General features: G+C 44.0%; 16 protein-coding genes and 1 pseudogene across 21 annotated transcripts; 7 read left to right on the top strand and 10 right to left on the bottom strand.

Annotated features, from left to right (window-relative positions):
• Positions 244–1,744, bottom strand: LOC8078834. Its single transcript, XM_002465489.2, has 2 exons — positions 1,151–1,744; positions 244–1,039 (listed from the first exon to the last, which is right to left on the bottom strand). Exons 1-2 carry the CDS (start codon positions 1,507–1,509, stop codon positions 754–756), a joined length of 645 nt encoding a protein of 214 aa, XP_002465534.1. The 5' UTR covers positions 1,510–1,744; the 3' UTR covers positions 244–753.
• On the bottom strand, positions 7,638–13,584 carry LOC8054317 (imidazole glycerol phosphate synthase hisHF, chloroplastic). Its single transcript, XM_002465488.2, has 17 exons — positions 13,237–13,584; positions 12,873–13,154; positions 12,598–12,767; positions 12,395–12,509; positions 11,986–12,041; positions 11,863–11,901; positions 11,686–11,784; positions 11,404–11,466; positions 11,253–11,315; positions 11,085–11,167; positions 10,604–10,712; positions 10,482–10,535; positions 9,668–9,755; positions 9,556–9,593; positions 9,309–9,414; positions 8,461–8,627; positions 7,638–7,908 (listed from the first exon to the last, which is right to left on the bottom strand). The coding sequence occupies exons 1-17, from the start codon at positions 13,394–13,396 to the stop codon at positions 7,849–7,851; spliced, it is 1,752 nt and encodes a 583-aa protein (XP_002465533.1). The 5' UTR covers positions 13,397–13,584; the 3' UTR covers positions 7,638–7,848.
• LOC8054316 (rho GTPase-activating protein REN1) lies at positions 13,879–32,428 on the bottom strand. Of its 2 annotated transcripts, none has more exons than XM_021445798.1 (24): positions 32,311–32,428; positions 31,243–31,361; positions 30,730–30,809; positions 30,069–30,200; positions 28,980–29,016; positions 27,075–27,151; positions 26,129–26,199; positions 25,967–26,045; positions 25,509–25,653; positions 24,464–24,568; positions 24,212–24,289; positions 23,908–23,963; positions 23,747–23,816; positions 23,488–23,572; positions 23,036–23,279; positions 22,727–22,936; positions 20,805–20,969; positions 20,670–20,722; positions 19,985–20,045; positions 19,824–19,907; positions 15,187–15,303; positions 14,934–15,103; positions 14,586–14,829; positions 13,879–14,449 (listed from the first exon to the last, which is right to left on the bottom strand). In XM_021445798.1, the coding sequence occupies exons 3-24, from the start codon at positions 30,763–30,765 to the stop codon at positions 14,279–14,281; spliced, it is 2,490 nt and encodes an 829-aa protein (XP_021301473.1). In that variant the 5' UTR covers positions 30,766–30,809; positions 31,243–31,361; positions 32,311–32,428; the 3' UTR covers positions 13,879–14,278. The 2 variants fall into 2 exon arrangements, with proteins under 2 accessions (XP_021301473.1, XP_021301476.1); XM_021445801.1 differs by having other exon boundaries at positions 24,464–24,565.
• Positions 33,305–37,010, bottom strand: LOC110431736. Of its 5 annotated transcripts, none has more exons than XM_021451197.1 (6): positions 36,737–37,010; positions 36,318–36,633; positions 35,641–35,714; positions 35,097–35,176; positions 33,864–34,015; positions 33,305–33,601 (listed from the first exon to the last, which is right to left on the bottom strand). In XM_021451197.1, exons 2-6 carry the CDS (start codon positions 36,598–36,600, stop codon positions 33,531–33,533), a joined length of 660 nt encoding a protein of 219 aa, XP_021306872.1. In that variant the 5' UTR covers positions 36,601–36,633; positions 36,737–37,010; the 3' UTR covers positions 33,305–33,530. The 5 variants fall into 5 exon arrangements, with proteins under 5 accessions (XP_021306872.1, XP_021306875.1, XP_021306871.1 ...); XM_021451200.1 differs by having other exon boundaries at positions 36,833–37,010; XM_021451196.1 differs by having other exon boundaries at positions 36,318–36,695; positions 36,833–37,002.
• On the top strand, positions 37,177–37,726 carry LOC8054315 (LYR motif-containing protein 4). Its single transcript, XM_002468115.2, has one exon. The coding sequence runs from the start codon at positions 37,281–37,283 to the stop codon at positions 37,563–37,565; it is 285 nt and encodes a 94-aa protein (XP_002468160.1). The 5' UTR covers positions 37,177–37,280; the 3' UTR covers positions 37,566–37,726.
• On the bottom strand, positions 39,019–40,661 carry LOC8054314. The gene is made up of 4 exons (XM_002465485.2): positions 40,397–40,661; positions 40,188–40,291; positions 39,904–40,069; positions 39,019–39,793 (listed from the first exon to the last, which is right to left on the bottom strand). The coding sequence occupies exons 1-4, from the start codon at positions 40,568–40,570 to the stop codon at positions 39,677–39,679; spliced, it is 561 nt and encodes a 186-aa protein (XP_002465530.1). The 5' UTR covers positions 40,571–40,661; the 3' UTR covers positions 39,019–39,676.
• LOC8078832 lies at positions 44,036–46,476 on the bottom strand. The gene is made up of 5 exons (XM_002465484.2): positions 46,134–46,476; positions 45,923–46,026; positions 45,629–45,797; positions 45,289–45,522; positions 44,036–45,199 (listed from the first exon to the last, which is right to left on the bottom strand). The coding sequence occupies exons 1-5, from the start codon at positions 46,308–46,310 to the stop codon at positions 44,273–44,275; spliced, it is 1,611 nt and encodes a 536-aa protein (XP_002465529.1). The 5' UTR covers positions 46,311–46,476; the 3' UTR covers positions 44,036–44,272.
• Positions 52,912–56,259, top strand: LOC8054313 (uncharacterized protein DDB_G0275933). The gene is made up of 3 exons (XM_002468114.2): positions 52,912–53,121; positions 54,417–54,564; positions 55,932–56,259. Exons 1-3 carry the CDS (start codon positions 53,067–53,069, stop codon positions 56,005–56,007), a joined length of 279 nt encoding a protein of 92 aa, XP_002468159.1. The 5' UTR covers positions 52,912–53,066; the 3' UTR covers positions 56,008–56,259.
• Positions 56,468–58,657, bottom strand: LOC8054312 (L-type lectin-domain containing receptor kinase IV.2). Its single transcript, XM_021451857.1, has one exon. The coding sequence runs from the start codon at positions 58,475–58,477 to the stop codon at positions 56,468–56,470; it is 2,010 nt and encodes a 669-aa protein (XP_021307532.1). The 5' UTR covers positions 58,478–58,657.
• LOC8078831 (L-type lectin-domain containing receptor kinase IV.1) lies at positions 58,669–61,656 on the bottom strand. The gene has a single exon (XM_002465482.2). The coding sequence runs from the start codon at positions 61,238–61,240 to the stop codon at positions 59,231–59,233; it is 2,010 nt and encodes a 669-aa protein (XP_002465527.2). The 5' UTR covers positions 61,241–61,656; the 3' UTR covers positions 58,669–59,230.
• LOC8078830 (probable carboxylesterase 6) lies at positions 70,797–72,371 on the top strand. The gene has a single exon (XM_002468113.2). The coding sequence runs from the start codon at positions 70,923–70,925 to the stop codon at positions 72,039–72,041; it is 1,119 nt and encodes a 372-aa protein (XP_002468158.1). The 5' UTR covers positions 70,797–70,922; the 3' UTR covers positions 72,042–72,371.
• LOC8078829 lies at positions 80,264–82,912 on the bottom strand (annotated as a pseudogene).
• LOC8078826 (aldehyde oxidase GLOX) lies at positions 89,567–91,589 on the top strand. The gene has a single exon (XM_002468109.2). The coding sequence runs from the start codon at positions 89,674–89,676 to the stop codon at positions 91,429–91,431; it is 1,758 nt and encodes a 585-aa protein (XP_002468154.1). The 5' UTR covers positions 89,567–89,673; the 3' UTR covers positions 91,432–91,589.
• On the top strand, positions 97,621–98,566 carry LOC8078825 (basic blue protein). The gene is made up of 2 exons (XM_002468108.2): positions 97,621–97,896; positions 98,071–98,566. The coding sequence occupies exons 1-2, from the start codon at positions 97,731–97,733 to the stop codon at positions 98,262–98,264; spliced, it is 360 nt and encodes a 119-aa protein (XP_002468153.1). The 5' UTR covers positions 97,621–97,730; the 3' UTR covers positions 98,265–98,566.
• LOC8054310 (ERAD-associated E3 ubiquitin-protein ligase component HRD3) lies at positions 100,337–109,474 on the top strand. The gene is made up of 7 exons (XM_002468107.2): positions 100,337–100,988; positions 101,777–102,268; positions 103,663–103,878; positions 105,965–106,288; positions 106,796–107,038; positions 108,754–108,987; positions 109,087–109,474. Exons 1-6 carry the CDS (start codon positions 100,413–100,415, stop codon positions 108,946–108,948), a joined length of 2,046 nt encoding a protein of 681 aa, XP_002468152.1. The 5' UTR covers positions 100,337–100,412; the 3' UTR covers positions 108,949–108,987; positions 109,087–109,474.
• LOC110430536 (ubiquitin-like) lies at positions 110,947–113,296 on the top strand. Its single transcript, XM_021448295.1, has 4 exons — positions 110,947–111,322; positions 111,479–111,683; positions 112,321–112,387; positions 112,854–113,296. The coding sequence occupies exons 1-4, from the start codon at positions 111,217–111,219 to the stop codon at positions 112,905–112,907; spliced, it is 432 nt and encodes a 143-aa protein (XP_021303970.1). The 5' UTR covers positions 110,947–111,216; the 3' UTR covers positions 112,908–113,296.
• Positions 115,627–119,874, bottom strand: LOC8078824 (protein DENND6B). The gene is made up of 3 exons (XM_002465480.2): positions 118,096–119,874; positions 117,801–117,993; positions 115,627–115,925 (listed from the first exon to the last, which is right to left on the bottom strand). Exons 1-3 carry the CDS (start codon positions 119,601–119,603, stop codon positions 115,734–115,736), a joined length of 1,893 nt encoding a protein of 630 aa, XP_002465525.1. The 5' UTR covers positions 119,604–119,874; the 3' UTR covers positions 115,627–115,733.

The following is a 121,896-nucleotide window of genomic DNA, read 5'->3' as shown; positions in this document are numbered from 1 at the left end:
TAACTAATTGCACAGTTTACCTGTAATTTGCATGACGAATCATTTGAGCCTAATTAGTCTATGATTGGATAATAATTATCAAATAAAATCGAAAGTGCTACTGTAGCGAAATTCAAAAAATTTCGCGTACTAAACAAGGCCTTAGCTACTTGATCAAACTTCAGGAATCCTGTTGCCGATTTACTTGAAACTTCAGGAATCTTTCAGAAATACTTTTATTCGTCAGAATCAGCCAACCAGACGTATACCAAAAATAACTGCTACAACTTGAATAACAAGGATAATCATTTTACACTCAACAGAATCGTTTTACCAGCGAATGTCCATTGCCTTTTTCCTTTTCTTTACACGTTGACATGGAAACATCTAGTATAGTTTTCAAAGTGCAGGTGGTGCCGAAAAGCTTACGCTAATGTCCATTGTCTATCTATCATTCTATCTAGATACTACGTGCTATAGCGCTCAACTGCTCAAGCAAGGTCATAAACTCATAATAGGCTCTGGCTGTGGCTATCTTCTGCAGCTTACACGACAGTTTCACCACCAGATACCCTTGCAACCATCTCATGGTTAATCTGCAACAGGATTTGTTACATCTTGGTTGACTAGCTGATAAAAGACAGCAAATTATCCCAATCACCAGAATAAGCAACAATTAATCAGTTCACGAGCCATCAAGTTGGGAAAAAAACAAGAGAAGAAGCCCAGAGTAGTTCTCCTCGTGAACACAACTCGATCATTCGTTTGCTTGCTTCAGGCTTCGCGGGCACCGCAGCAGAGCACCTGGATGGCGCGCGCGCGGCGGTCCGGGTGGAGGCTGACGATGATCCAGAGGAAGACGAGGACGGCGGCCCAGATGTCCAGCGACAGGTGCGTCCTGGGCTGCGACACCACGAAGGTGAGCACCAGGCTGGAGTAGGCCACCACGAAGGACCACCGCACGTGGCGCGAATCCACGGGCATCCGCACCAGCAGGCTCAGCGTCATCACCATGGAGCTCGCGAACCCCACCCAGCTCGCGCCCATGAACACCCAGTACCTGCACCGTGTGCCAACCCGACGACGACGTACGTCTCAGGTCCTCAGCTCGCACAGATCGAAGGCAGCCGTGGCGGAAATTAAACGAACGAACCGTACAGCACGTACGTACCTTGGCCGGTGCAGGTCGCGCATGATGGGGTCGCCGGCGAGGTACGTCACCTGCCGCTTGCCGTCCCTCGACGCCGCCGTCGTGTCCTGCTGCCAGTAGCCGCCGGGGATGCTGGTGCCGAGCTGGTAGGTGAGCGTCGTGATCAGCGTGGCCACCACCAGCAGCGTGTTGGCGTCGTTGCCCACCCAAGTGTTGGGGCCGCCGCCGCAGCCGCCGAGGCCGACGCCGAGCTGCTGCTGGTTCACGGACTGGCTGTGAACTGGAAGCGGCGGGTACACGCCGCCGTGGGCGTGGTCGCCCATCTCCAGGTTACCCGCCGCCGGCGCCGCGTTCGGGTGCACACGAGGCTGATGAGACATGGGAACGGGACGCAGCACACACGGGCTAACAAGCGAAGCGAGGGATTATTAGACAGATGTTGATCGGCAGATGGAAGAATTGATTGATGGAAGCTGATGATGAGCTTGGTGTGGGAAATTTGGAACAATGGTGGATGAGATTATATGAGAGGGAGTGAAGACTGAAGAGAAATTCAAGAGGCTCCGCCTCTCCCACAGTGCTCCATGCTCCAAGTCAAGTCAACGCATTTTGTCCTGTCCATTTAACTTTAACGCGTTTGCCACTATATCTTCTACAAATCCAAGAAGTCTCCTACTGGTCCATCTGGTAGTACACTGCGATGCATTTGAGTTGAAACGCGTTTAGCGTATGTATTACCTCAGGTAATGCCACACCCACGTAGGACACCAAGAATAATAATAGTTGTCCTTTTAAAATGTCCCTAAAATAAAATAAAACCCTTAACTGTCTGAAATCTTGTAGATATAGATATGCAGGAACTTGACGCAATGTTAAACTAAAATGTTTGCCAAAGAAATATCAGAGCTAGGCTTCACATGATTTCCAATTGAAAATTGAGAAATAAATGTCATTTTGACGCCAGTATAGATAACTTGATACCTGAGGACACTGAGTTTTTTTCTCTCTCGAGATGCTTGTGAGGACATGAGAGTTTTCTTTTTTTCAATATGCTTGTGAGGAAACGAGACTGAGAATTTGGACCTAGTAAGGCAAAGCTCCTGTTATTTTTGTGTTTTAAAAAAAAAGTAAGGGAGCTTCTGACATAGCATTCGGAAAAAAAGGACTGAGTATACAGCATGATAAGAGCAGGTATAGTAATCGTCTTTCAGCCGGTGAAGAGAATCCAAGTTATAAAAAAAAAAAAACAGCCCGTAAAGAGAGAGAATTTGGAGCGGGTGGTAAACTCCTCGCCAACTGCAACGCAATGTACGAGGAGAAAACATCTTCTAGAGTTTCTTTTCAGCTTCACAGTACTCGCGGTCGCGGGGCTATGGCCTGTAGCCTGCCGGCGCCGCCAAAGGAGGAGCCGTAGAGGCCGGACGGGACGGGGCGACTCGCCGTCGCGGGGCTGCGCCGCTCGAGTCATGGACCTGGGGGCTGGGGACGGCACGCGCAGGCAGCCCGAGGGAGCTGAAGTGCTGAACCGTGCGTCTGCATACTAGGGGCTGAGGACGGAGGCGGGACTGCCGCACTGGACACCGGACGCGAAGGGCGGATGCCGGGCGGCGCGCCGCGGTGGTCGCGAGTGGAGGACACGGACGCGGCTCGCGAGTCGTGGGTGTGGTGCGGGCACGGCCGCGGCTGCTCCGTCCTGGGCAAGGCTGGGGCTGGCGGTTGATGTGGATTCTTGGGATGCTGGGCTGAGGACTTGCCCCCTTGGAATTCGGTCCACGACCTGGGCTGCAGGCCCGGGAGCGGGAGCCCCCTCGTGGATCCGCCCCTGTGTCCTGATAGACATGGACATTGATCTTGGTTGTAGATAGTATATAGGTTTGTTGACAAAAAGAATATATTCCCCCTCAAAAAAAGATATTCTAGGAATATAAAAACAAACTTTTCGCGTCCCCGGCCACTGCTTCCTTTAAAAGGAAAACATATTTGGTAAAAACAAAAAACAGATCCAACGTGTCGCCGCAGCCGAGCAGCGCAGGCGGAGCCGGAGGCGCCATCAACGCGAGACGCGGAGGCGCCGACCTAGCTAGCTAGCTAGTAGCTAGTAGCTACGAGCCCCAACATGGCTGAGGTGAAGCAAGACCAGGTCCCTCAAACCGTGGGCTTTCTGGAGGTCATCCTCACCGGGCCGAGGATGAGCGGCTTCGCTGGTCCGGCGTGGCCACGGACCTGCACCATCTACGTTGCCATCGCCGACGAGGTAGTCGCCTGGCAGACGCTTCCGTTCGAGTCTGACAGCGATGACTTCAAGAAGTGGAGGCTGGGGATCAGGGTCCCCGTCGCGTCGAACTGGCCGGACCTGTCTCTAGACATCTTCGTGGAGCGTGCCGACTTCCTCTTCCGAAGGAGGACGAACATGGTGGTGGTGACCCGCGAGGGGCCGCACACCTCGGGCCACACCGCCGTCATCAGCAGGGCACGGTTGCGGCTGCTCGACGCGCTGGTGCTCGGGGACATGGACGATGAGGAGGAGGAGAAGACGATGAAGAGGCGCCGCAGCGAGGTGATGGAGGGGAACCCAAGGCTGCTGGAAGGGACGGTGCCGTTCGGCAAGGCGGTGAAGCTGCAAGACTGGGAGTTGCCGGCACCGGGGGATGAGCACGGGAGCCCACGGGCCGTGGTGCGCGGCAGGGTGGATGTGCGTATGAACCTGAGGCCGGCGGCGTTCTTTGGTTGATCATTGGATTTGGACATTTGGTTCCAATAATCTATCTTTTCTGGTCACGTTGTTCACTGTCTGCTCTGATGATTTCCCTATTTTAGTGATGATGAAAGCGAAACTGGTGGAAGATATCGGTTACCGAGTTTTATCTGGTTTTTTACTAAAAATAAAACAAAAAAGTTATAATAACTGTAAGATATCGGTAACCAAAAAATTTTCAAGATTCTCTGTCACATCAAATCTTGCGGTATATACATTAAATATTAAATATAAATGAAAACAAAAACTAATTGCACAGTTTGCTTGTAAATCACGAGATGAATATCTTTTAAGCCTAGTTACTCCATGATTGGATAATGTTTATCAAATAAAAATAAAAATGCTATAGTGTCAAAATCTAAATTTTTTTTATCTAAACAAGGCCTAAGTCTACATAAGCATGTTACCATATCCAGCAGTAAAATACCGTCCTTTTTCTATCCCTGGAGAAAAAAAGAGGCCGAGCTCCTACTTTGGGAGCCTAGATCTAGTATCCCAGCAACATAAATGCAACATAGCTACCGACTACTATCAACTAAGGGCCTGTTTAGATTGGGAACGAAAATTTTTTGGGTGTCACATCGGATGTCGGAAGGATGTCGGGAGGGGTTTTAGAAACTAATAAAAAAACAAATTACATAGCTCGTCAGAAAACTGCAAGACAAATTTATTAAGCATAATTAATCTGTCATTAGCATATGTGGGTTACTGTAGCACTTAAGGCTAATCATGGAGTAACTAGGCTTAAAAGATTCGTCTCGCGATTCTTAACTAAACTGTGTAATTAGTTTATTTTTTTATCTACATTTAATGTTCCATGCATGTGTCCAAAGATTCGATGGGATGGATGAAAAAATTTTGGGTAGGGAACTAAACAGGGCCTAAGAGCAAGCTCAATAACAGAGCAAAGTTATTTGACTATAAGCTAAGTTATACAAGAATTATCTCCTATTTGTCTGACACGGATAATTCGCGAGCGCTCATCAATCTATAAATAAGCGAATATTTTTCCGACAAGGTGTACCTTCACTTTTTAGAATGAATAATTTCCATATGGCACCATAACTGGATAGTGTTCTCTTTTTTCGCTGAGCAAACTGTTTATGCATCTACTCAAATTCAACAACCAGCACTGGTAGCTATAGTTTTTGCCATTTATTACTTCCTTTTTGTGGATAAACACTATGATGCTCCCATGTTGATCACTAGCAGCCAACTCAGAAAACCCAGGATCTGACGTTTAGGTGCGTGGCGAGGATCCAAAAGATGCTCCCTGGCCTCCCCAACGGCAAGGGTTTGTCAAGAAATGACAAGTTTGCTATTTCACTTGGTATACTACAAAATTTGGCAAAAGTTGTAGAAAATGTTCTCTAACAATTTGCTATTCACATTTGACAAAACCCTTCGCTTGCCAAAACTTCCCTCCGCGCGTCCAGGTTTCCGCGCGGCGGACTCGTTCGCGAAATCAACGCGCGGCCTCGTGAGAAGGAATGTCGTCGTGCATAATGAATGAAGTCGAGAGGCCTCGTCTGCACAGCACAGCCTGTGCTTAGCTGTGATATAATCATGCAGTGCATGTGCGGACGACAACTCCAGCCAGCGCTGCCTCGCCTCGCCTCGCCTCGCCTCCCCGGCCCCCGCGCGCTGCCATCGAATCGAGCACCAGTACCAGTACGTGCTGGGCGGCCGGCCGGGCTGGTTTCGTTTTCGGGGAATCTGGATTCTGGAGGAGCGTACAGCGTACGTGAGCCGCCCAGGCCCAGGGCTCGGACCACACACGTAATGTGCGAGGGAGTTGATCGTTCACGCAGCCTTGATCTCACGAGGAGTTGATCGTTCACCTCGGCGGCGGCGGCAAGGAGTACAGTCGCCGGTGCACCGGCTGCGCAGAAAACAATCGGTCGAGAGCCCTGCCTGTTATTTCCGTTGGTCCAAAAGCCTGTTTGTGGGCCTCATTTTTTAGTTTAGCAAGCCCAAATGACAGACTCTTGGAGAAACAACAAATTTTGACTTGGCAAATATTTTATCAAGTTGCTAAAATAGAAGATTTGACAAGTGGAATTTAGAGAACTCTTGGAGATGCTCCAAGCTAAGGACTAAGGCTTGACATGGGCTCAAACGCAGGATGAGCCGGTACGCGTATTGGGCCGCCTGTGTGCCGACTAGGGGATATAACCGACCCAAACCTGTAATGAACTTGCCATTTCCCTGACCCAAACCTGGATTCATCTTCTTCTTGCTCTAGCTACCCTGTCTAGTTCTTGCTTAGTCTCCATTCGTACCTCTGATTCTTAGGCCCTCTTTAGTTCCTCACCCAAAATTTTTTCATCCATCCCATCGAATCTTTGAACACATGCATGAAACATTAAATGTAGATAAAAAATAAACTAATTACATAGTTTGGTTGAAAATCGCGAGACGAATCTTTTAAACCTAGTTACTCTATGATTAGCCTTAAGTGCTACAGTAACCCACATGTACTAATGATAGATTAATTATGCTTAATAGATTTGTCTTGCAGTTTCCTGACGAACTATGTAATTTGTTTTTTTACTAGTTTCTAAAAACCCTTCCCGACATCCTTCCGACATATCCAATGTGACACCTAAAAAATTTTCATCATCAATCTAAGCAGGGCCTTAATTCTATCAATACAATCGGCGTGGTTCCTGAGGAATCTTGCGGGTACATAACAGGGTTCTTGAATCGGATCGCGCAAAACGCCATCTGCTTCATAATTGAGCTAGCACCGCTCGATCTCAGCGCCCCTAGCACCTTCCATTGTCCATGGCCACGACTCCTATCCTATGCTGACATCTTGACTCAGAATTAGCATCGCTTCCTGAATGTTTGTTGCTTGTACCGGCATTCGTCAAAGACAAGTACCTCATGGTTGACTACAAGAACTCACCCAGAACTACGAGAAGGGTTGTGTCTAGTCTAGTTCTGATGGTAATTGGCATGTGCAAGTACAAGTTCTACAAAGTACCAGCCCCCAAATCAAAATGTATCTCTCCAGATTCCAATTGCCTCGGTCTCTCGGCAATTTTTGCATTCGGCTGCCTTGTACTTGCGCGTGGTCGCCGAATCATCCGCCGCTGGCCCGTGCCTATCGTTGTCCATGTACGCTGTCGATGGCATTGCATTGCTGCGGTGAGCCAGTGAGAGCTGCACGATACGACTGCGCGAGCACGGCCAAGCCCGTGGCTCAGCTGTAAGCGTGTGTGGGTAGCCCTGAATTTGGCTCTGATCGAGAAATCCCTCTATGTGGGCCTGTTTGGATACGGGAAAATATTTTCCCGCTCCTGTGTTTTTCCTGTGAAATTCCTGCACGATTCCTGCTGAAAGTTTGTAAACCTGCAGCCGGCGGCGTGGCTCATTGCACCCGCTCACGCTCTCCACCGCGATCCTCTGCCTCGTCGAGGCCTTGTTTACTTACCCGTCACATCGAATCTTTAGACGTATGTATAAAGTATTAAATATAGACGAAAATAAAAACTAATTACACAGTTTGGTCGGAATTGACGAGACGAATCTTTTAAGGCTAGTTAGTCTATGATTGGACAATATTTGTCAAATACAAATGAAATTGATACTATTCACATTTTGCAAAATATTTTGGAACTAAACAAGGCCCAAGTCGCTCTCGCTGGTGGCGTGTCTTTCTATGGTATTGGTACAATTAGTGATGAGCAATGTGGCCTCAAACATTACAATGCAACAAAGGTGACGATTATGACGCGAAACAGGTCAGAGGCGGGAAAATTAAAACACAAGCAAAAGAAACTGATGCTTAATCTGTTATTAAACATCACATTATTAACTTATTACCAAATTGCAGTTCCCGTCATGGGCCTATGCACTGCCAACATGCTCCATAAACAGAACTGATAGCAGTTAAGACATCAGACAAGAATCTTTCAACAAACCGAAGGAATGCTACACCCTGACCTGGATCTCCCTGCTACACCCTGACCTCCACACCAGCATTGACCAGATGCTCTTTCACTGCTAGTATGGGAACCTGTGACGAATAAAGCTCGGACGTCAATTCAATATATCGGGCCCAAGGACATATCCTATCTCTATCATACTGCATACGGAATGCATGCAGTGAGTTGATCTATTGAGAATAACAACGGACTAAACAAAACATTACTCTAGGGGGAATCTAACACTGTAGCAACAAAGTTGTGCAGGTTATATGAACGAAAACAAAACAATAATAATAACCAAGTTCTAGTAATAATAATACTACTAAAAGAAATTCGACTTCTAGATCAATGGTTCCCTTAAAAGTCTAGCATCGTAGCAGTGATTATTGAGTAATCATATAATTTTAATATGCTGTAAACAAGAGTTGCTAACTTTTGCATCCATGCTACCAAACACGGCTGAATTATTGAGTAATCACATAATTTTAGCCGAAGAGAATTCCAAAAGCTATGCAAGAGATTTTAAATCCAGTCTGATAAGAGATAAGATACATGTAAGTTGCTAGACAAAAAAATAGTCTCAGGAAATAGTTTATGGCATAGAATTGAGATAGAAGAGGAAGTAGGATAAACATCAAAACCTCTTTCCGGTGGAAAATGCCAGCAGCAAGGGCAGCAGAAGCATTTGTTTTCTCAAAGACTTCAGAAAAATGTTGAACAGCACCAGCACCACTGCTCGCAATGACAGGGATTGTCACAGCATCAGAAACCATTTTAACCAAATCTATGTCAAATCCACAGCCTTGGCCTGCAGGATAAGTTTATTACAATCATGACTATATATCCTCTATGCAAAGAGTAACAAATTTACATGAAAACTCAAGTGAACATGCAACCTCAACGCTAACCACAAATTTTCAAACACTAGATGTAGCTTATTAAATGTTTAAGTGAACTAAATGCTCAAGGTCTATTTAGTTCAACCTATATTAACAAAGGAAAAAACAGATTCCAAGGCTATAGAGCACTTGCTTAACTTAGTCAAACATTATGCACTTTTGCAATAGACAATAAGATTATATGTGAATAGGGGTCTGACTGTGTGGTGTTCTATGGGTGCAAAACCCTTTTATTACTAATATATTGATACACAGCTCTCCTGTGTATTTTTTGAGGAAAAAAAGTGCTAAGGCACAGTCACGAAAAAAAGATTATATATGAATAGGGCGTTTAACCGGTTGTTTCAACATAGTCCATCCCTAGCCAAGATAAATGGAGAGGGTTGTGGCAGGCTTGGAGAGCCAACTTAAACCCTGCCATTCTTGTGTAGATGAATGAATAGGGTGAAATATAATTCTAGACTGGAAAAGCGCATGTCACAAAACTTGTATGAAATGGATTACAAAACCATAGTGCAACAAAGCTGAAACATTGTAACTATGCCATAGCTGCATGCAAAACATAAATCATTCAGCAACTGTGAATATACCATCACAATCAATGCAGTTAAGAAGTATTTCTCCTGCGCCCAATTCTTCAACAGCTTTCGCTAGTTCATATGCTCCTATAGGTCGGCTATCACGTCCACCATTCACCTGAAACAGAAATAAATCAGCAATCATGCCACTGTAAGTCATAGTTGCCAGTACTAACCTAAAATTCAGCGTAACAAGAGTACAAAGGCAGCACAAAGTTTAAACAGCCTATGTGGTTAAAGCCAGATAAGAATGACTTACTGTACACTGGTACCATGCATATTCTTCTCCTGATGGACCTGGAAATACATGAGACATGACAACGTAAAACACAACTGCTAGTTTACAACATAGACAAGGAATAAGAATATACCTTTAGTGGACACCTTTACAGTTTTAAATGGCACATCTTCTTGACTTTTGACATATACCCGCCGAGGATCAATACTGACAACTACAGCCTAAATAATGGAAATAATTATAATGAGCGATTTATAGGTTATATAACAATAGTGATAAAATAGAAATAACAATTTATATGTAGATGGTTAAGTTGAATGCTAAACAGCAAAGCATATTGTGGATACTGTTAAATATTTCTAGCAAAATGAGGCACATATATAAGTACAGTTTTACTGGATTGATTGATCAGTGTATGAACAGCACAGCTGAAAAGACTGGCAGGAACCAAATGGTTGCCATTGGCCTTTGCTCAAATTGGTCATCAATGGCAAATATGATATCATCTCGTTTTAACTTCAGTTTCCAACTAAGTCAATTCATTTTTTTTAATGATTTTAAGTGATAAGGAACTTCTGCTTATTGAACCTTGATAGGCTGCCATGAGTCATCATGTTAATAGATGGTGACATCTAGAAGAGCTTTAATAGTTTCATAGGATATGTGACCACAAATCAGAGTTTCAGCAAAAAGAAAAAGAATAAAAGATAAACATAGAAAGGACCTCTGAAATTTGGTGGCATATGGATGGCAGAACAAAGACTTGAATATGATATTTTCTGATGTTACTTCTTTCAGAAAAATAAAATGTAACAAAAGGAAACATCTTTCATATATCACGAAAACTAGCTAGTAACAATAAACCAGATACGACCTTTTAACTTATGTTTGGCAGCAAACCAATAGAAAACAAAATTGTAATTATCTAGAAATGAATAAAGAAAAACCTGATTGCCATATACTCTAGAGATTTGCTCCAAGCTGCTTTTCCCCGTCTTTACCTGATACGCAGAAAAAACTGTATAGTGGGGAAATAACTGAACATTGTAGGGAAAAATATAATACATACACCAGTTTGTAAAAAGGCTTCAGCAGCATAAACAGCATCACTTCCAATTGAAATTTTGTCAGCACCAGACCTGAAATATTCTGATGCCACTTCCAAGCTTGAGTAGTATCTGAGAAGAAATATACATGATTACATGGAAATATTTTTCCCGTCTCAGTATTAACTAAAGCAACAAATGCTACCTATTGATAATTTAGTTGGAGGTGGAGCCAAAAGTTTCCATAAAAAAAAAGTTCGAATCAGAAGACAGTAAACATGCAGAGTTGCTAAGGAATCAAGAAACAAGATGACAAGATGAAAACTGTCTCACACCTAAAACTTTGGGAAAATAAGGAAATTGGGATCAACTTCAATAAATCCCTTTAATGAAGTTAACACAATATTTAATAAAACTATCTTAGCAAGTCAACAGGAAAACTAGGTTGCTAAGCAGATAGTTTCTGGACTCCCTATTGCTCAAGAACATAACAGGAGAAATAACCTTCCATTTGCATCTGTGAAGTCTCGTATGCCCCCACCAACTGTAAGTGGCACAAAAACATTTTCAGAGGCACACCGCAGTACCTATTGAAGATCCCATGTCACCACACCAGACAAAGGGGTTTAAAGAGTAAAGACAACAATTGGAGGTTACAGATCTTAAACTAACCTCTAGCATTGGCAAATCACCCAATGGAAAGTCACGGAAACCAGTTATATTCAAGAAGCTGACCTAAGGGGAATGATATTCATGATATCAAATAATTAAGTTTACATAAAGAAAATTATAACATGAAAAAAAATCTTATGCAGAAAAGTACCTCATCAGCACCATCTATGTAGTACTGACTTGCTAAATCGACTGGCTTGCCAAGGTTTCTTACCTATGAGCATGTCATGTAAATATGAACAATTGATGAGAAAGCTGTGTATCAGCCAAAATATAAAAAATTTGTCTTAGATTTATTGTCATTTTAATATATCCTTGACAAATGAACTAAGCCTAAAGTATCACCTACAACTAGGCGAGGTGCCATCTGGAGCTAATCCTGATGTCTAATAAGTTTTAACCACACTTAGCACTAATGAATAAAGATGTGTACCTCTTTGCTGCTCGTATGATCTCTTACATCATACTGATCACCTTTTGTTACCACAAGATCTCCTTTATCATTTGACCGAACATCAAGGCATGCTATCACCTGGACGGTTTAAGAGAATAAGAAGGATGGCAATCTAAACTGTGGTACACACTGAAACATTGACAATACAAAACTTACTCTCTTTGCAAGTTTTGATGCTTTCCTACGTGCAGGGACCTACATTGCAAATATAAGTATGAACTTAACATTTAGTATACATCAAACAAAAAGAATGCATACTAGAAACAATTTTACTATTACCTTGGTCCCAGAAGAGTTAGGACTGAGAAAATTTTTTAGAATAGAAAGCCCGGTAGCTGCACAACGGAAAAGAATCTTTATACGATTATTAAGTTTAAACTTAGGAAATCCAAGTGTCAACTGCTACCTCTGATCACAAATACAAGTCCATTCATTAATCAGGATTGTTGTAGGAAACTCTTTTTAGCTTTGACTATCAATATCTAAAAAGTCATAAAGATGGACAACACAATATTAATGTTAACATATCAAACAAGAAAAAAAAAATCCTTCCATAGACCATAATATAAAACTCTTTCTATTTGGAATAGTATATGTCCCTAGATATCGCGAGTCAAGTTGACGTATTGGAGACTGTTCTGCTGTCCTAATTGACTTGTATTTACAATCAGATGGAGTATACATTTACCTCCGCTCTTTTCTGGGTGAAATTGAACAGCCTGAACGTTGCCCATCGAGATGGAGGATATAAAGCTGTCACCATAATTGCATATCGAGGAAATCCAGTCTCTATTAGCATCTGACTAAGCATGTAGAAAGAAAAGAACAAGTCACACCTCATGAGTACACCAAAGCACGGGAATCTAAATGGCATTTTTACCTGTTACTTACAGGCAGTATGTGGTAGGAGTGAACAAAGTACACATGTTGGCCATCAGCTCCCTGCAGCAGTGGCGTGTCCTTGGTGATCTGGAGAGCGTTCCAGCCAATATGTGGAACTATGAGGCCATTTGAGGAGTTGAATCGCCTGACCACGCCCGGTATCACACCAAGGCCGCTCACTGTGACGGTAAATGCAAAATCAACCACAATACCGTTTATCCATACTCCACAGCTTAGTAAGCAAGTCGCAGACGAAGTGGGGTTAGAAAGTGAGAAGAGCATACCCGGGCCGTTCTCCTCGCTGGAGTCGAAGAGCAGCTGGAGACCGAGGCAGATGCCTAGGAAGGGGCGATCCCTTTGGATGTACTCACGGAGTGCGTCGGCCATGCCCGTGCTGTTGAGGACGTCCATGGCGGAGCCGAAGGCGCCGACACCGGGAAAGACGAGCCGTTCCGCTGCGAGGATGTCCTCCGGGCTCTGCACGTCGCGGATGCCGAAGCCGAGGTGGCGGATGGCGTTGCGCACGCTGCGCACGTTCCCCGCGCCGTAGTCCAGCAGCGTCACCGCTGCGGGGAGGCAATTTTAAGCGAAACGCAGAAGTCAAGCCATGGCTCGAGCCCCAGAAGGGAAAGGGAACGCAGCGCTTACTGTTTGCATCGGAGGACGCACGGACGGAGAGGGAACCGGAGCTGGAGCCGCATCCGCGGCGCTGGCTGCTCTGCTTCGGGCGGCGGCCCGCGGAGCAGGGGACGGTGAGGATGGCGGCGACTTTAGCCATTGCTCCCTGCGCCTGCGGCGGCGGCTGCATTCGTCCCCTTTCTCGCCAATCAATCGACGCTAATGCCACGCGCTCAGGTACGATGGAGCAGGCGACGAAGGAGGAGCCAAGAGGTGACTGGCGACGCCGGAAGGGTGACGTACGGCGGCGCCGGGGAGGTCGTCCTCAGAGACACGTTCACACGGTCACTCGCTCAATGTCTCGGCGCCCTAGCGGGCCTTTTTTTTTTTGCGGGCCTCCGCTGCCGCCCCGCTGGCCCGGCAGTAGGCCACTTTTAGATAGACGTTGGGCCTCAATGGCCTAGCCAGAGTAATGTTTTTCAACAAAATCTATATTTTTTTTTCCTCAAAGAAAAAACAGAATCTATTTTTGAGAAAAAATAAGCATGAAATAATAGAGTAATGATGAATATTCTTGAGAAAATGGCAGACATGAAACAACAGAATCTATTATGATTTTCAAAAAAAGTGCAAATGGACGAAACAAAACGGAGCACAATGTTCACGCAGGTATACTAGTTGCTCTCTTTAGCACTGGGACTGTATTTTTACTGAACTTGATCATAAATGAAGTTGATGTACATACCAGAGTACCCAGACAGACACGATAAAGTTATTTGCAAGCGCACTTTGGCTTTATCCCAGAGTATTGTGTATTTGGAGATAATAATACAAACCGGGTGTCGCTACAAAACTTGACATATGAATCATCATGGTGAAGACACGATATACCTGTGCAATTTACAAATCAAGTTTACTCTAGCTAGGTAGTCTGTCCATTGTCCAATCAAAGGTTTCTGTCACTGCCTTGCAGTCCTACATCAGCATCGATCGTGGCAGCTGGACTTGTCCCACTTCGATGGCACAATGCTTTTGTGGGCTTGTGGCCTAACAAAGATGCAGTAACACGATTCTACTTCTCAGTTGGAGTCTCATTTTTCAGAGGAGCTGTCTGCTTCTGGGCCTGGGAGCGACCCAGATCTAAGTTTTGCATCTCACTGGCAAGCATGGCCCTTCTTTCTTTCAGAAAGTTGAGTCGAGTAGTCAGCTTGGCTAATGCAAAGGATGGTGCGGCCCCAGACTCCTGATAATAGAGTGGCATTAGTAACTTCAAGTCAAAGTGGCGTCGTTAACATAATCTTATCAAGACACAGAAAAAGGTGATTATGGGGACCCAGGGTAGTAAAATCAGTGTTTATTACGGAGCAGAATGTGATCACCTCGGTTTTAGTACTTGAATAGGCATCTGAACCTTGAACCCTGCTCGTAACTGGACTATTTGAGTGCGGTCTCTGTGCAAAGTTCCATCTTGATGTTAGTGATCCGTCTTGGCCGTCCTTCCCAATCTCACCTTTCGAATACAACATCTTCTGAACCATTTGGTTTGTAGCCCAGAACATGTCAGGTACAGAATTAGAGCCTACAATTGGTTGTGCTTCGACTAGGCCGGCATTTTGTTCACCTCTGCAGAAAGGGAGGCCAATTATGTCTCAACCAAGGATTCTAAAAGGAGGCAAATTTATGAACAGTGAGAAAGTAATATTGAATGCTCAGCAGTAAAACCTTACTCGACAAACTTGTCTGCATTTATGGATCGCTTGCTGTTGCATGATTCACATAACGAGGTGGAACTCAATGGGACTTGGTTGTTGAGTTGTCCCCGAAGATCAGAAACCTTTTGCTTCAAGTTCATAATATCAGCTTCAGCAGCAGCAACTTCCTCAAGATCAGCCTTAGTCTATTATCAACACAAAGAAAAGAAAAAAGCTTCAAATGGCGAAAAACATTATCTTCCTCAATAGCCAGATTCAGAAAGGGTACCTTGGTGTCTATCGTTGACGGAAGGGACACTTGTCCTCTCCGCATATTCATTAGCCCAGATTCCAATGAAGCCCTCAGATTTCTCTCCTTCTGCAGCTGATCTCGTAAATTTTCCACCTGTTGAATGTGCAAAGTATTCTTGTTGAGCAGAGGAAAAAGCAGAACATTGCAAGCACAACAAACAATTTCCAGAAGCATGTAAATGCAGCATAGTTTCGAGTGCACCGACATTCTGTAACTATCAAGTTTCAGGAGGTTGGGGAGCAACCATGGTGGTTCTCTGGAATTTATGGTCCCCACGAAGATGCAAACAAACCGGCCTTCCCTGATGAATTACGAGAAGTAAGGAGTTTCTGTGCTGGGCCTTGGATGCTAACAGGGGACTTCAACATGATCTATTCTTCCGGAGATAAAAGCAATGACAATGTGAATAGGGTGCTAATGGGACGGTTCCATCGTTTTGTCAATGAGATGGAACTAAAAAGAGATACCTCTATTGGGTCGTCGTTATACTTGGCCGAATGAGAGAAATTCCCCCACCCTTGTCAAGTTGGATAGAGCCTTGTGTACTGTGGACTGGGAAGATATATATCCTCATTGTGTTTTGCAGAGCCACGTGACAGAGATGTCTGATCATTGTCCGTTGGTGCTTGGTCTCAAAGATGGGGTGAAGGGAAAGAGATGTTTCCACTTTGAAAGCTTCTGGACATGCCTTCCTGGCTTCCTTGACACAGTGAAGAGTTCCTGGGATCAGCCAAGTCAAACATCATGCCCTCTTGAGAACATCTCCTTCAAACTGAAGCGGCTGACCCGCGATCTGCAGTCTTGGAGCACGAAAGGAGTGGGTCATCTAAAAACTCAGTTATCCTTGGCACGTGAAGTGTTGCACAGGTTAGAAATCGCTCAAGGTTGGAGATCACTGTCACCGGAAGAGGACTGGCTGAGAAGAGAATTGAAGCGTCTTTGTTTGAAGTTAGCTTCACTTGAAAGAACTATTGCCAGACTACGCTCCCGAGTAAGGTACCTAAAGGATGGAGATGCAAATACATCCTTCTTTCACAAGCAGGCTACGTTCAGAAAAAGGAAAAATTATATACCCAAACTCATGGATGGTGATCGGATAGTAACTTCTCAAGATGATCAACACAAGATTTTGTTTGATTTGTATGAGAATCTGATAGGCACAGCCCCAAACCGATCTGCAACCTTGGATCTAGATTTCTTCCATAGGGCCAGTATGGATTCATCAATCCTTGATAGCCTGATCACAGAGGATGAAGTTTGGGAGACAATCAGATCACTGCCGGCAGATAGAGCCCCAGGTCCAGATGGGTATACAGGCAGATTTTTCAAGGCGTGTTGGCAGGTGATTAAAGCAGATCTCATGGCATGGCAGCAACCATTTCTTTACAGCAAGGAGATGCAAGGGGGCTTGGACTGCTAAATGCAGCCTACATCACTCTGATTCCGAAGAAGGTTGATGCAATGACGGCAAAAGATTATCACCCCATCAGCTTAGTGCATAGCTTCGCTAAACTAATAACCAAGATTCTGGCAAATCTATTGGCACCCTTCTTGGACTCCTTGGTATCTATGAATCAGAGTGCATTTATATGTGGAAGATGCATACATGACAATTTTATCCTAGTGCAGCAAACAGTTAAAGTGCTACATTGACAGAAGGTGCCTAGCCTCTTTCTCAAGCTTGATATCTCAAAAGCGTTTGACTCGGTGTCGTGGTCATTTCTCCTAGAAGTGCTGCAGCATTTGGGCTTTGGCTTGCCATGGTGCAACTTGGTCTCTAATCTGCTATCAACTTCTTCAACCTGTATTTTAGTGAATAGTGAGCCGGGAGAAATCTTGCAGAATCAGCGAGGGCTGCGGCAAGGGGATATCCCCCATGCTCTTTATTTTGGTGATGGATGTGCTTAATAGCTTGTTTGCAAAGGCAGGGAATGAGGGGCTGCTGCAACCTTTATCTCAACGCATGGCTGGACAAAGAGTGTCTTTATATGCTGATAATGTTGCTTTTATAAAAACCAAAGCTGCAGATCACTAGACACATTCTCAGGGTGTTTGGTGAGGCTTCAGGGCTGCAAACCAATATTCAGAAAAGCAATATTATACCCATCAACTGTGCAGAGGATTCTTTAACAACAATTCAAGATATTCTACCTTTGTTCAATCTCGGAGTTTCCGTGTAAATATTTGGGCCTGCCTTTGTCAAATAAGAAGCTCCAGAAGAGGGACCTTATGCCATGGATTGAGAAAATCGCTGACAAGCTCCCATGCTGGAAGGCAGCTCTCATGAACAGGGCAGGTCGTGCCACCTTAGTTCATGCTGTTCTCTCAGCAATGCCGGTTCACTTGTTAATTGCCATCAACGTTCCAAAGTGGTTCATCAAGGCGGTGGACAAAATTAGAAGAGGTGGAAAAAGCTAATGGAGGTTGTTGTCTAGTGGCTTGGGAGAAGGTTATGCAACCGTTGGATCTTGGAGGCTTAGGCATCCCAATCTGGAGGTAATGGCCTGGGCACTACAAATCAGATGGCAATGGCTTAAGAAGACCAGAGCTGATCGTCCATGGACTGACCTTGAGCTTCCCTCGCATACCAACTCAATAGCCCTTTGATCGTTGGCTGCACGGTTGCTCAATTGAAAGTCTTGTGCCAACAGTCTTTGCATGTGTCCCTCCAAGAACACACAAGACCCGGATGGTGGCTGAAGCTCTCAACAATGGGGAATGGCCCAGGGACATCCAAGGAGGCTTGTCTTGGGTTGATATTAGAGAATTCTTACAGTTATGGGACTGCCTCATAGAAATTGCTTTGACTCTCTCAAAAAAATTGCTTTGACTGATCAAGAGGATCGTCACATTTGGAGGCTTGATGCTAGCAGATGTTACTCCTCCAAATCTGCCTATAAAGCCTATTTCTTTGGTGCTGTGACCTTCGAGCCTTGGCGTCGATTATGGAAGACCTGGGCCCCAGCTAAATGCAAAATGTTTCTGTGCCTGGCAATCTGAAACAGATGTTGGACAGTGGATAGGCTTGCTATGAGGGGCCTCCCTCATCCGGATAGATGCCATCTATGTGATCAAGAGGATGAGACGATACAACACTTATTAACAATGTGCGTGGTGGCAAGACAAGTGTGGTTCAAATTGTTCCATCCGTTGGAGCTAACAGATTTAGTCCCCTGTCAAAATGAAAGGAGCTCTGCAGATTGGTGACGCAAGACGATGGGAAGAGTAAAAAAGGAGCAGAAAAGAGGAGTGAACACTAATTATTCTCGGCGCCTGGACTATTTGGAAGCATAGAAATGCTTGTGTGTTTGAGGGGGTTTCTCCTTCAGTTAACACAATTTTGTGTGAACTGAAGGATGAGCACGGCTTATGATGCATGGCTGGTGCGAAGAAACTGCTGGGGTTAGGACTTACTTTTGCAACCTAGGGCAGTTAATTGAGTTGTGTGTGTTAGCTATGTGGAAAAGTTTTGAGCCTGTGTAATTGCCTCACCCATATTTGGTCCCTGTATGAGTGAGGATCATGTTGGGGACCACCCTTTAATACTATGAAATGCAGCTCTCCTGTGTTTTCAAAAAAAAAAGTATACAGAAGCAGACTATATGGTCCAGTGCCGGATGGATACATGGCTATGAGCCTATGACAAAGTGACATTTTAACATTTTATTAATTGTTTATTAAATGGCATTGCCCTCACCCCTGCCTCTGTACCCAAACATTACCATGCTAGAAGCTATTTTTATCTGAAGGAAGAAATAAACTAATGCTTCACTGCGGCACCATGTTCAAATCCTTTGCTGACCATGGTGATAACCCAAGTCAAGTAAAGAACCATACGCTTTTGATAAAATGTGCAGTAAAAAAAGTTTGCTACAAAGGAAAACCTAGACCTACATAAAAGGGTGCACCACCAGCAACCTCCTTACTGGTTGTTTCTCTTAGTGCGGAGTTTCACTGTTTGTGTGCTCTCACATGCTGAGGCATGCATCCAGTGTCTTTTGGGCTTTTGCCCCTCCCTGTACATATAACTCTCTTCTTCTTAATTGAAAGGCAGAGCTCCTGCCACTTACGTTCAAAAAAAAGTTGGCTGCGTAATGACATTAGAACATCCAATAGAACTTCATTCAGTTTGTTATCAGGGAGATATTCCTACAACAATGATTGCATTGGATAAGTTTGAGCGGCAAGAAGATGTTTGTTTTGAATGTATTCATGCTTTAGAAAGGAAAAAAAAAGAAGAAGAAGAATCACGTTAAGATATTGCATATCAGTTGTCCTGGGCATCCAAAATGACAAAGAACAAACAGCTATCTGACCGAGTACCATGACCATGCCTCGAGCAAAAGGCAGGGAGTCCATTTGTTGACTCTTAAAACATGAGTCTCAAACTTATTAGGCTATCGCTTGGGTTTGGATGTTTGGATAGTACTTGCAGCATAACTGCTAGTAGAACAATCTCACCTTCAACATAATGCATGATATCTTATGTCTTTCTTAATAATTTAAGTTCAAACCCTGCCTGGTAGGAGCATTCTCTTTCCAGAACAGCAGCAGCACCACCACCACCACCAACAATAATAATAATAAGCCAGGCCTTAAGTTTGAACTCTTACTTCTTTTTCAAGTGCTACACGACGCTCATGTAGTGCTTCTTTTCGCCTTTCTAAATTTGCATGGAGGACTGTATTTTCTTTTACCTGAAAAATAGAATCATCTTACATGGAAGAATGTTATGTTACATGATTTTCGTGTGATCCTAGGGAAAAGGTTGTACCTCCTCTGTAAGTTTAGATTGGAGATGGGTCTTCTTGTTTTCAAGCTTCGCAATATGAGCCCTAGTTCAGAAGCTTAATTAGAAAAGAAAAGGCAGCTCAAAATAATAACAGATGTAAATTCTAAATCTGACTTGTATTTTTATCTTTATAAGTTTCCATCTGTCCTTTTTAATATATTTTTATTCAGAATGAAAGGCAACAGGAAACTGTTAATAGTTAGCCAAGTTCATAAAGCCTACAAATTTTGGAGAATCAAAGGGCAAATGAACCTATATGCAGTGAAAGAAAAAAAAACTTTCTGTATGAATTGAAAAGCAAGTTTGTATTTTATATGCACTAATCATCCTACAAGTGGGAGTTGAGAGAAGAATGGAAAAAGGAATATAACCTTTTTTAGCTAAAAGTGGTTTGGTCCATAGCAGACAACCATCACATTCTTTTTAATCACACCAACTAATAGAACTGCGCAACCATGTAAGAGCAGAAATAGTTTATTCCCATTACTAAATCCTAACAGTGGGCTCTTCCAGTTAGTCTCTTTGGGACATCATGTGATGAGTTCTTGGTTGCTGAGGAGAACTAGCCAAATAACAAACGAAAAAGAATTTGCTGCTTTTAGGAGATGTCTATAACTCTTCCGATACATAGCACATACCCAGTTGCATTGCATAGAAGGCTACTTACTCGTCGGTATCACTGCAACAGCCAGCCTCCTCTGTTGACAAGCCTTTTCTTGCCTGTAAATAAAGTGTTCCATCCAGATTGTAGGATAATACTAACTCTAATACATAGAATTATGTGAGTAACAATTAAACTTACTGAAGTACGCCCCCATGAGTTCCTTTTGCTTACTGACGAATGAGCATTTTGTTTTTGTATATGATCTGCGGATGAACTGTTGCTCTGCATTTTAGATGTATCATCCATGGCCCTTGCAGGAGGTTGAACAACTTTATCATTGTCGCTCAAGATATTGTTATTAACCTATGGGTAATGAGAAATTGTAAGGGCAACAAACAGGTTGCAAGGGCATTTAATGAGAAAGGAAAGTTTATATGTTTTAAAAATTAAAAATGTAACGTAGTAATTTCAGACTTCATGCAGTGTTATGCATAGAATCTTAGTCTTATCAATATAGTTTCCAAGAATATTGAGTTACTGCAACCAAGGTTTTTCTCATCTTAGAATGAAATTAGATGGCTTAAGAAGATGCCTAGAGTAATCCCTTTTCAGTCAAGAAAAGAAAGGCCTTTTTTGACTTTTCAGAGTAAAAAGAATGTTATTAACCACTAATTTTTCAAGAGTGTGATCTAGAAAAAGTATTTTACAAAAAATAATAAAAAAAATCACCCACATCATTTCAGATGTCACGAGTGATTTTCTCATGGCTGCATGCATCCTATACAGTTGCTGTCTGAATGAAATACATAGTAGCAGTCTATAAAGATGTATCTTATTAGCATTACAATTATATGCTACCTTCAAATACTGAATGAATTGCTGAGTGCTGACATGTGTCACCAGAACACAATTAATGGGATTTTGGGCTATCGGTTGAATATGAAAGCATAAAATCTTAAGTCAGTTCAGATACAACAAATAACTAGTTGAGTTCTTCTTAAGATAAGTTCAAAAAAAAAAAAGAGTTCTTCTTAAGAGACAGTTTATTGAGTCTCCCTGAGATATACTCGCAGGTGGAGGTAGTTGCTACTCAGCCAACCAGGTTCAATTTGCACCATCCAAGTTTTAAGTTATGTACAATGGAGAAGTTTTTATAGCCCATAGTGAGGATATTTGCAAAGGCTTTTGTTTAACCAATCAATTAGCATAACTTTGTTCGTATAAGGATTACTTGTTATTGACATATTCTGCTAAAAATGATCCTACAAAAACACACGGTCAAGTAAGAATTCAATCATTGAGGCCCTTTTGATCACATTAAATTTACTTTAGATAAGGACTAGAATAAGGACTTATGTCCAGAACAGTAATTTCTGTTCCATAACAAAATTACTGCTTCTTTTGAAAAATTTAACAAGCCCAATCAGATAGCAACATATCAACTAGATAGAGGTCACAAAGCTGTTGCAATATGAACTATTGGTACAAGTCGGATTTTTTTAAAGTTCTGCCTTGAGGTGTTTGTTAGGTGACGTATTTTTTTCCTAGTTTCTTTTAGCAATTTTCTGTTAGTTTCTGGAGGGAGGGCCAGAGACCACCACAGAGTTAGTTCATAAAGCATCTTCTCCTTTTATTCTCCTTCGGATACTGTCTGAGGTGGATGAAAAACGCTATGGAACAGAGTACAATATGAGAAAAGCTAATTCATTCTAGGGAAAGTTAGTACAAATTTTTGTTGATTCAAAGTGATTTTTATCATATAATAAGTTAATGACCAGTGGAGGAACTTTTGACAGAAAACCAGAATCCATAATCATCATTTCAAGTAGATAATTTAGAATTTATTTTTAACAAAATATTGCTGGTGAAAATGTTTCTTCTTAATATAATGATATGCAGATCTCCTGCGTGTTCAAGAAAAAAAAGTTGGTGAAACGGAAAATGTTTTACCAGGTCTGTGAACACTGAATGGTTACGTTTAGGAAGATAAGCTCTGAATGCTAAAAGCAAGACAATGAATAGCATGATAAAAACAAGATATCGATCATAAAGATTTACAGGAAAAGAGATATCCTCCTTTGGATAATATTAGAAAAGGACCCAGTGATTAGATGAAGTACCTTAGCATCTGCATTATCAATCCTAATGTTACTATCACATTCAACCCTCATGCCTGAAGAGTCTTCAGTATCATCATTTAAATCTTCTTCAACATCTTCACCAGAACCATAGGAACCATCGTCTTCAGGGATGTCATTGTCTGTTGAATATTCCTTGTCAATGTCAGACTCGGTATAAGCATCTGAAGAGTACGAACCATCTTCAATATCCTAAACAGGTATTTGTTGGATTAAAATCCATAACAATGCAGTACGGATTCAAATGGAACGAGCTTGCAAAGAAAAGTATGTGCAGGGAAAAGCAGGTACATCAAATATCTGATCATATTCCTCAAGCATAATAATAACAATAGCTTGAGCATGGTTGGCAGCAGCAGCAGCTTGAAGCAACTGGAATGAACCATCCCCAGCCATACTGAATTCACTATCAATTTCACATTCACCAAGAAGAAGAGGACGAAGAAGAAGCGGTGCCATGCAAGCTGCCAAAGCAGATGGAGACATCCTATTTACAGCTTTGTGTGATCCAACAATCTGCATCATTTTGAGAATCCTAAAAGAAAAGCAATGAGTCTCATGGATTTCTGCGATTATCAGTTTACCATACAGTCTAAAGGAAACTATTAAATATGAAAAAAAATCATGTACATATTCTTCAAGAATGAACATAGACAGTAGGGATCATGACACCATGAACATTACTTGTGCAGTCTACAATTTGGTTGATGACACATTGGAAACAAACCATTATAGGTACATACCTCTGCAACAATTGACGATTTGGTTCTGGGAATACTTCATATATCACTTTATTCATAGCATCAAGTCTTTTCGTCTTGTCAGTTCCTGTACAACCATTTGTTTTGATCAGTTTATAATTTTTAGCATAACACAATTGTTAGTAGATAAGGGATTAAGCTGGTATTTTGGTATGTACTCCATGAAAGGTAGTTGGGCACTGAAAATCAAGATGGGGCAGATTTCTGAAAAAAAAACAAGTAAGTTTCAAGTCAGTCTTACGGTAAGCTCTAACCAGGGCAGTGCAACATGGTGCCGGAATTGGAAAAGATGGCATCTCTCGAAGAATGCACTGCAGTGAATGAGAATCAACAAACATTACTAAAAGAATAGAACCGTTTATTCCTATTGTAGATCATAGTAAATGCTTGTCAAGTACATACCTTAATACAGTCACCGATAACATGTGCATCCTCTTCTGGGGAGAACTCGTTCTTTCCTACAAATTCATATTGAAAGATGTGATTTTAAACACATAGCAAGCAAATAAGCCAGAGCAAATACAACTCGTGGGCTATCCAAACTTACATCCTCCCAAACTAGTTTCATGAAAATATGTATGGATATAATAAAAAGAAAAATAACTTACTAGAACTACATACAATAAGCTCTTGGTAAGACACTGAGAAGTGTCAAACCTAGTTATCTTTACTTAAAAGGTAAAATGGTCAAAGTACAAGAAATCACCCTTTTCATAATCCTGAACCCTGCGTTTGACTTCTTCAACATCAGCAGACTGACGGAGAATTCCTTCAACCTTGACACCTAGAAAGAGGGAGGGACCCACTTGTTATTGAACATCAACTTGGTAAATATATATAGACCTGTACTTGGATGCTATTTGATGTTCACCAGGATATTTATTTCACAAATTCGTAACTACAGGAAATTCCAGGCAAATTTGTGTATTGAATTATTAAAACATGAAAAAAGATTTACCATAATCTTCAATGAATTTTAAGGCCTTCTCCAGAAATGCTGTATTGCCATCAGCATCGACAAGTGCAAATTCTGCTGGTCTGCCGATTACAGACTTATCATCTGCTGCAATGGATCGAATTTGCTTATTTGTATTCCAACTCCATGATAAGATTCAGTCCCTCCCCACTGAATCACAGTAAGAATGAAATTGACGAAAAAAACTATTCCAAATATTGTAGTCTCAAGCTCCATTGTGAGAAGTCTCTGATGTTAATATACTGCATTATCTAACATTTGATGCAAATTTTCATTTTTTCTATGCCACCTGTATTATATGTATCCATGGTAGCTTGGTGTGTGTATCTGTCTTGGTTCATGAGGCCCAAAATCTATTTATATTTATATATACTCATGGATAATGGATGACTGGTGCAACTGTAGATATCCTCCATTCTCTTTTCAACTCTTGAGATGACTAGATGCAGTGATTTTGATGAAATATGTAAGGTACTTCATGTATATTGACTAACAAATGGTTGGCCAAGCCCTTGTAGGGAGCATGCAACTTGATTAAGTTAGTGTCCTAGAAAACTCTGGTTTCTAGGTACAAGCACAAACAAACAGAATCAAACAAAGAATTAGAATGTTTATCTGCAACAGAGTCATTTTCGCAGCATAAGTCATTTTCATCCAGGCGTTACAGAACTTCTAAATCAACAACACATTAAGGACATGTAAAACGAAGGTAGCTGAACACAAATTGGAACAGTATCACCACACTTTTACAGGCAAAGCTATCAGATGAAAAAGACAGGAGTCAATAGCTATTTTGTCGAACAATCAGGAGAGCTGTGTGTCATTTCATTAAGAAAGGAGATAAAAAGTACAAAGGGAGGAGCCAAGAGCTATCAATTTCTGTTAGGAATTGATATATCCATTGAAATTTTGAGTAGCCTATTGTTTACCCAAAAAAGTCGAATTTCTTTTGGTCTAGAAATTATGACTTATTAGTAAGTAAAAAAGAGTCATACATGCAACTTATGATAAAGTAAACATAGCTTACATTGTTCAACAGCAGCCTCAACAGGTTCTATTATGTCAGTACTGACTATCGGATGTTGTCCCGCTGTATTTGCAACACTGGGTGCCTGAGCCAGAGCATTCTCCAATGCACTTCTCCACTCATTTAGGTCTTCTGTAGTTTCTGCCTGCTTGATGAAAAATCACACCATTAAATCCCTGTCATTGATACCATGAGCCTTATTAATTATTGTTGGACACCCACATTGCAACCCCAAACCCACTGACGCACCTGTTGCCCCACTAGTCACTGCAGCAGTAACATCGTTACACACTCTTTTTTTCTCGAAAATGCAGGAGAGCTGCGCCTCATTATATTAAGAAGAGAGTACAGGGCAAGAGCCCAAACAACACCACACACACACGCGCGCGCACTCACACACTCCCAAATGCCAACCCTCCTATAGTAACTAAGAAACTGAACCGTGGTACACAACCAACCTTAAGGGTGAAAGTGCGCCCATCACGGCCATCAGGAAAGACGACCGTTATAACTTTCCTTTCTTCTTTGACTATCATACTGAAACATGCACAAGATATAAGCTTATAAGAAATTATTGAAGGAGATTTATACTTCAACAAATATCAGCATTAAATTCATACCTTGCAGTGTTATTCAAGTCAATTCCACCAAGTGTAACAATTGGTTCACTTCCTTTGGGAGGGGGAACACTCTGCAGGTAAATCAGAAATTGGGGATATTTGCAATGAGTGCATAACCTAACATTTCACCAGTTTTACATGTAACTGCAATCATGTTTAGCTCTTGAAAATGGTTACATACACAGCCATTAGTAGAATTATCATTTTGTTTTTTGCACAGAATCAAACTATAGGACCACTTCACTTATAGTTATAGGTTCATTCAGCTTTCCTGTTACACTATGTAGGTATAGTGAATAATGATACAATGACCTAGATCAAATCAGGATGCTAGTTTGTAGTTCATCTGCTAGGGTGCTAAGTGCTAACAGTGGGTATAACTTGCTTTACTTGATTACAGCTCAGGTAAATCTAAGCAAGCAGATGGGGATAGTGAGCAACACAAACTTCTTGTTAAAAATATTCTGTAGAGTTTAGGTAAAGATGCTAAGAGTTGGATTCATATACTTATTCTTCCTCAAAACAAATTTGTTGAATTTATATACTAAGTTTCATAAGGCTAACAAAACATCAGAACAGAAAAGATCAAACGAGATCTGATCAGGGTGCGAGGGCCCATTGGGTATAGACGAGGTACAGTTTGTAGCTTCCCCAGCCGGCATCCTACCCTTAGTTGAACTGTTGGACATATAGTATAGGTATCAAGGGGTCTAACCCCACTGGATAAAGGTATCTACCTAATGTCTTCTTTCAGAATACACTTCACCTTGGAGTGTGCTTTATTACAACAAATTTTATTCTAGTCCAAACAGCAATTTAAATTATTCAGAGCATTGTAACTGAAGCAAAGAGACACAACAGAGTACATTTTCTACAAAATGGTATTAGACTAATTAGTTAAAGAAAAGGGAAACAGTATAGAAGGAATGATAACAATTCATCTTACAGGATCGCTCCTGAAGAACACTAATGATGTCCTTGTAAGAATAAACCAACGCTTTTTCCATACTGTCCAGCCAATCCCTGTAATCTATCCAATTAATGAAATGGGAAGCGTAGAGTAGACAGAAATATGTAAAACTTCATGTTGAAACAGAAGTGATCAGGTGTAAAGATGACAGAATGAAGCAACCAAGCTTCTATAAAAGGTCCACATTAGAAAGGAACATGTGAAAGCAGAAATATCCTGACCCACCTAATTAAACTGCAAAGAAACCTCCCATGCTAAATGTAGTTAAAATATGGGAAATTCTTATTGTTATATGTTGGGCTAAGTATAGGTGTAAGCAACATGGACAACTATCCTATAGACACTCCACCACTTTTCTCGAATACGCAAGAGGGTTGTGCTTGTGTATCATTTCATTAAGAAGAAGAGTACAGGGGTTTCAGCTCTCCTGATGTTGATGCATCAGGGTAAATATAATTTTGCTACTAAAGATCCTAAGATTTACCACATATCTCTATAAAACATATATACACTTTTAGTGATACACCAGGGTGGATTTGCTGCTAGCTTCACCCCTGGAAGAGTATAGTACAAAAATACAAAGACAACACACACACATACACCCCAACGCCAACAGCTGAGACTTGACCAAAGCTTGTTCGACCTTGCGCCAAAATTTTTAAGCATATGATTTTATAAGAATTATAAACAGATATCGTATGTTTCTTGGCCATGCTGTTTAGAGCAAGTAGATTATAACATGGTCTACTCTAACTCAGAAGATGCCACTCAAAATGATGAGTAAAATTCATGGGCGATCCTCAAACTTGGCAGGGGGGCTGTCACCTGGTCCCTATACTCTCAAAATGCTACTTTTGGGTCCTTAGACTTGCTTCCGGGTCTCATCCGCGACCAAACAGGGCCTAACCCGCTCTCTATGCTGTGTGTCCACATGTCATGTCCACAATTCCTCTCATGTGGGACCCATCCATCAGTGGAATATATTTCTATTTTAATTTTTCTCTTCTCTCCTTTTCTCTCCCACGTCCAGCCGACCAGCCCTGACCTGACATGTGGGCCCTCGGCCGCATGGGAGCCTCGCTCAGTGGCAGCATGGACCCATTCTCAGTCATTGCAGCGCCAGCCAGCCGGAGGCCCAGCTTGCCTCGGCGTGGCGCCCACGGTCAGCCTCGCCCTATCCGCAGCGTCCACAATGGATCCACCAGCGGCGCCCGCGGCCATCCTCGCCTCGCCCCCACCAGTGGCACTTCGTCTGTGGTGGCCCCAATTGCAGCGCAGGCAGCATCCCCGCTCACAACGCCTGCAGTGGCCTTGCCAATGGCACTCGCGGTAGACACGCTTGAAGATACAGAAGGAGAGAGAAAATGGAAGAAAAAGAATAAACACATGGAGTGGGTTGAGCCACTTTTGGACCCAGATGAGATCCGAAACCAAGTTTAGGGAGACAATATAATATTTTCGGAGTACAGAGACCCGGATGAAACCACTTGCCGAGTTCAAGGACCAGCCATGAATTTTACTCGTGTTATCTACCTTTCATATATAATCCACTCTGCTGGCTGATATCATATCATCTAAAAATCATGCATATATAAGTACACATCCATCACAATACAGTTTGCCATGGTTCCAAAATCTGTATTCTGATACACATAAGATATTGAGATTACTGCTATGACTTCACAAGATGTACGTTTTTCTGTCTTCTGTACTTGAAAGCTCGACCATTGGTAAATTCAGAAGTTAGAAGGTTATGTTGGTCTAATTTTAGACCATCAGAAGGATAATCATTCTATGTCATATACATATGAAAATGTTACCACAAGTTAATGTAGCCATGTGAAAACAGAATTTATGCATAGTATCAGCAGGAAATAATACCTTTAGATGAGAGCAGTAAATTTCCACTCTTAAGAACCTGCAGTAAAAGAATATGTGGATTCTGAATTAATAGTGTTTATGCAGTTGTAGTTTTATCCAATATGACTAAATGCTGGTTGAAGTGCAACTGAGACTTAGGAACAGTAAATCTGAAGTAAGTGATATATTATAAAGCTAATCTGCACTCCAAAAAAAACTCAGGGATAAGACAACCCTGGGCATTGCATTAAGAAGAAGACCTTCTCACACAGGTCGAGAAAACCCTCGAACCCCTGCCCCACCCATACACCGCGGCATTGTAGCCCATGTGAGAACAACCACGACCGGGCCTTAGACCTGTGCTTTGGCATGACGAGGGGATTTTTTTAAACCCAACCTGAAATTTGCTCCCAAGGGAGTCGAACCCAGGACCTAAGGAGTGCTGCTCGGTTCCTCTAACCAACTGGACTACAGGCCCTTTGGAGCTGCAAGTCTATCTCAACATGCAAACCATCCACGGGAAGAGATCCAGTGGAGACGGGGTGGGCCTGTAGCTCAGAGGATTACAAAAAAAACTCGGGGGTAAGACAACCCTAGGCATTGCATTAAGAAGAAGACCTTCTCACACAGATCGAGAAAACCCCCGAACCCCTGCCCCACCCATACACCGCGGCATTGTAGCCCATGTGAGAACGACCACGACCGGGCCTCGACCTGTGCTTTGGCATGACGAGGGGATTTTTTAAACCCAGCCTGAAATTTGCTCCCAAGGGGAGTCGAACCCAGCACCTAAGGAGTGCCGCTGGGTTCCTCTAACCAACTGGACTAGATAGAGGCCCTTTGGCACTGCAAGTCTATCTCAACATGCAAACCATCCACATCATCCTCCACTAACTATCCACATCATCTCCCACTAATAGCCATGTCATCCAATTAATTTCCAGCCTCTTAATTGCAAGATATCCACATCAGGAACAGCGCGGGGTATCTTCTAGTAATAGAACATTGAAAGGCCATTGGGAGAATGCCCTTTGCATCTTTGTTTTTATGTACAACCAAGCACAGCTTTGTGAAAACACATTTTTTTAACTGCAAGAAAATCCAACAGACCTGACAGTTTGGACATGTCGGTGAATTTTCACCAGCGTCAGATTTATTAGTGATCTGAAAGTTAGAGTCTCCCGACCCACATCGGCAGACCTTGAGTTGACCGACATTCTCAGGGGACTGTGAAGATGATACCTGTCAAGAATATGAAACAAAGCGGTTTTAATAAAATTCACAGTGGGGGCCTCCCCAGCTGTATATTTCACTCAAAAAAGAATGAAACAAAGCAGGTTAAACTAATACTCAGAAAAATGCAACAATCCAAAGATGCAAGACCTTTTGAAACTTCAGTTTAATTAGAAAGAGGAAAAGTGAAACCTTTTTACATGAGCAATTATGTGTATATACTGTTAGCAAAAACAATCTCGAGAGCAAATCAGACTGAACAATGGTACCATTTCAGTAGAACAATGAACTATATGAACAACATAACAACCATTTTACCCGTTGATCAACCAAACTGAGCTCTATCAACTCGCTTTGTGTTGCAACATTACATTAATCCGGTATCTCTTAAGTGAAACTAAGAATCAACTGAACTTCACTAAAGTGACATGGTAAAGTCCAATAAAAACTACTAATAAAATCACTAACAGGATCAGGACATGGAAAAGATATGCGAATTAAGAATGTAAGTGAAACATCAAACATATGCCCCCCTTACTTGCTGGTGAGAAGTCCTGAATTCCGGAGCTGACATTTTCTGCTCTAGGTTGCTGACTTATGAAGACCTCAGGATGATTTCTGTCCCACCGATAAGTACAGTGTTACTAATGATGATTTCATTAGAGTTAATCTATGCAGGAATAATAGAAAAGAAAGAAACTACCAGGTTCCAACAGGTAATCATGTTTCAGTGGTTTTCTGTTGAAAACTGGTAATATGGATGGATGTTTTAAAATTTGAACTAGTTTTATAAGTTCTTCGAGTAATAATCCTCATGCATAAACTCCAATTCCTCATATTCACAATGAGAATTTTTTTTTAACAACAACATTAGCTAAGCCATGATCATGGACAGTGACTGAAAATATGTGCATGAAGTACCAGTTAGCCCAACTGCTGACCTACCAATCCTATCGACTTGTAGTATCATATAAATTATAGCTAAGCAAGAGCGGCTGTGATGTGATCTTCTGAATTCCAATCTAGATTTTCACAGGAATAGGGAGGTTACCAGAAGGCACTGAAGCATAAAGCTTATTTTAGTTCTTCATGGGTCAGCTTCGGATTCACTGGGTTGAATTCAGCATCCACCATAAGTGTCAGCTTAAGTTTTTAATCCATTATTTGAACCTGGAGTATCATATAGCACAACATAGTCACAGAGAGAGAGAGAGAGAGAGAGAGAGAGAGAAAATTTAATAAAACTATGGAAACTCTCATGGTCTTGCTCATGTAACAGTATATATAATATACTCGTTAGAGAACAAAAACTATACTAGAAATCATAGACTGATAAGAGTAGAGCTCCAACATCATGAATCCCGCAAATAATTGAACTTGGCTTCATGGTAGAATTTTGGATGCCAAAATATTAACTTTCTAAATGATTCTTAACACAGTAGTAACTGCATAATTGTCTATATCCGCTTTTTCTTATAGAATTAAAACCGCAGTATTTTGAAGCAGCATTCCACTCATAAGCTTTGCTATGCCTCGCCTCACTCAACAGGCTGACTGCAATTCAGGCAAGATATCATGCTTCTGAGGAGAGAGTTCAAGCTGCACGGTATCAGAGCATCTTTCTTAAATGACGCAACCTCTAATTAACAATCTTCAATGGGTGGGGAACACGACATCACCAAGAAATCATGCACTAAAATATAGACGAGAGAACAAGTCTACACTGCACATGACACGGACACAGAATTGTTTTGAAAATCTTGTCATTTCTGACAGATAACAAAAATCTCATGGATCAAAAGTCACACCCACAACGATCTGCATGCACTGCGCCCTACATCAATTGATCTAATTCGTCAATGAAGCACGCATTGGGCCACCGCCACCCCCTCCCGCATGGCCGCATGCAACAGCAACACAGCTCTTCTGACGCGCAAGCGGGTGTTCCCCCAAAAACCAAACCAATGCAGCCTGCACAGCGTCCTGAAGCCAGACGAGCACCCGGCAACCCCATTGCCTCATACGCGCCTCGATCCCATCCTACGAAGGATTCCGCACACCACCCCCTCAAATGCACGACGCGCACCGATCAAAGAGCGGCGGCGGCAATGCGGCTCACCTGCGGGCACGGGCGGCCCGGAATCTCACGTCGGCGCGCGCGGAACCGACCCTGCCACCTTCCTCTTCCTCTCTTCTGTTCGCGCGCGTCCCTCTCGATCCCCTCCCTCCCTCCCTCCCTCCTGGCCGCCTCCTCCGCTCCGGTCTCCCCGCTCTATTTTCTCTCGCCGCTCAGGCTCGTCCCTCACGCCCGCACTTTCTCCGGGAAATTCCGTGGCAAATACATAGCCTAACGACCCCGCCTCACTGCATCCTGGGACCGCGGCCTCCGGGCCCGACGTGTCAGAGCAACGGTACGATTTCACCTCGCGTTCTCCACGTTCGTTCCGCCACGAGCTAGAGCGGGCGTGCGGACCGGGTCAAGCGACTGGGTCCGTAGGATCTCGATGGTAGGCACGTGGCGGCAGATCAGAGGCTTACCCGGGGTGACAATTTCGTGCGGTGCGGGCAGAGTGGGAAGCACGTTCTGACGAAGTGACGAAAGAGCAGGGCCGGACGGGCATGCAACCATGCACTACTTGCTCTCGAGCGTGGACCCCGATGCCACGCTTTTTCCCCACCTGCTGCTCACCTTCCGTTGTTCGTACACTGTAGAAGTACTATCTCGCATGATTTCATCACAAATGTGCGTGCAACTCCCCCTGTCATGGGCATGATGAATGCATGACCAAAAAGAACCCACTGCATCGTCCATGCCGCTGGTCCATCAAAACGATTCGAGGCCTTGACTGATCTGAAAACCACTGGAACTTCAACCGGAGAACCGAGAGTCCGAGATCGACCATGGCAGTGCACATCGGGGCTGCAGTCCAGTGGCAAAGCCGCAAAAGGACGGCACCTGCTGTGCCGTGCAGCATGCACAGCCATGTGCGTCACGGATGGACCCGGGGCCCTCTTCATGGCCGCAACAGAACAAACGAACCACAGCACCACTCTCATAAACAGACAAGCAATGTTAGACATACGTACAAAGCGTGACAAACAGTACCGCCAGGGACAAGAAATGCACCCATCATGTTAGCAACCAACCCATGGCATTCGTGCCAGAAGCGGCGTGGTAACTTGAAAGTTGAAACGTCCGATTCACATTCACAGCCACAGAATTTTAAGTACAGGCATTGGAAGTGAGAAATTTATCAGATTGCTATATTCATTGCAGTCTAAGCGTCTGATGGTGAACAATGACCACTGTTCACACGCTCTAGCAAAGCGCATCTGCTCTCAGTTGTCCCCTCTTGGTTCGTCGTCCTCATCGAGATTGATGCCTGAGATGCTCATTTTCCCTACATTTACTGCAAATCAAGGAAGAATGAATGAAATACTACAACACGGTTGTATTGTAGCCACAGCTGCTGGAAAATCTAGCTGTTGAATGAAAATCCTGTGCTACTGATAAGGAGTTGCACACTGTGTAGTACTTTGTATGACTTAATGGTTATCCATGCTATCTAATGCTGTTCATCCGAGCAGATTTCGCGCATACATTATTTATGCTAAATTACTGGTATTCATGTTGAACATTTCTCATAATTTATGCAGAGTCTTAGTGCTTACCAACTGCATCCAGTCCACATAGATTTGGCATATACTTGGTAATATGATCTTCCGCGTCTTTATCAGCCTTCAGCGTCTCACATTCAAAAGAGAGCAAGACTTTCTCATTTCCATGCTCCTTCTCAACCAAGCCAACAATGTCATCTTCCCACCTGCATAGTAGTTTATTTGTCTTAGGGAAACCAAAATCATTATAGGACTCAATAACAGATATAAATAAATCTAGATTGCAGTGAGGATTCATCCACAGCATGGGGACCATCAGTCCTAGAGAATTTAGCATGGGATTACTTACAGAACAGAAGCATCAGTGTTGGCACATTAATTTTATTCAAGGCACCACCATACAACTGTTTACTGTTGTCCAAATAATCACCATTATCTTGTATTAGAAGATGACATGTTTGAAGAAATTTTTGTACCAAAAAACTCATAGATTGCCAAGTTGGACTTCAGAAACCAAAAATAAGAATAAAAAAGGGAATAGTGGTTTGAGTTCATCAATATTCAATTGTATTAACTCCAAAAAGAACTTAAGCATCAGTCCATATGCAGCTAAGGCTTGCTCTAATGTTTGACTGATGTGGCACTGTGTCGAAAGGACCTTGTTGGGTGGGTGAGTCACCTGGGCTGTCATGGTTAAGTTTTTCACTGGTTTTCCTTTACATATCTAAAGTTGCAGAATAATGAACTTATCAGTGTGGTGTTGGCATCCAAGATTAAGAGATGATAGCAACTTGGTAAATATACATCGATGCTAACAGACCAGATGCACCACCAAAATGTGTAGAGTGTGCAGTAAATCTGTTACACGATTTAAACACTGGAGGTCAAGCGTGTGTCAGAAAACTTAGCGGTACTCCAAGCCACTATCATTTCTAGATTAGATAACTCTAAATGTCTGGCAAAACATGCCCTTGATAAGTTTAGCTCAAAAACACTACAAAAGAACTTTGCCGAAAATACAATGTGATACAATATGGTACTTTACACAAAATTGTTATGTTCCAGAAGTGCCCAAAATAATAAGACAAGAACTCCTAGCATAACATGTTAACTGAAAATGGGACACAAGAAGCCATATAGATTCTCCATTCATGTACACCGACAGAAATCTATGCAAATCCTCACGTCTGACGGTCTGAGCAACAAAAACACCACTTGATATTGTTTGACAAAAGGTGAATTCAGTAGCACCAAACTGAGCTATGAAATCTAGTGATAGAAATTTACCCATGCAAATGGTCAATGTTTTGTAATCGAGCAGCATCATGACCCCTGCATTCCACCACAAGCACCTTCTCTCTCTTGCTCTGTCACATCAGCATCACAGATTGATCAGAAAAACTAACATCAGCCCAGAAACATCATACATTCTGGAGAAAGTTATTCTCCGTTGCACAAATTGCACAGTTTAATGAGAAAAATTAGCCTCTATCACAGAAGCCACATAGTTCCATGACAAAAGATTATCTATTTTGGCTCTGTTGCACAGACTTCACAGTTTCATGAGGGCACACACTAAGCCTACTGCTTGAGCCTAGAGCACAAAATGATTTCAGGTGAGGTATGGGTTCAAGTTCTCCATTCCCCTCTAAAAAAAGATCATGTCATTTTATCCTTTCATGATAAATATAATAACTAGGTGTAGGTGTATGATCTTTTTAAATACGATGGACCAAAAATAACCAAGATAGTTTTTTAGTTAAAAACAGGATTATTGATTAGTACAAGATATGGTTGATGGAGCAAAGCAAATACATAAGACATGCCTCACCTTAAAATCAATGATGGTGAGCTTTATAAGGCGGTAGTCCTCTCCTCGGCTACATTCCCTCTCGCAAGATATTGCTTACAAAATGGAAATGGAAGAAAATAACAAAATAAGCTAATATCTTCTTCTGACAATATAATTTCAAACTTATCTCCTGTTCTACATAGCAAAAAGTAAAGACGCAGATGGTGAACTAGTGCAAAGAACAAAGTATTCCCAACCAACCATCTCAAATCCACTAAAATAATTAAGAACATGTTATCTCACTGAAGCTATCCACCAAAGCTACCAAGAAGATCAAAGTGACTAATCTAGCCCCCTTTTACTGAATCTAAAAAAATCAGTAACATAAAAGGAAAGCTCCTAGTTCAAGATGTTATAGAATTTTATACAAAGTTTTTTATTGCCAAAAGGTGCTGGGTGTAAGAGAATAAATGTTGGTCTGGTGACTGGTATTGCTCGGGATGGTGGCACCAAAAAGAGGTAACCTAATACCAACAGATGAGAAACCCTCTTATGATATATAACAGTATAACACTATAATTCATGTTGTGCATTAAAAAAAATGTTTTTTTTGTGATTTTTGTTAGAAATGAGAACAGCATAACAATATTTTTATCAAGCGTGAAACTTGGAACAAATCAGCAACAGCTGCAAGGGGAATGGGGAGAGATGAATACGGGTGCCTTGTAGCCCATAGCAGATGGAGCCCGGGAGCCGAATAAAATGGCCGGAGATGGCACCGGTAGGCAGCAAGGCGATGGAAGCGACGCCTTCCATAGTCACGCCGGCATCGCCCTCCTCGACGACCTGCCCCGCCTCAGCCACCGGCTCCGGCGGCTGGTAGTTGCCCTTGATCGTGTCGCCGGCATCGCCCTCCTCGACGACCAGCTCCGCCTCTGCCGCCGCCGGCGGCGGCGACTGGTGGTTGCCATTCTCCTGGCAGTCCGAGACCGAACCCATTGCTCCCCCTGCCCCGAACACCGACTGCGGAACCTACGGTAGCGAAAACGACTATAAACAAGTTTCTTGTCACCTCTCACGACTCAGGGCATGGCCTATAAACAAGTTCAAACACCAAACATGGATGGGATGTTACCAAATCGATGAACCAACTGCGCACCACCGCTTCAGCTGTTGTTAACCAAGCCCGAGAATCGGGTACGACGGGGGCGAGGGAGAAAAATGCACTCACCTCGTCCCAGGGCTCGACAGCCGTCAAATCGTCGGTGGGTGAGGCTTCTGTAGCCCGCGCCGCCACCAACGTGATCGAAGCTGAAGGGAAACGCTGCTGCGCGACCGCCGCCACCGCCCACCGGCGTCGGCTGTCCCCTCCCCGCTGCCCTCCTCGACGTTGTACACGACACGAGGAACGATTTGGAAGGCCCTTTCAGCCTTTCTACATGTTTTGGGCCACCGTTACAAAACAGCCCTATCTCTGGCCCTTTCGTGAACTCTTTCTTTCAACAAAACCAATTCCGGCCCATTAGTCCCTCGGATCGTACGGCGAACTACCCAGAAAAAGGCTCGTGGAGCTTCTCGACGGGGACGAGTTCTCTACCTACTACAGAGTCAGAGACCAACAGGCCTCTCCGCCTCCGGCTCCCCCTTCTCGAGCGCTTTCGGCACCGCGGCACGGTAGGATGGCGGCGGCGGCGGCGGCGGCCCCGACGAGGACAGAGGTGCTGGCGCTCTTCCGGTCCTTACTCCGCACGGCGAAGCAGTTCTCCGACTACAACATCCGCGAGTACACGCGCCGACGCGCCGCGGACGCCTTCCGCGAGAACCGCGCCCTCGCCGACGCGCCGGCCGCCGCGGCGGCGTTCTCGGAGGGGAAGAAGCAGCTAGAGGTTGCGAAGCGGCAGGCGTTGGTTTACTCGCTCTACGCCCCCAAGGCCAAGAGCGTGATGGAGTTGAAGGTGCAGTGATGGACGAGGTGCTGCGCCCTTTTCTTCCTCATCGTTTCCCTTTCCGGATTCGTTCCTTTTGTGTGGTGATGAAACTATAAACTGATGTGTTATTACCTTTGCTGGATGATTGACATGATATTGCTTCTTTCTGTGCAATAAATCACTAAATTCTACTGTCATTATCTCTTGCTATCGTCTGCAAAGCTATCTGCTTGAGTGATTGTGGTTATTGCCTTGCCCTAGTACTCTTCTGACGGCGCTGGTTTTTGGCTGTGATTGTTTGCTTGCACTTTGGGCGCGAGTATGTTAGCTCAGTACCGAATTGGCACCGTTACAGTGGGGCGTTGGGGCCAATTGCAGTGCTCATCAGCTATTTGATGAAATTTCCCCCACTGGCACACTGATCTCAGTTACTCCCTCTGTCCCAAAAAGGATGCAATTCTAGCTTTCTAACAAGTCAATTTATCTCAACTTTGACCAAATATATAAAAAAAATGATATTATTTACCAAATCATTATTGTTAGATGCATCATGAAATATATTTACATAGTATACCTATTTGGAGTCCCAAATGTTCCTAATATTTTATAAAAACTTAGTTAAACTTAAGAAAGTTTTGCTTAGTCCAAAACCAGAATTGTGTTCTTTTCTTGACAGATGGTTCAAACTAAAACAAGATTGAATAGCTTATGGCTTTCTTCAGACTAGATTACTGATTACCTATGTAGTACCTTATTTTGGAGCCCTAGGCAGCTAGGCTACAACTACTGGCATTAGGCAATGTGGTGACTGACTTGGCCTTGTTTAGTTCCAAAAAATTTTGCAAAATGGACACTGTAGTACTTTCGTTTGTATTTAACAAATATTTGTCCAATCATGAACTAACTAGGCTCAAAAGATTTGTCTCGCAAATTACAGGCAAACTGTGCACAATTAGTTATTTTTTTATCTATATTTAATGCTCCATGCATGTGCCGCAAGATTCGATGTGACAGGCAATCTGAAAAATTTTACAAAATTTTTTGGGAACTAAACAAGGCCGAATGAAGTGATATCCGCTGACATACATGTTTCGTGTCAAGTTACCAATAGATGCCTCTTGGTTGCTGGTTAAGTATGATTCCTTAGTTTCTTGAGAGAGCAACAATTAGGAGTCTTAGATAGGGGGGTAGAGGAAAGCTATTGTGGTAGAGGCACTATGTTATTCCATCATTCATGTCTCTCAGTCTCAGAAGATCTGGTGTCAGGCTGTTGTGCCTTATTCTGTCTTGCACAGGACACAAGCATGTTGGGGTGGCCTGTCCTCCACCCCTCTCTGCTAGCTGGTGCTCTCGTATTTTTCTTTTTCTCTTGCTAACTTTGATTCTAAAACACCTTAGATATCTAGGTCATTCAATTTAAAACACAGTAAGCTTAAAATCACATGTTTTAGTAGCATGTGATTTTCTCAATGCATAAGAGACCTCTCAATGCCATCTGTAGCCATCTCGTATTAGCCCATCAAGTACATGTACATCATAAGAAACTAGATTTTACAAATATATATCCACAAAGAATTTTCTAAACACAAAACACCACACGAAGTGGAGATATTTCACATATTTTAACAGGTGCTATGGTCAAGAACCTGTATTAGGTTGTATGTAAATTCTGTGGCAAGGTAGGGCTTCTCTTTTTAGAGACTTGATAGATTGGAGAAGAAAGGGCAGTATTATGGATTATATAACTGATGGCTACTGCTGTGGGCCTGTGGCTGTTCGTGAAGAAATGGAAGGTTTTGCTGACTCAATTAATTGGACCTAGTTAGTTGCTTTACAGTTACAGATTTAACATGTGCACACCCATAACTTGGTAAGTGTTGAAGCTAAACATAGCATTTCCTCATTCTGGATTGTTGCATCTGAGCTGGATGCTCTGAATGTTCATCTTCTTGTGCGCACAGAACTTTTCATGTTCTTTTGTTTTGAATGCCATTGTTTGCTCCATCAGAGTTGGACATATCGCATGGATCCTTGTTGCGCGGGGGAGAATGATAAGTGTCTGACTCTGAACTTTCATCCATGTCAGTTTGGTATATAGCCTCGTGGTTGAGTTCATGATGGTGCAGAACGTTTGCTGCTGAGCCTGCTCAACCTTCTTGGAACTCAGAGAAGTCCAGTAGCACATTGTTCTCAGCAGCAATCTCCTTCACCACTTTTTTCTTCATCTCCATGTTTCTTTTGTTGCCAGATAGCTTCCAGACCAACTGAAAGGGTAGCATAAACCAACCGTGTAAATTCCAGCTATTCCTGTTTCCAGTTCCGAATAAATGTGATTGGACCATGAATGAATATAGGATATTATTGTTCTAGTTACCATGGGGTCGACAACGCCAGTGCCCTCCTTTGCCATGGCTGTGAAGTCGCCACCAAACTTATTTGCCAGTATAGTGCGTGCAAACATTAGCTCCGGCAGATCGCTGCACCTCCCGGCTGCAAACATGATCCCGGCGGCTGCCTCCTGAATGTCCTCGCCGCATTCACTACACACGAGATTGAGTTTGGACAGAATAATCATGCAAACGTAAAAGCGGTTGAAACAATAGTGGCAAATATGAGAACAAGATAAACTCAGATGTTAGGTGTAGAGAAGATGCATACTTGGGCTTGTCTAACTGCTTTGCGTGCTCGATGAGGCGATTGCAGTATAGCTCTATTATGTCGAATGCCTCCAGCATGTTGTCCTCCTCTATGAACTGCTCTGCCTACATGGAGATAGACACAGAACAGCAGCATTGGTAAGCCTGCATTTAAAGAGTATGAAGCTTCATTTAACAGGATGTACGTCAGGGATGATAGTCTGGCCATACACGGTGGAGAGCACGGTCGAGATGGCCGAGTGCCAGTAGCTGCCCCACATCGCTGCGGGAAATTGACCTGCGAGCGAGGCGGGGACGGCGTGCCGCGGCAAGGCGGGGCAAGGCGAGCCCTAGCAGGGTCTTAACCTTGCTGGTCTGCTTGGAGGTCCTGTGGATGAAGCCCATTGCTGATCCCCTGTTGCCAGAGTTGGTGTTCCTGGTGCTGGTTTCGTTACCCTGTTATGTAGATGCCAAGCCTAGTTGCCCCGTTGGTCCTTTGCTTGGTTGAGAGGACGGGGAAGAAGAAGATGACTTGCTTGTGGGCTGATGAGGAAGTCCGTCGGAGGGGCAAAGGTTTTATAGTGCCGTTCTTCTTGTCTGGCATCTCCAATTTTGGTGTATCTGCTGTCAGTTCGGTTTAAACGTACTCCTTTTGGATTTGCACAGCTCCGTTGCACACATGCCTAAAGAAAGGAACTGAGGTAAACTTTTTGGAAAGAAAAGTTAATAATAGAGGTACAGCGAATTTGCACGTGCAATGTTTTTGCCAGAGAACAAATGGACGCGCAAACAAATGATCTTGCTGGCTCTAAGTTGTCTGATATTTTGTGTTACTAGCTCGTGTTTGCTGTCTTCTGCTAGATTTTTACCATCTGTTTTACTGACTTAAGACAACACAAGTGTGGCACTGCCCCACTGATTTTGATTTCGGTACAGGAATTCCCCCCACCCCCACCCAAAAAAAAAAGCAGACAATGTTTAGTATGGAACACTGACACAGCGACTTTCGATTGTGTAACTATTTTCCAGTGAAAATAGAATATCTTGCTATTTAAATTTTCAACTCTAATTATCTCTTTCCTAATCAAACACGAACATTTTAACTCATTTTCCTGTAGTAGCGATTGTAAATGAGTTTGGCTGTAAGCCACGGTGGGGTCACTGATATTTTACTATTTGTGTTTGATGGTTTTGTTGTCTAGCTAACTATTCTTTTGGTGAAAATATAATATCTTGTTATTTAAGTTTACAACTCTAGTTATCTCTTTCCAAACCAAACGTGAATCTTTTAACTAATTTTCCTCTGTTAGTGATTGTAAATGAGTTTGCGCATGTCTATGCCACGGTGGCCATGGGGTCATTGATATATTACTATTTGTGTTTATGGTTTTGTTAAATGAGATACTCCTTCATACGGTCCATCAAACTTCTTTAGTTTTGATGAAATTTATAGAAAAATATATTTACATATACGAAACTTTTTTTATAAAGACACAAGAAAAACAACGGCTAGTAGAAAAGATGGAAAATAAGACATAAAACGACCTCTAAAGAAAATAAGAGTACATCAAAGACCAAATTAATCATCTTCTTCCTTCGAACATCCACTGATTGCTAGAGCTTGAAGATCACAAATTCACAATGGAAAGCGACAAGAGAAATGGACACCTGCAAACACTCTTGCCAAACAATGCTTCGAAAAACCACAAAAACTACTTGCCACTAACATAGATCTAGTTTCATGAAACATCATGTGGAGAAACCTCAAAAGAACATGGGCTTATAGTCTTTCACCATCAAAATATAGAACAAACCAAAAAAAGAGGTTGAGACCACCGCATCAAAAAAAACAACCATCTGCTTCCTCTGATGAGCATACAAAAATGACAAGATTTGAAGAAGATCAGTAGTCTTGATGGACTAAACTCTCACCGGCCCGAACACTATCGTCGAGGTATGGAGAGGCCAAAGAAAGCTTATTTCAAAGTATCATTATCATCATCATCATCGCCTCATGAATGACACTGGAAACCAAATCCTAGATTAACAACAATCCACAGACCAAACCTAAAACTACAAGAAGAATGGGTCATCTCACTCCTCTATCCACTGGCAACATCCCTAGTTAGGAGAGAGGAGAGAGACCGAGCCAGTGTCCTTAGGAAGGGTGATGGGGTGGCGGTTGAAAGAGAAGGCAGGTGTGTTTTGTTTCGTGCTGGTATATAAAACTAATTTGATAATGTAGATATTGTATTTTATCATAAACTTTGATAGAAAATAATTTATTCCAATAAAATATCTCAATTGTGTGACCACATGTTTTCTCACTCCGTCTCCCGTATAGGTAGACCGGAGAGCGGGGTGTAAATGGTGCTAATATTTTTTATCGACCAAAGGGGTTGATTACCCATATGAAATGTATTGCCCATGTTGATTTAGTTGAATACTCAATTTTGGACATACATGATGTTAATATCTAATTGAAAAATTGATGATTAATATCAAATTAAATCTTATCCAAAATATCTGTAACCAAATTCGTACTTGTTTCCGTAGGTATCTAGTTGTATTCGATCATTTACACCCTACAGGAGAGGACTACGGGTAGCAAGAAGTGTGCCCCTCACGCTCGACTACTTTGACATCGGCACAAAAGGACTACCGCCTTGCTTGAGGATACATCGACTTTTTCTCTAGCCATGGCATATGCGGCGCATCGATTGTTATGACTGTGAGGGAGTGTTAGCTTGTCAGCTTCTCCAGCCTCACCGTCTGAAGTGCTTCTGCTGTGACTTGTGGGGGATGTTAGAGTAAATAGGAATAGTATCATATTGTATTAATTCTATATACCCTATATAATTAGCCCATAAAATCAATTTATTTATTTCACCAATTCTATTCTTCTACATGGTGTATAATTTTCTTCTTGGTGAGATTTAAGTCGTCCTACTACTGTAGTATACTTTTTGTGGAATTTGGGGTGTTTTTGCCCTACAATGGACAGAGTTTGACGTAGTTGGATTCTAGATCAAACATATTATTAGACGTTTTCAATGTAAAAAGAACAATAATCACTATGAGAATAATATCTAAACATCTTTTCTTTTTTCTTTTTCCAAAATTCAGATTCTACGTTCACTATTTAGAACCTAGATTTTTCACCATAAAAATGAGATACAAACAAACCCTTAGTTTAATTTCAATTTCCACGTGATGAAAAGGGCAAAAATTTCAAGTTCGTCCGATTCCTACCGCACGGCAGCGGATGGGACTCGGTTGACCTGTGTTTTGCGATCTAGCGGGAGGCAGAGAACTAGTAGGTGGTGGCACAAAAGGACAGGCCGCCGTTCGACAACTAGGCAACGTGGACAGGTGCCGAGCAGAGGCGCAGCGGGCAGCGGCAGTCCGCACTCCGCAGTCACTACACACACCTTGCAACACATGAACTGACGAAACCAAAGCTGGTGCAGGAAAAAGGTCCGGAACTCGCAGTAGGGGGTGGTCCAAACGTCCAGTTCATCTTCGTCAGAGATCAGATCCGATGGCAGTTAGCTGCCGAACACGCGGTAGCTGTGGCGACCTCTACCGACCCAAATGTGACGCTAATCAATTGCGCAGAGGTGCGCGGTGGAGCGCGTGACCGCTTCCGTGCGCGCGCGAACGAAATGGTGCCGGGCACGCCGCACGCGACTAGTGCAAGGACGGAAGGACCAAATACAGAGCGCGAGCGAGGGCGATCGCCCGGCATCAGGCCATCAGCCTCGGTGTTGCTGGCTGCGGCCGCCGGCGCGACGCGTCGCATCTCAGCCTTCACTCGTCAGACTCTCAATGCAAGAGCACACAAAATTTGCAGCTTAGGAACACCTACCATGAAGCAAAACTCCTTAAGTTTCTACAGGAAAGAAAACACAACTCGATACTCAATCCTTTCCTCTGTACAATAAGGCCACGTACTGACCAGTATGCATGTATCAATATTCAGCTCCATGAGCAGTCCTGAATTTCTAGCAAAATTTACTTCTAATTGATTCTACCCATGTGTATTTCATTTCCAGAGGCAGGAAATCTCCATGGTTCCCGCAGGCAGCACCAAACCACAGAAACCGCTCATCTCCTCGTGCGCACCGAGATGGCCCTCCTCTCCAGGTCCAGCGGGCCGTGCCCCTGCCCCTGCCCTGGCGCCGCGCCGTACACCCGCTCCTGGAGCGCCCGCGCGTCCGTGCCCATCCTGCGCACCTCCTCGTGCCGCGCGATGTGCTCGTTGCTGCGCTCCAGCGCCGACACCATCCTCGAGTACGGCGGGTGCACGTACGACGAGCTCTCGTACGCGCCGCCGTCGTCCCGCGCGGCGTCGCTGTCTCTGCCCGTGCTGGCCGTCGAGGTCCTCCTGTACGGCGGGGCCACGTACTGCCCGCGCTGGCCGCCGCCCAGGGCGTTACCGGCGGCGAACTCCGTGGCGTGACGCCTGTGCTGCGGGCGCGCGTGTGGCAGTGTGTTGTTCCCGGGCGCGCCTGTGCTGCCGGCGTCCCCGTACCACGGGCCCACGCCTGTGCCCACCGTGGAGGCCGTCCTCCGGTAGGATGCGCGGCGCTGCGACGGGGGCCAGACGAGGTCCTCCGTCACTTGGTCCTCCAGTTCCCCGTCGCTCTGGTCGAACGCAACCTCCTTCCCCTTGTGCGCAACGTCCGACCCGACCGAGGTCGCCGTGCTCCTGTCGCTCCACGAGGGCGACGGCGATGGGGACTTGTGCGGTCTCCACGATGGCGGCGCCGTTCCTTGCTCCGTTGCCGCCGTGGTCTGCACGGACGGCACCTTGTCGTAGCCACGGCCCCTCGATCCCTTGCCAAGGGACTCAGACCGAGACAGCTCGACGGCAGCCCGGGCGGCCATCGCGGCGAACTTCGCGGACGCGAAGGCTGCCTCCGCCGCCATCCTTGCGTCGGAGTACTTCTTGGATTCCCTCAACACCTTGTCATCCAGGCTCAGCTGAGCAAGGCTCGGGTTCACCTTGCCATTAACAGAGTTCCGCTCCACCTGCACATGTTACACATCGATTCTTAAAATGAAATACCGCAAGGATACTGGATTTCTGATGATCCTTGTAGTGCGATCACGGCACAAACCTCAAGACGATCCGTCTTGACCGCACTCTCCACGACAAATGCTCTGCCCGGTGCCTTCTTCGTTTGTTCGCTTGCTCTCTGACTGTTGATCCGCGACGTCGTGCGACCATCTTGGTGAACCTCTCCTGGGCTCGCAGGGAATTCCAACAAGATGTCGTTCTCGGCGGCGATCTCCTTGGCCAACCTCCTCTTCTGCTCCAAGCTCGCCCTCTCGCCGGACAACTTCCGCACCAACTGCAACAAACCAACAGGCCAGTTTCAGTTCTAACTCCGATCATGCAGTGCGGTTGGGGGGACAACCTGTAAACTAGGCGAGTTGGTTGAAAGGAGTTAAAGCTACCATGGGGTCTACGACGCCGTGGGCGCCCTCCTTGGCCGCCCTGGCGAAGTCCCGGCCGAACTTGTCCGCAAGGATGGCGCGCGCGTCCAGCAGCTCCGGCAGCTCGCCGCACCGCGCGGAAGCGAACATCAGCCCCGCCGCCGCCTCCTTGATCTCCTCGCTGCATTCCCTGGGTTCCGCCGAACGAACCAAAGTGGCAATCTTTCCGTTTGAGATCGGGGGAACCGAGGAAACGGGGAATCGAAACGAGAAGCCAAGAGCAACGACTTTGAAGGGGAGAGACTCTGCACATACTTGGGTTTCTCCAGCTGCGCGGCCTGCTCGATGAGGATTTTGCAGTAGAGCTCGATGACGTCCAGCGCCTCCAGCATGTTGTCCTCCTCGATCACCTGCTCCGCCTGCTCGACGAACAACACACACCACTCCGTATCACTACAGCTGCAAACTGGCAAACGGAGAGACACTGGCACACGCGACGTACACGAACAGACAGACGGGCACTTACGCGGATGAGCGCGCGATCGAGATGGCCGATAGAGAGGAGCTGCCCGACGTCGCTGCGGGCGATGGACCGGCGACCGAGGCGAGGCCGGCGGGCGACGGCGAGGCGCGCCACGGCGAGCTTGACCAGGGACTTGAGCTTGGCGGTCTGCTTGGAGGTGCTCTTGCCGAAAAGGCCCATGGTTCTCTGGCTGCGGCTGCCAACGGTGGTGTCCGGGGTTGGTGCTGTGGCGGTGAACTGCTGATGGCCCGCTTGTCCGCTTCTTATACTGGTCACTGGATTGGTGCTCTGTGCCGAAGAGACCTGACTTGCTTGTGGACTACGGAGTTTGCTCTGGACGGGCAAGCCTGCGCTGCTGCTGATGCTTCTTTTGGGAATTGGGTAGTCTCCAAGTTTTGTACATGTTGATTTCTGTCCAGCTCAGCCTCAAAGTTACCGGGCTTTGGAATCATGTGCATTTTGTGTGCGTCACTTGCCAAAATGAAAAACGCCAAAATGGAGACTTCATCACAGGGAGAAATAATCACTGATTCCAAAGTTTAACAGGAGGGTACGAAATTGAGTAAATAAGGTACCATTTTTCGATACTAGGCACCAAAATCCAAGTTAGACTTTGTTTGGATGTAGTTGAATTCGTATTAATCCACATGTGTTGGGGTAAATTGGAGTGAGACTTAAACTAAATTTTACCATAATCTACCCTACCTCATGTGGATTTAGGTGAATCCAACAACATTCAAATAAGACTTTAGTAATTTTGGTACATCATGAGACCTTTTGATACATGTACCGTAAAAATGCTAAAATAAGTACTTAGAAGTATATTTGATTCATTTCATGATTTTTGGTATGGCAGGCATGGAAGAGCACAGTTATTACAACAGTTAGCATCAGTTCGTTTTCTGAAAACAAAACGAAAGTTGTTACAAGTTATCACCCCTCAAAAAGGTTATTGAAAACAAGGTAAATGCTACATGAGTAGCCTTCCACGAGAGCAACATCATTGTATGTCTGTCTTGAAAGCATGCCTACTGTGTGTTAGAGTTTCATCTTGCAGAGTGCCGGGGGCAACCAGCTGGTGGTGTAACCATCCTAATAGGGATGAAAACGAAAATAATAATATCCGATTTTTGAAAATCGTTTTCGAGTTTTTTTTTTCTGTTTTTTAGGCCTAAATGGAAATGATAATAATAACCGAACAAATGAAAACGATAACAGTAAAAATAATTGAAAATGGAAACGAAATTAATTTTGCCTTCTTCCGACCGTTTTCGAAGATTTCCGTATTTAACTTGTAATTTATCATTGATAATTGCCGATTCAAAGGCCTGACAATAATCTTTAGGAAGCCTACAGGCTATAACCTCCAAGAGGACTTTAGTAATTCAAGTTTTGATCACTATGCTATGTCGAGTCAACTTGGAACATAATCGTTTATATTGTATCTTTGTCAAGAATTGTCATACTGTTGTGTGGTTTGCTCTTGTTTGAGACCTAAGATGCTGTGAGCTATGTGGTTTTAGCTTGTGATATTGTCAACTGTGGCTTTATTTATCATTGTCATGTGAAATAGGCTGAGTTCTATAGATCTTTTCATGTTCGATGGTTTGGTGTGTTTATCGTTTTTAGGATATCGTTCTCATGGATTTCGATCGTTCTCAATATATTTTCCGATCGACTACTATCATTTTCAAAATTATTAAAATATCAACGCCGTATTCGTTTCTGATAATATAGTACTAATTTTGTTTTGAGAAAAAAATATATGAAAACAAAAGTGATTTAGCCTTCTATCAATCGTTTCCATTTTCATCCCTACATCCTAAGACCTACATACCATTCACCAACGAACAGAAAGCCTTGAAATATCTGAAAAGCATAAAACCTATAGAAACTTTTTAGACGACGTGAACTTGTCATTGATAAATGTGGTAAACCACGTAATTGCATATGTAGAAGTACAATGGGACACAACATAAGAGCAAACCACATAGTACACAACATATCACCAGATATAAACAACAACTAGATCTTCATTGTGCCCATATCTTTTAAATATTCCGTTGATAGAATAGAAACACCTTGTAGTACAAGCGTGGATGCTTTGCTTACTCCCCTAAGCGGCTATCCGCTAACCTTAGTTTATTTAGAGCGGTTGGGGCGGCAGCATATTGCCCCGTGATGGCAATCTAATCTAACAGTTGTAAAGCGGGATCCCGAGCATGTCGCCTTGGACAAGACACAGACACGCCGCCGAGCGGATCGGAGCAATTCGTGGCTTGCCGGCTAAATCATGCTTGATTGGTAGCTAAAATCCTTTCCGTGGCCTGAATAAAAAGTTTCTTCGTTTGCCTGCGCCAGGGGAATTGCATTTTAATTTGCTGGAGAATCCACCACCGCAGCATATCGTTCACGGACTGGGTAACCATCAATCCATCATCCGCCGCTCGCTCCCGTCCAACTCGTCGATCGGCCACCCGTTTCGTAGCAAATAACCGCTTGCTTGTTGGCTTGTGAGCTCTAGCCGCACCGCACGCACAAGCGTCGTTTCGTCGTTGGTAGGAATTGGCAGAGAGGGGTCGTTTTCTTCCGTGCCGTCGTATTGTAACGTTCAGCACACTGTTACAAGTGCCAAGCGTGTATGCAGGTTGCATATGCACAGTGGCATGTGTTTGTGCAGACTACGCAGGAGCTGAACTGTGTAGGCGCTGAAAGCTACGTACTATTTGCAAAATGTTTAATTGACTACGGAGGGAGAGGTACAAGACTACTACTAGTAGTTCTGTGTATATATATAACGTATATACTTATAAAGTATACAATATATTCATTGACGAATGTCTTGTCGTCGTCGTCGTCTTCTTTTCTTAACAGAACATTCGATTTATTCCCTTTCGTACGTACACGGATCGATTCAGGCATGCGTTCATCCGACGCAGCTCTTTTACGAGTCTATCCGTGAATATTTTAGTACAAAACTAGTAGTACACCTTTAGATATGCGTCTCGGGAAAAAAGGATTTCGGTTGAGCACTCGACTCACTTTACAGCTTAAAACATCCGAGTGGTGACCGGTGACAAGCAAGTTTGTAATGCAACTCTGCATCTGCATGGCCTAGAGTAGTTTATGAATTCCGAAGCCGCGCGCTTTTGATGGTCAGGGGAATTTCTCATGACACATGAGTGGGCGTTGCCCATCGGCACGGCACGGCCGCGCAAAAGCATCGCCGCCGCCGCCGCGCATCATGGCCCGTGGGGGTCTGCAGTCATTTAGCAGCAGCAGCAGCAGCAGCAGCAGCAGCAGCAGCAGCAGCAGCAGTCCGCTTTTGCTTACTATTGATGCCCCTTTCAGCGCGCGTGACGTTCCCCTGGCTGCAACGTGCTGGTGCCGTGGTAAACGGGGGAAATTGAGGTACATCTCTGGAAGGGCTAGCAAGTAACAACTAACAACGACGTGTAGAAAAAGGTAGGGCGGCTTTAACTTTACCGATTGATGCGGGAAGAGAAGCAGTTAATTCGAAGTTCTTCTCGGTCATATGTGGCCGGAACGCCCATTGCCGATTTGTTGTACTACTACCACTTCCTCGGTCGCATGTATAGACTCTAGTCGATCGTCCAATGCGTTGCTCTGAATCTCGCACGTATCGGGATCGTAGTTTTGCATATTGGGTAAAAATCCATGGACCAAGAGAAAACAGAGAACAGCTTTCAATTCAGACAAGAAACACGTACGCAAACGTCAAACAAGCCGGCCGGTAATGACTAATGAGACCACTCATCCTAGTCCATACACACAATCATTGAATTTTACAAAGGCGACACCGCGACACAAGATCACTGGAAAAAGGCGTGGCGCGCTACCATGCATGTGCGTCGCGCGAGGTCGATCGCTCTTGCCACACAACAGATCGCGGCGTGATCTTTCAGTTATTGGCGGGTTAAAAAGATCATGATTCATGGGCAGGATTAGAAAGGCCATAGGATGTGATGGATCCAAGTCAAAGCGACCGGGGAACAAGCGATAATACCTGTCACTAGAGCTGCAGATAAACTAGGGGGAAAAGGGCCCCCATCGTGCGCCTGGTTCTTGTGTAAAGCGACGCGCCGAGCCCATCATCGCACTGACGCCGACACCTGTCGTCATTGCCGTCCTCATCCGTGGCTGCCTGCACCTGAAGGCGATTGGAAGTACAGTACAGGTTAATCTTATCGGGCTAATTTCCATGGGTTTGTCTGTGTCACCGATGGACTTCAGGTTCAGCTAACAAGTACAAACACTACTGTATATGATTGTACTTGTTATTCACCGCTCGGTTCGTTTCTTTCTTTGCGAGCAGAATGAGCCTGAATTCATCAAAAAAAGATAGAGCAGTAGCTAACGTTGAATTTGTTCGCTTATCTTATAAATCATTTTTTTAATTGATTAATATATTTTTCTCATAATAAATCAGTGAATAATGCTTTTAGCCATAACTTTTTAAACAAACAAATATACTCGTTATTTTTACCTAGTTGGTTAGTTGCACGAATAACTACCCGTGAGCTTGTTCACTTAAGCTTATCTATCAAATTTGACAGATACTTAGTAATGTTTTTCTCTCATAATAAATCAACGAGTAGTATTTTCAGTCAAACTAACAGGACGCTGGATAAATGGATAATACGTGCCTCTCCGCCGTGAGCAGCAGCTAGCGCGATACAAATTCGCCATGATGTCTGGTGCACGCGATGATGCGCATGCAGTGCGTTGTCATTGGTCAAGCACGGGCCAGGTAGCCTTGCCGCCACCAACTTAACCACCAACATCTCTAGCGCTCTCCTCCAACGTGTACCATTGGGCAACCAATTAATCCTTCTTCCACCTGGATCTATTTCCCTTTTCAGAAACACACGACACGCATCCAGACGAAGTTTACCGCGAGAGTCAAATAATCGTGAGGCAAGAAACACTTTTTCACCTAAATTTCCCGATGAGTGTACCACAAGTGTGCCTACGCGCGTTCCTCTAAGATGCCATTGCCGATTTGCCGTCCTGCGTTCTTTGTTTACGACAGGTTGGTGCCAAAAAGCGTCGAGCTCGCTCGGCAGCTGTATGCCTGTATTCGCTCGTCAGTTAGCGCAGTACCTTCCAGGACTAGCTCGTTCGTGATGACTCGGTCGTTGCTGGTGTTGGTGGAGTTGTCCTCATCGCCCAACTGTTGGAATCCATCCAAGAATCTCGTGTGGTTGAGTGGAGCTGTGAGCCATCCCGAATTTTGAGACCAGCGTTGGTCCCATCATGACAACGCTGCGTTCACTGTTCAGCCCTTCATTTATGCCATCACCACACGACTAATCCAACAGTGAGAATTTGTACGGTGCTTGAAAAGAATGAGTCTTTCATCGTTTATTTACATCTAAAGGTTAAAATCATAGAGAGACCTGGTGAGAAGAACTTAAGTCATGGGCCGAAACTTAAATTTTATGGGCCAGGAACTTATCTTCACTTTTATTAAAAGAAGTATAATAGTATTTTCATTTGGTAGAACTCGTCACATGCATAACAGGCCCGAGCGGCGATGACCAAATGTCTGGTGCCGTGAAGTCGGATCCCGTCCCGACCAGCGACCGGCGATCTCCAATGGCACCGAGGACGAGACACCTCGATTGCTGGCCTAGTCAATTGCTTCCATGTAGACATACTTGGCCAAGCGATGGCCAGACTTCTGACTTCTGCATGGGTGATGCCTAGGATTGTGGAGCTGCTACTGGACGTCGGGTGTGTGAAGGGCCATGGAGGGTTCCTACTGGACTACGAGGAACTCCTCTGTTTCACATTGTTGGAAGAGGAGGGACGATGGGCTGCACTGCCATGGCTCTCGGCTTTTGCCTCTGCCATGGTCGCAGCATTGCGGTACAGGAACTTCCATTGGCACATCGACTGCTACACTACGTAGATCTAGGCGCTCGGTGCTGCTGTGGGTGGGCGCGGTCAGGTGCGCGCTCGAGGAACAGGGACGGAAACGGAATAGAATGTCTGAAGAGACCGTAAGGAGGAAAAAAACAATTGTTAAATAACTATAACTAGGAGCATACCCTGCGCGATGCTGCGGAAATTGCGGATTAGTGGATTATGTAGTATGATGATGTGGGCTATACTTATTTATCTTGTTGACCTAGACACTACAGTTGTCATGTATGCTATTGGATTTTAATTGTATATGTGGTAGTGCATTGCATGTTGAAAGAAATAGTTATTAAGATTTTACTTAGTAGATTTTAATTGAATATGGTAGTGTACTGCTTAGGTAAATAGCTTACATGCTTAGAAAAATAGTTAGTGGGGTTTAGGATTATAAGAGTTACAGATAACCCCACGCCGAAAATAGAAATGGACGGGTGGAACTGCTGGCTTAAAACAACTCGATTTTCAAGCCCAAATCGGACGGCCGACGTATAGGTCTGGGCCTTGTTTAGTTCTCAAAAATTTTGCAAAATTTTTCAGATTTCCCGTCACATTGAATCTTTAGATGTATGCATGGAGTATTAAATATAGATGAAAATAAAAACTAATTGCACAGTTTGGAATTGACGAGACGAATCTTTTGAGCCTAGTTAGTCCATAATTGAACAATATTTGTCAAATACAAACGAAAGTGCTAATATTTCTATTTTGCAAAAAATTTTGGAAGTAAACAAGGCCCTGGTCCAAAAGTTCTGGACATGTCGATCCAACCGAAGTGGCCCATGTAACGCGTGGGCCGCCGACCGACGGCTCAACAGCCCAACTTCCGCAAACTCGAGCACTTCACCAGTTCGCCCCCTCGGAGCAGGAGGAGAGAGAAAACCTCACCGTCAATGTCCGCGAGCGTTTCCAAAGGCGCTAGGGTTTAACCCCCAGCTGTTCGATCTCTCTCCCCAATCCAGTTCGGCAGCATCTAGTCCGCGACCCGGCGACATGGGGTACCTCCAGGAGGCCCGGGAGAATCACGTCAAGAAGAAGGTGGAGGAAGGTGACTCCCGCAACATCGCATCCGTGCTTCATAGCATTTTTCATTTGGTGATTTCGGCGTCCTGGAGTGTGGGGGAGCTCCTATTCATTCTCTATGTTAGATGGATAATTGGCTGCAAGATTAAATCCGCTGGTTCTTCGCCTTATGTTGGTCGCTTCACTTCGCCTGACTATGCACTAGTTGGTATTTGCACGACGATAGGCAGTTTTGCATGGACTTCCATCGATATGGTGTTGTTAACTCATGTTGCTTATCAATTTGTAGTCTATTACCAGTTAGTGTAACAGATTCGAGTTTTGTAGTAGAGTGCCCATCTGCACAGTCCATTACAAATTTAGAACCTTTATCTTGCAGCTTGTTACACCTGAATATTAGTGCATTCTGTTTTACTGTAACGGAATGAATATCAGAATGTTTTCTCACACAAGTGGACAGAATATATCCCATGCCCGGTGGAGCGAACTAACTATTCTTAATTATTGAGGAAATTTCCCAGCAAGCCATTAATTAACGTTGAATCTCATAAAAAGATGTAATGGTTGGATTAATGGACTACTGTTCATCATGGCCAGAATGTTTCTCACACAAACAGTACTTTGTTCAATGGATTATCATTGTTTACGACGTCTCCATTAGAAACCGTACCATAGTATGTGTCCATGTCATCTATGGTGTATAGAATACATTTCTATTTTACTCCCTACGTCTCAAAATAAGTGCAATTATAGATTTGAACAGGTCATTTTTTCTTAACTTTGACTAAATTTATAGAAAATAGTAACAGCATTCATGCCTCCAAATGGGTTTACTGTGAAAATATAGTCCATGATTAATACAATGATACTTTTGGTATCATAACTGTTAGTATTTTTTTCTATAGATCTGGTCAAATTTGAAACTGTTTGACTCAAAAAGCGAGAATTGCACTCTTTTTGGGATGAAGGGACTATATGCACTATATCTATCAAACATTCAGTAATTCGTATTGTATTTATCCTTGACCCACATCATCATTTCGTGACCTAGAATTTGCGCTGAAGCTATTAGGTATCTACTATTTAATAGCTAACACCCATCTCTCTGCTATGTAGTAGCAATTTTCCTCTCTACTGTAAGCAAACTGATGACATGGCAAGACTTGTTGTCTACTAGCATGTCCCTGTTGGAGATGCTCTTTAGCATTCATTGATAATGATTTTAGATTATGCCCAGGAAAGAGGAAACCCATTAAGGATTGTTGTATTTGTATCTATTTCTAAGAGTTAATTCTGCCCATTATTTGTTTCTCCTTTCAGCTTTGCGGAGCAAAATGAAACAAAAGGCCCTTAAGGAATGTGATTTCTATTGTTCAAAATATGCTGAATGTGCTCGAGGAAGAACATTTTCTGTGGTATGGCAATGCCGCAAACAAGCAAAAGAGTTGAATGAGTGCCTTCATCAATAGTAAGTGCTCATTACATTCCAGTCTTGTAAGTTTACTATTGTTATAATAAGCATCCAGGTGGCATCTCTGTTATTTGTTTGATTTTTGTTGTTTATGATAAAATTGCACTCACATTTAATTTCTACAATCTGTTTGCATATAACAGCACTATTCACCTTTTCATATATATTTTATTTGTTGAATACATAGGAGAGGTGTGTATCATTGCATTGAGGAGATAAATAAATAAATTACAACACACCCACCATGCTCCCCGCCCCCACCCGCCCATTCTTACAAACTCATACCAGAAACAAACGTGCCTTTGACATCAAACCATGACCCAACCCAAAAAAGGGAAATTTTGCATATTGCCTATAATTACAGAAATGGATGCCGCTTACCTGTTCAGTAGCAGAATAATATGGTTAAAAATATATGTGCAGGTTTTTCCTCTTTTCAACTCTAGTTTGTTTTTTTTTTTAAAAAAAACAGCAACATTTTAATTTAGCTATTCATAAGATGCATTTCTGGAGGTTGATTAGTATGTGTTACTACAATTTTATCTTATATCAGTAAGCACCAGGCATAATTTAACTTAGATATGGTTAATCTTTTCTCTTTTCAATTTTCATTTAGCTATTCATAATATGCATTTCTGGAGGTGTTACTACAATTTTATCTTATCAGTAAGCACCAGGCACAATTTAACTTAGGTATGGTTAATCTTTTCTCCAATATTTACGCGTGATGAATTTTGATAGTCAAGTTCAGTGTACGTCCCTGTCAAGAATTCCAGGAGTAACCAGATCTTATTGCTTGTGACAGCATGGTCTCATGGGCAATGATGCTAAAACACTGGACAATGTTGATGGTTGACAATTTGCCTGATTCCCTGTTAATTCAAATGTTGTGTTTTCTATTTGATGACCCTAGTATTATTTGCTCCCTCCTTTCCAAATTATAAATTTTTTTGGCTTTTTTGGATGCATTGCTTTTACTATGTATCTAGACATTGTGTATATCTAAGTGCATAACAAAAGGTACGTATCTAGAAAAGCCAAAATGTCTTATAATTTGGAATGGAGGGGGTACTGATCAATTTGTGTGGGAAAAAAAAAAAGAGCTGTGCTGCTATCCATCATGACTAGAATGTGAGTGTCTTCACGTGATGACAAGTTAGTGACTATGCTAATGATTTTCATTCCTTTGGTTTAAGTGATTTGTTTTCCTTAGTTTGGGACATATCACTGTAGCCTGGAAGATGTTCAATTTTACTCTCTTTCAAGAAGTTGCATATTGCATTTGTTTACTAAAACTATTGTTGGCATGAGAAACACATCCTATTCATGTGGATATTCACCATGTGCTTTGTATGCCTTGGCAGCACAAATGATGCAGTCCTGGAAGAAATGAAGAAGGCTTATATGATTGAGCAGGAGAGCAAGGAGATGAACCAATAAGCAAAATGCATTGCACAATGTGCATCACGATCTCCCTGCTTGTACGTATACTGTTGCCTTTGATAGATACTATTCATGGGCAGTGTTGCAAACATTGATTCTGCCCCATGCATAACCTGATACTAGTACTGGATGGCAATGTTTCTGTCTCTGTCGAATATGCGATATAAGTTGTTTTCTTCTGTTGCAATTTTCATCCCTAATAGATTTTGTGTGGATGCAGATAATGCAGTTGTGTTCGTTTCCCTGCTACCATTAGCTCTAGTTCCACCAAGATTACATATTTTGCTTCATAACAAATCATGTGGGCATATGCATATTTGAGTTTACGGGAGTAATACAAAGCAAAGCATTGGATGGGGTTACATTTTCCGGTCCTAGTTAAGCTACTGATTAAAAAAAGAACTGGAGACACACACTACTGGCCAAGACTGATAACCAATAGGAAATCAAGTTAACATCATCGTCCTCCTGAGAGGTCAGATCCAGGACCGATGCTTGTTGTTGCAAATGATGACGCATCCAACATGGCATATGAGTCGAACCCCTCACTTTGCAGAAACATCAGAGTGCCATAGTCCAGGTTCATCATTGCCATTTCTGGGACTGTCAATGTACCATCGAGGTACTGCAAGACTTGCCGCATGCTAGGCCGTGCATTAGGCATTGGCTGCAAGCATAGGAGCCCCAGCTTTAGAACCAAGCTCGCCTCTTCTGCACTGTACTGATCACTCAACCGTGCATCCACCGTGTCAAGAATTGCTCCTTTGTTCCAGTGCTCGAGCACCCAGTCTAGCAGCACGACCTGGTCATGCTCTAGTGGCCTTCGTCCACAGGTCACCTCCAATAGAAACATCCCAAATGCAAAAACATCGGTTCCTGGTGATGCTTTCCCTGTGCGGAGCAGCTCAGGGGAGAGATACCCCATGGTGCCAACGACATTTGTGGTCCTTGGGTTGGTGCCATGACTGTACATCTTTGCAAGGCCAAAGTCACCTAAACATCCATTCATTTCACTGTCAAGAAGAACATTGCTTGCCTTGATGTCTCGGTGAACAACAACCTGTTCCCAATCCTCATGGAGGTACAACAAACCAGATGCAATGCCTTTGATGATGTGGAACCTCATGTTCCAACTTAAAACAGGTCTGCTCTGGTCATATAAATGCTTGTCGAGGCTACCATTTGACATGTAGTCATAGACCAATAGAAGTTCGCCTTTGCGACGGCAATATCCAAGTAGCTGCACTAGATTCTTGTGTCGAAGCTTCCCCATGCTAACGATTTCCGCGATAAACTCTTTCATTCCTTGCTTAGAATCATGCGACACCATCTTTACTGCAATCTCCAAGTTAGATTCTAGAAGGACCCCTTTGTACACTCTCCCAAACCCTCCTGTCCCAAGTAATTGTTTGCTCACAAACCCTTTAGTAGCATGGAAGAGGTCCTTGTAAGAGAACCGGTGCGGCCCGAACTCGACCTCCCAATCTTCACGGAGCTCAGCATACCTCAACCATCTTTGCATAAACATGAATACAACAATGAGCAATGCGATGATGAAACCAGCTGTGGCAAATGGCAGCACTATCACCAAAGTTTCAGATAGGGAGCGCTTCTGGTGAGGTAATCTTGGCAGCTCAGGTAGGTTAGATGAGTTGAGGACAGGTGCAGCTCCATTCAAACTGAAGCTCCAGCCAAGTATGTAATGGTATGCTATGGAGAGACCTGTCGCCGATGAGAACCCAACGTATGCTGTAGTGTTCACTATCTCTGAAAGGTTGATGGCGGTTGACAGCAGAGGGTCTTTGGGCTTCTCAACATCCAGAGGAGCTAAGGTGACATTGAGCTCCATGGCCTGGCCACTGTAGTCCACCCACAGCTGCATGACCTTACGGCTCATCAGTGTCAGGTTCAGAAACTTGCCAGTGCCGTCTTCATAGTAGCCGGCAGTGTGAGACTCCATGGACTGGAGATTGTTCACGTCAATGCCGACATGGTTGCTGTCTATGTCATGGAACTCGGGGCTGAGGACGGTATCAAGCTCGACAGCGAGGATGTGGTTGCTGGGCTTGCCATTGTTGCTGATGTTGAGGAGCCCCAAGTACTGTGCTCCAGTGGCGTCCGAGAGGTTGCTGCTGGGTGCGAGCACGAAGGCGAGGCCATGGTCGCTCAGCTGGGCGTGTTCAGAGCTGATGGCAAACACGAAAGTGGCTGAGAATGACTGGAGGGTGGTGCCGCTCACTGGCCTGTGGAAGTGGAGAGGAGCCGGGAAGAACGCATGGCCTTTGGTGTGCTTGTCGTTGGTTAGAGCAAGCAGGCCGCTTGGCGTGACAGCGGCAGCGCCGTCAAGGGTGAGGTTTGCACCAGTGAAACCTTCATAGGTGAACTGCTCGTTGTTGGCAGATGAAACCCGCTCGATTTTGTGGAGGACAAAGAGTAGAAGGATGGAGATGGACCTGACGCTAACCATGGCTGCCGTGATGCATGAGCTGGGCAAACTTCTCGAACATTTGTTACTGGGGAGGCAGTAGTCTATTTTCAGACCGATTGTGGAGTAATCTTGTTGAACTGGACGGTTAGCAGTGCTCGGCGGAGGTCTTCTTCCAAGTCAATTCAATAAGGTAATGCCATCACCAATACTGTTCTCGCGCATGTGCCTTCCTGGAAAGGATGTTCTTTGACTGCCAAACTTAACGTTTCATGTCACCTCAAAGATACAGTATTTATGACTAGCTACTCTTGTCTCGTTACTTTGCCGGCCGGGCATCTTTCTTGACTCATTCTCAGACGTGTAATGTAAGGAGCCTTTTTTAAAAAAGTAAGCAGCGAGCGAAACATTTGTCAGCTACTCACTCAAATTCCACAGGATTTTGACGTAAATATTTCGTATAATATGCTTAGTTTATCACGCATGTTAGGGGACAATTTCAGATTTGTCACTCATATATTTTCGTTTACCAGATTAGTTATAGGAATTCAAGCTCTCAGATAAGAACTTAATCTGTACGGTTTCCTTCACTGCATACTCCAGCCACTGCTTTTTAGCCACGGAAAAGTGTTTTTTTTTCTCAGCAAATTAGCATCAGCCGTAGAAATGATCAACCGAACAGGTAATCTTTACGAGACAATGAGAACATACACTTGCTTGCGGTCTGAGGAACCAAACAACGAAACATGTGGGCATTTTACTTAGCCACAGAAGTACAAAACCTTACATATGCTGTCATCTTCCTCCCGACAGAGTGCTAGACATAGTGCCAGCGCTTGACGCTGAAGACAACTCACACGCCATGGCATCCAGCTCAAGCTGTTGGTCCTTCATCAGAGTCGCCATACTGAAACTGAAATTCATGGGCATCACCTCATTCTCCGAGAAGACCATGTCGCCGTCAAGGCACTGGACAACTCGCCGCATGCTAGGCCTCGCGCTGGCCAGTGGATGTGAGCAGTGTAGGCCAAGCTTGAGCACCAGCTGGACCTCCCTGGCGGCATAGTCATCTCCGAGCCTCGGATCAGCTGCTTCCATGATGGAGCCGTTGCGCCAATGGTGGAGCACCCAGTCCACAAGCACGGCCTGGCTCCCTTGAGCGTCCTCCTCGACGGGCGGCTTCCCGCATGTGACCTCGAGAAGGAACACGCCGAACGCGAACACATCAGTGGGCGGTGCCGCCTTGGCTCTGTGCCCGAGCTCCGGGGCTAGGTACCCCATGGTGCCAACCACGTGGGTGGTGTTCGGATCCGTGCCATGGTCGTACATCCTTGAAAGCCCGAAGTCACCCAGCCGGCCGTTCATCTCCGCGTCGAGGAGCACGTTGCTGGCTTTGATGTCCCGGTGTATGACGACCTTCTCCCAATCTTCGTGAAGATACAGCAGGCCTGACGCTACATCTTTGATTATCTTGAACCTCTGGCCCCAATCCAAGGCGGGTTTATCTTGGTCGTGCAAATACCTGTCGAGGCTGCCGTTCGGCATGTAGTCGTAGACCAAGAGGAGCTCACCTCTCCGCCGGCAATAGCCTAGCAGTTGCACGACGCTCCGATGACGGAGGCGTCCGAGGCTCACGATCTCCGCGACGAACTCCTTTATCCCCTGTCTGGATTCATGCGAAACCCGCTTGACCGCGACCTGCACCTTGGATTTCGGGAGCACGCCCATGTACACCCTCCCAAATCCTCCTCTCCCAAGCAAGTTCTTGTCCTTGAAACCGCCCGTCGCGTAGAAGAGATCCTTGTACGCAAAGCGATGCGACCCGAAGCCAGCTTCCCAATCCTCGCGCAGCTCGGCGAACTTCGCTCGCCGTTTGGCGACGACGACGATCGCCGTGGCCAGTGCGACAACGAACACCACAGACGCGATTGGCAGAACGACCTCGAGGACCTTTCGCCGCGTGTTGCCGGCCGTGCGCGGCAGAGCTGGCAGCATCGACACGTTCAGAGCCGGGGCCTCGCCGTTCATCCTGAAGCTCCAGCCCAGCACGTAATGGTGCGAGAAGATTATCCCCGTTGCCGAGGAGAAGCCAACGTACGCTTGGTCCGTGGCCACCTCTGAGAGATTGACGACGGTGGACAGGAGAGGCTTCTTTGGCTTGGGCATCTCGACGGGAGCCATGGTCACGTTGAGCTCCATGGCCCGGCCATCGTACTCCACCCACACCTGCATGGCCTTGCGGCTGATCAGGCTCAGGTTTCTGAACGAGCCGGTCTGGTCGTCGTAGTAGCCGGCGGAGGCCGCTCGCACGGAGGTGAGGCTGTTGACGTCAACCCCGACGTGGTTGTCGTCGATGTCTCGGAACTCCGCGTTGAGAACGGTGTCGAGCTCGATGGCGAAGAGGTGGTTGCTGGCGTTGCCGTTGTCGGCGGCATTGACCAAGCCCAGGAAATGGCCCGGCAGCGCCGTGGTGAAGTTCCTGCTCGCGGAGACGACGAACGCCATGCCTTGGCTGCTCACGTCGGGGTACTGCCCGATGATGCCGAACACGAAGGCTGTGGAGAAGGATGCCACGGTGTGTTGTTCGTTCGCGCCGTGGAAGCGCAGCGGAGTGGGGTGGAAGGCGTGCCCCTTCAGCGCGGTGGTGCCGTTGGTGAGCATGAGCAGGCCGTCCGGCGTGACTGTGGCCATGCCGTCCAGGGAGAGGTTCGCGCTGGAGAAGCCGTTGAAGGTGAACGCCGTCTCGTCCATGGCGGCCACGAGGTGGTCAAGCGTGACGAGGAAGAGGAAGAACGTAGGCAGCATGGATTGATTGATCAGGTTCACCGCGAGTTCAAGAAACTAGCACTGTAATAACTTATACTGAGCTCTTTTTTGGCCTGAAAACAGATGAGTGCAGTGCTCACAGGTGCCTCTACAGGTTGCTGCGTTTGACTAAACAAGATGTACAGTGGCCAAGGTTTATTTGACTGTCGGCACTTGACAGTCTCGTGAAGTCGTGTGGTGCCTTCCTACCACGTCAACCGTTTCTTTCTCATGGTTGGTGATGGTTTGAACAAGGATCGGGTTACTGGCGTTCCTTGACAGGAGAGATTCCACAGTATGACTGGGCTTTGCTGATGCAGTATGAAGTTAAATTCGTTTGCTCTGTTTGGAAATTGGAAGTGAGGACATAGGCCTTGTTTAGATGCGAAAAGATTTTGGATTTCGCTAGTGTAGCACTTTCGTTTGTTTGTGGTAAATATTGTCCAATTATGGACTAACTAGGATCAAAAGATTCGTCTCCCGATTTACAGATAAACTGTGCAATTAGTTTTTATTTTTATCTATATTTAATACTTCATGCATGTGACAAAAGATTCAATGTGACGAGGAATCTTGAATTTTTTTTGGTTTTTAAGGTGAATTAAACAAGGCCATAGAATAAGTCACTGATGTTGTCCAATAACATTCCTCTTGTCATGATCGGTTGGACTCGTCGATTCAGACATATACTAGAGATGAGACTTTCGAACGCAAGAATAGGTTCAATTTCACATGACAAACACAACAATAGAACCTATTCTTTACATGTTCCAAAAAGAACTGTAAACTTTTTTTCTGTACATGTTCTAAACAGAACTGTAAACTGTCCTCTTTTTCAGTAGAAAAGAGGAATAACAAGAATATGTTAACGGTAATGATACTACTAGAGCGTCCGTCCACGTTAGATGGACCAGGGAACATACGCGTGTATGCAGCGCTTTGCTTTCTCTGTTCGCTTCTGTCTGCATCACTCCCTATAGTCTGCTTCTTTCTCTGAGCACCCTCTTCACTCGCTCTGCTCGCATCCCTTGCCGCACTCGCTTTCTTCTCCGCGTCGCTGGTTGCGTCGTCGTCGAGACTGAGGGGCATCGCGCCCACACGTCCGCAGGCTCGCAGCACGCCCCTGCACCACTCGTGCTCCCTTTCGCCACTGTGCCCTCCACGCACCCTCACTGCCTCTGCGACCCGGCTCTATGCACACCACCGGAGATGAGGACGATGGTGGCGGCTCCAACGAGGTAGGTTACAGAGGGATCTGGATCCGAGGCCTCCTCTTTCACCTCTGGATTTAGATCTGAGCTCTCTCCCCTCATTCTCCTCTAGATCTAGCTCTTCTCCTCCTACTCGTCGTCCTCCTCCTCTTCACTCTGGATCTAAGGGATGTGGCGGTGGCTAGGGTTTTCATGAGCTTTTGGGATTCGGATCTCACCGTGTTGTAGCGGTTTTCTTTGAATGTTGCAGAAGTGTTTCAGTTGATGTTGCAGTAGTACCGCTTTCAGCTTGCAGCATGTTTTTAGATGATTCAATTTGCATGTTTGCAGTAGTTGTTGCCTATTGTTACAACGGTTGTCCAGTGTTGTTGTAACAATATGTTCATGATGTCTCAACATGGTGTTTCAACTATTTTTCTTTTTATTGTTGTAATAATGTGTTCAAGGTGTTTCAACGTCTTCATCCCAATGTGGCAGCTATTGTTTCTTTTTGTTTTATTGCAATACACATGTTCATGGTGTTTCAACTACTTCAACCTATTGTTGTAGCAGTTTCTTCGGTGTTGTTGCAATAACATGTTCATGTTGTTTTAGCTGTTTTATCCTCTGTTGCGGTAGGAATGGGGGAGGGGCGAACTAGGGGACGGTTTTGTGGGGGCGAGCTGGCGGCAGACGGAGGTGCTGGGGGCCAGCAAGGTTGGGGCGTGCGTATCCCGTGCATGTGGGTGGTTGCAGGCGGGTTTCATGCGCGGGGAGCGGAGGAAGGGCCGTTCCAATCTCTACTTTCTTCTTTGTGCGGACGGGCGGTAATCTCTACTTTCTTCTCCACACGGGGCAAGCTGAGTCGTGATTCAATGCGAGAAGGCAAGGGTGGTTTTCAATCTCTTTCTTTTCTTCCGTGCGATTTGACGCTCGCTCGGTGTCCGGACGCTATCACCCGAATCAAACGTCCTGGCACTGGCACTTCTCATATGTTAATTGCAATTTGCAATTGCCAGGCATTACCATTTTCAACCATAAGACCATTGACGTGAAGTCAAATTCGTCTGCTCTGTTTGGAAAATGGAAGTGACGGCATAAAATTAGTCACTGATGTTGTCCTATAAACTTCCACCTGTCATGATCGATCAGACTCGTTGATTCAGACATACTACATATGACTGCATATCTAAACTGTCGTCTTTTTGTGTAGAAAAGAGGAAAAGAAAAGGTATACTCCTATGTTATATAATTGCAATTTGCAACTGCCAAGCATTACCATTTTCGTCACCCATAAGACCACTGTGCACCGGAAGCAGTTGGTAGACAGTCAGAAGCAATTGCTGGTACAGTGGTACTGCCGATCTACGTGAACACTACTGTGGTTTCTCAGACGACATTGATGAGTGAGTTGGTTGGGCCTGAAAGCACTCGAGTAAAGGGCCATAAAAGCATCCTGTTAATCCAAGAATAATAAGGTCAGAATAATAAGGCCTGTTTAGTTTCCTACCCAAATTTTTTTCATCTATCCCATCGAATCTTTGGACACATGCATGGAACACTAAATGTACATATAAAAATAAACTAATTACACAGTTTGGTTGAAAATCGCGAGACGAATCTTTTAAGCCTAGTTACTCCATGATTAGCCTTAAGTGCTACAGTAACCCACATGTGCTAATGAAACATTAATTATACTTAATAGATTTGTCTTGCAGTTTCCTGACGAGCTATGTAATTTGTTTTTTTTATTAGTTTCTAAAAACTCCTCCCGACATCCTTCCGACACATCCGATGTGACACCCAAAAAATTTTCATCAGCAATCTAAACAGGGCCTAAGGCCAGTCTCAGTGAGGGTTTCACCAGGATGTCATGCATATTTATTAGAGCGGCATGTTAGTAAACTGCACTTTTTGTATGAAATGAAGAGGAGAGAAAAGGAAGTAGTTTCACTATGGTGAAAACTCCACGGACGTTGTTTCCCACGCGGTGAAACAGGATGAAATCCCCACTGAGGGCCAAATCGTTTCACCATCTTGCATATGATCCAATCATTTTGCAGCAATTAAATGCTTTGTTTAGTCATGGAAACAACAAAGTGAAATGCTCCATTGCTGGAGTTATTTCATAGATACTCCATTGTTATGTGAAACCGTGCAGTGACTTTGTCCATTGAGACTGGCCTAAGGCCGGCCCAAGTCTCACAATATTAATCACCCTGAGGTGTCAACTAATACATGCTTATTGTTGTCAAAAAGTCAAAAAATCACCTGTTCGATTGAACTTATCACTTTTCAGCTACAGAACAGTGTTTATCTATCGCAACAAATCAGTATCAGCATCAGCATCAGCTGCAGAATGATTCAGTACTAGAATATGACTCTTTAACGTCAATTGCTCGTTTCAACTTTTTCTCCCTCTCCACGCAATGAAATTGAAGGCACCCTTCGTTTTGCCCTTTCCCAAGATTCACTTGCACCATATAAATATCCCTTTTTGTGTGTACCGGTTGATCCTTCGAGATGAGGTGAGTGGAGATATAGCTGGTCTCCTTAGGCTATATAGGTCCATCCTAAACGGGCTAATGCTCCTACCACTCAGCTCACTTGCGAAAGCAGCAAGCAAACCCTCGTGGGCCTTTTTGACCTGCCTGGCCTGCATATACACAATTATACATGCTGCTGCTAGCCAGTGCCAGCTTAACGCTGCCATTTACACCGCCGGAGTCCGACCACGAGCTGGTTTCGCCGGAGATTGTCCCTTGCGTGGACGTGATCCCCTCCCAGGCCTTGTTTACTTCCACCCAAAAGCCCAAATTTTTTCAAGATTCTCTGTCACATCGAATATTTAGACGTATGCATGGAGTATTAAATATAAATGAAAACAGTTTGGTCGAAATTGACAAGACGAATCTTTTGAGCCTAGTTAGTCCATAATTGGACAATAATTACCATAAATAAACGAAAGTACTACAGTGTAACGAAATGTTTTCGTTGAGGAACTAAACACGGCCCCAGCCTCTGAGCCTCCCTAAAATCACAAAAGCCAGGTCGTCCCCTCCCGGCTCAATCCTTTCGGTCCCAAGCGAAAAAAGGGGAGCTGCACCTTTGCTCCTTGCATGGAGACCTCACCGCTGTCCTGTCCACTACTCCACTGGGCTGCCAGCCAGCCGGCCCACCGCCTTTCTGGACCGGCCAGGGGCAACGCCGCGGTGCCGGTGCATACCCACGACCAGGCGCCCCCGACCCCGCGCCACTAAGCTGCGATCACTAGAGCTTCGATGGCCGGCCGGCAACGAATTCCTCGATGGCAATCACCGAAACGTTCGTTCAATCGCCGCGGTTGTCGGCGTGTCGCTGACTTGCTGCTGGGAAGGAACAAAACAACACCTGGACACGCGCTGCCGGCTGTGCTCTCCGTGGCCTTTGGAGAGGATAGGCGCGGATCCGGGCTGGAGGACTCGGGGAGACGGGAGTGATTCGGTCGGGAACGGCCGCGCCGGGCGCCGGTGTGCCTCCCCCCGTACGCACAGGTGCACAAGCGAACCCGAACCCGTGGACAGCATGAATTCCGCCAATGATTTCTTCCTTCCCCCCTGTCATCAATCTGCAAGTGGTCGTCGGCCTAGGTTAGCTTAATATAGGTAGATGCTCCTAGCAAGTCCGATGTGTGGGCCTGGCCGTACTACTACTACCCTAGCTAAATTGGCTACTTGTGTGTGTGCGTCTTGCGGTTGGCATGGACAGGTCCTTTTGCTAGGCCCATCTTTTGCCTTTGCTTTTGTTGACTTGCTACAAGCACTTGGATTATTTTTGGGTGTCAAATATTTTTGCGCGTCGTTTGCAACGTGAGCATTTCGCACATTGTATAGGACGGGCTGAGGAAGCCAACAACCGGTCAGTTTGGCACTTACAGTGTACTACGCTTACAGTACTCACTTCTTGAAGGCTTGCTCACTTGTTGAAGATATTCCTTGCTGGTCCCCTGCAAATTATCAGAAAGTTGTGACGTGGCCACAGAAAGCGGATAACCACGGCTTGGGTTTGGGCCACTGCAAAAGCTTTGCAGTTGGTCAGCACTGTCTCCACTCCCCTGGGCCCTGGAGGAGAGCCTGCCTGCCTGGCTCTGCCTGGACAACGTGGAAAGGTCGGCGTCCAAAGCGTGACGTTGCCGCGCCACATTGCCACCGGGATCGATCTGGGGGGTTTGGTTGGTTGGTGAACCCAGTCTGCAGCTGGCAACCTTTTTGATGCGCCGTGTGTGTGCCGCTCGCCTTTCTGATGCGACGCGAACTAAAAGAAGGGCCGGAGCTGAGTCTGAAGCAGCGGGGGCGGGGCGAAAAGGAAGAAGCGAGCGCGTGGATGGTGTGGCGCGCGTGTGGCAGCGGCCGAAGTGCCGAACGAGTTACGACTCGCGGCGTCGCCATCGGCTCACCGGCCGACGGCAATGACCGGCGGCCGTCCCGTGCCGCGTGAGCGACCGTGTGTGATGAGATGGAGGGACGTCAACTCAAAGTTAGGCCGGTTCCTACTAATGAGCATAGTAAGCTAGGAAGTAGTAGGATATAGTAATAAGGAGTTAAGGACTGACTGACTGACTATGGCTATCTTAATTTATTTAAGGCAGGGTAGGAGGACTGTCATTAAGCTCATAGATAGTGATATGACAGGTAGGTGTTAGGGCACTCACAGTGCAAGACTCTATCACAGAGTCCAAGACACTTAATTACATATTATTTATAGTATTTTGCTGATGTGACAGCATATTTATTGAAAAAAAGATGTAGAAAAAATAAGACTCCAAGTCTTATTTAGACTCCAAGTCCACATTGTTCGAGGTAATAAATAACTTTAGACTCTATGATAGAGTCTGCATTGTGAGTGCCCTTATGGTCGGAGCATTGTAGCACGGGACGAATTGCTGTCTTATCACTTGTTCATATTTCTAAAGTAGTAGATAGAACAAGTAAAGGTAGAAACAGATGAAATTACTTTAGAAATATCAAATATGTCTATAAGTTCAATTTTCTATGTTTTGATCGTCAACCAACAATAGTACAAGTTTCCAATCATATGACTGTTATAATGTTATACCAAAGTGTACTCATGTCATCTTGCCATTATATTACAGTTGATTATTTGTTAGAAAAAAGTATGTCATGTAAAACCTTATGTCAATGTTTAGTTTCAGTGACATCAAAGCAGCCATTATGTTCTGAGCGATAAGATTGTGGACGAGCAAATGACATGGTGCTAACTACCATGGCAGGATATTATTGTAGGGCGTATTTTAGTTTGCTATGGAGAAGGTCTTCAAAAGTACATCATGATTTTAAGTTTTTGTTACAGCTTATTTGTCAAGATCAGCATCATATCCGTAGCGCCTTGGAATAGGAGTGTGTTGTTATACTACCTTCAGTTTGCCGCGCTCTGTTCGCTTGACTGAGAAGTCATGACTGAAAATACTGTTTACTGATTTATTATGAGAGAAAAACATTGCTAAAAGGTTCGCAGATTCAGCAGATAAGTTCAAGCGAACATATTTTTTTCATGAGCGGAGGGAGTACTTTTTTAGTCTTTTACACAATGTACTCAAAGTTTTTCCCTTTTTACACAAAACATGATATATAATTTGACTTTCAAAGCCTAACATATTTCAATATGAATACATTTAATAGAAGTGGGTGGAAGGTATACTATTCTCTTCTTTGTGAAATATGAACATTTCTAGTTTTATCCTAAGTAAAACAATCCTAAAATTTCAAAAATTTATAAAGAATCATATCAACATAAAAGAGTATTATTAACTATCTTCATAATGAGCTTAATGGTGTTAATTAGATACCATAAATATTATTGTTTTTAAACTTGACAACTTAGTTTAATCTTATAAACGCTTTATTTCAAGGCGGATGGTGCAAGTCAGTCATCACGTCAACACAAAAAAGGGCGTCATATTCGAACAACCACTACATTATTGACCAGAGCTCCAGGTATGGACTTTCAAATTTTTTGGTATTTTGCTTAATTCTCCATGTCTTGAAATATAGAGATCTAGAGTTCAAAAATTTATACAAAAGTATAAAGTATTCTGGTACGTCAATCCTCTCTCTCCTCTTTCTTTTTAAAAGAAAATAGTGAGATTTCGTTTAAATTTGATGTCGTCCAAAAACAGCCAACCGATTACTAAGGAAAGTAATAACTACTCTGCTCATCCTAATTAGTAAGGGGTAAGATGGTCTTTTGTTAGGCTACTAATTTTGTCTGAAATCATTTCGATACCTTATATTTTAAGACAGAATATTTCACAGTCACAACATAACTCCGTGAATGAAATAGGTAGAAGTTTCAAATTTCGCCTTTCTCCAATAATTTATAATGTTTTGCTTGATAAACTGGGCTCATGACAAGGATTTTCTTACGTGTTGCACCTAGACCTCCGCCCCAGCTGACCACGACAGCCCCAACCCGCCCCATTCAATTGTTGGCAACTGGTCAGCCGAAGCTAGGGCCAGCCAGCCACACACAGTCACACACACACATTTGGAAATAATGGATGATACTTACTAAGTGTTTATCTTTAGAAAGTTCAGATATAAAAGCTGAAGGATCGTTTTTCTCTTTAACAAAATTAGAGCCTATTTAAACACTAAAGTATTAAGAAACAACTATATTGATTCCTAAAAAAACAACTATATTAACAAATTGCAGGTTTAAAACTCATCCTAGACTTGTAAAACTATGGTTTATAAAAAGGAGGTGTAGAGTGACGAAGTTCTAAAAGCTCCCAAGACAAATTTTCAAAACTATATAAAGTTTGTTACACATCTGCACGCTCATTACACTCTAAAATCAAAGAATTTTACAAACTTTTTTTTAAAAAAAAATCAAGGTAGTCATTCCACTTTGCATGCGACGAACGATTAGAATCCAACCCACGAGTCGCAACCCCACCCACCTCCACTTTCTTCTATTGGCACATGAGCTGGATTATTTACGATCACGGCCCATTGGTCGATCAAATTCTGGGGTCAGCGGCAATGACAAGACTCCCATGTTGCAGAAGTAAAACGATACGTATGTGTTCATCTAATCTTCTATGCCAACAGATTTCCAGTTACCTTACTTATCACTTATCAGCGGCTAGAGTAAACAAATTTACGGTTTAATTTCTTGATTTTACCTAAGGTTGTATAACGACAATCCAAACACCCAAAACTAACCAGAGAAGCATTAAAAATACTAGGAAAAGTAAACTGAGCAGAAAAAAAAAGGCTCAATATTTTAACAGTTGATCGTAACTCGTCCTTCTAATAGTAGCTACTAGCAGCTGCCGTATCCATATTGAAATAGCTATATGGTTTCATAGTTGACTATCAATTGATCCGCGTCGCGCCCTGTCTTTGCGAGTAACACACTTATTGAAACAAACTGAACACACACTCTCACGTTGCACCTACCGAGACAGAGAAAGAGATGATCCGAGACGAAGAAAGAGAGGAGAGAAAGATAGCTACAACACAAAACACAATCATTTCAATATCTGAAATCATTTTTTATTCAGATAGGATGTGCATGTGTGTTAATTTAAGAAATGCATGTGTATATGTCACTATCTACAATTATACCAAGTTTACACAAAAGCTTAAAAATAATGTGTATAAAGTAATAAAAACAAGTTCAAGATGCGATATCAACCGGCCTTTTGCATTTAGATATACTAATATGTCCCTAAAAAAGTTGTACCATTCAAATTTTGTACCTAAAAACTTGTCATTTTTACCCAGGTGTGTTTGCTTGGGATCCTTGCAGCTGCACCCTCCAGACAGCAGATTCAGATGGTCGATTTGGTTATCCAAAAGTCTAATAAATCGTTGCCTAGCCCAAGCGACGAAATCCCCTGTATACATGTGCATGCTGGAGAGAAAATTTTTTTAAAAAAAGCATTTTATGTCTCTACTAAACTGTTTGAAAATTACTGTGGTGTCTTTCTTTGAGAGATTGAGCGAGTGGTCGTAGCCAGTAGCCAACAGTGCTGAAAGTCTCGACAACAGCCGGAACGGATAGACATAGAGAGGAGCACAGGGTAAGGATCCACCGGATCACCGGATCCGTCCCCGTGGACTTTCCCGTGCGCCGCGCGTGAACGAGATGGGTTTTGATTTCATTTTCACGCCCTCTCTTCCAAAGTCCATTGCTTCCCGCGGGCGGGCGACCCCACCCGCACGACGTCGCGAATGGCCCGTCTCCACTTGTCGGCCGAGCCCACTTTGCCCTGCGCCAACGCCCTTCCAACACGTGTCCCACCGCCCCCCTCCCCAGCCCCCCGCTATAAAACCCGCGACGCCGACCGAGGGCACACCCAACACGGTCGCACGACTGTATAATTGTGCTCGCTCGCCGGCCCCAGGGACGTGACACATCGCACGGCCGAAGCAGCTCGGTGCTTTTGCCTCCGCCTGCCGTGCCGCCCGTGAGGCCGGCAGCTTTGCATGAGGAGGAGGAGGATGGGGGCACTGCACGTCGTCGGTGAGCCCAGGGTCGTCAGCTTCCAGCAGCAGCCTGCAGCCGTCGTCGCCAAGAACGGCCACGGCCCCGTCGTCGAGGAGATCCACGGCCTGATCCGCGTCTACAAGGACGGACACGTCGAGCGCCTCCCGGCGATCCCGACCGTGCCCTGCACGTGGGGCGGCACCGGAGCGGACGCGCCTGGTGGCGTCGTCGCGAGGGACGTGGTGGTCGACCCCGCCACGGGGGTGTGGGCGCGTCTGTACGCGCCGATGACGACGACGACGTCCGCGGGAGGCGGAACCGGAGGCAGCAGGCCCCCCGTCGTGGTGTACTTCCACGGCGGCGGGTTCTGCGTCGGGTCCGCGGCCTGGAGCTGCTACCACGAGTTCCTCGCGCAGCTCTCCGCGCGCGCGGGCTGCGCCGTGATGTCCGTGGACTACCGCCTGGCGCCCGAGCACCGCCTGCCCGCCGCGTTCGACGACGGTCTGGCCGCCGTGCGGTGGCTGCGGCACCAGGCCAGCCGCGCCGCGGCGTGCGACGACCTCTCGTGGTGGCGGGCCCGCTGCGGCTTTGACCGCGTGTTCCTCATGGGCGACAGCGCGGGCGCCAGCATCGCCTTCCACGTCGCCGCGAGGCTCGGGCAGGGCCACCTCGGCGCGCTGTCCCCCTTGACCGTCAGGGGCGCCGTCCTGATACAGCCTTTCTTCGGCGGCGAGGCGCGCACCGTGTCCGAGAAGAGCATGGCGCAGCCGCCACGGTCGGCGCTGACGCTCGCCACCTCCGACTGCTACTGGCGGCTGGCGCTGCCGGCCGGAGCCAGCAGCCGCGACCACCCCTGGTGCAACCCGCTGTCCCGCGCCGCGCCGCGCCTGGAGACCGTCCCGCTGCCGCCGGTCCTGGTGTGCGTCTCGGAGACGGACATCCTGCGGGACCGCAACCTGGAGCTGTGCAGGGCGATGCGCAAGGCGGGCAAGTGCGTGGAGCAGGCCATGTACGGCGGCGTCGGGCACGCGTTCCAGGTGCTACACAACTGCCACCTGTCCCAGCCGCGGACGCAGGAGATGCTCGCGCACATCAAGGCCTTCGTCAGCGCCAGGTAGCAGCCGCCGCCGCCGCCGTCGTTCGTCTTCGTTGGACTGGACCCCTAGCTAGCTAACACACTCGCCGTCGCCGTGTTAATCAATCCACCATGCATCCACCACCTAATCCTAATCCTAATCCAATCGAAGAGTAGATGCCGTGTAAGCAACCAGCCTTGTGCAGTACTGTATTACGTATCACAGTAGTATGTGACTTCGAGTCAGCTACGACGTGTATTTGCAGCAAAAAAGCGTCCAATGCCCAGCCCGGGTTGTTGTAGCGGTGTCGGAAAGCAAAAGCTTATCACTACCATATATATATGTTATGTATGATGATCTGCTGTTCATTTCCTCTCTTGTCAAGAAAGGCTCAATGCCTGATGCTGTTTTTAAGTCGGGGTGCCGTCGTCGTCGTTATGGATTCATGGTGTCTGTCCCAGCACGGAAACCACGGGAATGTCCAGGGCAAATCATTGCCTTCCTTCCGGTCCGGCGCTTTCTGCTTTTCGCAGGCATCATGAAGTGAACAAACAAGTGTTTCTTTCCCTGTCTCCGTGTTCGGAAAGGCGATCTCCGACTCCGATTATTATTAGCAAGGAGGCTAAAAACTAAATGGTGGTCGCCTTTGTTATGTTATTATATACTAGCACTAGTACAATTGTCTAGGCTAGGCACAAAGCCACAAACCAACCGGTTCCTCCTCCGATCCAATAGACGGCGACAGCATAGAATCTGTGGCCGCTTCCCGACGCGGCCGTGCCATGCCATGATGGACAGGTGCCTTGCGCCCTCAGGCCATCACAAGATGCCCAAGGCAGCAGCGAGCGAGTCGCAGGCCGGCAGAGAGCACAAGCAGACGGGCGACGGACGGCTAATGGCTAGTGGCTACTACTACCAGACAGAGGGAGGGAGTGCGTCGTCCTCGTCCTCGTCCCCGCTTGCCGCGCTCGTGCCGGAGGGTGCCCCTCGAGTACATGGTTTCGGCAGCTAGCAGCAGCTTGCGAATTGAAGCGCACGCAGCGTGCCTGTCATTGGCTTGGCCGGCCGGGCTCAGTCTCAGCATCACCAACCACATCATGGCATGGCCGCAGCCCGCAGCTGATTTCGCGTGCAAGCAGGCCAAACATCATTTGCGATCATGTCTGGGTAAAGGTTCAGAAAACGCATATCGATCTGCAACAGGTAGCGAGTGTTGCCTCTTAGGATATTTGTAGACCATGCCATAATTCTTGTATGCTGTTTTCTCTCGGGTCAAAATGATCTATCAATGGATGTCAATAAGTCTGTTGCCCGTTTCGAAAGTGGCTGATGAAAGTTCAGACATGGTCAACTGAAGCTGCCAAGAGCACTCACTACACTAGTCACTACCCAAAACGAAAAAAATGTGAAGAAAGAAACGAGATTCGCATTTCCCACGAGATGTATCAATCAGCGAGTTGGAGCACGTCTCTGTTTAGCCTCCCCTTGCCTTACTTTCGAAAGCTCCGGTAAAGCTCTCACAATTCCTCCGTCAGGAATCCGCCGCAGGACGCCTTTACAGTCAGCACGGCCATAAGAGCGTGACAGCATTCCGCGGTTTTGCAGCGGATCAAAATGGGTCGTTATGGCACCGACGCGATTGTGATCCGATATGCCACCGGGCATTGGAGATCGGCTTGTATCCTCGCCGAGAATCTCAATCTGCCTGCCAGATCTCCCGAGATTCCTGACCTCACAGCTCCTTTCGCCACCTTCATTCAGCACACATTCAGAGTACTGCCGGTCAGAGCAGAGAGCCGCTTCATCGCCTCCTGTTTCTCGCCAAAACATGCCCGTCGGACGAGAAAGAAAAGAAAAGAAAAAACTTTGGCAATATACTGTATAATATTCCCATATCTTTGGCTGATGGAACTGCACGCTCGTGCAGTCTGCTGACCGCGCGTGCGGGTTGTGCGATCGTTCTATGAGCTTTCTTCAGCCTTTTTCACCCATCTGTCAAACCGACATGCCGGCGATGTCAAACCCGGATGCTGCAACGCTCCATGATGGTCATGGTTACTGATTGGTCGGCTGATCTTATCCTCCTCGCAGATGCACGCTTTATTAGGGGGTGCTAGCTTCAAGTTGCATGCATGCGCGCATGTGTTTGGAAATTGGAGATGCATGTATCGATCAACAGTACTACGATATCTTTGAGCAGATCATCTGAAGGAATCAGAATAGATCAAGAGGAGGAATGGAAGAAAAGGGGGGGGAGAGAGGGAATGGAGAATGCATGTCACCGAAGCAAGTGATGCCGGATTGGAATTTGGAAATGCCGACCGAATTGGGACATATCTTCTCTCTATATATATCTCGTTCAAAAGAAAGCTGATTTTAGCCGAGAATGACCACTCTATGTGGGCACATTAACTCGATCCCACGTATCAGGCAGAGGCAGCAACACTGTATCAGGATCTGGCAGCAGGAGAATGAACTGGAAAGCATGCAACTCGAATATATCAGAAGATCTACACAGAAAAAATGAAGACACAACGTCGCCATACAGGATGGAGAAAAGTGTATAGTCTAATACTCATAAAGACTTAAATAGCTAGCACATCCGACAGGGTCAGGTGTAAACTGAAGATCATTGGATCAAGAAGAACAAGGTGTTGGCGAGGAACAAACTAAAGGTGCTTAGAAAGACGGATGACAAAAAGACGGCACGGCGCGCATCAGGAAGGAAGTCGTCCTCAATGACACAGATGCGGCCATGATGATGATTGGTAAAGCGAGGGCAAAAGCGGCCGATCTAGATGGCATTCAGCCCGGTTAAGAATCTCGCGTTCCCCGGATGCTAGCTTGACAGGGAAGCAGCATCGGCCACGGAAGGCCTTTGAGGCTTTGACCAGCCACACCGGCCTCTTCGTTCTTCCATCGTCTATGCGTCGTAGAGGCATATGGGTTGGCTCCATTATGGGCACAACCGCACAAGTAGGAGCTTCGCTTTTGGAATTTGGAGGCCACTGATTGATGGTGGTAGAACCCATTATTCTAAAGGAGTTTTCTCCCCATTGGATGCTTGGATATTCCCGTTGCATTGTGCTGAATGCTGAATGCTGATGCGCATATAACCTTCTTCCTCTTCCAGGACTGTAGTTCATGCAGACATGCACTGAAACATCGATCCAGCGCTTCAAGTTGGAGTGGGAGGTGAAAGGAAGCAAGTATTTGACTCCCAAGCTTGAGTATCCTATCACAGAGGAGAGGAGTGCTGTTCTAAGTGGACTTGCAAGGTCTCTAGTCCCTTCGTGATGAGCCTGGTTTAGGTTGTAACCGCTTTTAGGTGAAGAATATGTGGACAATCTGATCACACTTCAAAAGCACAGCGAGGCCTATGATGTGTGGCGCTGAGGTCTCTGTGGACACTCTGATCACACATTTAGGTGAATGGAAGTAACCAATTTTCTTCAGTTCGATGTCAAAGTCAAACTTGATCATGACTACATGAGAAACGACATGTTTTCTGAACTAGGACATCACTATTTTCTTCTGATAACGTACCATCTCTAGAAGAGAAACAATTTGCCTGCTTTAATATGGGGGCAATCAGATGTGAAAATGTTGATTTAGACCAAGTCCTATCACCCTTCGCCGGTACTAGAGGTACCTTTCCATGCAAATATCTAGGGCTGCAACTCCATACCAGATCTTTGAAAAAGGTCCATGTGCAACCTCTCATTGAGCGTATTGGACAAAGGTTACCCAAATGGAAAGGAAGATGGTTAAACAAAGCGAGACGCCTCACTCTAGTAACTTCAGTCCTCTCCTCCATGCCAACCTACCACCTCACAGTATTCCCCCTAGCGGCATGGGCTAGAAAGAAGATCGACAAAATCAGGAGATCATTCTTATGGAAGGGGGAGGAGAATGCTAATGGCGGTCACTGCCTGGTTAACTGGCCAACAGTTACCAGACCCAAAAACCTTGGGGGCTTAGGCGTTCCTGACCTTGATAGATTTGGGAGAGCCCTTCGATTGCGTTGGCTTTGGCAACAATGGACAGAGGACTCCAAGCCATGGATTGGCTCAGAACTTCCATGTACTAATGTTGATCGTCTTCTCTTCAACTCCTCAACCACAATAACTCTGGGTGATGGCGCAAAGACTCGATTTTGGCACCATAACTGGCTTGATGGTGAAGCTCCAAGGTACCTAGCCCCAAATTTGTTTCAGCTTGTGTTGAGGAAAAACCGAACAGTGCAACAAGAACTCAGAAACAATAGTTGGATGCGCTCGCTAAGGGGGAAAATCACCTCGACTGTTCACTTAGAGGAATTTGTGTCCCTTTGGATACGTATTCAGGATGTGCAGCTTCAGGAGGGCGTTAAGGACTCCATCACTTGGCGTTGGACACAGGATGGGATCTACTCCACCCGTTCGGCTTATAGAATTCAATTCAAAGGCTCCGTCGTCATGTTTAGTAATGAACTCATTTGGAAAGCACAAGTGGAGAACAAATGCAAGATCTTTGCCTGGATTTTGGTGCAAGATAAAATTCTTACGGCACACAACCTACAAAAGAGAGGATGGCCACACCAAGCAAACTGTGTGTTGTGCAACGGTCCCCTTGAAACCGGCCTCCACCTATGCCTATGTTGCCCTTTTGCTAAGGCGGTTTGGGATCAAATCCTCTCCTGGGAAAACTTCACTGAACTACAACAACAGCAGCAGCCTCAGGCCAACCCCATCCATATTAGAGCATGGTGGGAAGAGGCGGCAAGGAAGGTGCCTAGTTTCGAACGCAGAAGACTCAATGGGGTAGTAATCTACACCTTTTGGAACATTTGGAAAGAGAGAAACAGGAGAATCTTCAACAACGCCATAGAAACAGTGTCGCAAGTGGCCACAAGAATAAAGGAAGATATAGAGCAAAGGAAGAGAGCTTTCGCTTATGGTTAGCCGCTGTTTTGGCCCTGGGGAGTGTCCCTGTTTCTGGGGGCCTTAAACCCTCCTTTTGGAGTGCCTTTGCTTGTACATAAACTCTCTTTCCTTACCTTAATTGAAAGGCAGAGCTCCTGCCATTGCGTTCAAAAATTAATATGGGGGGAAATAGACCTTCAAAAAAATATGGGGGAAAATAAGAGTAGATATACCTTCATATGAGTAGAACAACAAAGTCTCTTCAACAAAACGCAAGGTCTGAACTCTGAACATGGCTATATTTTAGTGGTTATTGAGACAAACAAACAAACAAACTGCAGATGTCAAACTAGCAATCTTCAGTTTGGATAACTGTGCTTCAACTCAAAGGATCATTATGAGTTTAAGTACTGCAATACACTCAGATGGAGACTTAAGCTATGATGAACTAGATCACTTGCAAATGAAGCAGTAGTACTGTGTACTGACTTTATCTTTCAAAAACTGTACTGACCTTGCAGCGGTCCGAAGACTGTACCTACCGAAAATTTGTCTGTTCTCCATGACCCTGATGCCTGAAAAGTACTTTTGATTCACCACTCCTCAACAAACACAGTCGTACTGTATACTTGGATTTGGATTCATAGTTTTCATGTGTCTCCGGGCTGGGAATCTGCAAAAAGAAGTGTCCATTTCAAACTGGAGCACTGGAGATCCGTCCAAGTAGTAAAAGGAGCTTTTGAATGGTCAGAATGAAAAAGACTACTGCTTTTGGACAGAAAGATGAGTTGAGGTAACAGCTGAGGTAGTCCTCAATATATATTTCGTCCGTGAAAAAAAAAACTGAGAATGAAAACGATTTCATTCGCAGCGCAGCACCTTGACTTTGAACGATTAGTTGCGACAGGTGTGAAGTTAAGTCCTATTCAACGTAAATGAGACACAACAGATTTATATCTAATACCTATAACTAATAAAAATCTATATCTCTTATATAGCCCCACTAGCTAATTCTCTTGACATGCAAAGCATCCACATCATCATCCACTAAATCAACCCACTAACTAATTCTCTTAACATGCAAAGCATCCACATCATCATCACTAGAGCAACCCACTAACTAATTCTCTTGCCATGCAAAGCGTCCACATCAACATCCACTAAATCATCTCACTAATACATTACCCCGCCATGCAAAGTGTTTACATCATTATCCACTAATAAATCAAACTAACACACATCATTTATCATGCATCTATGTTATTCACATTAGCAAACCGTATTATTTTCTAACATATATTTAGTTGTCAATGCTAGATCCACTAACATATATTATGATAGTATAATTTTACCGGTAATTCCTGCAGCAACGCGCGGGACATTCTCCTAGTATATCTATAACTCCACTAGATGAATTTTCTCTTCATATAAGGTGTCCACATCATTCCCCATTAAGTGACCCACTAAATATTCTATCTCTTCATGCAAGGTGTCCACATCATTACCCACTAAGTCCATGTCATCCCATATTAATTACAAAAAATGACAATGTCATCTATATTATGTGAAATCTATAACTCTTATAAAACTAAACCCCACTAGATAAATTCTCTCTTCATACAAGGTGTCCACATCACATTTCCCACTAAGTGACCCACTAAATATTCTCTCTCTTCATGCAAGGTGTCCACATTATTCCCCACTAAGTCCATGTCATCCCATATTAATTACAATAAAATACATGTAAGTCAAATATATATATACATATATATATACATACATGATAGACTGAATACCATATAGTAATATTATGTATATAATGATTTACTTTTAAGAAATTTCCGCAACAACATGTGGGGAATTCACCTAGTTAATTATAGTTTTATCTCTTTGTTTGTTTCTTTACACAATATGCATATAAAATTATAAATGTTACTCACTCCATCCTAAAAAGAATAGTGTTATGGAATATTGGGATGTGTGCTGTTAAAGACTGACTATATTTATAGAAAAAAAATATTGAAAACATTTATATCTCTACATAAATTTATTATAAAAATATATTCAGTAATTCATATAATGATATTAATTATGTACCATAAATATTAAAATTTCTTATATATATTTGGTGAAAGTTTAAAGAAAATTAACTTCTCAAGTCTCAAGAAACGAGAACAACTACTCTTTGAGGGACGGAGGGAGAGTATGTAATTTTTCCTATAAACCAGCAACAGCAACCTAGGATTGTCTCTGGTAAGCAAACTCCAGACATTAACCAGCAACAACGAACACAGAAATTCCTTTCAGTTCAGGGCCAAAGAATGCTGAATTTGTGTCACTTGCAATTTTCATATGGTAGCAATTTTTATATAGGCAACGGCTGAAAGTATATATGTGTTAACATTTATCTTAGGATTACCAGATTAGGATAATGTACTCTATTCCTAAGCTGTTAAAACTTGCTAATGGATAGTCCTATGCTTTTCAACGATTACACCTTGTTCGTCTTTTTTGTGAAAAAAAAAAAACATTGTTAAATGGCTAGCGGGTTCGCAGAAAGCTCAAGTGAACAGACAAAGTCATTTCACTAAAGTAATAACTGGAGAAGATGTAAGTTTATCTCTAACACTTATATGCTGTCATTTTGCAAGTTAGACATTGCCGTGCCGTACTACCTCTAACATATAGCATGCAAATGTATCTTGTTTTCACTTATCACTTTCTGCATAGCCCAAAATGTATCATGGACAGTGCTAATGAGGCTACAGTAATCTGTAATCTGTGCTGCCCCCAAATCAGTGATTCTGTCTAACATGTCATTGTTTTAAATTTAAACACAATACTATGAGTTGCAACACCAAGCACTTGGAACACTGCTCATGCATCTCACAAACCACGTCTCGCAATAGAGAAATTTAGAAATTGCATCTAGGCCTGTCCAGCTCAGCGGAGCTGATAGCAGGGAGCAATTGATGAGAAATTTTAAAATTGCATCGAAGTCTGTCCAACTCACCGGAGCTCATATCAGAGAAGGGGGGCCATGCAGCGGCAGCTGAATTGGGAGGAAGAACGCACAGGCACCCGCATTTTCCAACCAAGACACCGACACCGAACAGGCGTGCATCTCTAGCTAGCGAGAAGGGATACATATTATATTGGCTCATTAGATACAAAAAAGCTGTTAGAGCTATATTTCTTCCAATATTTCTAAAATCCACCCCTGAGAGAAAGATAGCTCATCTCTTGGAGATGCTCTAAGCCACTATCAGTGATTGTCCATAATAAGTAGGAGTTTAATTTAACTGACATTCACAAAAGCCCATGAGCTAACAGCTACAAATGAGGGCATGGCACATGTCATACGAACGAGAAACTGGATCACCATTCAAAAGTAGCTTGCACAGCACTAGTACTCCATAAATTGAAGGATCCAAACAACCAAATACAGCACTAGTACTCCACAAAAGTAGCTTGCACAGCCAGTAGCACAGCACAACTACTGCAGTTACCAGCAGCCGAGCGGTCTGATAGGTAATTCTCAGGCAATTCTACGAACTCATGTCAAAAGCAAATATAAAGGTGGTCGTTGTGGCTGCAGATATAACTTCTAATATGAACAGCAGCAAAACAGCAATGAACTATACTACTCTGCAGTAGCCGCAACCTCCTGTCCAGCCTCATCTCCCTCAACGGGCCTCTCAAGCTTCACGCCAACATCCTCTTTATAGTCACCATGAACCTGAGAAGCGACAAGTGTTTGTATGATAAATAACAGGTAGGCTGTACAAAAACATTATTACTTTGTGGATGCAGCAATTACCTCCATAAGCTTCCCAAGGTCAAACTTTGGGGCCTTCAGGATCTTCACCTTGCGGATGAAAACATTCTGAAGCGGGAAGATGCTGGAGGTAGCTTTCTCAATCTCTTTGCCAATCACTTCTGGTATAAACTTTGAAACCAGCTCCTTAAGATCACAGGAAGAGGCCTGGTTCACCATAATGTCCACCATCTTGCGGCGGATCTGCACGCAGAACAAGGCAAAAAGATAGCAGCAAACATAGTTTAGAGGCCTCTTTGATGTATGAGATGTCGTCGTTGCTAACACAGTTATATAATTCTGCTACGTACTCCCTCCATACATATAAAGAAAGTCATTTTGGACAAGGTTTGGATCATGCATTGGGAATATAAATCATCAATAACTGTTAAGTTGTTGAGTTTGAAAATGTGTCTTGAAAAATACTTTCATAAAAATATAAATATACCACTTTTTGATAAATATTTTTATAAACATAAGGAGTCAAAGTTAGGCTTTGGAGACTGTATCGCTGTCCTAAACGGCTTTCTTTATAGGTATGGAGTATGTGATAAGGACAGAAACTTTACCTGCCGGATCTAGGATGCCTGAGCATAGCACGTTCTCTTGACCTGGTTTGGGCGCCTCTTGGTGAAGCCAATGCAGAACAAGCGCAGCATGTAGTTGTCAGTTGTCTTGACATCAACATGGGCTTCAATTAATGTCTGCCACTTCTTCACTAGGGATCTGAGTTTATCGGTAGTAAAACTCATGCCCTAATATAGAGAGAACAAGTTAGTGACTGAAAACACAATAAAAGGGCAACAGCTGTGAGCAATAAAAGGCAGATCCTTACCCAAAAGTTTGTGAGCACATTCCTGCCTTGCACATCTTCAGCACGGAGCCTGATTTTCCTGTAAGCCTGATCCTCGTCGCCTTGAAGATCAGCTAGGCAAACCTCAAAGACTCTGTGCTTCAGACCCTCAGAAGCAATCTAAAACAACAGAAAGATGCATCAATTAGCAAATTAGGACATCAAATAGTGTATCTACGTTCTGAATAAAGTTGCTAATAGAGTAGCACCTGATAAAACATAAAGGGAACAACATTACTAAAGAGATCATTATGTAACCTTCAGTGATAGGTAACTGATTACTCATCAAAGATATAGTGAACAAATGAGATCTATAACCTTGTGAAACAACAAGGTACAGTTACGAACAAAAAATATGGCAATTCATAATGCTATTGGCTATGGTATAAAATCAAACGCACATAATCATAATAATTCCAACAGAGGAAGCACGTAATCATCATAATAATTTCAACAGAGGAAGCACATAATCATCATAAGGATTCCAACAGAGAAAATGCATAATAAGTCAAGTAACATCAATGCATGAGCACTTCTCTGATAGTTTCAACAACCTCCATCTATAAAGAAAATCAGCATAGGGAGTCAAGGACTTAATATTTAATTATCAGGGGAGCAGTGGCATTGCACATAATAATACCCCTTCCCATACAAATTAGAATAAGCAAGCGAGAGAGCGATATTTGATACTGACTAACGATCTATCGAGATCGCCCTAACGAGATCATCTATTTGATCCTAAGAGTTCTTGGGATGATATAAGTAAATCATTCCCCACAGCTTGACACATGCGCGGGAACGAACACATCAAAGATACTACTCCTTAGATGACTAATCTAGTAATCTATGATGCTAATCCTACCGTGGTCTACATAGACAGAACATATATGTGCAACATCACGCCACAAAACGTAGAAGCAGCACGAGAAAACATCAAGAATGAAAGGAAAAACACACCCTGGTACCCTGTGTCCTGGACACTAGTCTTGCCAATGTTGCGCACGCTGAACACAGATGGGGCCTTGATGTCATACCAATCCTTCTTAGAGAAGGGGTCGACGCTGCATAACAGAAAGAAAACCACACCTACGCATCAGCACCGGATAAAGGAACAAAGCAATCGGCCCGAGCAAGATCTGAAGAACGGGACGAACAGGCAAGAAAAAACTCACGTCTTCTTCTTCCCACCCTTCTTTCCCTTCGAGATCCTCTTGTTCTTTCCAACAGCCATGGTCGCCGCCGCCGACGCCGCTGACGCTGACGCCGCGCTGGTGCTTGAGGTCTCAGGTGGTAGAGAGAGAGTGGCCGGCGGCGCAGCAGGTGCTCGGGACACCAGGAGCAAGTGAAGATTTAGGGTTTTCAAGGTGTTCAGGGTTTTATATGGCTAGAGGTGGGATCTCTGGGCTGGTTTGGGCCATGGGCCGTATTGAAACCTAGGACGGTACGCGCGCGTTGAAACTGGTGGTCGACCTTTTCCTAAAAATCTGGTGGTCGACCTGTGTGTTGGCCTGTTGGGTATGTCGGTTACTGTAGTATTTTTATTTTCTTTAACAATTAGTGTTGTTATAAAAGCTTAAAAGATTTGTCTTGTAAATTACTCTCTAGTTGTGTCCAAATATTATATGTGACGGACGATAAAATTTAACAGGGGCAACCAAACAGGGCCAACATTAGATATGACGGATGATAAAATTTAACAGAGACAATCAAACGGGGCCTTAGTATACGGTCGTTCGTTCGTACTTTTTTTTTTGTCAGATGGAAGTATTTTTTTTTCTTAAACAGTATTTTTAGTTATGACTTTTAAATCAACAAATATGTTTGTCTGTGGAAAAGATCATCTTAGTTTGACTATGAGAAAAAATGAATTGAAGTTACCAGATCAACCTATATGTTCATAGAGTATATTAGAAGCTTGGAATTTGTGCAATGGAACATATTAGAAATTTAAGGTAATAAAATGGATAGAAGTTACCATGTAAATCTATATTCGTAGTCTCGTAGAGCATATTACGAACAAATTATATATGAGTCGGTTGGGTTCTTTATGATAGAATATGTTCATCCGAGTAGCTCTCAACTTGGCACGGATGTTCGTATTTTTCTAGATTTATTTTATGATTTAACAGCACTATGCTTTTAATAATAGACAACATCTCCATCGACAGCGAGGCATCTGTGGTGATTTTGTGAATTTTGTGATCTGCCGACTCAGTCATTCGAAGGTGCTCATATAGATAGGATTTGCGTCATGAAAAAAAATAGCCCGCTATTTTTGTCGCTATAGCCCGAAATAGCTTGAAAAAAAATTGTGCCGCTATTTGTGTTCATGCACAATTTTGCCGCTAAAGTATGGTAATTACGGTTTATAAAACGCTAAACACCCTGGCCTTAGCTCGCTACTTAAAACATGGATTTGCGTAGTCTTGGAGAAGCATACGGAGGGGTTTAGAAGTGATGAAACTGGACATTATATGGAGAATTGGTGATGGCAGAGATATCAAGATTTGGTCTGATCCGTGGATTCCTAGAGGCACACTGAGAAGACCGACCACCACTAGGAGAGGAAATATCCTTACATATGTTGCTGATTTAATAGATCCAGCGTCCGGCTCCTGGGATGTTGAATTGGTGAAGGATGTATTCTGGGAGGAGGATGCAGATATTATTTTGGCCCTACCGGTGCATGAAGGCAGAGACAATTTTCTTGCCTGGCACTTTAATGAGCATGGTATTTTCTGTGTCAAGAGTGCCTACAAAATATGCCGAGACGACTTGTTACGCAAAAAAGATAAAGGAAGTCTGCAGGAGGGAGCAAAAGTGAAGCTGATCCAATCTGGGAGGAGATCCAATTGCCCAAACAAGGTGAAACATTTCATATGGCGCTTTGCTCACAACAGTCATCCTTTGAGAAAGAATTTGGAGCGGAGGGGAATGAAGCTTGACACAAAATGCCTGTGACAGATTAGATGAGGATGACGCCCACCTCTTTTTCAAATGAAAAATGGCAAAGCAAGAATCGAAGTGCCTGAGTGGCCTTGGTACAGCCTATGATGTATTGAACATATTCTCAAATCAGCAAAAGATAAGCTACAACTAATGTTCATAGGCTTGTGGTTTATCTGGACAGAAAGAAATCTTATTCGAGAGGAGGGGCGCAGGTGCCCAGCTGAGGCTATGGCGAGAGCTATTAAGATTTATACTGCGGAGCTGGATGAGACTGTGCAAACACATCAAAGAACCCAAGTCCAGAGAGAGGCGCGCTGGGCTAGGCCACCGGAGGGTTACCTGAAGCTGAATTGTGATGCTTCTTTCATTCCTGAAAAGAAGTGTGGTGGATAGGGGTTTTTTATTAGAGATTGGGACGGAGATGTTGTGCTCTATGGATGGGGGCGAGTTAACCACTTGCTAAGTGCTTTTCAAGCGGAAGCCATTGCTTGCCTTCAGGGAGTTCAAGCTGCATGCACGCTGGGCATTGGACGGCTTATAGTGGAGACGGATGCTCTAAAAGTTAAACAAGCTCTTTCTTCTGAAGAAACTGATCTATTTATCACTGGAGGTATCATAGAAGAGTTGAAGTTCATAATTTCTACTAGTTTCAGTAGTTTTGAGTGTGTTTATATTCTAAGAATTTGTAACAAAGCAGCCCATGTCCTTGCTGCTGTCGGTGTGAGTAGCACTGAAGGGGAGGAGCACCTGTCGTGCAATACCCTAGATTGTGTCAATGTAATTGTGGTTGACGATTCGTCAACACCAGTGCAATGAGAATCACCCAAGTTCAAAAAAAAGAGGGTGAGTGTGTGTTCTGAGTGTCTGCGTTGTATTGTGTAATTATAAAAAAAAATCTCGTAGAGAATATTAACGTCCTATTCGTTTGAGCTTATCAGCCAAATTTATCTATCATTCGATAATATTTTCTCTTATAATAAATCAGTGAACAGTACCTTTATGTCATGGCTTTTTAGCCCAGCGATAAGACAACGAGACATATTAAGTGCACTCCTAATGTAGAAACCATCATAGTTTCTATATATATTAATTATGGTGTTACCTAAGCATTTTGCTAATGTGGCAAGATATTTATTGAAGAGAGGGAGAGAGCAAAAATCATAGAAACTCGGTCTAAGATAGAAACCATATCTATACGAGATCCAAGACATGAAGTGATATGATTGGTTGAGAATAGAGAGAGAATGAATGTGATTGGATAAAAAATTATTGTATACAAACTATCCATTGGGGCTATAGTTTTTATACATAATGTATATAAAAATTAATAAATATAGAAACTACATATAGTTTCTATTATTGGGAGTGCCCTAAAGAACTTCAGTACCCAAGTTCTAATTAATACAAATCAAACGGAGCAAACCATGCCCATGTTTTACATGAAGGTAACTATGAAAGTAATGGCCCAACAGATTACTGGAAGCAATATGTTGAGGTTCATGCAACCATACTGATCGGAACTAAGAAAATCAAATAGATTAAACAACCATGCTAATATGTTACTACAAATACAAACAAATGGCGATTCATAGAGGTCAATGATGGGGCCTTGCTCGTTGTGTCGCCAACTCAAATCATAATATTCAAGCCGTGTAGTAGTTCACATGTTGTCGATGAAAGATAACTGCATTTGGTTGATGAAATGGGAATGAATATAAGAAAGAGGAGCAAGCTAAGAAGGGAGCAAGTGCTTATCATCAACTCATACTCATACAAGTTAGAACAACTCGTATCTTTATGATGATGGATATAGAGTTCGATTCTAATTCATATTAGGTCACGTCCTTTTGTATTTCATATGTGATCCGGACTAATCTATACTCATACAATTTAAACAAATTATGGCTATCGATGATACAAAGTCCATTTTTTATATGTATTGGGTTCTGTTGCAATGCATAGACGCAAAAGCTTCTTCCAATGCATAGATGCAAAAGTTTCTTCTAATATGTGTTTCTATTTCTAAAATACCTCTACGCAACTATATTTTTCATGTCTCGTATGTGATTCGGACTTGACCGTGCTTGTGTCTAGTGATAGTCTAAATTTTGATTCCAAAACATATTAGAACCCCTTGAAACGTACGCGCAAATTTACTAGTTAAAATAAAAACATCAAACAGGCGGTGGGTGGTGGCGGGTGAAGGATTATTTAGACTCAGCCCACTAAACATGTGCAAACACTTGCAACTATTTTGGGCCAACAACTCGCATATTTGGCCTCCTGAGCCTTGAACTGACAGGGTGCCAACAAGGTGCGATTTGGGCCGTTGGGTGCTCCTCTTCACTGTCGTCCCGATCGTTTGCCCTTCGTGTTGATCAAAACCGTCGACACCTAGCTTTTTTTTAGAATCCGACACCCAACTTTAATCAAATTTTTTTAGGGCAAGTACATTGGTAAAAGTCAACGGTCTTGTACGCCGTCTCGTGTAGTGCCACATATATGACTTTTGCTGATGTGGAGGAAAGAGAGAGAGGGAAAAAAAAGAGGTCGTTGTTTCACGAAACAACCACATCATGATCTAAAATTTAGGACTGAGAAGGCTTACACACCATTGTACAAGTGGTCGTCGTCATGCAACTCACAAACATTTCATTGTTGTATCCACAAATTAAGTACTATAGAATTAGCACGAGACATATGAGATAATACCTATGCACTCGCCCTTAGAACGTGAGATTAAATAAATCTGATAGGAACAAAACCAAACAATCTCAATGAATATGGTCACAAGAATATGTGAAAAAATGTTTGGTGAGGTCTACAATTCACTGGGAACACCTCGAATGTATGATTTACAAGACAAACGCATAATATAAATCGATGTTAGAGTTGAGCCAAACGCGGAGGCCTTGTTTAGTTCTGAAATTTTTTTGGTTTTTGATACCGTAGTACTTTCATTTTTATTTAGCAATTATTATCCAATCATAAACTAACTAGATTAAACTGTACAATTAGTTTTTATTTTCATTTATATTTAGTGTTTTATGCATGTTACGCAAGATTTGATATGAGATTTTTTTTTGTTTTTAGAGCTAAATGGATCGCATATCATTGGTGCCCGTTTTAAAAACGAAATGAACCTCCAGCTCGGCGTCACGCATGGCTAAGGCCTTTGTTTAGTTCCAAAAATTTTTGCAAAATAGGAATAGTAGCACTTTCGTTTGTATTTGACAAATATTGTCTAATTATAGACTAACTAGACTCAAATGATTCGTCTCGTCAATTTCGACCAAACTGTGTAATTAGTTTTTATTTTCATCTATATTTAATACTCCATGCATACGTCTAAAGGCCTTGTTTAGTTCTGAAATTTTTTTGGTTTTTGATACCGTAGTACTTTCATTTTTATTTAGCAATTATTGTCCAATCATAAACTAACTAGATTAAACTGTACAATTAGTTTTTATTTTCATTTATATTTAGTGTTTTATGCATGTTACGCAAGATTTGATATGAGATTTTTTTTTGTTTTTAGAGCTAAATGGATCGCATATCATTGGTGCCCGTTTTAAAAACGAAATGAACCTCCAGCTCGGCGTCACGCATGGCTAAGGCCTTTGTTTAGTTCCAAAAATTTTTGCAAAATAGGAATAGTAGCACTTTCGTTTGTATTTGATAAATATTGTCTAATTATAGACTAACTAGACTCAAATGATTCGTCTCGTCAATTCCGACCAAACTGTGTAATTAGTTTTTATTTTCATCTATATTTAATACTCCATGCATACGTCTAAAGATTCGATGTGATGGAAAAATTTTGCAAAATTTTTGGATCTATACAAGGCCTAAGCCTGCGCACCGCCGCACGGTTTGGTGAGCCGTGACCGTGAGCGCCATAAACGCCAAGGGCCCGCATGCCGCAGCCCGGCGCGGTGGTGATCTATCGCCCGTGCTCGGCCGGCCATCCAATCCAAAAACGGCAGAGAACACACATCCACTGTTCGTTTGCGTCACGTTCCGCCGTTTGTTGCTAATAACCCCATGAGCCGTGTGCATGTAACCCTACCCGGCCACGCTACGCTACGGTCCGATCGACCGGGCCAGCGGATACACTCCTATAGTCCTATCTCTCTCTCTCTGCCGCATGTGGCCACATGCCAACATGCACGCGCGGCGTACGAGAGCGTCCGTCCGGCAAGCCTCAAGCAGGCAAAGCAACGCAACGCGACGTCGTGAGCCGCCGCTTGGTTCGTCCAACCCGCGGGCACTAGCTATTGTGGTAGGGCCGTGGCCGTGGGTGTACATGAGGGTGTCTCCACTTGTCTCATCTTGCTTACTCCTGTCACGTAGCACGCCTTGCGATGTGGCTAGAGGAGCCTAGGACGATACTACAACGACCATCGCGTTTGCGAGCCTGGCTTTGTCCAGGGCGCTTTCGTTCGTCTCGCGACGCAAGGAGGGGGTCCGGTGGTCTGCTGTTGTTCAGGGGTGCACGGTTTCTCCTTGTTAATCCTTATCGACGGAGTACGTCCGACGTACGTCGCGGTCTCCAAACAGGCACGTACGCTGTGGTGCAAGATAAGACAGCACCACATCATGCCGTGCTCTTGGTCTTGGATGGGTCAACACTCATCAGGAAAGTACGTACTCCGATCCTCTAAAAAACAGGGACGAACGACGCACGGGCGGTATCGAACGGTCGAGAGCCAAATTACCGGGCTGGATATGGTTGGTGGTCGTGGACTCATGAATACATACCGAAAAACAAAACATCAGTGCAAAGAAAGAAGTTAATTAATCAACGCAGGGCCATCAATCCACCAAATAAAAATCGTACTTACTACTTATAACAAAAAAAAAATCCCAACCTGGCCAAAGCTCACTCGAGCGTCTGAACGAGAAATTCCATCGTAAACGCGTTAGCTAGCTGGAGGGTTTACTGTTACCGTGCGAAAAAAAAATCAGGGGGCAAAAATGGTGGTCAAACCTTGTGCACTGCTGCATATATATACGCTTGCTCATCAGGAGCTAAACACCCGCGCTTAACCTAGAAGAAAACAGAGAATCAAAGAAACCTGTTCCTGAAACGACGCAGTGTCGTTACACATCTACTACTACAAGCCTGTGTATCTGTCCCATCGATCAACCATGGAGCTAAGTACATTGCTGGTAGCGAAGACGAAGAAGAAGACGAAGAACCGTGCCGGCCACCTCGCCGTTCTTCTCCTGCTCCTCGCCTGCGCCTGCGCCGGCGGCATTGCGCCCGCGAGCGGCGCCGGCGGCGGGAGGTGGGACCTCCTGCAGCGCAGCATCGGGGTGTCGGCGATGCACATGCAGCTGCTGCACAACGACCGCGTCATCATCTTCGACCGCACCGACTTCGGCAGCTCCAACCTGTCCCTCCCCGACGGCCACTGCCGCGTCAACCCGCGGGAGCGCGTGCTCCCTCGAGGGGACTGCACCGCGCACTCCGCCGAGTACGACGTCGCCGCCAACGCGTTCCGCCCGCTCTCCGTCTTCACCGACACCTGGTGCTCCTCGGCCACCGTCGCGCCTGACGGCACGCTCGTCCAGACCGGCGGCTGGAACGACGGGTTCCGCAACGCGCGCACCATGCCCGCGTGCGGCGGCACCGGGGACGACAAGAGCTGCGACTGGTCCGAGAAGCAGGACGTGCTCGCCGCCAACCGGTGGTACGCCACCAACCAGATCCTCCCCGACGGCCGCGCGTTCATCGTCGGTGGCCGGAGGCAGTTCAACTACGAGTTCTACCCGAAAGCCGGCCCGTCGGATACGTCCGTCGTGCAAATGCCATTTTTGGCGCGGACCAAGGATCCCGAGGAGAACAATCTTTATCCGTTCGTGCACCTCAACATAGATGGCAACCTTTTCATCTTCTCCAACAACCGCGCCGTCCTCCTGGACTACAAGAGCAACAAGATCGTGCGGACGTACCCCATGCTGGGCGACGGCGACCCGCGGAACTACCCCAGCTCGGGCTCCTCGGTGCTGCTCCCGCTGAAACCCAACCCCACCGAGGCCGAGGTGCTGGTCTGCGGCGGCGCGCCGGCGGGCTCCTACAACTCCACCAAGGGCGGCGCCGGCACCTTCGTCCCGGCGCTGACGACGTGCGGGCGGATCAAGATCACCGACGCCGCGCCGGCGTGGGTCATCGAGACAATGCCGTCGCCGCGGGTGATGGGCGACATGATCCTGCTGCCCAACGGCGCGGAGGTGGCGATCATCAACGGCGCCGCGGACGGCACCGCCGGGTGGGAGTCCGCCAAGACCCCCGCGTACGCGCCCGTCGTCTACCGTCCCGACCACTCGCCGGGGGACCGGTTCGAGGAGCAGACCGCGACGGGCGTCGCGCGGCTGTACCACTCCTCGGTGGTGCTCCTCCGCGACGGCCGCCTGCTGGTGGGCGGTAGCAACCCGCACACCTACTACAACTTCAGCAACGTGCAGTTCCCCACCGACCTCAGCCTGGAGGCCTTCTCGCCGGAGTACCTCGACGCGTCCAACGACATGCTCCGGCCGAGGATCCTCGACCCGTCTCCGACCGGCGCGCCGTCGAGCGTGGCCTATGGGGCGACGATGACGCTCCAGTTCTCGGTCCCGGCATCGGCACGGAGGAGGCGTGGCGACGCCGCGGGCCTCGGTGACGTGTCGGTGACGATGGTGGCGCCGTCCTTCACGACGCACTCGTTCGCAATGAACCAGCGGCTGCTGTTCCTTGACGTGACCAAGAATGTGGCGGTGCGTGGTCGAGCCGGCACGTTCAATGCGTCGGTGACGATGCCGGCGACGGCGGTGCTGGCGCCACCGGGGTACTACATGGTGTTCGTGGTGAACGGACACATCCCCAGCGAGGGGATCTGGGTCCAAATACAGACACAGCAGTGACAGCGTGCGACGGGGGAAGGGTTATAGATTTCATTCATTTTGTTTCGTTGTGCCATTCGGACTTGATTCTTAGTTACAGTACTTACTCCAAAGGTGTACGTAAAAGGAAAAAAAAATCTGGTAAAAGAGTGTAAAATGCGTGGTAGCGTTGACAGTCACTGACCGGACACTGTGTGTTGCTGTCGTTGACATGAGATGCTGGAAAGAACGAGAGGAGAATGTCTGTAAAGCTGGTATCAGAGAGCTTCACGTGAACCGGGCACACGTGACGCATCTCAACCGCATCTGCTTTTGGCTCTAGCGTACTACTACGCGCCAAGCGCCATGCTTTCAAAGTTGATCTAGTAGGCTGTAGCGGCGTCTGGGCAAGCAAATCAACGACTGTGCTGTGTTGATCCATGACTGGCGAAGGAGATAGCGCACATAGGCTACGCGAGCAGGCGGATGCGTTCGGTTGCAAGCATTCATTCCGAATTCTGAACCGAGTACGTGCGCCGTTCGTGTGGGCGCCGGTCAGCCGGTGGGCGCGGGCGCGCGCGCAACTCGTGTGCTCGCGGCTGACGCCTGACGAGACGTGGGAGTTCTGTGCTGTGACTCCTGTGAGGACGGTGGTCGTCACGGTCACGGAGGATGGCGGTGGCGGATCCGGGTGTGGGTGTGGGCCAACAGAACCACAGATACAACGGTATCTTGCCTTGCCGAGACTGGACCGCGCGCGGCCGGCACCGGTGCAAGATACGCACGGCCCGCACCTACCCATGAAGATATAGATAATTAGATATCACAAGCTCGATCATTTTCGATTTTCTCACGCGGTTCAAAATCAAGCCAACTCATTTTCTGATTTTCTGACGCGGTTCCAATCCAACAAAAATCAAGCCAACTCGCTTTCTCTCCCCGCCAGACTGTCGTTTTTTTTCCCCCCGCATGCATGCATGTCATCTATTTAGATGTTTCCATTTTGATTGGAAAGAATCCGGCATAATGAGAGTTTAACTTTTTTTTAGAGACATAATGAGAGTTTTACTGCAGAACACTAATTTGCGTCGCTGGCTGTTTTCTCAATGCTACCGATCCAACTGGCGCCCCAAGCCCAAAATGTCACGTACGTACACAAAACATTTAAAACGGCCTGGCACTTGGCAGAAAACACTTCCCGTGCACGACCATCCTGTTGCTATTTTCATACGGTTCGTTGTTCTTGCTTGCACATGCTTTTTCTGTGATTGTTTAGCGGAGTAGGCGTCAGGCCTCGGGTTGTTATTAGATTTTTTTCGCAGTGGCGAAGCATCAGTCGAGCTACCATTCTACGCTTCTTTGCCGCTAGCTGTATGCGCTGGTGTTCTTTGTGTGTGTTTGCACAGGAGTAGATGTACCAACCGGTGTTCACTAGAGTCAGAGTGGCACAAGCTTTTCCCCAACAATGACTTATAGCTTGCATCGTCTCTAGGCTCTGATAACGCCCCCCTAGCATACGCAACACAGATTATGCATGACTTCTATCAGCAATTTCGTTTTGAAGCCTTCCGGACCGCCATGTCTTGCTTCATGGCTAGTACTGTACAGTATGCCTGGCCGCAACCAGTTAACATTGGAACATAATAAAAAAGGATCTAGTGGATGCCTTTTTTTGCCTTCTTCAATCTAAAATCGGAAGGTTGCACCTGGTTAATGAGGCTAACATTTTGTGCTACTGAAGAAGGTGAATGCAATGACATTGGGCGATTATTGGCTAATCAATCTGATGGACAGCTTCATGAAAATGATTACGAGAAGCAGGTTCCTTTCAACAGATTGGCGTTGAGGCTTAATATGAGCTGGTCTCATATTCACAAAATTCATTCATAAAAGGAAGATTTATACATCACAATTTTCTTTATGTGAACATGATTTGCGTAGCAAAAAAAAAAGACGAAAATTGTAAGGCCTACACACTATAAGGCCTTTGACTCCATAAATTTGCCCTATCTCCTAGAAGGCCTAGAAGCTTTTAGATTTTGGCAAAAATGGAGAAACTGAATGTCTACACTTTTTTGCACGATCGGGTCATTGCACCAATTTTTCACGAAGAAAGAATTTTTTTTTTCGAGATCGGGATATAGCCCGTTTTTCATTAAGCAGACGAGAATGGTCAATAGCAATCATGGCAACCTCATCTCCCAAAAGTGATTGTAAATGAAAATGTTGCAGAACCATAAAACAAGCCGGTGGTCTAAGACGAGGAGACCCATTGTCACCAATGTTATTCATCTTAGCAATAGATCGACCCTATGTGAAAAATAATTGAGATGGCAGCGCAATTCAACATTCTTGAGCTGGTATTGCCCAAAGCGGCCCATTTGTGGTGCTCCCTTTAGAGCAAGGTCAATAATAGAGCCAATTGCTTGACTATAAACTAAGTGATTGGAACCAAGGTATACAATAAGTTGTCTCATACTTGTTTCTAAAACACTTTCTCTTTCCTATTCTTCTTTGCAACACTTGCTATTTGGGCCCACCACTACCTATGCATCTATGCCTAGCTTAGTGTTTGTATGAGAGCCAAGCTATCTCCTATCTTCTCTTCTCTATATCAGCATTAGCTTTACTATAAATCTATTATTATACCTGCTCTTATGTCAATGAGGTGAGCGTTTTTGCTAACCCAACCACTACGGACTTGCATGCCATGTCTTACAGCATCTAGGAGTTTCATGCAGCTAGAACGGTATTGTGCTATGCGTGTGTGAGTGTGGCTTGTTTGCAAGGGAGTCGGCAGACTGCAGTAGCAATGCATATGTTGACCGTGCTAGCTGCATGGTGGCCGTCGGTCTAGCGTTACAAGTGCACGTGCAGGTTGCATTGGCAGTTTGGCACCTGCTGGCTGGTCTCATAGGCCGAGCAAAGGCATGTTAATTGGGCACTAGTTGGACTTTGGTCAAGGTGCTGGTAGTGGTAGCTGAGTAGGAGAAGGCCCATATCCATATGGCCTGCTGGTTTGGTCACGGGAAATAAAAGCAAAGAATAATGGGTGGTTAGAGTCCATTAGCCTTTATTAGCCTATAATTAGTTTATGTTTAATATATTTTCACAAGGTGGGCTAATTTTTAGCCTTAGGATCCAAACATGAAGAATGTAAGATGTATTTTGTAAACCTGTGCAATAAAGATCAATTATTTGCTAATTGATGGGTTGGTCATCTTGTTCATTTGCTTCTCTATTTGCTCTTTTGATTTGCATGCCTAGCTTTTGGTATCAAACGTAAACTTTTTTTTTATCTATATAAAAATTGTGCTAGGGCATCAAGTTAGTGATCTAAGATAAGAAGTTTCATTGATTAATCTATATCATTTTCCGTTTGCATTTCTGCCTCTCTCCCTCCTAGCCCACATATGCCTAGCCGTATAAAAACTGTGCTACGGCATCAAGTTAGGCCTTGTTTGATTAAATGTTCAAAAAGTAGAGGCCACCTCTACGAATCTATGATCTCCAGGAATAAGAACCTGAGAGAGGAATTCGGCTAGATGGCATTGCCAAGATTGCAATGTCGTGGCTTTGATTCTCTCTTCTTCCTCAATACCTAGGCTATCTAGAAGGAGCGCAACCGCAATGCGAGGACTTCCAATGGAGTCTCGACATCCGCTGAGCGCCTTAGGATTAAGTGAGGCTTGGTGTCGAGCGGGATACCGGCAACTCGGGGGCTCTGTTGGTGCTAGCTTGATTCCTTTTTGATCAGTCGCTTTTCTCTATATCACGTAATTATTTAACCAAAGTAATTGGCGTCCTTCATTCAGGGTTAGGCTCGGTAACTCTCAAATTACCGTCGACCCCACCCTTGTAAGAAGACTCTAAATACATGTCTTGCATCATCGTGAAAAAGAGAGAGGAACTCTGGGCCTTCTACTTTTGGTGGCCTAAGTAGGTGTCATTGTCGATCTGTGTTTTTAATTAAAAAAACTCTTAAATTTTAGTTTAGGAACATGTTGCAAGTCGTTTCGGAGTTGCTCTACCCTGTTTGACCACGGGTTTCCTCTAGCATGTGATACATCAGGGGATAACATTTCCCAAACACAAAAGGGTTCTCTCCATGTTGATTGAGAACACCAGCATTATAAATCCAGGAATCTGGAGCAAGTCCATCTTGTCACAGCTCCACAAGGCCACAAGCTAACCAAGGAATCTAGAGCTATAGGCCGCGCCAAACACATCCTACAGTGTTTGTAGGTGAGAACGAACAAGATTAACCACCACCAAAAAAGTGCCTTGCGAGCCTACCAAAACAGGGCACACACACCCGAAATAGCACAAGACACGACCAGCCTAAAAGCTCATGCAGCGGCCGTCAGGGCGGCGCAGCGGACCTAACCTTATGCTCCTGTTCCTCGCCAGCGCCAAAATCTCTGAACTGAACAGTGATTACCAGCTAGCCACCAGTTCCCTGAAACTTCACTGTACTGTCGTCCTGTAATGCAACATCGTCATGATGACTGCAAAAACTTGATCGATTCCGAATAATCTTTTCAGCTCTTGGTTTTCCTTCGCGCACGACAAGAACAGCAATGTCAAAGGCGGCAAAAGCAGATGTGCGGGGGCAGAAAATGGCAGCAATACGAAGCTACAGGACGGGGACTCACGTTCACGGATCGGCTACCTGTGGCGTCGAGGCAGATCACGGGTTCCTCGTCCTGTTTCGACACAATTATGGAGGTCCTTCTCGAATCTCGACCTTAGCACTGGGCGGAATCCTGATTAGTACGTGCAAACCGTTGTTTACGATGGGAGATTTTGGTGTATGCTCTCCTGTGATCGAAGGTACCCGTTGGTCCAGACGCTTGAGATCTCTTGGCCGTCGAAACGACAATTCTGGTTACATGAGTAGGGACTCCATCCCTTGATCAAGTCTATTCCAACGAATCAATCATAATGCTCTCTGGTGGTAGTCCAATTTGAGAACTTGTCAACTTGGGGATCTGAACAAGTAACACTGATCCACTTGGTGTTATTTATATTTTCAGAAAAACTGAGTGTGTTTTATCGCCTGGACACTTCAATCACGCAAGAGTGATTGGTAAAAAAAGCAAAACTTGAAGCGATTTGAGTCTGAGAAACCAGCTGCGTTAGCGTGTAATTTTTATCCCATTTTTTAACTTTTTTCTCGGGTGGCAAGTGGGCAACAGCTTGACAAAGTTGGGATACTACCTAAAAGGTAGCCAATGAGTGAAGTGGCCCTGATCTATCATTGCATTAGCTACTTTGTTGAAGTAAGCCAGTTTTCGTCAGCTAAAGCAACAAGCAGATTGGCCAAAGAGCCACGTGCATTTCTCACGACATATACAGTCGAAGGACATTTGCTGAAACATGCTTGGTGTACTTCGACACAACGAACTGAATCAATCCTCAAAGCAAACTGAAGAATCTGATATGTAGATACGCAAAGCAGCCTCTGTTATCGTCCTCTGAATTTCTCTTCAGTTCATGGCCGAACACAAGCAGTGCAGCTTGTAGCGACTTGCTAGTTGCTACGATGACAGAGTCATGCTAGCTGAGTTACCTCGAGTCCTCGACAACGATGGCATCTTCCTTGCGAAATGGAAGTATGACAGTTTCTTCGCAACAGCGACTGGAAAACCGAAGCATTTTCATAAGAGTGTGACAAAGACTTGTGTTTGGCCCTTGCCGTGCAGTCTCCCAAAAACCAGTTATCTGTTCGGCAACCACACAAATACTCGTCATTTCGTCAATACAATGCACATGTTCGCCGGTTCCCCATGCAGTTTTTTTTTTGCGCTTGTGGATCACCAATTCACCAGTCTACCAGCTAGATGTGACGCGAAAGATCCAGTATAATTTGAGCAGTACAAAGATTGCCGGGTAATCTGAGGTACCCTAGCAGAAAACCCGTGAAAAGGTTGCTAAAGCCCAAAGGCCAAAGTAAACGATGATAACAGGCTAGGGAATCAGGGGTTTTGACTGTTGCATGTAGCAATGGCTCTTCTTTAGCGAGAGACTTGAGCTTAGGCTCAACTCAGTCCTCAGCTTTTGTGGAAGGACATTCCTTGCGCGCCGTGTAGGCATTCGGATTTGGTACAACCACCATCGCATTTTTGGGATAATAACTGGAGTAACTTTTTTTTTTTTGCTCTCTTGATGGATCCAGGTTCCCGGTTGGCCCCTTTCTCGCCTCTATAAGAAGAACCCCCCACCTTCTCTCCAGCCATCACAGCAGCTCAAACACACAGAGCAGCATCACACTCCTCTGCTCTGCCTCTGCAGCACCACTAAGAAAGCGCCCAAAGAAACAGCTCAGGGCGGCGATCGCTATGGCTCAGGGAAGGGGCAGTGCGACGCGGGGGCTTGCCCTCGGCGGCCTGCTCGCCGTTTGCCTCCTCCTCGGCGTCGCCGACGCGGCCACCCACAGGGTCGACTGGTCCTTCAACGCGGACGGCTGGTCCAAGGGCAAGAGCTTCCGCGCCGGGGACGTCCTCGGTGAGTAGTGGCCAATGTTCGCTCAGCCGAATCAGAAAATTATTCAGCAGTATTTTTATTTCATAATAATTCAATCAATCGTACTTTCTACTGTTATCAGTCAAACGAATAGCTTTGATGGTCTCCAACTCCAAACAAACGCTTATCATAGCCTTTTTTTCTCCCCGCGTGCAGAGTTCAACTACGACCCCTCCGTGCACAACGTGGTGGCCGTGGACGCCGGCGGCTACTACGGCTGCCGGCCCTCCGGCACGTCGTACGGCTCGGGGAGCGACCGCATCACGCTTGGCTCCGGCACCAGCTACTTCATCTGCAGCCTCAACGGGCACTGCGGGATGGGGATGAAGATGATCGTCAACGCTAGCTGAGCATGCATATGCCCGGCCGGCCATGCGCATGAATAAGTGCTGCTGTGTCATCGGTGGGTCCGGCCGATTGATCGTGCAAGTGCAAGAACTCAATCGTGTGGTGTGGCAGCGGGGATATACCGGTTCATGTGTTTTGTATGTATGCGACTGGTAGGTCAGGAATGATGTACGTGTGGGTAATGGGCATGCATGTTAGTAAAGCGTACTGCAGCTTTGTTGTTTGTTTATCGAAGCAGTGGCCTCTTTTGTTTGTTTAGTAGAATCTTTGCATGGAATGGAACAGTGAGATACTGGTTTTGAGCTGTGATCATCTTCGCTGAATGCTGGTTGCTGGAATGCGCAAAACAACATGAAAAGATGAAAAAGGACCCATTTTTACGCTAGATATATGCCCGTGCATTGTATGAGGCAATAAATATATTCTCGCATATACGACAATGCATGTAGCTTGTGGACTAGACGAAAATATTAAGAAATCTATAATTTTAATTACATAAAAAATATAAAGTTCGTTTTGTGATATTTGTCACCTATATCGTGTAGATCTAGTTCCTAGAAACCTAACAAAATTTGTCTATTTTTTCTAATACTTTTGTGATATATTATTATGCATTTTACATTTTAAGCTAATTTGACCATATTAAAATAAATAATTAAAAGCCAATAAACAATTTTGCATTGGAAACCTTAAACTATTTTCAAATTCATTCAAACTTTCTCTCTCTCTCTCTCTCTCTCTTTGTCGTCGTTTGTGGCAGGGCCTCAGCTGCGGCATCGTCAAAATGGTCTTACTCAACAGGAGCTTGTAGCATGGTCACTACACTGTGGCTAGAAGATTTATTTCAATGATCACGTCATGTGTTTGAATTCACTTTGGAATCGGACTTTGTACTATGACTAGTCGCATGCCACCTTAACTTGTACTCGCTTCATCCCAAATTGTAAGCCACTTCAAGAATCTTGGAGAGTCAAACTTTTCAAAGTTTGATCAAATTTATATGATAAAATAATAATAATTATGATATCAACTAAATATCATTAGATTCTTCCTTAATTATATAAATAATTATATTTTTATAGTATACTCACTTTACGTTACAAATCTTAGTATTTCACTCTATAATTTTGGTCAAATATGAAAATGTTTTGACTCTCCAAGATTTTTGGAATGACTTACAATTTGGATGGAGGAAGTATGCTAATATGAAAACGCCGACTAGTCAGCATGCTACCTTAACTTGTATGCTACTATGAAAACGCTCGTAGTCCAATTTATTTGGAATGGGACTCTGTACTATGTTTGAACATGTCGCTCTAATTCTTATAGTAACGAGAGATTTGGTCTGTCAGGTCCCTAGAGATGGTCTGCGAGCAATGTCAGACAAGAAACATCCCCCTTCGATATTTAAAAAGTAAATATATTCATACATTACAACAGAATCATTTTTTTACCTCAAATACGCCATCGATTTATTAACAAACTAATAAAAGGCCAAAATAATAAAAGGCGATGCGGTAGGGATTTTTTTTTTATACTCCCTCCATCCCAAATTGTAAGTCGTTTGACTTTTTTACCCTAAGTTTGACCACTTGTCTTATTCAAAAAATTTGTACAAATATAGTCAAATTTAAGTCATTCTTGAAGAACTTTTATTAATAAACCAATACACAACAAAAAAAAGTAATATTTTATACAAAACTTTGAATAAGACGAGTGGTCAAACTTGATATTAAAAAAGTCAAATGACTATGGATTGAATATTAGAGAACTTATTTTTTTGAGAAACGTATATTAACATTAACAAACTAATAAAAGGCCCAAATATACATTGGAAATACGTAACCCATCCCCAAGCAAAACTGTCGAAGTAAACTCATCGGCCGATGGGCCATATCGAAGACACTAGCGCACGGCCCAAGAAAAATCCCTCGAGTCCGGATCCACCCCAGGCCCAAACGTCCAGCCAATCACGTGAGCACGGACACGTCTCCACTGCGTGTCCCATCTCCACGTCCAATCCTAGCTGCTCGCTCGACCGCCCCACCTGTCAGCGACGCGGTTCCCTGCTCCTAATTCCCAAGTCCGAACCCACTGTACGACGGGGGTGGGGAGGGATCTCGTGTTCTCGTAGACACACGCCTTCCCCGATGGCTCGCGTCCTCCACCGCCGTCTCCTCCTCCTCGCCGCCGTCACCTTCGCCGTGGCCGCTTCTCTCCTTCGCCCAGCTGCCGCAGTGCGCCCCTTTGTTTTGGTTCTCTCCGGTGAGGATTTCCTCAAGGATTCGGCAACCGCGCACCCGTCCCTCCCCTCTGCCGACTCCGCCGACGACGACGGGTGGGACGACTTCGCCGACGATTCGCCGGCCGCCGACCCGCTCCTCTCCCCGTCATCCTGGGTCCCCCTCCTCGACCCAACCAGCCCTCCCCCCTCTGGCGATGAGACGGACTCGCCTGCCGACGGGCTCTTCGTGGCGGGCGCCCGCGCGATGCTCTCCGCAGCGTCCGACGGGGACGACGCGGCGTTCGCCACGGCCGCCGCGCAGATCGAGGCCGCGGCAGAGGCGGGGCACCCGGGCGCGCAGTCCGCGCTGGCGTTCCTCACCGGCGCCGGGATGACGCGCCCGGCATCCCGATCGCTCGCGTTCCTGCTGCACAAGTTCGCCGCCGACGCGGGAGATCTCCAGTCAAAGATGGCCCTCGCGTACTCCTATTTCCGCCAGGAGGTGAGGTGGCCAAGACCGTTTGCTTTTATTCACTCGTACAATCTGCGTACACAAACATTACACATTTACACCTTATTTTTACCACATCATTGGGGGTTCTTAATTTTACCACATCATTGTAGGGTTCTTATTTTTACCACAAACGTTACACCTTAGAGAATCAAATTCCCTCTTCATCATTGTAGGGTTATATGTAATGGTAGGTCTACAAATTCTTCTCTAGAACTAATGCTTTCCGTGACACAAAATCATCTTACAAGTTGGAGATAATTTAAGGAGCAATAATCGAGTTGATGAAATTTATCAGTACTAACCATGATGTTTTTTTTTTCTTAAGTACCAGTGAGCAGCCTTAACCATTTTTACTCTTTCTATCTTGCATCCAGACATTGAATGTCTGATGCAGTGTTCTCTTGTAAATTGTTGTGTTTCTTTTGATGAAACAGAATGAGGGATAGTATTTTACCTTAAAAATATTCAGTTTAGCTTCTTGCCCTAGCTTTTAATTCTTTTTGATTGCTTTCATGTATTGCACAATCTGTAGTTATCGCAATAAGGTTTACTTCATATAAAAAAATAGTGCTTGCTCAATCTAATTCAATATAATTTCTTAGCAATCCTCTGGATTTATCATTTTGTGATGGTTTCTACACTTGTTAATTGTCATATATATGCTATACTAGTTATTTCTAACCTAATTATTGTCATGTAGCATGTTCTACTCCAGTCCACTCTATTGGTGTTTAAATTGGGCTCAACTTGTCAAATCCTATCATTTTAATTTTCAGATGTATGAAGAAGCTGTTATACTATACGCTGAACTTGCAGAAGCTGCCCTAACAAGCTCCTTGATATCAAAGGAGCCACCAGTGATTGAACCAATCCGTCTTCACAGTGGGACTGAAGAAAATAAAGAGGCCTTGAGGAAGTCACGGGGTGAGGACGATGAAGATTTCCAAATCACAGAGTACCAGGCACAGCGAGGCAATGCTGCTGCCATGTACAAATTAGGGCTTCTGTATTACTATGGACTACGTGGGCTCCGTCGTGATTATGGAAAAGCATTTCATTGGTTTTCTAAGGCTGTTGAGAAAGGCGAGACACGAGCATCGGAGCTTCTGGGTGAGATCTATGCTAGAGGTGCTGGAGTGGAAAGGAACTATACCGAAGCATACAAGTGGTTGGCATTTGCTGCAAAGCAGCAACATTACTCAGCTTACAATGGATTGGGTTATCTTTATGTTAAAGGCTATGGGGTGGAGAAGAAAAACTTGACAAAAGTAAGTATGTTGGAACTATACCGATACAATTGCATATCTATAGCTGAACATTAGAAAACTTAAAACGCTGTTGGAACTAAATGTTTCCCATTTACACTTTTCTTTAGCCTCTACTGTCCTTTCTTAATTGTCATTAAAATTTGTAGGTGATTATCTGTACTTTGTTTTGGTAGATATACTTCTATGCGTGACTTATCTGTTGAGATGTACTTAAATGAGTGACCTGTTAATAGCAATGGAACCGTTCATTCCACAATAGTACCATTGATCTTGTCAACATGATTTTTCATACTAACATTACAATGCATAATTGTTATGGAGCAAAACTTGAGTGTTATTGTTTATTTTTCATGTTTAATTCATGGTGTCCAGCTTCCATCATTTTATCCTAGTAGTCAAGAATAAAACATGTATTGTTACAGAAATACCATGTCCCTGGATTCTCTTGCTAGTATATTATATTTAGGGGGTCATATTTATAATGTCTTGGAGTTTGGGGTGCCCCCTGTTTTAGGTCTCCATGGAGACACGTTGTTGCGAGAAACCTTTCAGTTATGCACTCTTAGCTGTTGAATACTCCCTCCATTCCAAATTGTAAGTCATTCCAAGAATCTTGGAGAGTCAGAGCATTTTCACGTTTGACCAAAATTATAGAGAAAAATACTAAGATTTATAACGTAAAGTGAGTATACTATAAAAATATAATTAAGAAAAAAATCTAATGATACTTAGTTAGTACCATAATAATAATTATTTTATAATATAAATTTGGTCAAACTTAGAAAAGTTTGACTCTCCAAGATTCTTAGAATGACTTACAATTTGGGATGGAGTGAGTAATTGCTAGTGTTTGTGAATTCGTTCAATACACCTACACAAGTATATTTGAACAGGCGATCATATTAGTGTTACCTTTATCTGTTAGTCCTACAAGCACTAATTGTATGACATTCTGAGATCGACCAAATTTGATGCTAACTCGACAAGAAAACACCAATTACATGGGACATGTGGTCAACCACATACTGAATCTATGGCATGGCATGCCATGCCATGCGAACACGAGTTTTGAAAGTGGAATGGAGAAGTGGGTGAGTCTTATGGATTTTTGAGATAAAGACATAGAACCACTCTTTCAAAAGAAAGTAAGAAAAAAACCATATATTTTTTTTTCTAAAAAATGCAGCAGAGCTGTGTATCTTTTCATTATTAAGAAGATAAAGGAAACAAAGGAGTGTGGGTGGGGGACTGGGGGGCGGTTGTACCTAAACCGTATACTAGTACACTAGGTTTGGCAACTGAGGCACAAAATGCAAGTAAAAAATGATTCACATAATATATCTAGCCCAAATGCTCATGAACTTAGGAACTTACCATCCTTTTTGTTGTTGCAGGCAAGGGAGCTTTTTGAACTTGCAGCTGAGAATAAGGAAGCCGGGGGACATTATAACCTTGGTGTGTTGTATCTTAAGGGTATTGGCGTAAAGAGGGATGTAATTAGAGCATGCAATCTCTTGCTTCATGCAGTTAATGCTGGGCAACCAAAAGCTATTTATCAGGTGGCAAAGCTGTTCCAGAAAGGCATTGGTCTTAAGAGGAATCTCCATATGGTAAATGACTAAGCTTCTTTTGTTGCATTGTTGGTCAAAATTAAATTGTGACTGGTAACTAGGATGCCCCATGAGCTTTGTGTGATCAGATCAGATCATCCTGATCCCTGGTAAAAAGGCTTTAGGTAGAAATTTGGTTCATGAGTTATATATAAACACAAAGATTGTGTGCAACGTTGCCTAATCACGTTTGATATTGATAGGTCTTTTTAGTTTTCTTGATTGATCCCCTGAGGGTAGGAATTGTTTGCTTACATTGATTCTGTGCTTAGTATTTTAGTGTGCAGAGACAAGGTTCTTCCATAAAACATAGGTATATCCGTGTATGTACATACTTTATTGAGTTGAGAATAGAAAATCACATATGTAAGCAATATCATCATTAAAAGCATAAATGGTTCAAGACAAACAGAAGTTCTATTTTCGTCCTTCCTCCCCCGTGAGGATAATCCAAAGTTTGCTGTGCATTCACTCTTAATAACATAAGTTGTTTTGTTCAGAACTGTTTGTATATGCCTCAAGAGTCTTGTATAAGTATTTCAGAATTTACATGGCTCTGAAAACTTGACATCTTGACATATGCTTGCAAGCATCATTGCCTGCTTCCTGCCGGAGTAGCAGCTCACTGCAGCCTAGTGACTTTCTGGTGATGGTATTGTTGCCTGCTGTGACCTATCTCTTATAGTACCACTACAGCCCCCTTTGGTATGGCTCCTCATTCTCAAAGAGCTGCTCTGGCTTTGGATGAAGCTGTACCGAATGAGTGTCAAACGAAGTGCTTTGCAGCTGGAGCCCAACCCGTTTTTGTGTTAGCACGAGGGAGCAAAAAATTCTAGCTTTGCTGAGCTCCCCCCCCCCCCAGGCAAAAGATGGGTGCAGCCCTCACCTCTCTCTCAGCGCACCTCTTTTCTATCTCAGCCCATGGAGGGGGAACAAGTTGCGGCAGCCAGCAAAGTTGGCAGGAGGAACAGACATGTGGAGCTTCAGGCAGAGGGGTCCTGTAAGCTAATCAAACCTCTATAGACCACACCCCAACCCGCAAACACACACACACACAATTATTTCCCCATTGGAAGTGAACTTTGGTGCAGTTTGAAGTATCAGCAGTGACGGTAACTTGAAGTCTGGGTGTCTTGTCATTGGGAGCAGAAGACTTGCTCCTGCACTTATTTGGACATGTGGTGCCAATGGGCTGCTTTATGGGCCAATGGGATTAAGGGAAGGAATTTTAGTAGGTTGGGCCTTTTGTGATTATTTGACCCATCTTACATGCCACCATAACAATCCTAATGACATTCTTTTAATAGCAGTCATTAAGTGTCCAGCCGCCTTTTAAAAGCAGTAATTGAGTGTACAGTGCCAAAAAAAATCATGGGTTATTCTTTATTTTCTTATCATGAACATTTGTTTATTTCGTATGAATATCACTTTGAAAAGTAGGGTCAAATATAGAACTCATGTGTCAAATAGGTAAGGGTACAATGGACATTTGACCCCTTCCATCCATTTCTAAAAAAACAGGAGAAGCTGTTTTGCCAAACGTTTGTCCACATGTTTCTGCTCCACTAAAGAAGCTGCTTCTCTAGAGGAGCCAGAGCTGTTTCAGAAGGAGACAGAGCCATGCCAAACAGGCCTGTAGACATTACGCTAATTGCTGAAATACCATGGTGTGAGGAATTTTTGTCACATGCACATCCATTGGTCATATGAACACTGACTTCCTTCTTCAGATATGGCGTCTTGATTGTTTCATCAGGCAGCAATAAACCCCTGTTCTTGTTCCTATTTTTGTATCTTGATAGTGGTACATGCCTTTACCTTTAAGATCTGCACATGTGTTTTTTCATTTGTATAGTTATAGTTGAATTATAAATTTGTAAAAAAAAGAAGGCGTACATCATACATGCTGAAATGCATATCTCAATAAATAAGACTTGGAGAAATCCTCTAGTATGCCAATTTGATTGATCTTTTTGTTACTAATCTGTTAATAATACAAATAGGGAAACATGAACCAACTAAAGAAATAACTTCTGATGCCTCAATCAATCAAGTATATAGTCATCTTACTATTTTCTTGTTTCAGGCAACAATGCTGTACAAGTCTGTTGCTGAGAGGGGACCCTGGAGTTCACTGTCCAGATGGGCTCTGGAGTCTTACTTGAAAGGTGATGTTGGAAAAGCATTGCTCTTGTATTCCAGAATGGCAGATCTTGGATATGAGGTTGCACAGAGCAATGCTGCCTGGATTCTGGATAGGTATGGTGATCAAAGTATTTGCATGGGAGAATCTAGTTATTGCACAGATATGGAAAGACATCTTCGTGCACATGCTTTGTGGTGGCAAGCATCCGAGCAGGGTAATGAGCATGCTGCTTTGTTGATTGGCGATGCCTACTACTATGGTCGGGTATGTACTACAGTCATCTGACTTTTTAGAATACATAAGTTGGTTAGGGCTGCTTGTGCTAGAATTTTGAATCTTTATACACTCCTTTTGGACCGTAGCTTTTTTGCTTAGTATATCTTCAGCGGGTTCACATATGTTTTTTAAGTATTTGGGGCTCTTTTTTTTTTGATAAACACTATTAGTCTACCTGTTAGCAAGATCATTGTGTATTTGACTGTTTGTACAATCATTTAAAATACGATTAACAATATATTGATTTGAAATTATGAGTATCAGAAATTATTTGAATATATGTTGCAGTTACTGATGACTGATGTCATCAATATGAATACCTTTTTCTGGCAACTTATGCATTTGAACAAACCAAATGTCAATGTTTTCTTAGGCAGATTTCAGAAGCAAATTATTTATATAAGTGAAATATCTCCATGTGGTATTTCTTGGAGAATCTGCATTTGCTGAGAAACTGGCAATATGGCATCACCTACTTGTATTTCTCTGTTACAGGGCGTAGCAAGGGACTACGAACGTGCAGCAGAGGCATATATGCATGCTCGGTCACAGTCTAATGCTCAGGCTATGTTTAACCTTGGGTACATGCATGAGCATGGTCATGGACTTCCCCTTGATTTGCACTTGGCAAAAAGATATTATGATCAAGCTGTTGAGGTGGATTCAGCTGCTAAACTCCCTGTCATGCTTGCACTAACAAGTTTGTGGCTAAGGAAGAACTATGCAGACAGTTTTTTGGTAAGACATTATTTTCTGTGTGCAGTAAGTACAAGTTATATGCTACTGTGTCTTTCACATTGGATACCTTGTTTTGTGCTTTACGGCTTCACTTGAAACATGTATAATTATTAATAGTTTGTGCCAAAACTCTTTCCTGTATTAATTCCCAATGGGTTGCTGCTATTGATACCTTGTAGCTATCGACCAGTTCCCAGTAACTTACTCCCTCTGTCCCTGAAAGCTGCAACTTCTAGAGTTGTCCTAAATCAAACTTTTAAAACTTTGACCAAATTTATAGAAAAAAACGCTAAGATTTATAGTACCAAATTAATACCATTAGATTTATCATTGAATATATTTTCATAAGATACTCATTTTATGTCATAGATATTGATGCTCTTTTCTATAAATTTGGTCAAAGTTAAACAAGTTTGATTGGCACGGATTCTAGGAGTTGAAGCTTTCAGGGACAGAGGGAGTATATCAAATGTATTCAATGAACTTTAGTCCCCAGTCCATTAAATGATATGTTGGGAAAGCCTTATAAGTTATTCCTATATATTTGGAGTTGTCAAGTGTCATGATTATAATGAAGAAGGTTTAAAACTGTTAATCTAAAGTTACTTCGAGTGGGATTAACTTGCTGAACATACTGATGTTAAACACACTGGTATACAAAGTATTCCTTGAATTTCCTGTCCCTGACACATGCATACTTGAATATTGTTGTTTTGTTGCCCCATATTTTGGCACTTTATTCTGATTCTGTGCTCTTTAGCCTTTGTTATCCGGTTTCCAGTACTTCAAAATTCAAAGTTATTCCCTCTTTCCAAATTATAAGTTGCTTTGATTTTTTTGGTACATCGATTTTGCTATGTAGACAGATACATAGCAAAGTCGATGTACCAAAAAAGTCAAAGCGACTTATAGTTTGGACTGGAGGGAGTATTCAAGAATTTGATAACCCTTATGTCCTGGTTTGGATAGTGAATTTTTTAGCACAATCCAAAGGGATTCAACCTTATATTGAGACAAGCAGTAGTGTGATGCCTTGGCATTGATAAGATACCTTTAATAGTCTTCAGTTGATGAACTTTGATTGATTTGTGGAAATAAAAGTGAAACAAATGAAATAACCCCTTGTGTAATGAAGTTGGAGAAGATCTATGGATAGTAAGGTGTCTTGTGCAGACAGGAAGAACTTTGATCCCAGATTTGAAACAGTCAAAATGTGAGTCTATGATTCCAAAGATATGATGCAGCACAACTATATTAATTTGGAATTTTGGTGAAAGTTTTTGCACAAGATTGGAAAGTACTTCTAAAGCAGCCCAAGAAAGTTTTGGGCAAATTTTGAAGCATTGCAAGCCACTTGGACTATTTTTCTGTTCATTATTTTGATTATTTTCCCTCTAATTAACTTTGTGGCTTTAAGGTTTGGGTCAACTCTATTCTTCTATAGTACAATGCAAGAATTTTTCCCCTTCAAAGGTTCTTTGGAAAATAAAATGACCCAACATGCCCCAATTCGTGAGCTGCATTTTGTTTTGAGTATGGTGTCACATGTTGTCTTGCTTAGGCTGCACTACATGAACAAGGCGATGTTGAGCCTGGGTCCTGTTGTATGTTGATGTGCTTTGTAGTTTTAGTTAATTCATGGCACAAGTGCTTGGATGTATTCGTTCTTGTTACCATATCGGCAATTGTTTTGATTAATAAATTCCAAATTTCAGGTTAATTTTATCGATTCACTTCCAGAAATATACCCTGTTGTTAAGGAATGGGTGGAAGATGTTCTCATGGATGAAGGGAACGCAACAATTTTGACTCTCTTTGCTTGCCTTGTAACTGTCCTCTACTTGCGGGAGCGTCAAAGGCGTCAAGTTGCAGCAGCCAACCCCCAACAACCTGATGATGTGGCCATGTAAATGTCAGTTTTCATGACATGGGCAGACCTGTTGCTTGAGGTACATATAACTATTCTTCCAAATCGACTTTTTATGAATTTCTACATAACAAACTGTGCTCATGTTGAAGTTGTGGACCATATTATGGTGTTCTTCCAGGGAATTGGAGACGTAAAATGATAGCTCCTTGACGTGACTCATGTACACTAAATTGAGTAGGGACATGAAAGCCGCTGGAAACTCGGACAATGTTTGCTCCCTGGTGAATATTCAGCTCTCCAAGACTTAGGGAGCTATATGCTTGTAAAGGACAACAATTCTTGGAAACTGACTGCTTAGAAATGTTGTTTAGAAATTTCACAGATGTTCAAAAGTAGACTTTTTCCCCTTGTGTATTTGCATAGCCATCGAATTTCGACTAGCACACGGAGAATATATCTGGAAGAGGCAACTTTTGGGAACGGATAACTTTACATCAGCATTTAAACACAATGTATAGTTTTCGTTGGATGTGTTAATTGAAAAAGGGCGGTGCATATTGGGAGAAGAAGTTTGCAATAGTATCCATCAGCGTTGGAAGTTGCACATTGTTTGCAAGAGTCCGAAAATGAATCTTGAAGGGTTGAATGACGACGGCAGCCGCGCGCGCGGAGCAGCCGTTTGCCGGGCGACAGAAGTGAATGTCTAGCGGTGCTGTCGAGGCAGGCCTAAGCCTTGTTTAGTTGTAAAATGAACATCGTAGCACTTTCGTTTGTATTTGACAAATATTGTGCAATTATAAACTAACTAGCCTTAAAAGATTCGTCTCGCAAATTATAGTCAAACTATGCAATTAGTTATTTTTAATTTATATTTAATGTTTCTGTGCCGCAAGATTCGATGTGACGGGAAATTTAAAAAATTTTGCAAAATTTCTCATGAACTAAACAAGGCCCTAGAGTAACCGTGTAAACCATGACCAACCTAATCCAATTAAGACCTTGTTTGGATGCTGTCAAATTCATCTTAATGGCTCAATCTGTATATGTATTGGGATGGATGGATTAGGGTGGAATTCATTTAGTTCAAATCTAACCTTTTGGAACCCGTGAAAACCTGCCCAAATCACACTGGGATACTTAGGCCCGGTCAGTTCTGCAGAATTTCACCAGAAATTGTTCCATTTGATCAATGCTTATACAAGTTTGCAAAGCAATTCCAATATAATTCATTGTAGGCAATGATTCCATGCCAAATGAACGAACCCTTGTTTGGAAGCAAACCAGAAGCCGCCAAAACCAGCCCATGAACAGGGCTATCTACGGCAACGATGACTGAGAGCAGCTCCAACGTTAGAGTATTTTGCGGAAGAAGTTGGAGTAAGGCCTTGTTTAGTTCAAAAAAATTGGCAAAATAAACATTATAACATTTTTATTTGTATTTGATAAATATTAACTAATTATAGACTAACTATGCTCAATAATTCATCTCGCAAATTACGGACAAATAGTATATTAGTTATTATTTTTTATCTATATTTAATATTTTATGTATGCGCCTGTGACGAAAAATCTGAAATTTTTGGTAAATTTTTTTGGAACTAAACAAGGTCTAAGAACACCGATTTCCGGTTACCTGGCATGCTCTAATTCTGTGCTAGGAAACGTGTTCTTTGGTGTGGCGCCATTGGACGTGAGACGAGACCTACTTTCTCCGTCAGAAGAAAATGTACTTCTCGTTTTTTTTTTCAAAAAAATCAATCAATTTAAACTTTAATAATTCTATGAAATATTAATGTTATTTTTATGTTAATATTCCTCGTAGTCAGGGTGTGTGGAGTTGCATTTCTGTTTGTGAAGTGGTTGACACTGCTGATCGTTGTTGCAAAATTATCTTCATTGAATTCCATACAAAAAAAAGATTAGTGTCGGCCTGTTTCAACGTTGTTGCAAACCGCCTACAGGGGCACAGGGCTACGAGATTTTTGGATTGCCTTTGAGCAATGAGAATTATAACTTGAACAGTTGAGTTGTTGCATCGCACTGGGCACTCGCACAACTAACTTGAGAGCCACGCTGGCAGCTTAGGTTCTCCCCGGTGACTTGGCGGGCGCGCTACCGCTACGCCTAGAGGGTGGGCGTGGCAGTCGGCTACAAAGCACCGCACCCGCGGCGCGCCGCCGGGGTTCCGCTTCCGCTTCATCCATCCATTCCAACCAGAGGGCAAGAGCTCGAGAGGGAAGGGGGAGAAGAAGGAAGAAGGAAGAAGCAGGGACGAAAGCCCGGGTGCGTGAGATCACGGTGGAGGGAGATGATGCAGGTCTTCCTGAAGACGGTGACGGGGAAGACCGTCATCCTCGAGGTCGAGAGCAGCGACACCATCGCCGCCGTCAAGGCGAAGATCCAAGACAAGGAAGGTATTAGCAGTTCAGCACATCGTGATCGGGGCCGTTCTTCATCCCTACCTCGCGTTCTGATCTCCATGTTATTAATTTGTTTTGCTTAATTGCTTTGATTCCTATCGGGGCTCCTTGTTTGAGTTTTGCTCGTTCGATGTTCATGTGTTCGTGTAGGTATCGCCGTGGAGGAGCAGCGGCTCATCTTCGCAGGGACGCAACTGGAGGACGGCCGCACCCTGGTCGACTACGACATCCGTAAGGAGTCCACGCTTCACCTGGAGCTTGGCCTCCTCGGCGGCGCGTACGTCGCCTGGTGGATCTCACCAAATCTCCGAGCCCTCGCGTACAAGTACAACGTCAACAAGATGATATGCCGCAAGTAAGTACTCAGTCACATATTAGCTACACACATGGATAAGATCTCTGTGCGAATTAATCGTGTGAATGCAATAATCGATCTGGACTGCTTTTGGATCCGTTCAGCAGGTAGTTTCGCCTCAGGTTTCTGTGTCTTCATCTTGGCAAGTTGGTTGCATGGGATTGGGGTTCATTGGATGCCAAAAATGACATCGGATTGGTTGGAACTTGAACCTGCAAAATCACCTTATGAACACAACTTTATTTCTGTTTGAGTCTTTGAGATGTCAATTTCCCTGTCAGTACTTTGCTACAACTGCAGAGACTATTATTTTCGTTAGCCAGTTACAGGCACCTTTGTATGGCCTTCGAAACAGTACCATTTCTAAGGGTATTTGTTGACATCACACCTATCTGACAATAGAATTTGTTGTTCAATCAGACATACAAGTTGGCGTTGTGGGACAAACACCCAAACCACATTTCTCTTTTGATCTGCAATTTCAGCCCTGCCTATTCTTTTCTTTATGTCTCTTGGATTCACTTTTGACCTAGACGATAAGTTGGTTACGAATTGGCCATATGAAAAGGTTGGATTAGGATAGTGTGGTTGTAATGCAGATGACAGAGCCTATCTTTATTTGATTTTTGTCTTTCAGGTGCTATGCTCGCCTTCCTCTTGGGGCCAAGAACTGCCGCAAAAAGAAGTGTGGCCACAGCAACCAGGTGAGCCTTATTTCTCCCATCAGGATCTTAGACATTGCTGAAATATGATTTGAGGTTAATCTTTCAAAATTGCTGTTAGTTGGCGTCACTGTGCTATAGCATGTACGTTTTTTTTAGGGGACTGCTCTAGCATATAGGTGCTCAAGCTTACGCCAAGCATGTTATCAGTTTGATGTACGTTGTTTACATACTTTTGTCTCCTTTGTATTTAAGTTCATGGTGTGTGCTGAGTTCAATATCTCAATAGTTTCAGATATGGCTGCATATTGTTGTATGTTGCACGTGTTTCAGATTCATTGTGTCGTGTACTGTGCGCTATTCTCAATTATGAGTTGCCTGTAATGTTTCATATATATGTTAGAATTTCCATCTAGCGCTAGCTGATGATGATAGCATCATTATAATTTCAACGATCAGTGTCCTCCTTTTCTGGTCTGATGTATATTGCTCAATTTGTACTTTTCAGCTAAGGCTAAAGAAATGCAGGGACAGGCACAGGTTTTATCAATCAACTTACTAAGTTCTACCAAGGTGTAAAGTTCCTTCCGGATATTGAAGATGTTCTACGCTTTTGAATTGTGGATACTGAAGATGGGCTAGGCTTTTGAACTGTAGGGTTATGTCGATAGCATGGTTAAGAAATGCTACTAGTTAACATGGTATAGTTCAACACTTGAACTCATCTCTTGGCTGAAATGAACACTTCCCAGCTCTGCATGCTGCTACATGCCTACATTTTCTATCTCTAGAAGATGCTGCTGAATGCTGAACTCTGGTTACTCTGTTGAAAGTTGTGGCTGCCTCCTCAGTTAATTGTTAACATTTGATGCTCGTATGGTTGTTCTCTACAAACTATGATATGCGTGCTGTCACGTGTCATCTTGTATGGTCCATTATGATATATTTCCACATGCAATATATTTCCATATACAATCTTAGATTGTTCAATGAGACAGACGCAAAACAAGAGCTGATAGGGAATAGGACGCACAAGATTAATTGAGATACTGAAATAATTGTTGATGAACAAATACAAGAAACCTTTTATCTTCAATTTGTCAGAGAAGAAAACCAGAAAACTTAAAGGGCGCGATGGCCACCCACTGGCAGTCTGGCCTGATCGCCCAGCTCATTACTGGATGCCGTTCATCCGAGCCCAAAGCAATCAGAGCACGGTTTTGTATGGGAAGCGTTCAGCAAAGAGTAGTTTCAGATAAATTGGATCTTTTGAATATTCCTCGCGTACCCAATTCTTCTATGGACGCAGAAAAGACCATTTCCAGTGTATTTAGGGAGTACTATTATTTCTCTCTTGCAAATCGAAAATCCAATTCCACCATCGTTCACCATTAGCGAATCTAGCGAACCATCAGCTACTCCCGCAACTTTTCTTATTTAGAAATGATAATTTCCACAACTTTCCATTTTTAGAAGGTAACTAAGTTATACATATATGTTATAGAACATAACTTATTTCTATAAATTATACTAACAACTTGGTATAACACTTTGTAAAATGTATCACCATATGACTTATACCATATAACTTACAACTTATGCCAAAACTTTAAAACACAAAAGTTATAAAACATTTTTTAAAATTTTTCTTTTCTTTTTTTCTCTTTTTATTTTTTTATAGAAGTCTATCAATTTTTTCTTTTTATATATGTTGTCAACCCTTATTTTATTTGGACGATCGTTCACTTAGATTTGATGTAACAAAGGTTCAAACTACCTCTCCTTCTAGCACGCTTTTCCATAGCCACTGATGTCATAAAAAAGTAAAACATTTATTTTAAAATGCTAGATGTAAATTTTTACCATATAATTTGTAATTATTAACTTTCTGCACGTAACTTTTATGTCTAACTTTATGTAGACAACTTTTATATCTAACTTTCTACGTGTAACTAGTACATATTAACTTATAATTATTATCTTTTATGTCTAACTTTTTGCACATAAGCTATTTGGTTTATTATATTTTGTTCTTAACTTGCAGTTATTAACTTATATGTTAAAATTGGTTTAATTAAATTATATGCTTAAGTTTAAATTGTAACTTTTTTGAACGTTCGCTAAATAGTCTCGTCATAAATTATGTTGATAAACTTGTTCCATAAAATATTATAGATAAAAGTTATGCGTATAACTTTAGCATGTAGTAAGTTATATGTATAAGTTATGTGTGTAACTTTGTCACAATGAAGGTATATGTTAAAGTCATGTATACGTACAAGTTGTGAGTACAACTTTTCAAAAAAGAAAAGTAGCGAATTTTTGTGCCTAAAATAGAAAACTTTCCAAAAATATAAAATTGTGGGATTTTTTTTTTGCCAAAAAAGGAAAGTCATGGAGGTTGTCTGATGGTTCGCTAGATTCAAATCTGATGAACATTTGCTATTTAGTGAGTCCGCTTGCAAATACAGCTTCAAAAAATTCAATACTATTCGTGCACTTTTCTGCAACATTTGTCATTTTGATTCTATAGCGTATTCACTTGGCCAAAGTAAACATGGTGTAAAATCAAGTCTTGTCAATGTTTTATTATTCGAAATTTCAGTCACATGGTCGATATTCAGCAGCACACCTGTCGTTAGTACAAGAGAAACATGTCGTCTATAGACCAAAATCCGCCCCGTATCTTTCGTCAAAATCTGAAGGAAGCGTGAAAGGAAATCTGTCAGCTGAACTTTACAGACAGTCAGACTTGCACCAACGGACGCCATCCATGCATTGTGGTTGACTAATTTGTTGTGAGAAAAAAACACTAAATAGCTGGCAGATTCGGCTAATAATCTCAAACCAACAAAACTTAAATATTTGGACACGCAGCGTTATCACGCACTGAAATACAGCAGCAAACCCTGTCAATACGGCGTACGTAGAGTGGCAGGGCCTGGTTTACATAAAAAAAACTTTTGGATTTTAATAGTGTAACACTTTCATTTGTATTTAGCAATTATTGTTCAACCATAGACTAACTAGAATCAAAAGATTCGTCTTGCAATTTACAAGCAAACTATGCAATTAATTAATTTTTTATCTATATTTAATGTTCTATGCATGTGACGTAAGATTCGATATGACGAGAAATCTTAAAAAGTTTTTAGATTTTAGAGTAAACTAAACAAGGCTGGGGCCGCTCTGCTAAGACTTCCCATGCCTTACAAATAGGGCTATCATGGAAAACTAATAAAGGGGGAACGAGGGAAAGAGACCGATCTGACAAACGTGGGTTAACCCATCAAGCAGGTATATATATACTCAAGTAAATATGTAACTTTGTATTATGTGTGGGAAAATTAGTCACAATGGTAATGTTACAGAAGGGGGGAAAGAACTGCTACAAACTTGTCTGGGTGACAATGCCGTTGGGCCCCAGGGCCTTTTCTTGACTACCTTGAAGAAGAACAGCTCTTTTAGGATTGGAGAGCAGGAGCTGTTGCATGTCTTTCGGCAGGACATTGAATGCTGCTTGGAGGTCTACCTTCAACTTTTGGCATGCTCCTATTGGATCAGTTCCTTTCCCAGGGTTCTGCAGGACAAACAACAACATTAACATTAGAAACTTCGCTTGATAAATGTCTACAGAATAGATGGCCAAATGGCAGAATAGGGATGTTGAGCACGTTATTAATGGCACAAGATATTCCTTTGCCTACATATTAAACCATTAAGAAAAATCTTGCCCATTTCTGGTCTAACAACCTTGGTTGATGATGTAACAAGTGACAAAACAGATACTAACCACAAATTCCAGATGGTGAAAGGCTGAAAGCTATAAACCATAAAAAAAAAACTCAACCTGCAGGGGTAAGACAGCCCCCAACCATTTTGCTAAGAAGAATAGCTTCTCAAGGTAGTCAAGAAAACCCCCAACCCCTGCCACACCAATACACAACGACACTATAGCCCGTGTGAGAACAACCAGAAAACCTCCGAACCTCTGCCCCACTAATTCAAAATGGCACTATAGCCATGTGAGAACGACCATGGCCGAGGCAGGATCTTAGACCTGTGCTTTGGCGTGAGATATACTTGGGGATTTTTTTTTAACCCCCAGCCTGAAACTCGCTCCCACAGGGAGTCGAACCCGGGACCTAAGGAGTGCTACTAGAGCCACCTCATTAACTCAGTTAAAGGCCCATTCACGAAAGCTATAAACTATCAATGTGAAGTCAGAAAAATAGCAAATTAACTTTTGATCAGAGAACATATATTGGGAATTAGTTAGTCCAGAAATATCTTTGTACAGAATACAAATTTTTAGCCTATCAACCAAGGAACATCATGTTGGTTAGTTAATTGGTGATACCAATGAAGGCAACTGCAAAATTTCAGAAATTACAGTATTCATCTATTTGCATTCAATATAGAATAACAGAAAACAAAACCTATGATCAATATAGTGTTGTACAGTAAATAGGCATTCAAACATTAACCAAACATGGTGTTCTTCAAACAAAGAGGCAGTTAACATTGTTCTTATTAGCTCCCAACTGGTAAAGTAGTAATTCTTCTAAAATATAGTAATAAATATTCAAGCTATATGAACTATTATGCAAAACTAGATTTCTTAAGGCATGGCAATCAGAAAACAATGGATTCCATTAATAGAGTAGCGAAGTCTTCAAAATTTGAAGTACAGATGTGCTGCCAATTTTTTAGTGAGGAAGAGGAGTGTCTATACTCTATATTCAAACTAACAAAAAAGATGGCAGGCTAGCACCAAATATGTTTATGCTCTTCGCTCTTGGAGCAAGATGGTAGTTTGAAATATAGATTTTACCAGCATTAAGCAAACAAGCTATTCTTATGGCAGCTAGCGATAGCAATTACAATATTTACTTTTCTTTATAAGAAGTTAACGCAAACTGCTAGTGACACTGATCTGCTCTTTATAACTTCACTTGTGCTAATTTTGATACACACAACATGGATAAATGATGCTGAATCTTTTCCTAAAAGGGACTCTAAATTTCTGAGTTGGAATATTTGATCCCTAAGCAAGATTATTCTCAATTAATTACGCAAACATATTATTTCAATTGTTTTAATTCCTAGAGTCCACAGATAATGCCAGGATGCCCCTTACCACACCTCTGGAGTTCAAGTCTAATTCCAACTTAAACTTAAGCAGTCCCAACAAAAGAAAGTCTTGAGTCAGACAGTTAAGTCTTATTTATGTTTCATGTTAGGATAAGTTTGCAGTCTTCAGTGACAAATTCATCTATAAAAACATAAGCAATTTTTTCTTCGTTATTTGATATGTTGTATTCTGAGCTATTCTTGGCATTTATTTGTCAGAACATAGAACTTGTCTGGGTGATTGAACTTAAATTTGCACACCTAACTTGCTGAATAAATGCCTTAATAATGTAATGCTGAAAGATGTGACTAAAAAAGTTACCTCCATCTCTCTGAGAAGATAACGCTCAACAGCATTAAAAGAATCAATCCTCTCTAATTCAGACATATTTGACATTAGCTTTTCAATGTCAACATTCATGCGAGCCTGCCTCCAGAGCCTCTGCTGTTCTTGCTCTGCAGCAGCACGTCTTTGCCGGAACCAGGGCATGAAATTGGGGCCTTCAAGGAATCTCCTGTTAAATACGAGAAACACAGGTCATGCTTCATTATTATGCCAGCAATTCAAAGAAGACACATAACAAATTTCTTCACAAATAAAAACAATTGTAGCTTACCTGTATAGGTCCAACCAATTGGACCTCATCCGTTTGGACAAAAATTTCCCTGGACCTCTAGCAGCCAAACCATTGATAAACTCATCTGCGTGAAATGGTGGTAGCAGTGGCGGGTCAACAAAAGGTGAACTCCCTTCTGATGGTGTTGTAGTTCTCAGATACGGCCCAAAAGGCGCAAGGAAGTTGGTCGTCAGCTCCAAGAAGTGCCGCCGCAATATCTCATTGTTGACTACTGACATGGACTCCTCAATCCTTGGTGACACACCAGCGTCGATGAGCCTATTTAGAACAGAAGTATCGGGCTTTGTGGTCGGCGAATATGTGCTCCATAATGCTTCTTTGTGCTCTGTCATGAGAGAAAGAGGGCCTTCTCTTCTCAATTTGATGGAATTCAATAGGCTAGTTGGAGAGAACTTATTGATTGCAAGTTTCTCAAGCTTGAGCTTCCCAGGTGTCCCATTCATTCCATTCCCTGGTGATTGGCCACCCACTGGTAGCACCCTTGTGGAATTTGGATTTGGGCTTCCCACAGATACAACATTGGGAATGCTCTTAAGACTCTTCAAGAAAAACAAGTTGGTCACTCCAAGTACCATCGGCGGGAACACCTCGCCTTCCGCAAGCGCATTCAGGCGAGCAAAATCCGGATCATGGATGGTGAAGTACGGCCTGAAGTCTACGCTATACAAAAGCGGAGCAACAAGGCTAACAAGCCCAGCCACAGCCTCCGAGCACTGAGCTGGAGACGGCGCAACAACCAGCACGGGCTCGCCAACCACCATGAGCTCCCAGAGCGTCCATAGGTGGAGGAGCAAGCCACGGAACGCAGCAAACAGGTCGGCATCATGGAAGAGTCCATAGGGCACCGAGGGGTTGGCGGGCAGCAGCGCAGGCGGCGGACCAGGGTCGTCAGCCGCAGGTGGAAGGTGCACGCGCAGCGCGGCACTGCCAATTGGAAGCTCCATTGGGCGCCCTGGCGCCGGCGCGGGCCACGCGGCGACGTGCGACGCCACCATAGCCAGCGCGGAGGGGCCGACGTCGAAGCAGAGCGGGCCGAGGATCTGCAGCAGCAGGCGGAAGAGCGAGGAGTAGGGGGCGTGGGAGAGGATGAGTACGGACTTCTGCTCGCCGCCGCGGGGGAGGCGCTCGTCCTGGCGCTGGCGGTTGAAGACGAAGCCGTAGAGGAAAGCGCGGCGGGGGGAGGACGGGTCGGGGACGCGAAAGGAGAAGAGCGAGTCGTGGACGGAGGAGCGGTGGCGCGGGAGGTGGTGGGACATGGAGTCCGGGAAGGAGGAGAAGGCGACGAGGCGGTCGAGGCCGCCGCCAGGCGCCGTCAGCGCGTCGGGCGGGTAGCAGGCCTCCACCAGCTGCCCGCGCTCCAGGTCGAACCGGATGATGGAGAAGGCCCGCACCCACCGCGACAGCGCCACGGGATCGGCGGGCGGCGACGCCGCCGCGGCGTCCTCGTCCGCCCCGCCTCGCAGCGAGACGGACGGGATCCGGTTCATCCCCGCGGCCTTTGGGGCAGGGAAAAAAAATTGGGGATTTGGAGAGCCGCTGCCCCGGCAGAATTGGGGTTGGACTCGGGGGGCGGACGCCGCGGCGGGCGTCAGCGCGGAGGCGCAGGCGGAGGCGCGGGAGGGGTAAAAGGGAGGGAGGCTCCGGCCGGATCGGGCGGTCGTGTGATGTCGGCCGGGCGGGCGGGCGGGTGGTGCGGTGTTTTCTCGGTGGTGGGCGGGGCGCTGGCTGGCTGGTGCGTGCCTGCACCCTGCCTGATGGAGTGGTGGGTGTGGGCGTTACAGCCGAGCGGGGCTGGATCAGCGTGTTTGCCAGATGGGTCCACTGGTGCTCATAGTTGATGTTCTCCGTCTGCCTTGGTATAAAAATTGTAGGGATTTTCTAGACTGAATTCGTTTAGAGAAGTTTAGATCTATTTGTATCTAATCCGAATATTTAATATTCGATACCGTATCCGTATCTGAATATTTAAATCGTATAGTTATGATGTCGACATCTAATCTTTTCTTATCCGACATGGTTGATATTATCTGTATTCGAATCACAACCCGACTAAAAATATGAAAACAAATATGATATAGGTGATATCTGTCCATATCTGATCCGTTTTCATCCTGTCTGGCGTCTCGGGCTCTTAGAGGCCTTGTTTATTTCATCCTAAAATTTTAAAACTTTTCAAAAAAAAATCGTCGCATTAAATCTTATGGCACATATATGAAGCACTAAATATAGATAAAAAACAAAAACTAATTACACAGTTTATCTATAATTTACAAGACGAATCTTTTGAGCCTAGTTTTTCTATAGTTGGACAATAATTGTTAACAAACGAAAGTGCTACGGTGTCAAAATCGAAAAACTTTTCACAACTAAACAAGGCCTCAGGGATGGAGTGATCGAAGGATTTGTGATACATTTGTGTTGTTGTAGGCCTTAACCTTCAAACACTAGGTAGTTGCTAGGCTACTCGTAGGCCTGCGAGGCTGCGACAGGTGATGAGGCGAGAGCGAAAGTATATCAAGACGTGAATGGTGAAGTGATTCAATGGATAGCTGGTTTCAATACTCATCATCATCCTTTACAATGACCCTAGGAGCCATATTTATACATGTCCCTAGACTTTACACATGGTCAAACTGCTCTCACATCGACTCCATATTCGAATATATCCTACGAGATCCAGGGTTATTTGGTCCACCGAGCTCCGCCGCCCCCAGATGGCACCACCCTTAGTCAGCACTTGGGCGCCCTATGGCACAAAGAGGGGACCGCATGGGCCAAGCAACCTTTGGCCTCCGCAAACGGCACCCTTGAAGGGGCTTCCTTGTTTCACCTAGGACGCTCCCATCTCATTTCGTCGTTCCATAGCTACAACAAAACCTAGAGATCACCTATATAGTGGAGTAACTGCTTGGGCCTATGTTATCGCCCATCAGTCCAACCTCATAGTGCTCTCACCATTTGGCTCCATCTTGGGGCTTTTGAGGTGCTTTGGTGAGTAATTGAATTGACTGAGTGTATGGATGGTAGAGAACGAAGAGGGGGTGACGAGAAGGCATGTATCCCCGCCCCAACACATTGGTGTTGCTCTAAATTTTGAAAGGCACACTTCTTTTCTATTTCGTTACATGCTTGGCTACCTGCATGTTTTGGTTGGAAAGTTGTCTAGCTATATCACTGCTGCATGATCGGGCATTAGCACCGGTCGGGAAGGGCCTGTTGCTCCGGTTCCCGAACCGGTGCTGCCCTTCCGGGACTAAAGGCCCACCCTTTAGTCCCGGTTCTGGCAACCGGGGCTAAAGCCCCCCCTTTAACACCGGTTGGTACCAACCGGTGTTAAAGGGTCCTGCCAGGGCTGCCACGTTGCAGGACCCTTTAACACCGGTTGGTAATACCAACCGGTGTTAAAGGGTTTCTTTTTCTTTTTTTTTTGGTTTACTTCTTCGGTTCTGTTTATTGTTTATATATAATATATAATAATAGGTTTTTCAATACATGTTTTGCTGATACAATAATATATTTATATTACACGCATATTAAGCATATATAAATGAAAATTATAGGCTTAGCTTAATAATTAAGTTTTGCCTATAATAAAATAAATAGACCACATCAAAAATTAAATAGATATGTAAAAAGCTTTATATATATATATATATAGTTTTATATGTACAAAATTCGTAACACATATATACATAGAGTTTTTTCTCCCAATGTCTACAAACGATACAAATGATCATCGTTGTTTGGAATAAGAGTTTCGTTGCCGTTGAAGTGAAACTC

The sequence above is a fragment of the Sorghum bicolor genome, chromosome 1, assembly GCF_000003195.3.
Source record: "Sorghum bicolor cultivar BTx623 chromosome 1, Sorghum_bicolor_NCBIv3, whole genome shotgun sequence".
NCBI classification, from domain to species: domain Eukaryota; kingdom Viridiplantae; phylum Streptophyta; class Magnoliopsida; order Poales; family Poaceae; genus Sorghum; species Sorghum bicolor.
Note: the sequence above shows the minus strand (reverse complement) of the source record. Positions and strands in the feature narration are given on the sequence as shown.

Bases quoted from the DNA above. Each gene is read 5' to 3' on its own strand.
- LOC8078824 (XM_002465480.2), bottom strand. From the start codon at position 119,603: ATGAACCGGATCCCGTCCGTCTCGCTGCGAGGCGGGGCGGACGAGGAC. The intron at 117,994-118,095 runs GTAAGCTACAAT...CGTATTTAACAG, and splicing joins AATTGGTTGGACCTATACAG to GAGATTCCTTGAAGGCCCCA. The intron at 115,926-117,800 runs GTAACTTTTTTA...TTTGTCCTGCAG, and splicing joins ATCTTCTCAGAGAGATGGAG to AACCCTGGGAAAGGAACTGA.
- LOC8078831 (XM_002465482.2), bottom strand. From the start codon at position 61,240: ATGCTGCCTACGTTCTTCCTCTTCCTCGTCACGCTTGACCACCTCGTG.
- LOC8078834 (XM_002465489.2), bottom strand. From the start codon at position 1,509: ATGTCTCATCAGCCTCGTGTGCACCCGAACGCGGCGCCGGCGGCGGGT. The intron at 1,040-1,150 runs GTACGTACGTGC...CACACGGTGCAG, and splicing joins CGCGACCTGCACCGGCCAAG to GTACTGGGTGTTCATGGGCG.
- LOC8078826 (XM_002468109.2), top strand. From the start codon at position 89,674: ATGGAGCTAAGTACATTGCTGGTAGCGAAGACGAAGAAGAAGACGAAG.
- LOC110430536 (XM_021448295.1), top strand. From the start codon at position 111,217: ATGATGCAGGTCTTCCTGAAGACGGTGACGGGGAAGACCGTCATCCTC. The intron at 111,323-111,478 runs GTATTAGCAGTT...GTGTTCGTGTAG, and splicing joins GAAGATCCAAGACAAGGAAG to GTATCGCCGTGGAGGAGCAG. The intron at 111,684-112,320 runs GTAAGTACTCAG...TTTGTCTTTCAG, and splicing joins AACAAGATGATATGCCGCAA to GTGCTATGCTCGCCTTCCTC.
- LOC8078825 (XM_002468108.2), top strand. From the start codon at position 97,731: ATGGCTCAGGGAAGGGGCAGTGCGACGCGGGGGCTTGCCCTCGGCGGC. The intron at 97,897-98,070 runs GTGAGTAGTGGC...CCCCGCGTGCAG, and splicing joins CCGCGCCGGGGACGTCCTCG to AGTTCAACTACGACCCCTCC.
- LOC8054316 (XM_021445798.1), bottom strand. From the start codon at position 30,765: ATGTCAGCTCCGGAATTCAGGACTTCTCACCAGCAA. The intron at 23,280-23,487 runs GTATGTACCTAT...CTTTTCTTTTAG, and splicing joins AATCGTCAATTGTTGCAGAG to GATTCTCAAAATGATGCAGA. The intron at 22,937-23,035 runs GTACCTGCTTTT...ATACCTGTTTAG, and splicing joins AATATGATCAGATATTTGAT to GATATTGAAGATGGTTCGTA.
- LOC110431736 (XM_021451197.1), bottom strand. From the start codon at position 36,600: ATGGGTTCGGTCTCGGACTGCCAGGAGAATGGCAACCACCAGTCGCCG. The intron at 35,715-36,317 runs GTATTCATCTCT...CCATTTTGTAAG, and splicing joins CTATGGGCTACAAGGCACCC to CAATATCTTGCGAGAGGGAA. The intron at 34,016-35,096 runs GTAAATTTCTAT...ACTACTATGCAG, and splicing joins AACATTGACCATTTGCATGG to GTGGGAAGATGACATTGTTG.
- LOC8054313 (XM_002468114.2), top strand. From the start codon at position 53,067: ATGGGGTACCTCCAGGAGGCCCGGGAGAATCACGTCAAGAAGAAGGTG. The intron at 53,122-54,416 runs GTGACTCCCGCA...TTCTCCTTTCAG, and splicing joins CAAGAAGAAGGTGGAGGAAG to CTTTGCGGAGCAAAATGAAA. The intron at 54,565-55,931 runs GTAAGTGCTCAT...ATGCCTTGGCAG, and splicing joins AATGAGTGCCTTCATCAATA to CACAAATGATGCAGTCCTGG.
- LOC8054315 (XM_002468115.2), top strand. From the start codon at position 37,281: ATGGCGGCGGCGGCGGCGGCGGCCCCGACGAGGACAGAGGTGCTGGCG.
- LOC8078830 (XM_002468113.2), top strand. From the start codon at position 70,923: ATGAGGAGGAGGAGGATGGGGGCACTGCACGTCGTCGGTGAGCCCAGG.
- LOC8054310 (XM_002468107.2), top strand. From the start codon at position 100,413: ATGGCTCGCGTCCTCCACCGCCGTCTCCTCCTCCTCGCCGCCGTCACC. The intron at 103,879-105,964 runs GTAAATGACTAA...TTCTTGTTTCAG, and splicing joins TTAAGAGGAATCTCCATATG to GCAACAATGCTGTACAAGTC. The intron at 106,289-106,795 runs GTATGTACTACA...TCTCTGTTACAG, and splicing joins ATGCCTACTACTATGGTCGG to GGCGTAGCAAGGGACTACGA.
- LOC8054317 (XM_002465488.2), bottom strand. From the start codon at position 13,396: ATGCAGCCGCCGCCGCAGGCGCAGGGAGCAATGGCTAAAGTCGCCGCC. The intron at 11,902-11,985 runs GTAATAGTAAAA...TTTGCAATGTAG, and splicing joins CTAACTCTTCTGGGACCAAG to GTCCCTGCACGTAGGAAAGC. The intron at 11,467-11,685 runs GTACACATCTTT...ACATGCTCATAG, and splicing joins ATCATACGAGCAGCAAAGAG to GTAAGAAACCTTGGCAAGCC.
- LOC8054314 (XM_002465485.2), bottom strand. From the start codon at position 40,570: ATGGGCTTCATCCACAGGACCTCCAAGCAGACCAGCAAGGTTAAGACC. The intron at 40,070-40,187 runs GTATGCATCTTC...TCTCGTGTGTAG, and splicing joins AAGCAGTTAGACAAGCCCAA to TGAATGCGGCGAGGACATTC. The intron at 39,794-39,903 runs GTAACTAGAACA...CTACCCTTTCAG, and splicing joins CTGGCGTTGTCGACCCCATG to TTGGTCTGGAAGCTATCTGG.
- LOC8078832 (XM_002465484.2), bottom strand. From the start codon at position 46,310: ATGGGCCTTTTCGGCAAGAGCACCTCCAAGCAGACCGCCAAGCTCAAG. The intron at 46,027-46,133 runs GTAAGTGCCCGT...TTCGTCGAGCAG, and splicing joins TCGATCGCGCGCTCATCCGC to GCGGAGCAGGTGATCGAGGA. The intron at 45,798-45,922 runs GTATGTGCAGAG...GGCGGAACCCAG, and splicing joins GCGCAGCTGGAGAAACCCAA to GGAATGCAGCGAGGAGATCA.
- LOC8054312 (XM_021451857.1), bottom strand. From the start codon at position 58,477: ATGGTTAGCGTCAGGTCCATCTCCATCCTTCTACTCTTTGTCCTCCAC.